The sequence below is a fragment of the Perca flavescens genome, chromosome 14, assembly GCF_004354835.1.
Source record: "Perca flavescens isolate YP-PL-M2 chromosome 14, PFLA_1.0, whole genome shotgun sequence".
Taxonomy (NCBI): domain Eukaryota; kingdom Metazoa; phylum Chordata; class Actinopteri; order Perciformes; family Percidae; genus Perca; species Perca flavescens.
In genome coordinates, this window is record NC_041344.1 from 5,654,560 (window position 1) to 5,798,738 (window position 144,179).

At 40.8% G+C, this 144,179-nt stretch overlaps 3 protein-coding genes across 5 annotated transcripts; 2 read left to right on the forward strand and 1 right to left on the reverse strand.

Annotated features, from left to right (window-relative positions):
- Window positions 1–5,753: 5,753 nt before the first annotated feature.
- LOC114568534 (venom phosphodiesterase 1) lies at window positions 5,754–56,736 on the forward strand. The gene is made up of 24 exons (XM_028598150.1): window positions 5,754–5,760; window positions 18,703–18,837; window positions 19,946–20,071; window positions 22,825–22,885; window positions 23,774–23,871; window positions 24,746–24,825; window positions 25,469–25,588; window positions 25,920–26,029; window positions 28,186–28,251; window positions 28,409–28,481; window positions 33,204–33,312; window positions 34,451–34,573; window positions 36,086–36,117; window positions 36,391–36,518; window positions 37,050–37,119; window positions 37,739–37,826; window positions 38,824–38,996; window positions 43,540–43,585; window positions 43,947–44,101; window positions 48,768–48,903; window positions 51,941–52,018; window positions 52,105–52,237; window positions 54,008–54,164; window positions 55,799–56,736. The coding sequence occupies exons 1-24, from the start codon at window positions 5,754–5,756 to the stop codon at window positions 55,970–55,972; spliced, it is 2,478 nt and encodes an 825-aa protein (XP_028453951.1). The 3' UTR covers window positions 55,973–56,736.
- Window positions 56,737–67,826: 11,090 nt separating this feature from the next.
- Window positions 67,827–86,434, reverse strand: LOC114567909 (uncharacterized). Its single transcript, XM_028597158.1, has 9 exons — window positions 85,845–86,434; window positions 71,491–72,192; window positions 70,951–71,390; window positions 70,768–70,844; window positions 70,500–70,677; window positions 70,276–70,352; window positions 69,930–70,101; window positions 69,331–69,456; window positions 67,827–69,112 (listed from the first exon to the last, which is right to left on the reverse strand). Exons 2-7 carry the CDS (start codon window positions 71,738–71,740, stop codon window positions 70,095–70,097), a joined length of 1,029 nt encoding a protein of 342 aa, XP_028452959.1. The 5' UTR covers window positions 71,741–72,192; window positions 85,845–86,434; the 3' UTR covers window positions 67,827–69,112; window positions 69,331–69,456; window positions 69,930–70,094.
- On the forward strand, window positions 85,355–92,981 carry LOC114567910 (tumor necrosis factor receptor superfamily member 6B). 3 transcript variants are annotated; one of them, XM_028597161.1, is made up of 4 exons: window positions 85,355–85,558; window positions 86,046–86,445; window positions 89,864–90,040; window positions 91,326–92,981. In XM_028597161.1, exons 1-4 carry the CDS (start codon window positions 85,547–85,549, stop codon window positions 91,658–91,660), a joined length of 924 nt encoding a protein of 307 aa, XP_028452962.1. In that variant the 5' UTR covers window positions 85,355–85,546; the 3' UTR covers window positions 91,661–92,981. The 3 variants fall into 3 exon arrangements, with proteins under 3 accessions (XP_028452962.1, XP_028452963.1, XP_028452961.1); XM_028597162.1 differs by lacking the exon at window positions 85,355–85,558 and adding an exon at window positions 85,573–85,681; XM_028597160.1 differs by lacking the exon at window positions 85,355–85,558 and having other exon boundaries at window positions 85,751–86,445.
- Window positions 92,982–144,179: the final 51,198 nt, after the last annotated feature.

The following is a 144,179-nucleotide window of genomic DNA, read 5'->3' on the forward strand; positions in this document are numbered from 1 at the left end:
GATGAGTCTCAATTTCTGTGCAGATTGTGAAATACTCAGACCAGCCCGTCTGGCACCAACAACCATGCCAAGTTGCTTAGATCACCTTTCTTTCCCATTCTGACATTCAGTTTGGAGTTCAGGAGATTGTCTAGACCTGGACCACACCCCTAAATGCATTAAAGCTGCTGCCATGTGATTGGTTGATTAGATAATTCAATTAATGAGAAATCGTAAAGGTAAATAATCCTGAAAATAATCCTGTGAGTGTATATATATATACACGCTATATATAGAAGTGTGACTCTGGGTGTTAGTTGAATGACCCCTTGGTGGCATTTTTCAACGTGCAAGGTAAAACTACGAAAAGATCGTGGGTGGGGGTCACAAAATGGACGTTTAAGTGGCACGCGGAACCCTTGGCGAAAGTCTTGTGTCACCCCAACCTGTCTCCTTATGCAGATTTTCGGCCTTTTCATACTACCCGCTGTGGTTTTTGCTCTTTGTACTTTAGACACCGAAGGGGTGCTTTGTGCATCGTTATCTGACGCTGAGAGACACCAACCAAGCGTCACTAGTTGACGAGTTGGGAATGAGAAGTTGAATAGACTTTCGGTGCCTTATAGGGCTGCGCAATTAATCGCAACTTTTCGCAGTATTTGTTAATGTTAATGCTAAATATGTATCAAACCATTCGGAATGTATTGTGGTGCTGCAGAGACATCCCGGCCTACAAATCCTATCCTACAGACTTAAAGAAAAAAAAATCTTTGTTTTGGTACAGATCTGTGCAAAAATCACACTATAATCATTTTAATTGTTTTTTTTTATTTTCAATGAAAATACTAGAAAAATTATCATTCCCTCCAATATCCTGAATCGTATCGCACTCGCTATATCAGTCAAAAATAATCACAATTTTCCTCATATCATGCATCACTAGTGCCTTATATAAATTATATATATTCCCTTTTCCAGCCAATATGCAACATCCAGAATGAAGTTCATTTGAATTTTGTCTAGAATTGGACCCAGTCCTCAGGGCTTTGTGGATATAATCCCTCTTTTGAAATGTCTCTGTTTAACAGCATGACATGTTTGGAAGCAACATTTCACTGAGTGATGACAGTCCAAGCCTTCTACGTGTAATTCCCATAATCCGTACAAAGTCAATCAATCAGTAGAAAACCAAACCAGTTTAACCAAACAAAGGTAACACCTAGTAGTATTTCTATGGGAACATACACACAAACACTGCATGCCTGAATGTGTCTGCAAGCCTGAAGGCACCGTTGGCCTTTCATTTAGAATAAAAGAAAATCCCAATGCGATCAAACATGCAATTATATTTATTGAGCATGGTTTTCTTCAGGGGCAGTTTGGGAAATACCCTTTTGCGTTCAAACAAGGCATCTCATTACCTAACCGCAAGCAGACTAATTAATTTTCTAAGTTTCTTATGTAATATGTTTACATGGATCAGGATATCGTAGGATGTGAGGATCAAAGGACATACAGACATACGTTTTTGATTTGTCATACTGAGCTATAAATAAATACATAAAATTCAACTTAATTGCATGTTTACGGATGCTTCATTTGCTCATAACACCACCTGTTGGACAAAGAGTGTAAACCAGTCAGATATTATGTTACATATGATCTAGTGATCTGTGATACACTGTAGCAGAGTTTGGGACAGAATTTTGCACCAGTAAAGACTAAGAAATAATGAAGATTTTTTAGTATAATAATGATAATCTGTATAATAAACCAATTTCCTTGAGAGGAATGTGGCTATCAAACGTGTGTAAACCAATGGGGATATAATATAATAGCAGGAGGGCCAATATTAGTAGCTATTCTTAAACTGGTACAGTATGCGGCAATGGTTTAACTGGGCAGAGGGCAGTGAATGTGAGCGTGTAGCTCATGGCTGTACTGTGTAATAAAACCGTGGGGATTCCAACCACCTTCATAAACCAAACACGTGGTATAGTTGTCTAATTGTCAATTTTTATATAATAATAATCACTGTGTCTTTATTTAACCGCAAGTAATTGCTAACATTAGTTAAGGTCTTAAGGCGTATGACTGGTAATTGCTGATTTTGTTTAGATAGGCCAAATTGTAATTACGTAAGTGATTGTTGGTCGGATTGTATATTTGTATTATTATTATTTCAATTGTTAGTTGTTGGTACTTGACCCTAAACACGTTCATAGCAACAAAAATTATAAGAGGTTGGGGGATACAGTTAGAAAACATGTTTTATGATAATAAAGAGCCGTTGTTTACTTCTTTTTTTTTTAAAGTAATACGTAAATATTTTCAAATTGGACTGAAAGACACAATGAAATTTGTGTTATTTCTGAGACAGTTCATTGTACAGCAAAATTTGGAATTGTTGCAGCTCCAACACACGCGCACATCTGGATGCTGGCAATTTGTCGGCCACCGAGCTCCAGCAGTTGGGCGGGGGGGATGTTTAACGATCAACAGTTGACATCTGAATGGTCAGCCAACAAACACGCACACACATGCGCACACACACTGTTGGGTTTTAAAGGAGGACGTTTCCCAAGTACTTTGACGAAAGCTGCCTTGAAGTTTCCACAGTGTCTTCGTAACCACTGCGCAATACCATGATACCCCTGAGGATTATTTCCGTTGTACGTGATACCTCACATTATGACGCTGCCGTATCGCTAAACGTGTAGGTGATGATCTCACGTTGTAAATTGCGGGCAACAGAGTACTGCACGGCACGAAGATGACGCATGCACTGCAAATTAAACAACCTGAACAGCTTAGGACACAGATTGTTTCCCAGTCATGACTCAATGCCGATGAACACTTCCATGTGAAAGCACTTGCTGATGCGGTTTAAATCATCCAACTGATTGGACCAAAAGTCTTTCATCACATTTGCCAGTTTGGACCTCAGAGGGAATATTATTTCCACAGTAACTCATTTGAGGCAGTAAAGCGGTTTGTAACCAATTTGCCAAGAGTTGACGAAAGAGAGACACTTGGCTTAGAGTCAAATCGGACCGTTTCTGCTGTATTATACTTCAAAGTCCTGGTTTATGCTGTATTTGCTGTCATTTCCAGAATATAATATTTATATATAGTAATGTTAATGTAAGCAAACCACACAGCTTTTAGTGTGAATATGTTGGAAAGGCAGGATAAAGGAGCGAGGAGAAAGTGTCCCGACTCAGGGAATTAGAGGAACCAAAGGCACAGAGAGACGAGGGAATGTTTGATCTTGGGGATTTATTTCACAAATTAAAAAAAAAAATTTAAAAAAGTACACACCAACAAAGAGAGTCCAGACTGCCGAGGGAAAAAAATTCTTCCAGAATGTTTGGCAAATGAGAACAGGGAATCCAAAAAAACACAAGTAGTCCAAAAGCCAGGAACTTGAGACAAAAGGAACTCAAGGGCGCACACAACTTGACTCAGACCCCGTTTGCACGAAGGGAAGACGCAGATATTTTCCAAGGGGAACCCAAAGACTAAATACACCAGGTAACGAGCAAACACGGGACAGGTGACACTAAGGCTGGGGAACAGGTGGAACACATTAGACAATCACACAGGCGGGAAAACTAAAAGACAGAAAGTAAAACTAGACAAGAGAATCTACTATCAAGATAAAACAGGAAACAGAAACATACAATCATCATCCACAATCAAAACAGGAAAACAGAAACCTACACAACCACAACAGAAAGTACTTTTATCCCAAAAGTGCACTCATATGGTGTCCTTGACACATAATTAGCTTTAAGTCCTTTTTTGTTAGGCATCCTGTGAATGTCTGCACACAGCTGGAGAGTCCATTGTGTCCATTCAGAACAGTTATAAACACTTGTTTCCAAATGTGGTTAGACAACATTTCATATTAAAGGAGCAGTAGGTAAGACTTATCAAACTATCTTTCTGTCATACTTGCTGAAACTGACCCTATGTTCCAGTTGAACTACATGAAGTTGGTAATTTATAACAAAATCCGGCTCCTCTGTAGTGCAATTTGCAAAAATCCACCGCTCCCTGTTCAGATGCACCAATCAGGGCCGGGGGGGGGTCTAACTGCTTGTCAATCACTGCTCATGCATTCATTCTCCCTTGTGGGGGGAGGGGCTTAGGAGACCATTTTGGGCTTTAGCGGAAAGGGGGGGAGGGACTGAGAAGTTGTTCCAATTTTTTGGAACATCGACAATTTATCTGGGTCATCAAAATGGTCAGAAAGTGGTTGTTTGGGTAATATGGGAACACACATAAAAAAAAAAAGAATTGCCTTTACAACTATGGTTTCTGCACAGAAAAGCCACTACATATTTAGCTATGTATAAAACCTATCAAGAAAAATACATATGATTGGTCTATTTATTGATGTTAATCCTGCAGGGTTATTTTACACAGGTTCACAGTTAACAGACAGCCTGTTCTACATAACAATATCCGGCAAACACATTTTTAAGGTGTGCGCCTACTCAGACGATGGTAACCCAATTGAATGGAAAGATAATGTCCTTTGTATAAAGTCAAGTTTGGGAGTTCCCCTCTGCTGTAAAGCTGAAAGGTTCACCGTTAAACTGCAATGAATACATTTTAGGAAAATAAGTGAAAATAAGTGAAAATCATCTTTGACGCACAGCATTCGGTATTCAGGACATTAATTACTTTGCCCACAAGAATAAAAATTAATTTAGCGTGATCATTAAATTTAGTTTTACAGACACGTCCTACACCAGGACTGATAAAACATGCAATAAAAAAAATAGGACTGTGCAATACTGTAAATACATTTTATTATTTTAATATTTATTCTCTTTATTATTTTGTGTTAAATCTGCTGCTGCAACAGTGTGAATTTCCCCATTGTGGGATTAATAAAGGATTTTTAATGTTGAATCTTGAATCTAGGCCCTACGTCATAATCCAAAGGGATTTAAGGCACATTCAACTTTTTGATAATTTATGTTTAGTTGCTTATTGATAAGGGATGAAGGTTTCCTCTTCCTACATATGGTTTTTGAGGGTCCTCAGGCTGAAAAAAATCAAAGCTAAGTGTTGACCTATTGTATATATATTAACATCAGTGTCCTTGCTAAATGTAGTTTTTTTATGTACATGTATGTTCAGATTAAGAGAGTTAACTGTTGTCAAGTCCCAACTCTAAAGACGAGACAGCATACTGTCACAGCAGCGTGTCCTTAGAAACAAACCTTTGACTGACACTGTAACGTTACCAAATGAACTACAACAGCCATTGTCTAAGTTATCTCATAGGTAAAATAGCAAAAAATTGCCGGTGCAACACAGATGTCTTCTTACTTGATGGTTTTATTTCTTAAGGTACATAACAGTGACTAACGTTTCGATGTAAGATTACATCTTCATCAGAGTACTCATAGCTACTGTCAATGTTTTTTACAACCTGCACAGGTACTTTCTAGACAGTTTAATCACACAGCTGCTGTGGGTGATTATTCTGTCTGGGCAAGGACAGACAGATAGCGAAAATGAACTCCAATAAACCCTGTTTTAGAAAATGTGTGGCTTTATTGCTGGTCGTTTCTGTAAAACTGAAAGATACAATATAAAGCATATATCACTATACTGCACATATATGCATATGAAAAAATAATGACATCTAAATAGGTCCATGTATGAAATGACAGTTAACGTAATGCAATTAACATTATACTTGAATGCCCATGCATTTTCCAGTACATGTATTTTAACTTCTCTCCTCAGGTAACATGGAAGGTAAGTATTTTTTATCTGATCTAGCATAAGTATACATCATGGTAAGTAACTCAAGTAAGTATTAACATAGGAATGTACAGCTCATTTAGCACAGACCTCAATAGAAGATCTAGCAACTTACAACGTTCCTTTTCACTGATTAATTTCACCATGAAAATACTCGTTCTAACATTTAGCATCTTTACTTAGGCTTAAACGAAAGGAGAGCACTGTTTCACATGTACACAGTAGCTTGCTCTTTGTTCAACTGAAAACAAAATGGAGAATGGAAAGCTAATCTTAAAAATACCTTAGCTAGCTCTATCTAAAATGTCCACTAGATGTCAGTATATGCAAAGCATAAACAGGGATAACAGAACAGTAATAGTAATAGAATAGAAGTGTCAAACTGCAATATGCTTAACAATGGTTCAAAGATAAAAACAACTTAACCCTCGTTTACTAGCCAACATTAGCTAACGTCATTTGCTCAACAGATTTGGGGCATGTAACATAATTGAGTGTCATAAATAAGCTAATCCCATGGGCCCACCACCTGTGGGAGGAACCGTTGGGGTCGGGTGCGATGCCACATGGGTGGCAGTGAAGGTCAGGGGCCTCGACGGACCAGACCCGGGCAGCAGACGCTGGCTCTGGGGACGTGGAACGTCACCTCTCTGTGGGGGAAGGAGCCGGAACTGGTGCGGGAGGTGGAGCGCTACCGGTTAGATCTGGTGGGGCTTACCTCTACGCACAGTCTTGGTTCTGGAACCATACTCCTGGATAGGGGTTGGACTCTTTTCTTCTCCGGAGTTGCCCAGGGTGTGAGGCGCCGGGCGGGTGTGGGGATACTCACAAGCCCCGGCTGGCGCCGCTGTGTTGGAGTTTACCCGGTGGGACGAGAGGGTCGCCTCCCCACGCCTGCGGGTTGTGGGGAAAACTCTGACTGTTGTTTGTGCATATGCACCAAACAGGAGTTCGGAGTATTCGGCCTTCTTGGAGACCTTGACTGGAGTCCTGCATGGGGCTCCAGTGGGGGACTCCATTGTTCTGCTGGGGGACTTCAACGCACACGTGGGCAATGATGGAGACACCTGGAGGCGTGATTGGGAGGAACGGCCTCCTGATCTAAACCAGAGTGGTTGTTTGTTGTTGGACTTCTGTGCTAGTCATGGATTGTCTATAACGAACACCATGTTCGAACATAGGGATGCTCATAAGTGTACCTGGTACCAGAGCACCCTAGGCCAAGGTCAATGATCGATTTCATAATCGTTTCATCTGATCTGAGGCCGTATGTTTTGGACACTCGGGTGAAGAGAGGGGCAGAGCTGTCAACCGATCACCATCTGGTGGTGAGTTGGGTCAGGGGTGGGGAAGACTCTGGACAGACCTGGTAAGCCCAAACGTGTAGTGCGGGTAAATTGGGAACGTCTCTGAGGAGGCCCCTGTCCAACAGACTTTCAACTCACACCTCCGGCGGAGCTTTTCGTGCATCCCTGTGGAGGCTGGGGGCATTGAACCCGAGTGGACAATGTTCAAAGTTTCCATTGCTGAAGCTGCATCGAGGAGCTGTGGTCTTAGGGTCTTAGGTGCCTCAAGGGGCGGTAACCCACGAACACCGTGGTGGACAACGGTGGTCAGGGAAGCCGTCCGACTGAAGAAGGAGTCTTTCGGGATATGTTATCCCGGAGGACTCGGAGGCAGTTGCAGGGCACCCGAAGGGCCGAAGGGCTGCAGCCTCTGCCGTGAAAGAGGCAAAGCAGCGGGTGTGGGAGAAGTTTGGAGAAGACATGGAGAAGGACTTTCGGTCGGCACCAAAGTGCTTCTGGAAAACTGTTCGCCACCTCAGGAGGGGGAAGGGGAACCATCCAAGCTGTGTACAGTAAGGATGGGACACTGTTGACCTCAACTGAGGAGGTAATAGGGCGGTGGAAGGAGCACTTTGAGGAACTCCTGAATCCGACTAATACGCCCTCTATGTTAGAGGCAGAGCTGGAGGATAATGGGGGATTGTCGTCGATTTCCCAGGCGGAAGTCACTGATGTAGTCAAACAACTACACAGTGGTAAAGCCCCGGGGATTGATGAGATCCGTCCAGAAATGCTCAAGGCTCTGGGTGTGGAGGGGCTGTCCTGGTTGACACGCCTTTTCAACATTGCGTGGAAGTCTGGGACGGTGCCAAAGGAGTGGCAGACTGGGGTGGTGGTTCCCCTTTTAAAAAGGGGGACCAGAGGGTGTGTGCCAATTATAGGGGTATCACACTTCTCAGCCTCCCTGGTAAAGTCTACTCCAAGGTGCTGGAAAGGAGGGTTTGGCCAATAGTCGAACCTCGGGTTGAGGAGGAACAATGCGGATTCCGCCCTGGTCGTGGAACAACGGACCAGCTCTTCACTCTCGCAAGGATCCTGGAGGGAGCCTGGGAGTATGCCCAACCGGGTCTACATGTGTTTTGTTGATTTGGAGAAGGCGTATGACCGGGTCCCCGGGAGATACTGTGGGAGGTGCTGCGGGAGTATGGGGTGAGGGGGTCTCTTCTCAGGGCCATCCAATCTCTGTACAACCAAAGCGAGAGCTGTGTCCGGGTTCTCGGTAGTAAGTCGGACTCGTTTCAGGTGAGGGTTGGCCTCCGCCAGGGCTGCGCTTTGTCACCAATCCTGTTTGTAGTATTTATGGACAGGATATCGAGGCGTAGTCGGGGTGGGGGAGGGGTTGCAGTTTGGTGGGCTGGGGATCTCATCGCTGCTCTTTGCAGATGATGTGGTCCTGATGGCATCATCGGCCTGCGACCTTCAGCACTCACTGGATCGGTTCGCAACCGAGTGTGAAGCGGTTGGGATGAGGATCAGCACCTCTAAATCTGAGGCCATGGTTCTCAGCAGGAAACCGATGGAATGCCTTCTCCAGGTAGGGAATGAGTCCTTACCCCAAGTGAAGGAGTTCAAGTACCTTGGGGTTGTGTTCGCGAGTGAGGGGACAATGGAGCGGGAGATTGGTCGGAGAATCGGGCGCAGCGGGTGCGGTATTGCATTCAATCTATCGCACCGCTAGACGAAAAGAGAGCTTAGCCAGAAGGCAAAGCTCTCGATCTACCGGTCAGTTTTCGTTCCTCCCTCACCTATGGTCATGAAGGCTGGGTCATGACCGAAAAGAACGAGATCCAGGGTACAAGCGGCTGAAATGGGTTTCCTCAGGAGGGTGGCTGGCGTCTCCCTTAGAGATAGGGTGAGAAGCTCAGTCATCCGTGAGGAGCTCGGAGTAGAGCCGCTGCTCCTTTGCGTCGAAAGGAGCCAGTTGAGGTGGTTCGGGCATCTGGTAAGGATGCCCCCTGGGCGCCTCCCTAGGGAGGTGTTCCAGGCACGTCCAGCTGGGAGGAGGCCTCGGGGAAGACCCAGGACTAGGTGGAGGGATTATATCTCCAACCTGGCCTGGGAACGCCTCGGGATCCCCCAGTCGGAGCTGGTTAATGTTGCTCGGGAAAGGGAAGTTTGGGGTCCCCTGCTGGAGCTGCTCCCCCCGCGACCCGACACCGGATAAGCGGACGAAGATGGATGGATGGATGGAATTAAGCTAATGTTTCACTTTAAATCACAGATAACATTTGCTAGCTAAATATTAAACTGTGTTCAGATTCTCTTGAACTCGCATTGTACCTTAAGCATTTTAAACTACATGAATTGTAATTCTGGAGAGCTAGTAACATTAGCCTACTGACTTGTTTAGCTAACAAGCAAACGGCTAGACCAGGCTAATCCATCAATCGACTTTATCAATTTGCTTTAAATTTATGTTTTTAAAGTTAATACGTTTTTAATTTTTTGTCATTTACTGTGATTAAAACCAACACAATTAATGACAGTCAGTGACAACTGCAGTTGGATTTTGAAAAAACAAATATCTGACATATTTTGTTGTCATTTTGTTGAGGTTTTGAATGCTAAGGATTTAAAGAAATGTAGGGCCAGACTGATTGTTTGAGTCAGTTGAGAGCATAGAGGAAAGTGTTAAGACTATACTGTATATGCTATGCTATTATATGCTAACTTTTTCATCTTGGTAGATGTAAACAATAGTTGTAGGTTAATATAATGGTATTTATCTTGGTAACATTAGCTGTAATGTTAAGCACACATTTGGATATATCACACATTATAGGCCTGTATGTAGCATTCAGATTTAACATGCTAGCACGTTTAGCATACAGTTAACATGGTAGCATGGTGTTTTACATAGCGTTAGCTAAACAGCAACATACAGCCTCAGATAAGTTGCTGTTAGCAGGCTAAAATAATATTAGATAGAAATACTTAGTATTCTGCCTGTTAAACGGTGTGTTGTCTTTATCAACCTTCAAACATACACTGTGTTCAGAAAGTATTTAGTTTCCTTCCCCTTTTTCAGATATTGTGAGTTGGACCCTTATGCTAAAATAGTTTGAACATGATTTTTATCTCATTAGTCTACACTCAAAACCCCATCATGAAAACTTTGACGTCAAAGCAAAACAGGATTTTAGATTTAATGTTTATTAAAAAGAAAACACCTGATGTATTCAGACTATGGAACTTGAAATTCTGCTCAGGTGCCTCCCGTGTCTCTTAATCAACTTTAAGATGTTCACCTCGATTGGAGTCCACCTGTGGTCAATTCATTTGATTGGACATGGTTTGGTAAGGTACACACCTTTTTATATGAGGCTAGAATTGTTTTTGTTGCTCTATTGTAGGTTCCCAGCAGAGGCCCCCGTTCCAGAAAGCAGGTTTAGTGAAAACTCAGTTTGTTAACCCTGAGATGAGGGAAACTCTGGGTTTTCCGTTCCAGAAAGAGAGGTAACTTAACCTCGGAGTCCGTTACTATGGTAACTGAGTCTGTGAACCCAACCTGGTCGGGAGCAGGTTTTCTTCAAGGAACCTCGAGTTCATGAGTTTCTCTCAGTCTCCTCCCTCTGAGAGGGAAGAGAAACTCATTTCCTCATTCATTCATTCAGTCTGTATCAGGCACATTTTAATGCAGTTTTATCTGCATGAATAAAAAAACGTATTGGTTTATATTAGGCAGATTATAAAAGTTTTTTTCTCAAACATGTCATGTCCTTTTGTCGACGATCCCATTGATGAAAAAGCTGTATTAATTCACAGAGAGTTTACGTCGGTTTCCAACTATAGATGTATTTTCATTTCCACATAACCGATTTGAGAAGTATTTCTTATCACATTCCATTAGATAGGCCTATGTAGATATCTTAACCGTCCTCATATCACTAACATCATCCATCATGGACAGGCTTTAACATCCCAGCAGATTCTTTGTATCGCATTACGTTTTTTGCAAACGGCAGTTTTCTTTACAACAGTGTAGCGGATCGTACTGTAATAGTAAGCCACTGTATGCAGAGCCATCAGAAAAGTGTGACTCGCTCTGAAACGTTTTTTAAACGTTTTTGTAGTGTTCCCTGGACAGTAAAGTCATTAAAAAGAAATACATAATTATACATTATAGTTCTGTTAATGATCATGATGCTCCAGCTTCAGAATGGGATTAGTATAGTTTACTTTTTCGCCCGCAGGATTACCACCTAAATGAAATTTTAGGTGGAATACAACTCCAGTTTTCACCAATAATATTATAAGTTAACTGTGATTAAATATGAAATTAATACACCGTGAATGCGTACGCATTGACTCAAGCAGCAATTTTCTCCCACACCAATTCTCTCTCTTTTGCAGCAGCAGCCTCTGTCTTGCTTTTTTAACGAAATACATGTTCAAACTCGCTGTTTGGGCGCATGAGTATTTCCGCCGACCCGTTTGTTTGTGGTTATTACCATGGTGAATCGTAGAATCATGGCTCCATTCATAGTGCCTTTTGTGCACGCGCGTAACCCTGAGTGAACATACTCCGAATTGATTGAACCAACTCATATCAGCTGTTCTGGAACTGAAAACTTAGAGTTTCCCATCTCGGGGTAAATCAACTCAGACATCAGGGTTAGACTCAGAGTTAGTTAAACCTCCTACCTGGAACGGACCCACATACTTCTTCAATGGAAGACGTTTGGAACCACCAGGACTCTTCCTAGAGCTTATCAGGTGAGCTTCTGGAGTAACAGCTGTCAAAAGCATTGTCATCTGTTGTTTGACGGATTGAAAACACAGAAACGTGAGGTTATGTCTGCGTTTAATCAGTTACTTATCTATTGCTCACGCCTAGTCCAGAGGTTACTTGTGTGCTGTGACATTCAGTGACTGCCACTTCCATTGGAACCATGGGTTTTGTAAAGGAGTTGCAGAAAAAGAAGATAATTGTGAGTATCGGCTTTGGTTCTGAATTGATGGTAATGGGGAAAGCCACGACGCACAGTCAGAGGCCTTTTTGTTCTGTTTTGACAGTGATACAAGTTTAGGAGTTTAATATAATCCAGAATCTGCTTTGGTAGATATAGTTTATTTAACCTTTACTTATCTTTGGAAGTTTTGGTGAGTGCACTGCTCTCTTTTTCATTGGATATTACTATATAATGCAAAATGTGGTGTCATGGGCACATTTGGGAAGAACACCAAACCTTGGCAGAGTCATTGTAACGGACCACTCTTTGGATTCATGTTGGACCCACACTATCATAAAGAGGGATTAAAATGGGTTTCACCAATGTAGAGAATGCTTTTAAATATAATAAGATGGCTTAAGGGAAATATAGCATATTATGAGATATGTATTTGCCACTCTTAGGTTATTGCACACTGAGTCCGAAATTTTCGTATGCATTTTTTCATATGTCTTCCTAAGAATTCGTCACGCACAGAAACCTTGCACACTGAGTCCCATGCGTATTATTTAATCCGTTGCAAAAAAATTAGCAAAACAAAATGGGAAACTGCTGTCGCTCTGCCTCTCTCTCCTTTTCCGCCACTTCCCTTGCTAGGGCTGGGCGATCGGGAGAAAATCAGATATCACGATATTCTTGACCAAATACCTCGATAGCAATATTGATGCGATATTCTAGGGTTGACGATTGGTGCTTTAACAAAATATCTTCACACTTAGATTTTAGATAAATAACCATCAGTAATGTTGACATAATATCTAAGGGGGGGAAATGCAAATCATAGAACAGTTACAACAGTCTGGTAAGTTCAGAAGAGTTCATCACTTTACTGTAATGCAGCCTTTAAAACCAGGAAAAGACAACACTGATGTCATATCACGATATTACAATATCCAAAATCTAAGACGGTATCTAGTCTCATATCACGATATCGATATAATACCGATATATTACCCAGCTCTATCCCTCGCTTCTCTCCGTTGACAGTAACGTTACCTCGCTGGCTACTTGCGTTTGGCACCCCGGCTACCTGAAAGAGTGGTTGCGCTGCCCTTGCTCTCTATCTCATCACTACAGTGTTACTCTCCTTTTTCTGTATGTGTTCTCATATTCCTCTTTTCCTTTCTCCTCCTCCTCCTCCTCCTCCTCCTCATCATCATCATCATCATCATCATCATCATCATCATCATCCTCCTCCTCCTCCTCCTCCTCCTCCTCCTCCTCCTCCTCACTTACCTTCATTTTCAGCATTACTTTTACACTTGTAGCACTTATCTTCACGCTCGTGTACACTCTTCTTCTACACACCTTCTCTCCTTCTTCTACCCTTACCACTCGGTAACTTCCCTTCCTTACACCACTCATAGTGCCACCTACTGGTGGTGAAGCATATACATAAATGCCGGTGTCTGCAAACACAACACCTTGTCGTTGTTGAAACACATCAAAATGCTTGCTATGGATGCGAAAAAGAAAACTGAACCCGTGCAAAGGCAGTGTGGAAACACAATTGCAACAACGTGAAGTCGTATTTATTTTTTTAACGTCCGGAAATTTTGGACTCAATGTGCAAGGACCTGACTGTAGTCTCTCCAGAGCGCTGTGTCAGCACTTGCAGAAATAGATAGCAGAGATAAGGGAAGGGATATCATGTGCCAGATGTCAGGCTTTATCCCAGCACCATACATCCAGTACTCTTACAGTGATATCCAGTAATGGTGAATATTACTTGCAACCATCATGATACCATAATCATGATATCATTATTAATATCACTTTAGGCATTAATATCTAACACAGTTAGTGTATCACAAAGTGACTTAAATAACTTGTTTTGGTTGTTTTAATGTCTTTCACTTGACATTTTGGACATTATAAGCTCTTCACAGTAGGAGTGGGCATTATTAAAAACAAAATCCCCTGTCATGCTATATGATATTGCAATATTGATAAACAGTTACAGTCAATTTAGAAAAAGTCAATTGTGAAACTTTTCATGGACAAAATAACCAAACAGTTTTGGGCTAATCCAAATGAAATATCTTCCAAATCAAAGAACTTCAGCACATTAACGTAAAATCCACGTATAAATTTCATTGGCATGATAAAGCAGTATGGTCTCTGATGCAGGTCTGAAGACAAACATTAAGTGCTTGATGTGCATGCTAGAAAAGTATCAATTTCATCAGCGTCTACAGATGTATTTGATAATTACATACAATAACATGCAATCCTTTGTTGTGAAATGAGTATTGGGCGAGGAACCATCTGTCCACCAGATTTGTTGATTGTTGCCTTTTTAAATTACAGTATATTGATGATAAACCCCTTTGAGAAAAACACAGATGTGAAAAACATCTGCTTCCATTTCTGTTGGTAAAACTGATGAATCAAGATATATTTATTTAGTAATTTCTCCAATCAAAGCAAAATCAACCCCAGTCCTGGAAACTCACATTTTAATTGCTCCCAACTGTGTTTCCACAACGTTCAACAATTCAAGAAAATGGACCATTTAGATTTTTTTAGATATTGAGTCTGACCAAATCTGGATCATAAGTTCAAATCAGTGGTCTCAGTAATTCCTTTTGTGGAAAGCCTTTTAAAGGGTAACAACAATTTCTGACATTGGTCCAGTATTAAGCAAATTTTTTAGCATCGTAAAATACACTTCATTTACATGTGAAAATACAGTGGCTCTATACACGCTAAAAGTATTGCTTTTATAAATGGAGTCTGGTGGGTTTAGCGCTAGCGACTTCAGAGCTGTTTCTGGTTAAACAGAAAGGTCTCAAAGAGGTTTTCGAGGTCTATCTCTGAAAGGATACTTTCCATAATGTTGTCAAAAGTTAGAATATTAATCTGAGTCTGTCAGTGGCAAAACGAGCACTTTTGTGAAGGTAAATACAAGCTGGACAACTGCCCTATTAACTTACATTGTAGCTTGTTTCGCCCCTGCTGACTGCAGCCATCTCGCTCAATACTGGACCAATGTCAAAGATTGTTGTTCCCATCAGTCACTTAAGACACAAAAACATAGGAAAATAGGGTCCAGGTTGGAAAAAAACCCACGGTAGTTACCCTTTAACCGTTCCATTGACTGGATCAGCTAGAGTTGAAACAGTAAACACAGAAACTGTAACCTGCAGTGGTATTATGCTCTAACAACAAAGGAATGTGAAGCGTATGCCACGGGTTTGAACAGCAAGATCACACAACTGTTACCTAACATGTCATCAAATTATATCACTGGCTGCCATTCAGCTATTTCTAGAAAGACAGAGATTGACTTTTGTAGCTTCGGTTTTGGTTGTGCAAAGAGAAAACCGCTCTTAGGGTTATCAAACATGTCTCGTCTTGTAAGATGAGGATTTGTTCGTGTCAACACACAGTCTCAAGGGAATCTATTTGTGTTTGTGTGCCACAGATTGGGGCCTTGGCTGTTTCGGTTGTGACCCTAATACTCGGCCTGGGACTCGGCCTCGGATTGGACTTGCAGAAATGTCGAAACAAAGGTGTTGTCAGACACACACACACACACATCTCTCTCACACTCTGCACACACAAAAGCACTTTTACTGAACTGAAAAATCAGTTTTCCACGTCTTAAAACAAGCTGTCCCCTCCTTGCTCAGACTCCCATATTCCACAGTAATTATTCTTTATCTTCACTACAGCATTTGGCAACCACGTATCACCCCCCCTCTGTTCTCCCCTTTCACACTTAACGCCACTTAACTTTATCATTTTCGTGCCACGTCTTTCAGTAACGGTCATGACTACGCATATCAGAATCAGAAAAAAGAGTTTCATGCCTAAGGAATTCACATTTATTTTCACAGTCTTGTAACATGGCATGATAAATGTTTCGGTCACATTTAACGAGCTTTTTGCAAAAATGACCACATAGTGTGTAAGAGTTGCTGATTGAAGCCAGTTGCTTGCTGTTACCTCAGACTGTAAGAGTTGCTGATTGAAGCCAGTTGCTTGCTGTTACCTCAGACTGTTGAGATTTCTCTGTGTGCTTTCGGGAGAAAAATTCCACACTTCCAGCATCTCTTGCTGTGAGGCCGGGGGGGGAGGTGAATTTGAAAAAGTGGAGGGACTTATCCTTAGAGGTTGTACACGCTGGACAGATCGCCAGTCAAGAGACAGACAGCCCATTCACACTTACGGGCAATTTAGGAGGAAGAAGTGGAAGAAAGTTTTTGAGCTGTGAACAGATAAGGAGCTATTTTTAAACTTCATGAAGAACAGCATCCTTTAGAGATGCCGTCACATTTCAATGGGCACCCGACATTCCAAAAAGCCAGAAAATCCCCACAAACACTTTTTTACCCCTGCATTTGGTTGCATTTTCTTTTTCTTTTCTTTTTTCGTACCGTTATCAAGACCCACATCCTCTTTTGTCATCATGCGGTCTGGTTTGTCGTAATAGCAGAGAGGTGAGTGACGTGCTTAGTCATCAGTCATGCATGTGGTTCGGCAGCTGTTTAGTAAGCACAGTATTGGACAAGGCAGCGCATACCCTGGGGGGTGTTTCCATTAACCTCAAAGCTCAGTAGACCATTTGTATGCGGTGGTCTTTTTTAATTGGCACAGACAGTGCTGACTCACACGAGGAACAGTCATTCTGTTTTCGACAACAGGCCTGAGGTTTTGGCTCTGCGTACGTTTCCGAATGACTAGGCAGGATTTTTCTTTTGTTAATTTCACTCTTTGATATTCTTATCATCATGCTGAGTCAGAAGTTGGTTGACGCTTCCCACTGTGGAAGTTCACCGTAGGACAGTTTTTTAATTTGGTCTGGCCACTTTTAGGAGTGTAGGAAAAAGCAAGGTGAATCAAGGTGCAGCGCACAACAAGCAGCCCGGTGCACCTTGCGCTGCTCACCGAGGCAGTGGTGGACTTGGACGGGCCAATTTGTAGCTAAAGGCGTGTGGTGGGGCTCCGGGAGCCAATGGGAACAGGGTTGTGTCACAGGTCATCATTGTCGGTCTGTTGGCAGCAACAAACAAACAAAGACAAAGAGAAAAAATACATATATGGTATCACAAAAAAAAGGCATCAAGATCTGGCAATTATCCTCGAGGTCGACACATTAGTAATATGGGCTGTAGGGCCGCACCTTATGAGGAAAATATGCGATAACGGTGTCGAATATTGCGATATTACTTGTGAAAAACAAACGGATGTTAAAGTGTACTTAGTTCTGCATGTCGGCTTCCAGTATTCTGCTAAAATACGACAAATTGCCCTTTCGTATTCAAAACACACGAGAGGAACTCATTTTCAAATTCTATTTCCGACAAATTAAACATTGAGTTGAATATAAAAGGCTCCACTTAAAAAAGAATGCCCGATTTATAGAAGTGCAGTTTTCTACTGATGCTTTCTTTTAACTAACACAAAAAAAAAAGAGTGTCTTTCGCGATATGTCGCAGCCTTTCGCGATGTGTTTATTGCGCCAGTTGATATCGCGATGACGATAAAAACAATTACAATTTATTGTGCAGCCCTAATGGGCAGTGGCAGCTACAGTGATATAAAGTTGTTGTACAGGTGTTATAGACAGGTACACTTGATTCTGTAGTAAGAAGACTGTTGTATTGAGGGACAGGGTTTTCCTCCCTTTACTACAAACATTTTGACCTACTTCTTTCTTCCTGTTCAGTCTAAAACCAGTTGATACATGCATGATGACTCCAGGTTGTTTTTTGTTTTTTTTTATTCCACATCAGTTTCATCTCAGTTGTCCTTCAAATCTTGTTAAACCTGAATGTTGAACTCGTAGAGCACAGATCATCTTTTGCAAGTTAGTCAGCCGACATCCACGAGGCTTCTTTTCCGTTTTGGCGGCGGGGCAGAATCGGCGCATGATTCACACCTGGATGTAACATGGCAGTCCCATGTCACCGTCACATGAGCGCTGTGTCACTCAAAATGTGACACAATGACGACTACACACAGAGAATGCTGAGTGAGATTGAAATCCAGGACCATACGTACTGTACACATGAGGCAGATGTTTATTTTTAAACGCCAGTTATTTCATGGATCCAGGATACTATGCATCCTGATAAAGTTCCCTCGGCCTTTGGAATTAAAATAGCCCCCCCCCCACATAATCACATACCCTTCACCTATGGATTGGCATGGGGTACTTTCCATAAAATCATCTCTCAATGCAAATCAAACCAGCTATTAGGCTAACTTTTTTTTTTTTTAAGCATTAATGTTATGTTTATATGTTGTTTATTACCAGTTTCGTAAGTTTCGTAAGTCGTAAGTTAGAAATGACTGAAATTTTTTTTAAACTAAACTTAATGAGAAGTTAGTAATTCAAAATAAAAAATGTTTTCTCTTACAGTATATTAACAGTCATTATTTTTATAAGGCTGTCATCTCAATGAAGTAGTATCATAGAATAGGATGTTTCTAGAAGTAGTCTGAGCTATTTTGAGAGCCTTACATTTATGTTAAATAACGAATACTTTTTGAAAATGTAAATCACATCATTACCGCAGTAGAGTTTGTATCCACGGCTGCCGTTCCCATGTGGATGATCTGTAGGAGAGCTGCCAAAATAACCAGACGAAGCATTAAAAACCAGTTGTTGTCCCGTCTTCCTCTTCCAGTCGTGCCCCACACGTCCTGCAGGCATCGATGCTACGAGCCCTATGACGACCAGATCCCCGGCTGCAGATGTGACCACAGCTGTAACGCCAGCAACAGCTGCTGCTATGACTACCATGATATCTGCACTCTCCCCAGTAAGACTCTGTTTTTTTTTTTTCGGTAACACGTTACATGAAGGTATCTACATAAGGGGGACATGACACTGTCACGACACATGAACCCTAACCCTAGCTCTAACCCTAACCTGTCAAAATGACAAAAAACGCATGACACTTAATGACAGAAGCGTTGTGTCATAAACGTTTATGACTTGTTTATAATGTTTATGACACGTTCATGACAGTGTCATGTCACTCTTATGTAGATACCTTCAAGTAAAGTGTAACCTTATTTTTTTCTTTTGGTAACACTTTGTAACTAGTCATAGCATCGCTAATAAATGGTAAATTGATAGTTAATTAAACAGTTAATAGTTATTTTTACTGTTAACAAACAACATTTTGATTTATTACTCATTTTTGAGTTATTCGCAATGTTATAATTAATGTTATTTTATCATTAGTTCAGTGTCTATACATTAAGGAAGGTAGCTGCTACTTTGTCAGTGGTAAATCATTGTTTTGTAAGCCATTTATAAACATTATTTGGATGGATATTACAGTATAAAGTTGTAACTAATGCTTATAGTAATAAGTTAATGAATAATAAGTGGTTTGAAAAGCATCAAGCAGCATTCATTTGGCCCCCATTAAAATCTTATGTTGGCAATCTATTTGATTATTTGCACACTGATCTAAATAACGTTTACGGATGCTTTACAAAGTCTTTATTTACCATTAACACTGTATTATATTCATGAGATGCAACCTTATAATAGCCATCCAAATTATTTGATGGTAAGTTTATGAAAAATGTCTTAATCATCAACAAATGCTTATATAATATATAACATGTTATGATGTGAGCAACAACAAATAGCATAACTAATAATAACACATGGAAAACCCCTCTAACTTTGTCACCAATAGCCTACATATTCTTTTTATAGATAGGAGCTATTTTTAAACTTCAGGAAGAACAACATTCTTCAGAGATGCCGTCACATTTAAATAGGCACCTGACATTCCAGAAATCAAGAAAATCCCCACAGACACTTTTCACCTCTGCATTTGATTATGAAAAATGATTACACCTTCCGGGTTGCATAGTGCGGTGTACTAACTCCATGTTTGTTCACCGCAGCTGAGCAGTGGGAGTGCACAAAGCTGCGCTGCGGGGAGAAGAGGCTAACCCAGAGCAGATGTCATTGCTCCGATGACTGTCCGTCTGCAGGGGACTGCTGCACAAACTACAAACATGTCTGCCACGGTGAGTATGGGAACAGAGGCGAGGAAAGAGGATGAGCGAGTGAGGTGATGGATAAAGATAAGATAAAATAGCTGTTTAACCAGAAGAGACTAAAAAAACAAAGTTAGTGTTACATAAACCCCTAAATGCAACATGTAGGAAACTGGGTATATTTCGATCAGATAACAAATTACATTACATTACATGTCATTTAGCTGACACTTTTATCCAAAGCGACTTACAATTGCTAAATATGTCTGAAGCTGCACGCCTCTGGAGCAACTATGGGTTAAAGGTCCTATGACATGCTGCTCTTTGGATGCTTTTATATAGGCCTTAGTGGTCCCCTAATACTGTATCTGAAGTCTCTTTTATATAGACCTTAGTGGTCCCCTAATACTGTATCTGAAGTCTCTTTTATATAGACCTTAGTGGTCCCCTAATACTGTATCTGAAGTCTCTTTTATATAGACCTTAATGGTCCCCTAATACTGTATCTGAAGTCTCTTTTATATAGACCTTAGTGGTCCCCTAATACTGTATCTGAAGTCTCTTTTATATAGACCTTAGTGGTCCCCTAATACTGTATCTGAAGTCTCTTTTATATAGACCTTAGTGGTCCCCTAATACTGTATCTGAAGTCTCTTTTATATAGACCTTAGTGGTCCCCTAATACTGTATCTGAAGTCTCTTTTATATAGACCTTAGTGGTCCCCTAATACTGTATCTGAAGTCTCTTTTATATAGACCTTAGTGGTCCCCAGTGGTTAAATTGGCTTTTGTAGGGAGGGGGAGCCCTTATTTACGGAGAATGGTCGTCATTCAAAATCGTGCCGTAAAATGACTTAATGTGTTTTTACACCAAATGAGCTCTTTTTCCAGTATTAATGTGTAAGGTAGGGTTGATTAGTTATTCAAACAAAGAGAAATACTTCACAATTCAATTACTTTATTATTATTATTTATATATATTATTGTTAACAGGCAGGCAATGGATTTCACCCTTGGAAAATGTATGAAATTGAACATGTTTGAAAATATTGGTTGGCAAATATGTAAACATCTTTTTAATCAAGAAAATTATGTTGATTTAAGAGAATCAGAAACCACTATTATAGCCTTTTTAACAGTGATTGGCTAGCCCAGCTTGTCAATAGCCAGTGTATGTTCATTTTAGCTTCCAGTTTGTTAGATGGCACCAACATTTGGTCTAATAATAACTGGCCTGGCAAGTCAAAGGCCAAGGTTTTGCTTCCAGATTTGTTTGGTGACTTATGATGTAGGGGTCTGGGGGTCCTCCCCCAGAATTTCTTTAGCATTAAACACTTCATTTTCTGCATTTTGGTGAATTTGTTATTTGTTATTTCTACCTTTATCTTTATGTAAAGGGAAACATTAGGCTACAATCCAAATATAACAACATAATGGAAAATATTGCAGTAAGGCTGTCAGGAATTCTGTATTGCTTTCATCTATTTATTCTCCTTTAGATTGACTTTTCTAATTATATCTGAGTCAGCACAAATGTAGCTTAGGCATCATTTATTCTTCCCTTTTTTGCATCTTTTGTTGGGGAAGTAACCTCCGTAAATGTGCATATGACAATTATTCACCTCAGTGATACATTATTCATTTAATGTATTAATAAACCTCTTGATTGTAATATTTCAGATGATTGAGCAAGATTTCTGCTCATGTCCAAAACTTTGTGCACATTCAAAATCTAACTCAAGGTGGAGGGTGGGGGTGTGGCCTTGACCAACTGCCACTTTGCTCGTTTGAAAGCCATGATGTCTCTCTATTTCTCATGGGTGGGCCAAATTCTCTGGGCGGGCAAAGCAGAGAAAGGGGAGGTAACCTTGCTCCTTATGACCTCATAAGGAGAAGATTCCTGATTGGCCCATCTGAGCTTTCATTTTCTCAAAGGCAGAGCAGGATAACCAGGGCTCAGTTTACACCTATCACCATTTCTAGCCACTGGGGGACCACAGGCAGGCTGGGGGAACTCATATTAATGTTAAAAAAAACTCATTAAGTGAAATTTTCATGCCATGGGACCTTTAAGTGTCTTGCTCAGGGACACATTGGTTAATGTATTGCAATGGGAATTGAACCCAGATGTCCCACACCAAAGGCATGTGTCATATCCACTGCCCCATCACCACTCACACAAGTGGCCTCCCAAACTTTGAGAGACAGAAAAAGACTTGTGTGGGTCTGTTGTCTTGTTTTCGGCCGTTAAGACTTTGGTCATAGTTCCTTTCAGCATCTAGTTTAAGTGCATCTTGCGATTTCAAGCCAGTTTGTACTTTAACAGGATTATGCTGGACGGGGATTATTTCATTGGCACAGTGTATTTACCGCCTGATTTCATTTCTGATGCTTGTAAGATATTGCTGTCTGGCTGCAGAGCTACTTAAACACAACTTTTATCAGCTGCTGCTATGAACGCCTCATTTGATGTTTTGTATTTTGTTCACACCATTATCAGATAAAGATCAAAACAGCTGACTCTTTCAAGAAGGGCATGAAAATATTTCTCATTAAGAAAGCATTAAACTTTGTATTCATTTGCTCCTTCTTTTACTCAGAACAACTTTGGGATTACTTTTAATAATGAAAAGTCCTTCACAAATAACGTGTAATTATGAAAGCGAATTATTATTATTATTATTATTATTATTATTATTATTATTATTGGGTACAATGGTTATATTCTGACATGTAATGTAACTGTTGTTTACGCACCATGTGTCTTTGCCACCCTGCTGTAGGAGAGAAAGAGTGGGTGGAGGACAAGTGTGAGGACCTTTTAACCCCCACATGCCCAGCAGGGTAAGAATGTCATGTGAGAGATTCATAATCAGAAACGCAACAAGATTGTAGATCGGATGAAATTAGGTTGAAGTTATCAATTCAATTCAATTTTATTCATAGTATCAAATCATAACAAGAGTTATCTCGAGACACTTTACAGATAGAGTAGGTCTAGACCGAACTCTATAATTATCATTAGTTTGAAGTTAAAGATGCCCTGCCACACAAAACCGTTTTTACTTGCATTTTTTGAAATATGTTAGGTCCATATGTGTTTGTGTTATGTGGTGAATGTGAAAATGAAGTGCTACCTCCTCTGTCAGCTCTAGCCACTGAAAAGAAATAAGCAGAGAAATCAGGCCAATTACAAAAGCTGGTCTGTCTGACATCATGTTGCCTGAGCTCATTACTATTCATGAGCTCGCCCATTTCGGCTGGGTAAAGGATTCTGACAGCCAGGCTCTCATTGGCTAGCTGTTAGCCAATCGGATTCAAACAGCTTAGCTCGTTGAATATTAATGAGAACTGGCACAAATCGAGCTGTGTCTTCCTGCAGGCTTTCTATACCACTCTAGAATTGCTTGAAACAAGGTAACCAAGGCATTTTTCCCACTAAAAAATGTTACAGAGTCCATGGTAGAACTTCAGACGTTACCACAAAGTCATGAAATACGTGTGGCAGGGCACCTTTAAGAGTTACGAAACGTTATTTATCTTGCACATTGAGCAGTTTTGTTTTGTTTTTTTTGTTGCTTTTGAGTTATCACATTTCCATTAATCACATAATAAAGTTAAGATAACGAGATGCATTTCCTTGTTTGTAACAGCAACTGGGCGCTGTATCTCATCACTGTGTGTGTTTCTTTCTGATTACATCTCCCCCCTCCCCTCCCCCCTCCGTCACAGCTTTAGGCAGCAGCCTCTGCTCCTCATCTCTTTGGATGGACTGCGGGCTGAGTACCTGCAGACGTGGAGCGCTCTCATCCCTGTTCTGGACAAACTCAGTTAGTCTTAACCACATTACGCCCTGTTCCACTTTTAATTTTCATGTCACGTGGTCAAAACCAGACAAAGTATTTTTGGAAAACTAGGACACTCCTACGCACATAGGCCTCTGACACGTCCGTTCACGGTGAGGAACCTAAGGGCTTTTAATCAAGGACGGACAACTGCAGTACATTCATCCTTACAAATTCAACTTGTAAATTATTCAGGCCAGTTCTGAGCATTCCAGATTTGCTTCCTTTCGGTGCAGTCTTTGGTTACTCAGTAGAATTGCGGTACAAGGTGAAAATCAGTCAAATGAAACTTGTCAAACAGGTAATGTCCATCACATCACATCGACTTCATTCTACCACTCATCGACTATTCTAAGTGTTTCTTCACGGTGCTTTCAAAACTGCTTGGCAATCTCATGATTATGGGCTCTCCAGTGACTGGTAAGATTCTTCATTACCAGGACCTGGAGGTTTTTTTGAAAAACACAGGCCTTGACAATGTGTCATGTCTTTCAGACAAAACGAGTATAGCTAAATCCCCACTTTGTCAGGATTCATCTTCTAAATACCGCGCGGAGCTCATGAATCACCCCGCTCTTAAATTGACTTCCCCTATTTAATGTGTACTCAATGTGGGTGCACATGTCTGGGTAAGTAAGGATTACTACGTTTTAGTGCGTGGTTCAGTCATGTCCTCTATAATGAATGTATCCAGATGCTGTTGGTTTTATTAGACGCACTTCCTTCCATTTAAACTGGTTAACGCCATGTGTAGTAGGGCATATTGGGCGATGACGCACATGCCCTTATAATAAAGATGAAGATGTCTTCAGTGGAAGTGGCAGCTAATGTGGTTTGTCTTCCGTTCTTCCCGTCACAGAGGAGTGTGGAACCTCGGCACCGTACATGCAGGCAGCCTTTCCCAGCAAGACATTCCCCAACCACTACACCATTGTTACGGTAAAGACACTCATATATCATAGATACAGTATGTAAACAGATGTAGATGAGCTTGTGCAGTATGCAGTATTTTTTTGGTGGTTTTCATGTTTTCAAGTTATAGGACTGTGGCTTAAAAAACCCCGTATTTACCCTCTGACCCTACATGCATCATTTGTAGCTGAATTGCAAGTTATAACATTACCGTTATTACCCAGCCGCTTTAATTTCCCTTTGTAAGTCTTCCCAGTGTGGCTTAAGGCAGTGGTTCTCAATGTACTAGTTTTGAATTTATTTTTCCCTTCAGATGTAGCATCTCATGTTTGGGGTGAACTGTCTCCAACAACAACACGCTCCTCTAGAGGTTGATTCATGTTAAACCTTACGAGTGTTTTTCATAGATAGACATGAAGCATATGCACAAGTCAAGAAGGTCACACACACAGATGCTGCTGGGTGTCAAACTAAAGCTGTTGTCAGACAGACAGTCTCTGTTTTCCAGGAAAGACATGTTTACTTTTATTGACTAACAGCTTGTTTACAGCTTTTTCTTTTCAGTTTTTTTTTTTTCATTGTCACAAATCAACTTCTACAGATGTATTCCATTGAGAAACCGGTTCATATCCAAATAACGGTCACACCCTCTCCTCTCCTCTCCTCTCAGGGTCTCTATCCAGAGTCCAACGGTTTGATTGACAACACTATGTACGACCCCGTGTTTGACGCCACCTTCAGTCTGTCCGGTCCCGAGAAAGACAACCCGGACTGGTACCTCGGGCAGCCTGTGAGTCTGGTTAGCTTTGAGTCAGAACCCCACCCGCCATCTTTATCCTAATCCTACCTGTCTCGCTCTTGCGCCGCGTGTCAGTTAAAGGTACGTCTCCGACCTAGAGCGTCAAAAAGTGACGCCAAGAGTCCCGACCAAGCGCGTCTAATCTTGACGCCAAAGGGCTAGACGCTAAAGGAGACTCTTTGCGTCAGTAACAAATGGGAATTTGGAGTTGTTATTATGCAATGATTTCAATGGTCCGGGCCCATTTGAGATCAAACTAAAATGACTTTGACTGTATAATGAGACCCTGGCCTGTGTTGAGCTGTCCTGTTTGTCTTTGTAGATTTGGCACACAGCGCAGCAACAGGGACTGAAGTCCGGGACTTTCTTTTGGCCAGGATCAGACGTCAAAATCAACGGAAGCTTTCCCAACATCTACCGACCTTACGACGGGTAAGACCGGCGCGCGTGTGTTTTCAAAAGCATTCTGGGAAGCCAGAATAGGAGGTCCTGCCGGACGATTACCTGGTCTCCAAAGTTACTGGCTGTGCACCATTACCAAAGAACAGGCAGTGCAATGTCCCATACAGTATAATGTGGGAATTTTAGATATAATTATTACAATTTCTTTTTTTTTTTTTGAAGTCTGAGAAATTCTCGTGTGCAATTTATATAATAAAAGATAGATACTGGGTTTCCATGTATCGATGTACCACATTGAGATGGAAAATGTTGCCATTCTATGCTCTATGCTAAAGGCCAACATAGAGATGTAACAGTATACCCTCAGGTAATTTTAGCACACACTTCCCGCAGTACTGTTGTGTTGCAGATAAGCTGCAGCTTACTGTAAAGATGACTGGTCAGGCAGCTGTGTTTCCTCCTGGCTGTCACTGCCATGGGCAGATAGTAGACATTTGGCCCCTGGGCACAGACATGCAAAAGGCCCCACTACCTCTCCTATATAGGAGAAAGACATACACTTTGTGATCTTTTTTCCTTTTTTTTTTTTTGTCATTTTGGCTTTGTAGTCATTTTATGTTTCTTTGTGGTCGGATGTTTAGTAATCCATCCACGGTCTCTGTAGCTCCACAGTGAACTGTTGTTCAATGAAATCTCTTGCTTTTCAAACAGAACATTTTTATGACTGGCTTGTTGTTGGCAAATGCGTGAGAAAAAGGCACGCAAAATGTAATATTTCCTTAGAAAAATATTACCCAATCCACTGTCTTTGTGAGAACTGGCATCTTGCGACACCGATGCTTTCCATGTTAATTCTTCCCCCTGATAACCCTCGCCCTCTAAGCCCTCTTCAGCCGTACAGCCGTTACAGATACTGTCAGCGGGGCGGATGGTTAAGTCTATATTAGAGGAGTTGTTTCAGATACTTCCCTATATTTAATACTGTAGGTATTAAAACATTATAGGTTCAAATATTATAAATATTGTATTATAACTATGAATAGGTTCAAGCTCAGTGTTTACCATTTTAAACATTGGTTTCAACTTTGATCCAAGTGAGATATTGATGCAATATCAATAAAAGAGTGATTCACTGATACAGGCCTGGGGATATTACATGCTATCAAAGCGATTCTAAGTAATACAGTCAAACCTGAATCTCTGGTGGTAAAGTACTACACTATGCTGATTTTGCAACACAGTCAGAGACATGTTTTTTTTATCAGTGTGGGATGAGGGACGTTGGTTTCATTGGAAGTACAAATGTATCAGCCCATGCCCTAAGGTCAGCACATTGGCACTCCTTGCTGTAGTATCACTCGATTAAGGCACGTTTTGACCATCTTTGTTTCCAGTAAACAGCCATTTATATTGCATTCACATTCTGGAAGTTCTGAGCAGTGTATTTACTCCTTCAGTTCATGTATCCACCTGAGAGCAATCACTTGCTGACACACAGGAATGTCTCTTGGTCTTCCTCCAAAAGAGCCCTGTAATCATTTGTTGGGAATGAGAACTCTTAAGGTCTTCTATACTGGTATCAAACCAGAGGAAAGGAGTCCATCATTGCCGGAGAAAGGTCCCAACTTGAATCAGATCAAATATCTGTACATTCATGGCTCCCGAAACAAAACCGAGCATGTTTTGATAACATGATTTTAGGGTGGCTTGACACTATTTGTATCTACAAAAGGGGAGCCAGCAGAGAAAAAAAGAAATTGGGGAAACCACTGCACTAGTGTGTACGTGTTCGAGACAATGATTCCCGCTCATTCATTGGTTGTCCATCTTCCTATGTTTCTGAGCGACCGAACCACCAAAGCAGACAGTGTAAACAGTACGATAAGAGCGAGTGCGTGGGCAGTATGTATGGAAAATGTCGGTGATTCAAAAGATACTTGATACGTTCATACGACAGGCTGCCCCTGGTACATACCGGACACTAAAAAGAGTCATTCAAAAAGATTTGTCTGTTCATTTTTACCCATCGATACTGTTCGGTGTGAACTTAAGCAAACCCCAAAAATGCCGCAAAGTCACTTTTTCCATTTTGTTCGGGCAAAACGATGATGCCACTCTGCTACAGTGCCTTTTAAAGATACGTTCACCACTGCTGCATCTCTCTCCCTCTGTCTTGTTATTTTTAGTAAAGTGCCATTTGAAGAACGAGTATTCACGGTGCTGAAGTGGCTACAGCTGCCAGATGACGAAAGGTTTGTGTATTCAATAAAGTGCTCAGCAATTCAGCAAATGCCATAAAGTTTTGTTTTTCTGGTGGCATTGGTGCTAAAGTTAAATATATATATATATATATATATATATATATATATATATATATATATATATATATATATGTGTGTTTTCCTCCAGACCAGATTTCTACACATTGTATCTGGAAGAACCTGATAAATCTGGACACAGCTACGGACCTGTGAGTGGAGGGGTAAGTTCACCTGATCACTGATCAGATCATGACTCGAAAGCTAAGAAAAGCAATGAATCGGTCAGTTAAACGATAGATAGTTACTGGTTTTATTGTTTTTTAATTGCTTTTAATATGTGTTGGTTTTATTGCTTATGTGATTTTAATGTGCTATACGTGCCAGTTTTACTGTAAAGTGTCTTTGAGTACCATGTAAAGCGCTATATAAATAAAATGTATTATTATTATTATTATTATTATTATTATTATTATTATTATATACATTACTTCTCAGATTTTTTCATTTTTCTCTGTTGTCTTTTGTAGCATCCATGAAGACAAACCCAAGCTCACATTTGTTTTTCATTTCAATTTTTATCCATTCTGTAAATCTTTAATCACATCTTAGTGTCCACCTCACCTGACTTCCACCTTTGTCAATAATGCGATTAAACGGCGCTGAAACAACAAAATCAAAATCATATTAGACACATTAGCCTTTTTTATGATGTCCATTACCGACGGTTATCACAGATACGTCTTGTTATAGCTCAATTAAAAAGGTCTGAAGTCCGTTCATGTACCACAGATAAAAGTTTCCATAAACATGTAATGATAACGCTAATAAAACATTCAGACTCGTGTCAGCAGTCAGACTCTTTATGAGCCTTAATGAATAACCTGTCAGTGATACGGTATAGTAAACTTGGCACCAGTTTTAGCCCTGATTTCTCACTCGCCGACAGTTTTCGGAGATCGCCGACAATAGCCCCAGATCGGAGGCAAATTGGCGCTGGCTCCCGTGAGCGGAGATCGCTATGTGTGAATTTCCAAAGACGCAATTTGAGAGAGGAGCCGATGCGCATGCGCATCCCCAATCATTCTCTCATGCATATTATTTTCGTTTTTTGCTGTAAATTTGCAAAATTGCAAAAAAACTACTTGGATAGCTATCTTCTTGCAGACATCCGTTTTTGGAGGAAGTAACTCCTGTCTCATGCCTGTTATTGCATATTTCGTGTGTTTTGTCGAGAGCAGGCAGACTTGTCAGGGATTCCACGCTTCTGTCGCGTCGCGCTCCACTCTATTCCTATGGGTGACGTCAAGCAACTTCAACGTTCACGCAAAGCATGAATGTTCATGCATTGTTCCAAATGTTCCAAATGTAGCGCGTCAAAAAGCTGGCCGATGCCCAGCTTTATGCAAATGAATCCGTTGAACGCGACGCGACTATCCAATAGTAGTAGAGCACAGAGGAGACGGGGAGAACGTGGGATCCTTTTTCTGCTAGACGTTGCAAAAATGGAGGAAAAACTGATTGTACAAATGAGGGGAGGTGTCGCGACAGATCCAAAAGTGGATCTGTACCGTAAACGTCTTGTAATGTGTGACCCGTCCTGGCGCCGCCACTCGTGCAACGTGCAAACCAGTGTCGTAGCACTCAAGGATCGAGTCACTTTTTGAAAATCTTGGTCTCGTCTCCAGCACGCAGTGCCGGACTCGCTCTAGTCTGGTCTTGGTCTTGATTCGGTCTCAACCCCTCAAAGTCTCGGTCTTTTCTCCGTCTCGATACTCTCTGGTCTTGGTTATGACTTGGTCTCGGTTTTGGTGGTCTCGAGTACAACACTAGTGCAAACTACAACTTCAAATTACCCTAAAAACATACAGTATGTCTTTAAAGTACATGGAGTTTAGAGACCCCTGGTTATCCCTAATGTAGCACAGTTAGAAAACAGGCCTAATCACGTCTAGAATTTGAGGTGGGTCATGTTTTGTCAAGTGGAACTCCATTGAGCCAATCAAACCTAAGGACTAAAGATAATCTCTTTCCACCACCAACTAATTGTGCATATGTGGAAAGGAAGATGACCTCTTCATGTAATCACAACGTGGGTTAATGGCCGATTCACACATGACATCAAATAACATTTACAGTTGTAACTAAACATGACAAACGTTGTTGACTGTACTGTGAGTGTCTCTATTCCTCTGTTTCTTTCAGCTGGTCACTATTACTGTCGTTAATGGATACAATTACCCAAACAGACTATTTCCAGTAACAATGACATCATGTGTTGTCCACGTCTACCCGCTGCTGAGCGGCTAACAATCGTTACCATTTTTGGAGTCATGCACATCCAAATTTTAAAACTGTCAAAGAACACTAAAAAACGTCACAGGAATTAAGGACAACTTTCCAAACAAAAAAACTGTCAAAATATCAACTGGCACACGTATAGTTGGTGTGTCATACTCATTATATATTATTATATATATCTATTAGCAGCATTTCCTCATACCTAAACGACAGAATAGGTTGATTGCCAGTGACTTCCAAAACGGCATATGTGACCGTTGTATACATTTCCGGACAGCGGGGTTCTAGCCCTTTGGTTGCCTTAGGCGAGATTGAGTTTTGCGCCCCCACCACCCCAGTCTCTCATTGCCAGATGTCCACAGTGCTGTGTCAGCGATAGAGTAGCAATGTATGTTCATTTTAGTTTCTAGCTTCCATGTATGTTAGATGGCACCAACATTTGGTCTAATCATAACTGGTAGCTATAGCATAACTATAGCAATCGCCGGCCCTGCCGGACAGTGACCGTAACACGAAGCCGTAAACCGATCTATTTAACATAACAGTCGCAAATTTTAAACCCATAGTTAACGTTGTTGAATGGAACTAGTTTACTTTAGGCAACAAAAGTGCTTAGGGTTAGGAGAAGATCAGGGATTGGCTTAAAATTAGTTAAGTGAAAATGAAGAAGTAACTGCGTCTTGGACTAAGGTCTCTCGTCGTAGCTTCCGAAGAAAGTACAGGTGCTGTAAAAACAACATGGATAGCTATCTTCTTGCAGACATCCGTTTTTTGGAGGAAATAACTCCCGTCTCATGCCTGGTATTGCACATTTTGTGCGTTTTGTCGAGACCAGGCAGACTTCCCTCGGTAAATGTCTTGTAATGTGTGACCCGTCCTGGCGCCGCCACTCGTGTAATGTTGACATTTCTTGAAGATGCGGTCGGTGTTACTTTAAAAAAGTCAGCTTGTGTTCGATAATTAGACCAAGGTATTTCTACTCTTCCAGTCCCTCTATTGTCTGGCCATCTACCTAAAGAGCAGTGGGGGTTGGTGGAGTTGGTGGAGGAGCGCCTGAAATCTATGACCATCTCCTTTGGTTTTAGAGATGTTCAGGGTTAGGTGGTTACCCCTGCACCAGAGAGAGAAGTTGTCCACCACAGACTGCAGTCGCTGCGCTGAGCCGGTGGTGTCCACGATGACTGTGTCATCGGAGTACTTCGGGTATACCACGTCGGGATTCTCACTTCTGCGGTCGTTGGTGTATAGGCTGAGCAAAACTGGGGAGATCACAGAACCTTGAGGACAACCTGTGGAGATGGTTCTGACTGAGCTGCAGTGGCCGTTGAATCTCACCAGCTGCCGTCTGTGTGTGAGGAAGGAGAGGACCCACATAGTCAGGTGTGGGCTGACACCCAGTTTCTGGAGCTTTTGGCCCAAGAGGTGAGGCTGCACCGTATTAAATGCACTTGAGAAGTCAATAAACCACCCAGCCTGGCGAAGTTCCCTGGTCTCTCCAGGTGCATGTGGACGTTGTACAGCAGCGTCATAACTGCGTCAATGCCTCTGTCCTTCCTGTAGGCAAATTGAGAAGTGAGAATGAGCCTTTAAAGCTTGGGTTGCTGTTCTTGGCTACGGGACAGATGATGGAAGACTTCCACAGGGGCAGGGACGGAGTGCTGTGCTAATGAGCGGTTAAAGAGCTCACAGAAAATTGCTGAGAGTTGCCTATATCAGGTTTTCAGTAGGCAACCTGATATGTTGTCAGGGCCCGGTGCTTTGCTGGAGTTAACTCTCTTGAAAGCTTTCTCTACATCCTCCGTCTGATATTACAACCGCTGCTGCGGATAATGACTTAACTGAGAGCTCGTCCATAAGTGCTTTCCTCTCCGTGGAATGGCCGCTCTGTTGAAATCTGCGGTAGAAGTAGTTGAGTTCTTCAGCAAAGTCAGTTTGACAGTATCCATGCTTCCCTGGCATTACCATTCGGGAAGAACTTTTCCACCTTTTCCTTATCCTGACACAGCATAGAGCTTTCCGTGAGAAATGATCTCATTGTTGGCGTGTGGCAGGGAGATCCCCTTTTTTCAAATGCCTTTCTCACATTGCCTTAGTTTCCAATGGAAACAATGTGCCTGAAGGAGCCAGCCTTAACTCAGCCAAGCTGCCCTCAGAGTCCCAAATGAAATGAAATAAAATGTGTTTCAGGGGGGAAAGAGAGATTAAGCAGGATAACTAAGTCTCATTCCTTCCACTATGAGTCTGCTCAACACATAATGCTCATCCTAAATGATGGCTATCACAGAGGCTATATGACTTTTTTTTTATATTGATTTGCTGTATTATTGCCTTTATTTATTGTCTCTTATGTATTGCTTTAATTTTTGTTATTGTAACCTGACCCCGTCCCATGGCATGAAAAGTGGCTAGAAATGGTGATAGGTGTAAACCGAGCCCTGGGTATCCTGCTCTGCCTTTGAGAAAATGAAAGCTCAGATGGACCAATTTGGAATCTTGCACCTTATGAGGTTATAAGGGGAAAGGTTACCTCCCCTTTCTCTGCTTTGCCCATGGCAAGTTGGTCAATGGGAGCTTTTTGTGGAAAGACAGTTGAGCTTTTTAGCCAGCTACTGATTGTGTGCATTTGTTTCATTTGTTTCACACAGCTGATTGAAGCAATCCAAGGGGTGGATAAGATCATTGGTCAACTTATGAACGGCCTCAAGCAGATTGGCCTCCACCGCTGCATCAACATCATCATCGTGGCAGATCATGGTAACACACAATGTTTGGCTTTTTTTTTGAAACAAATGAATCACAATGTAGTCATGGATCAAATACAGGTAGTGGTGTAATGTGTGAGTTAGATAAGGGATGCTGTGATACAATCCACCCGATCAATGCAATGATGTGACCGATCCAGTTTCACTTCCAAGGTTTTTTTTTTTTTATTTATAGGTTCCACTTATTCAGTCACTGCCGGCTGCTGAGGCAGATTTTGGTGCCACACAAATCCCTGGCCTCACGTTACATAAAAATGATGAAATGGCAGAACCTAAAGAACATTTAAATAAGAAGGGTATGACTTCTGACTGCTCTGAAAATAGTAGACTTGAAACGTTCATTACATTGGGAGTCCGCACAGTGACCTATAGTGGTTCCTAAACTTTTTCACGTCAAGGACCCCTAAACTGACATTAATAAGACCACGGACCTATGTAATTTGAAGATTTCATCCCAGGGTCCACCATTTGATTGCTTTAGCTGTTTTATTACAGAAAGTGTATGAAACCAATGACCCATATAATCATGCGTTCTGTCACTTTGTTACTTATGGACGGAATTATAGTAACAATAAATAAATACATGCACTCATTTATGCCCTTTTGCGCTGGGAACCCCCCTGGAACCCCCTCAAGGAGCCCTGAGGATTCCCAGACCCCACTTTGAGAACCATTGCAGTGACCAACTGGTATTTTGAAAAAGTCTTCCTCATTCAGGAAGCTTCGACAGCACAGGCTTGAGGGATTTTCAGCTGAAAAAGCATCATCTCATTTTCAAAATTCTAACTTGTTTAGCAATGTCTTATGAACAAGATGAACCATTAGCGAACCTGGATCCGGTTAAAAAGAAATGTAGTAGTTTCATAAAGTTTACAGGTTGATACTGTATTTAGCAGCTGACTCTCCAACCTTGTTTGTCTGATATCCCACGCACACATGTTTTACTAGTGCACAACCAATAAAACCGATTTCTGGATGGAAATCAACAAAACAACTGCAGTGTAATGGTGTAAAAGCACACGCAAGTTCATGAGATGACCTGTAAAACCACTGGTATATTCTTTTTAGTCAACAGTGTGATGGAGCATCATAGAAGAGAGATGAATAAAACAGCTGGTTTGCTGTTGCAGGTATGGAGGACACAAGCTGCGACAGGAAGGAAGTGCTGCAGGAGCTGGTCGGCGACATCCAGAACTACTGGGTCACAGAGGGACCATTCGGACGCATCAGAGCCAAAACCAAAGACACCGTGCGTGAGTAAACATGCTGAGGCTGCCTATGCAAATGCTGCTGACTGAGCAAGAATCCAGCCGATTGCGATTCGAGTCCCAGTTAGAAGTAAAAGTCAAAAGTAAACTAACCCAAACCTAACCCTAACCCTACGTCATGTTCAGCGTCATGTGCGTAACCTTCAGGAATTGAACGAGCATCTGATTTGAACCCAAACCACATTAGGGTTAGGGTAAACCTAACCCTAAGTCATTTTTGTGCCTACCAAAAAACATAATCAAACTGCAACCACTTCACAATAATAAAGACGTGTTTAAAATCGCGAGCTTTACGTTCCAAACCGCGTTTGTTCTCTGGTTTAGATAGGAGGTCATATTTCTGCCACTGCTAGGGTGCTATTTCATAAAAGGATCTTGAGCGTCGTATTAGAGGGTAGGGAACAAACAACCCATATTGTCACGTGGTTCAGAGGCCTTGTTGCTTTGACCCAAGAACACTGATGGTATAAAAGGGCTTCTGGAGAATCATTTGGTTACTGAGAACAAGCTAAAACATGAAAAACCTTATCGTAACACCTGTTGATAAATGACATGCGCCGGCTCCTGTTTACATTTTTTTTTCATTCATTCAATAGTACATTTTCCCACAAGACCACATATGGTATACCCAGTGCAGACAAATGAAGCCAGTCGTGCATGAAGATCTGACATAACATACAATACTTGCAATCAATCAGGGAATCCTTGCTTTGTCTGGCACAAAATAAGATGTCTTACAGTGATATGGACTGAGCAGTCACAGTGACTGGGCGCTGGATAAATAGGGTAATCATGATGACGCTGACGCCGTCTCTTGGTGCCAAATTGCTATATGCCTCCTCACAGCCTCCCCTGAATTACAGTGCTTTACTTTTCATAGCGATATGTCGTGATAATAGCCGGCACGGTTAAATCCCGAGTAATTATCCATTGCATGGTAATCATGTTGAGCTCTTCTACACATAACAACAACAACAACCTGAGAAGTCTGCATAAGAAATCCGCTTGCAAGTTAAAAAGATGTTCTTTCACACTGGACTTTGTGATCTGTTGTGTGCGACTTTCGGACTTGATATTGACCAAAAAAAAAGCAGCACTTTGCTAATTAATAACACGTGTATAAAAATGTCTTGTTGGATATTCACAATAGCATTAGCATTTCATGGTATCACCACCACCCGATAGCTTTATTTTTTTAAAGAATATCTTTAAAAAACATCTAATAAAAAAGGTGTGTGTTTGTGTGTGTGTGTGTGTGTGTGTGTGTGTGTGTGTCCCCATCCCTACCGCATGAATCATTTTCTTCTGCTGAAATAAAAAGTTCTGTGAGAGATTTCGTCAACAAAAACATTTCTTCAACTGCAGAGTTGATTCTATACCCTGCATGTGTATCAACATGGTTAAGGATAGGTGTTATGTAACATTAAATTGGATCATTATTATTTTTGGCAAAGGTTTTGGCTTTAACAGAAATGTCCTTTTATTATTGCTTTCCAGTGGACTCAGCCGGACTCGTTGCTAACATGACTGTAAGTGTTCCACGTTCTCACATGTGTAACTTTAAACTGTATAGGGTGAAATGGGAGAGCCAAGACAAATGAGATCATTTCTTATGAAATTTTTTATGAAAACCACACACACTTACATGGAAGTAAAAGCTACATTGAAAAGGACTTTATTGGTTGTTGGTTTTTCTTGAAATGCTGTCAAATTTCTTTGCCAAACATAAGAAATGAAGTTTTATAAAAACAAAAGTGTTTATTTAAAATAAAGATATTTGTCTGTGTTTCTGGGGATTTCAGTGTAAGAAGCCAGATCAAAAGATCAAGCCGTACCTGAAGGCCAACCTGCCAAAGCGCCTCCACTTTGCCAACAGCCGCCGCATCGAAGATGTCAACGTCCTGGTGGACCCTAAATGGCTGTTTGAGAGGTAACCGTGTCCGCCCTCCATCGGTTGTTTAGTTGGTTCTTATTTGCAGTTGTAGTCTGGAGTTTAAAAAAAAAAAAAATTGAGTGCGGGCACCAATAGTTCCAAACAAAATACACCGTCATGGAAAGTACCAACGACGCACAAAAAAAAGAAAAGGCCAGGTTAAAACTCACAATAACTGAAAGTAATAACAGGCATTGCTTTGACATGACAGAAAAAAGGACTGTAGACTGTGAGAAGAATACACCTTAATTTTCATAATGGTGATACATGGAAAACACGGGTACGGGCATCAAAGCTCTAGTAGGCACTTTATTTTTGGCGTACTTGGGCATTAATTCCATGATAATCTTTCCGAATATTGTAATTCACTTTGGTCATTCACAGGTCATTTCAGAGAGAGAGAGAGGGTGTTCCTTCACCTTCCTTCCTCCAGCTCGGCACACTCGGCATTTCAGTATTTATCAGAGACCGATATGTTTATTTTTTTTAATGTGAAAACTAAAAAGTTCTTGCGTGTGTCCCACACAGATATCCCGGTTCTGTCACATTCTGCTCTGGCGGGGCTCACGGCTATGACAACGACGCTGAGAGCATGCACGTGAGCACCGAGGATTCCCATATTATTCCAATAGTCAGCAGTCAGCAGTAATGTCTCTCAAATAACATTAGCCTCCCTCTAAAATATTAAGAAAACATGTCTCTATCATTGCAATCAAAGGTGCTCTAAGCGATGTCACGTATTGTCAGATACAGCAAACATCTCCTCACTGTCCGCTAGCTGCCTGTCCCCTGAACACACTGTAAAAAAACGCTGTCTCTGTAGACATCCCAGGCTCCACAAACGCCAACAAAAACACACTGCGCCGACCTGCACCCACCAAACGTAACAAACCAGCCAGCCAATAACCGACAGAAAGGATTTGGGGGTGGGGGTTGGGGGCGGTTGGGGGCGGTTAGTGCGCGGAAGCACAGAAGGGAGGGAGAGGGGACGGGCTAAGGAGGAGGGAGGGGCGAGCTAGCCAACAGGAAGTGGCGTCACCCAACATTGCTTAGAGCACCTTTTAATGGCAATAAACTTCCCGTATGTAGTTATATTGCAGTTATTCCTTAAGTTGTAATAGTTTTTTTAACTATCTTGACCCTTTTGTGCCTAAACATGGCCACCGTTGCCATTGTAGCACTGAAATCAATGTGTCTTCCTCCCTCTTTTCTTGCAGGCCATGTTTGTCAGTTATGGACCCAAGTTTCACTACAAAACGGAAATCGAACCCTTTTCCAACATCGAGCTCTACAATCTCATGTGTGGTGAGTGGACGGGCGTTTCTTGGCGAGTTCCCACTTGCAGTAAGCGTCTCGCTAAACTGCAGGCTCAGAGTCATTTGTCGGGGGTTTTTTTTGCGATTCGTCCAATCGGCGCCGTCGTCTATGGTATAAATGGCGCTACGCTAAACGCTAAAGAGGGTAACTTACGGACCCGTACCCGCGTTCCCATACAATACCACGGGAGTGTGTCTATGTTCCCCGGGTCCTATGTTCCCCGGGTCCTATGTTCCCCAGGTCCTATGTTCCTTGGGTCCTATGTTCCCCGGGTCCTATGTTCCCTGGGTCCTATGTTCCCCGGGTCCTATGTTCCTTGGGTCCTTTGTTCCCCGGGTCCTATGTTCCCCGGGTCCTATGTTCCTTGGGTCCTATGTTCCCTGGATCCTTTGTTCCCTGGGTCCTATGTTACCTGGGTCCTATGTATTCCCCGGGTCCTATGTTCCTTGGGTCCTTTGTTCCCTGGGTCCTATGTTCCCTGGGTCATATATTACCCTCTTTGTATGAGACTGGGGAACAAAGGACCCTTTTTCAAAAATAGGGTCCTATGGTACTGTTACTTTTTCCAGCATTATTGCCAAATTCCATGGCAAATAGGCCTAGACGAGGAAAGATTAGGTCAGGGGTGGAAAACCTGCAGGTCTCGAGTTGCATGCGGCTCTTTGGCTGCTCTGTTAATTATGTCACTTTATCTAACCCTATGTCACTTTATCTAACCTTATGTCACTCTATCTAACCCTTGGGAAAAACAGGGAATTATGTTCTATTATGTTAGAACATAGGGATGACCCCCCAATACCACCCTAGCTAGCTACAGTAAAGCACGCTAAATGCAAACAGCGATTGATTACTTTTACTGTTGTCATGCAAGATTTCAGTCTGAAAAAAAGTGAGCTTTGGGAAATGTTTTAACTACACACATCTGCAGTAAACAAACACACACGGGTGTGGACCGCTAAACTAAACTACTCATCGCTCCGTGCAGACGTGATGCAGATCTCTCCCACTAACAACAACGGGAGCCACGGCAGTATGAACCACGTCCTGAGGCGGCCCCACCACACGCCAGCGGCCCCCGCAGAGCAGAGTGTTCCAGTTCAGTGTCCGATGACCAGCCTCGACCCTGCAGACGGCCTGGGATGCTCCTGTCCTGCCCTGGTGGGTACCTTCCATGACATCCTCACTTACTAAACGAGAGAATGAGTTGATTGCCAATGACTCCCCCCCGACGACGATACGTTGTGGTGGAAGTTTTAATCATGTGAGCGTTCTATTTAATTTAACAGTTGCAAGTCTTCAACACGTTGTTAACGTTGTGAAATTGAACTAGATAAGTGTAGGCAACACAAATACTCAGGGAAAAAAAATCAGGGATTGGCCCAAAATGAGTCACTTAAAACTACAAAAATGAGACACACACTAGAGTGCGGATCGGGCCGCATTTTTCTGTCCGAGCCCGGCCCGATTCCAACAGAGCAGTAACCAAACCCGACCTGAGTCCGACAGGCATTAAGATATTAATGTCCGAGCCTGACACAGTTAAAATCTCGTTTTTTTTCCTCATACTAATGACACATGTACGTCTGTTTTGTGTGGAAAGCCCGCTTTTATTAAGCGACTGGAGGAAGGCATTCGGAAATGTCAACAGATGAGCGCATCAGCACACACGGGGAAACAAGCGCACGTTAACACACACATAACAAGCTGTTTTAAATTTCAAACGTTCAATGCCTTATCGCGCTGATGTGACCGAGCCCGACCCGAACCCGAACATCATTTCTAAATATCTGTCCGAACCCGGCCCGGCCCGTCGGGTCCCGTCGGGCTCGGGTCGGGTATCCATCCTCTAACAGGTGGTGGTGGTGATGGTGCAGTGGATATGACACGTGCCTTTGGTGTGGGAGATCCACGTTCAATTCCCACTGCGATACATCAACCAATGGGTCCCTGAGCAAGACACTTAACCCCTAGTTGCTCCAGAGGTGTGCGACCTCTGACATATATAGCAATTGTAAGTCGCTTTGGATAAAAGCGTCAGCTAAATGACACATCATGTAATGTAATGTAACACACAGACATAACTGCATCACAGAAATCATTCATTCATTCATTTTAAAAAGGCGGCTGTTGGCTTTTAGGGTCAGGGGTTTTCACTCAAAGTGAAAGTAATCACAGAATGATGAATACCTTAACCAGCAATTACAATCCTGTTAACATCAGTGATGAGTGAGTCTGACCTCATCGTGAACACAGACATAACCTCAACCTCCTCCTACCTTAAACAGAATTTGAAGAATAACAGACCTGGTTTCACATTCACACAACTGACCCGAGAGCAGCATTTTCATGGTAAAAAAAAAAAAGTCAGTGGCACCGACTAGTTTTTCTTTTGAATATCTCGAAGCATCATTTACCACATTTGTTAACCTTTTCTTAAAGCTACTGTCAACTGTGGGTTTTAAAGGGGGGACTCCAGTGATTTAGTATGCACCTTATGAGTCTTTTTATCATGCAAAATAAAAAAGGTTAGGACATCCTGACTTTTAGTCCGCAGTACGTATGGGTCAAGCTACAAAAATGCTGTATCTGCTTCTTTAATCAAGTCCTCCCTACCTAATTATTTCCACATCTCTCACACAGCTCTTCGAGTGAAGCCAAGATATCCCCGCATGACGTTACCAGGGTAATTTTCTGAGTCAGAGGAGATACAACTGGTTTCACTAGATGTTGTTGCTACTGTAGTTTTTTTTTTGTCCATATTCCATATTCCAGAAACAAAAACCAGCCAACTAAAAGCCAACTAGTTAATGCAAGCCAAAGTCTTGTGATTGTGAAATCAGCCTCTGGAATCTGCGGCATATTTGGAATCGTGCCTTTTTCAGCACTAAGACCGAGAATACATTACAGAGGTCCGGTTTCCTGTTTCATCTGCTCAAAAATAACAACTCCTTAATAAGAGCATCCCACATTACAGACTTCTTCTTGACACCCAGTGCGTCACAGAACACAATTGTGGCTCTAACTGTCCAACACAGTCTCACTCCCTACTCGTCAAATGTATGACGCATGGTCAAGAACCCTGGCGTCAAGTTTCAACAAAAGAGGTGTACCCTTGACGTTGTTTTTCGACGAGGGGGTCCATCAGATAGACATTCATGTTATTCCCTCACCGTCAAATACCGACGAAAGAAAAAAGAGGTTGAGAACACTGCTCTGACCCATGTCATGACCCTTTTCTCAGCTAAGGTAGAAGTGTGCCAAAAATGCCAAAACACACGTTGTATATGTACACATACCCAAACAAAGCTATATACATCTTACTCTGTGAATAAAAACCTCGGCAACAATCTGCTTATCCTTTTAATTTCCTGAAAATGCTTCCTAAAACTAGTCCCTTCTTAATTTTGAAAAGGTAGTCTCAGTAAAGGCTATGGCTACAAGCTGTAACCACGGTGATTGATGTGAGGATCATCTTCTGAATATAATAATTAATATGTTAGGCCTACCATAAATTGATAATTCAAAAAAAGTCATTTATTTAAAACAACTAATAATGCAGTGTGATTTTAAATCAAACTAAGTTCCACACATAAATATACTCATGTTTTTCCCCTTTAGTCTTTGCTATTAATATTCATCAACTGCAAAATTTGAAAATTGCGTTTTTAAATAACTATGAAAATAAAATAAGAAATGCTTCTCTTTGTACATAGTTTATTGTTTTTCACAACAGTACAAGTCAAAACAAATGCAAATTAGTCAAACAAGCCATTAGGCTGTATTTCAAAACACTCAACTGTTTTTTGATATAGTATATATAAGGCAAATCAAAGTGCTAAATATAAAACACAATCTTTTCATTATTAGTATTTTATTGTGTAAATTCTCACGTACAACGTGAAACATTCTTTCACAGATGAGGTGTGGAATTACTATGTCACTTCTGCGGATTTGTTTCAACTTTATTGGGGACAATAAAGTATCTTCATATCTGCTGAGCGGGACGTACTACGTCACTTCCGCGGATTCGTTTAAACGTGGGCGGCCGGCCGAGCACACATTACATGAGACAAATCCATGAAACTGTATTTTATTATTATTGCTTTCTTTATTGGTTAACTCCTCAAATGCAACGTTAGAAAAAAACATCAATATTACGAATATTATATATTTGTATCATCTTATCCGCTGAGCGGGACGTACTACGTCACTTCCGGAGTTTCCCGCGGATTTGTTTAAACGTTATTATGGTTCATAACTTACTGGAACAAAACTGAGCAACGTGTTGTTGCTGGTGACACAACCACTGACTGTATATATGTATATTGAAGCGATCGTGGCGTTAAAGACCAGCTGATCGCTGCCCGATTCTTTGAAATGAATGGCCGCATTGCATTGGGGGACATCGGCTTTGAATGCGTCCAGCTCGGGTCATATCGTAATGTTCTGTATTACAGCATGTACTGTAATTTTTCACCGGTAATACAACCAAAGTAATATTATTAAAATAAAAAATGCATACCATGATAACAGCTAAATAAATGTTGATAGATGTAGCGTTATAGTTTAAAAAATATAAATAAACAAAAAAGCAACCCAGCTTCCCTGAGCAAAATAGACCGAAATAATAACATTAAAATAAATACATATAAACTATGATAATATCTCATGAATAATGAGATATATATATATATATATATATATATATATATATATATATATATATATATATATATATATATATATATATATATAGATATATAATGAATAATAATTAAAACAGTGGTTATTGGGCTAAAAATACCAATAATAACTGTCACAGATTTCGTTTTTTCTTTCGTCGGTATTTGACGGTGAGGGAATAACATGAGACGGACCCCCTGTCGAAAAATAACGTCAAGGGTACACCTCTTTCGTTGAAACTTGACGCCAGGGTTCTTGACCATGCGTCATACATTTGACGAGTAGGGAGTGAGACTGTGTTGGACTGTCGGTCTACAAATGACTAAATGCCACGTTGCTGACATATTACAAACTGAAGCTGCTACTTTTGACCTCTTAGATCTTAGATCATCTGAAAATGGATTAAAAGGCAGATATTCTGCTCTTTAGTAGCTGTTTTTTCATGCACTCGAAGTGACATTTTCCCCAACCCCATCGCCATAAAAGTACGTCCATTAAGTAGAGATTCTGCAAAACCCCAGATTAGGGAAATAATTTGGCTGCTGGGATCATCTCCCCCTAGAGCAGGGGTGTTCAAAAAATTTTCGGCCAAGGACCCCGTAACTGAGACGGACCGACATTTTTAGGATTAAATTGGGCCAGTAAGCCTATCATCAATGTGTGTTTGTTTTTTTCACAAAAAGGCAGATTTCTATTTGCTAATAATATGGTGCCCCCCCCTGCTGTAACTCTTAGGATCCCCTGGAGGGGGTTGAACCCCGCTATTGAAGATCTCTGTGTGGATCCAATCAATTTAACCTGGAAAATGTAGCGAACAACAACCGATGGAAATAAAGTGAGACCGACACCACATCTGGCGAACAATTCAGAAATCTCAATGAATCCATTACTCAGATGTGGAAACAAATGCTGACGATAAAGACAGAGGCAGGACGAAGAACACCTCTGACAGATGGAAGATAGACTTCCACTTATTTTCGTTAACAAAATATCTTTTGCTTTCGCTCTCTCTCTCTAGACTGGAAACGCTATCAACGCGCGTCTGAATCTGACAGCAGAAGAAGGTGAGGAAGTTCGCAGGCCCTTTGTGCTTTCAAGAAACGTCTTCTGTCCCTAAAATGCCTCCAGGATCTGTCATTTGTCATTTTTATTTTCTAGATTTTTGGATTCCATATCAGCTCCTCAAAATCTTTGCCACTAATCTTTTCAATTATTACCCGCGATATCCCAACTGAATGCACTTTGAGGAAACCGCTTGCACTGATCATTCTCATGTGTGTTTTCTTTCATACATTTCTCCACAATATTTGAAATGAATTTTTTGCAATTTGCATTGTCCCCCTCCCCCCTGCTGATTTCCAGCTTTATCAAAATGCCACTGATTGGACAAAGTAAAAGGGAAGTGCACTTTTTGGTTGCTTTCAGAGTCCACGGCAGAGAAGAAGCACCTGCTGTTTGGTCGCCCCCAGATGCTGCAGCGTGACCAGACCTACTGCGTCCTCCACCAGGAGGGATTCATCCTCGCCTACGGCCACAAAGCACTGATGCCTCTGTGGAGCTCCTTCACCATGGACAAGCCAGTAAGGTTTTTTTTTTATTTTTTTTATTAAATCTAAACCACCCGAGGTAGACTGACCCCGAGCTCCGAATGTTGTGAAACGAAAGTTTCTGCTCCCGTAGAAGCCAGAAGTCCGTATGCAATCAACCATGTTGTAAAAAAAACGTGTTTAAATCACGATCCCACGGAGAAATTCTACACTACCCACAATCCATAAGGCCATTGACACGAGGGCTCAGGAACAGGTGAAACACATCAGGGCGGGGCAGACAATCACAAAAGCGGGAAAACACAAGGCAGGAAGTAAAACAAGACATGACACGGGAGAAAAACAGACTACCAAAATAAAACAGGAAACTGAAACATACACAACCATGACGACATTTTATACAAGCATTTTATGAAACGTTATTGGAGACAATAATAAAAAAATTTAAAATAACTTTGGGAACCAGAGCTGTTGAAAAAGTCGGCGATCACTATGGCATAGAAGAAATACTTTGATTTTAGTAATTCAATTAAATTTAAAGTTTTAAATTGGAATCCTATGAAACTACACATGGTGATATACATGTCCATTGTTAAAGGAATAACATGATGTCAGGGCTTTGTGCAAAGGATGACCCGTGCACAATCTCAAGTTAACCCAAATCCTAGTGGACTGCTCATCAGATTTCTTGTAACTCATGATGATTGGATGGTTCTGTATGGGTCACATTTGGATAGAACAGGTGTCTCTGTCCTTAAGATTTAGTAGTAATGAGTGTTCATGCATCAACAGTTTGGTAGTTCCTGTTTGAATCATGGGATTTGGGAATCACAGTAGAGTATGTCGTGAGTCAACAGCTACGGCATTTTTCCCACGAGGATATTGTCGGCCAATGACACACATCTTTCAAATAGAGGAAAGAGAATAACCAGAGGAATAGAAATGCAGTAGAAATCTGTTATATGTCGTCAGGTTTGCTGTGGATTTAATTAAACATACATTTATTTTTTTTCAAATTCACAAATTACACAAATTCACATTATACGATATTGGGGTGCCTGTGGCTCAGGTGCAGGGTTCAAATTTTACCAGCCACTCAAAAGTTTACCATAGGGGTTTTTTGGGCTGTTAAGTGAACAGCCACTTGCATATTTTACCAGCATTTCAATCAGGAGAGACTTCGTTGCAGATATGCAAAGATTTATTGTACATTGTCATAATATAAAATGTAGTCTTTGGGGATTAGACTCCATCATTAAAAATATTTTAAAGGGGTAGAGAAGCCAGATACAGTATATTTCAGATTTCCAGAAACGCGTAACAAACATAAACAGATTTCCCTAACATTAGTTATCTGTAGTTATTTATGAGTCCTCACTAAAATAATATGATTATGCAATTTAAAGATAAACGTGTTTGTTTTATTGTCACAACAGAACAGAGGAACATCAAAATATATTAAAGTTCTGATGAATAAAATGTATAAAAATACAAACTTAAGATATGAAACTTAAAGGTGCAATATGTAATATTGTGTGTAATACTGGCAGCTAGCGGTTAAAATAGTTACTGCACTACCAATTCAAAATACTGGAGAGTCGTTTCCCCCGCCCCCTCCTGCCCAGACTCGAAGTTCACGGGGTTTGCCAGGCTGAGACCGCAGCATTCACAACAATGTTGCTAGACGCTTTTCTCACATAGCCAGACATTACTCCACAGCACAGCAGAGTAGCTAACGGTAGATGCTAGTCTCACATAGCCAGACATTACTCCACAGCACAGCGGAGTAGCTAACGTTAGATGCTAGTCTCACATAGCCAGACATTACTCCACAGCACAGCGGAGTAGCTAACGGTAGATGCTAGTCTCACATAGCCAGACATTACTCCACAGCACAGCAGAGTAGCTAACGGTAGATGCTGGCTATATTGACAGTCATAAAAGCCCGTGCTCACGCAGAGCTCTGTAACCAACTGACAGACACACTTTTTCGGCTTAAAATGACAGTATGAACCGCTAAAAACACAACAACCTCACTGTCCTCTCCACAAGCCAGTCAGGCACACTTCCTCGGCTTAGAATTACAATACGAAACGCTAAAAATACCACTACCTTGCCGACGGAACACACTTCATTGGCTTAGAATTACAGCAACAATCGCTAAACACACTGCAAACTCACAGTCCTCTCTTTCCGATTTACAGCCCTCCCTCTCGTGGCTTAAAATAACTCACCGTTGTCGGCTCCAGCCGCTGAAGAGGCTACACGCTGTAAACAGCCATGGGCTGCTTCCTCCGGTAACGTTAGCAGGGTTAGCATGGCGGCGTTAGCCAGGACCAGTCGGGATCACTTTACTGGCTATGTCTCAATTGTTTTTGCAAGTAACCAACTCGGGTACTCTAGCTATATAATTCAATGTGAGTACACAAATGTTGAAATGACAAAAAAATGCCCATCCCTAGTAGCTGTGATAAATTAGCCTGAAGCTAATGCTTACCTGTTCAGGAGGAAATAAGCCAACTCTGCGTCCTTTTGGGATCTAAGCTGTCTCCATCTTTCAAATACATCTCCAATATTTACCAGGGTGTTGTTACGTCTCTGGTCACGCAACTAGATTAAACTACTAAATTAGAAACATGCTGTTTTCTTTTTTTCTTGTCATGTAGAATCTATCTCCGTTGATCCTGTTCGTTTGTTTGCTGCTTTCATGGCTGTACTACCGTTACAGCTGTAGCGCGCTGGGTTTACGTTTTTACAGGTATATCTGGCAACCCGGCCTGCCTGTCAAACTGGGCCGTTGATAACAACACACAGATCAAAACATAAACATAAATTCCGTCACGGAATGTAAATTTCAAAAAGAAAAAATACTGACATTAGCATTGTTGTCAGAAAAGATAGTATTTCAGTTTAACATGTTTCCTAAATATCTGATAAGGCATTGGTGTCATTTTTGGATTTATTACAGTACAAATATTACATATTGGACCTTTTAAAGGGTTAAACACGAGTGTTGCCACCAGGGTAGGAATATAAAAAAAAAAAATAATAATAATGTATCTGCCATTATAAATGCCGATACTGATAGTTTAGAAAATGCCTAATATCGGCCGATAATATCGGCCCGCCGATATATCGGTCGGGCTATAGTGTGAATGAGAGGCAAATTGTAAAGCGCTTTGTCTAGTAAGGTAGAAATATATAAATGCAGGCCATTATTTTAGATTAAAAAACAATGTATCAATGCATTCATTGAGTAAAAGACGACCATAAGTGACTACGTTTACAAGCTGTCAATTTTCGGGTTATGGTCGGGTTAAGGTCACTATTCGTGTTTCTGAAACATTCGGAATAACCTGTTTACATGCGTGAGCAGAGAGAGTTACTCCTGTATACATGGAATTTATAATCAATTGGCAATATCCCGATGTAAACGGCGATGCACGGTTAGCGTCTGGACGTACGGACAACCTTAAGACGCAATAACTTTTCGGTCATGTTCTTATAAATCTCACTATCTCGTTACTTTCTGCCGTCAACAAAAGACATTATATTCATGGTTTTCACCACACTAATAAAGAAATTGGTTTCCTCCTCGCTCCAAAAGTGTGGTGCTGTGCTGCGTCTCGCCATGTTTACCTCTACTTCTTGTTTACTTCTGGTATACTGCACGCAGGTTTTCTGCATTGACATATATATATATATATATATTATTATAGTATATCATTATTATTATAACTATGTTTTCTGGCGCATGCAAGAAGTTCCTCTACTCAAAAGACCAAGATTCCTTGCGAATAGAACATGCGCAGAACATAAATCAATGTTCCTTTTGATGGGGATATGCCGATATGCGCTTACATGACCAAAATTTCGGGTTAGAAAAGGGGTAACCCAGGTAGCATATTCGGGTTTTTAAAAACCGGAATATGAGCATATTCAGGTTTTTGCCGGTGTTTACATGGCCGTGCGCGACCGGGTTATTGCTAATATTCCGGTTTTGAACGGGTTATTGGCTGCTTGTAAACGTAGTCAGTGATGCACTTAAAAACTGGACCAATACAACAGCCAATAGATATGGGACAGACATGGAATAACGAGAAAAAAAACAAAAAACTTAAAGCTCAAGAATCTGCAGTATATAAATAAAATATCAGTATCACTTTACTGTAAAAATAAATAAATGAGTGGCTATAGTATCTTAGTAATGATTGTTCCCAATTTCTACAGACGATAGTCAAGGTCCAATCACTAGCTTTCTGGTGCTTAAAAGGCGTTTCACACAGTCTTCATCAGCAGATGAAGTTTTCCCACTTGTCATGGAGATGGATCTGTTGACATGCAAGCCCAGTAAATGTTGTTATGATTTTATCCAAATCGGTTCCAGGACTCATTGGTCCTTGTTGTCTTAAACGTTCAATATCATGGAACTGATTGAATCCTTTGAAACATAAATTGTGCCAACCAAGCCTGACGGTTTTGCACAAACAAATATGGTTTCATGGATGTTTTCAGGGAAAATAGGAAAATAGATCACAATCCAGAGACCACAGCTTCTTCATAGTTGTGGTCTCTCAAAACGTCGGCATATAAAACCAAACCGTAAATAAAGATAGGACATGAAATTGTTGGTGTGAAATCGCGTCTGGAGCTTATCACTGTAATTATGACTAAAGCGTAGGTTTTCCCATTCTCGTAGATGAACCTGGACCCGTTGCCACTAGTGACGCCAAACTGTTTGAGGGCTGATGTCAGACTCCCAGAGTCCCAGAGTCCCAGATGTGACCAGTACAACACTGCTGAGAACCTGACGCACGCCTTCCTGTACTCTCTCAGTACGCCTCATCAGGTTCCACCTCACACAAAACTAACATCCAGGTCCCCGTGGTCCCCCTGGTCCCCTCTGCTTTATGTGCTCACACATGTCACACACGTTTATTGACACAAGAATGTTTTTTTTTTTTTTCCTACTGCTCAAAAAAGATCAGAGCATCACAAAACTGCTACACTCATTTCCTCTATCTCTCTTTCACACGCTTATCTAAATCCTCTTCCGTAGAATTTTAGCTTATCCCCATCCCAGAGGACAGAAATGATAACACATTCATCTGAGATGTGTAAATTCAAAACTATTTCTTACACAGCTGTGGTTGTAGTGGTCCATCAGTGTTTCCCGCACGCCAACACTGTGTTTTTACCCATGATACACCTCCTTATTGTCCAACAGCACAATTTCATCATACGTGTTACTTTCCCAGACTTTTCACAGGTTTTTCTGTAATTTTAATTTCTTTTTTAGTTTTTTGGTATTTTTTGCTGTTCATTTTTCACATTATGTTGTAGAATGTGTAACCTTATTTTTATATATATATATATATATATATATATATATATATATATATATTTTTTTTTTTTTTTTTTTTTAAATATATTTAATTGTAAATCCCTTTCCTAAATAACACAAACAGGAAAAACGCTGTCCTTACCTGTTGTGATGTTCAAGGACTCTATATTGAGATGCAGCCATGGTCTGATGTCATGATGGTGCCCTGGCTTTATCGTAGCACTGTACATCCTAGTAGCAAGACTATCACTACCTTAACCTATCTGCTGCATGCAAAGTAGGACATTGGAAAAATGCATTGGTATGGTCAATTGGATTTTGGCCAGAGTTTCTCAGGAAATCCAATTTTTGATCACAAAACAGGAAATTAAAAGGCCGCTGCTATCTGCCTGTCTTCATCTCCTGCTGGGAAAATACACTTCCACTTTGTTACATGGACCTTATCTGCTTTTTAGCAAAATTCCACACGATTCTCTACACCAGACATTTGCACTATGACGACAAGAAATGGTTGCTAGGGAATTTAGGAAGTCACTCTGCACAGTATCTGCAAATTGTAATGAACCGATTTTCACCACACTCGGGGGTGCAGGTTCACATTAATTGCATCCCATTCTTATAGCTATTTCGATGCAAATGAGCAGACTCTACACTCACTTTTAATGTATTTTAAGTTTTTGGGCTGTAGTTCAAGTTCTTCTGAAGCGTCCAATACAAAATACAAAGTCTATAGAGTGTAGTTTAAAGTGATGTTTTGTGCGATGGTAACGTTTATTGCTCACTGAATAGAGAGACAATCCTTTTATGTAAAGGCTCTGATGATAAACGGGTTAAAGAGCCCCTATTATACTCCTTTTCAGCATCATATCTGTACTCTTGGGGCCCACTGCAATTGGTTAAATGCTTTGAGGTTTCTCATACTGGCCATTGCTGCAGCGCCTCTGTCTGAAACGCTCTGTCTGAGCTCTTGGCCCAGAAAGCCCAGTCGGCTCTGATTAGTCAGCTGGCCCACTCTACTCTATTGTAGCCTAATTGATTCAAACAATGGCTGGAAGGCTAATGCATTAAGACAATACAAAAGCTGACACAGAGTGGATGGCAGTAGGCCAGTATGATATTTTATACACTGCAGGGCTGATGATGGGAAAAGAGAATTAATGAGTTGGCTGCAGTTGTGGTGCTTTCTCTTCTCTCGAAATGACCTGGATTCCTCTGCTCCATATCTCACAGTTTGACATCAAGTAGCACAGGAAGAGATTGTCGGGGTGTAGTCGACCTTGTAGCCTGACTAAACTAAACTAACCACTTTCATTGGGCTCCCTTATCATCACTAATCACCAGCTGTCGGTTGTTGGAAGGGAACTGTTGGTTTTTACAGAACTGATGCTCTTGTTCTCTCTCTCTCTCATTAATGTCAAAGTGACACAGTGCAGCTGGTCACAATGATGGAAACAGACCTCAATAAGTCCTTTTTATAACCATGATTAGTGTATTTTCAGTAAAAGGGATAACACATACTCCAACAGAGAAGAGGGAATGTCTACTTCCTGTGCTGGACACACTGATAGAGGGACCCAGACGCAGGGCTTGCAGTAGGTGAATTGGTCGCGCTATTAACGTCATCGCTACACAATTTCTCAGTAAAACCAAAATCAATCATTCTTTTCTTTTTGCCATGGCTATATGATGCTAATTGCAGAATGGATTTCAAGGACTTTGCGCGCGGATTAATGGCCTCCAACGTTTATAGACGAAGAACAGCATGTATAGTTATCTTCATTGAAGTGATTTAGATTTCAATCCCCGTCATGCATGAATTAATGATATTTTTGCAATTTTACACATAATAATCCACGATGATCACATTACACAAAACTGAAATTGCATATCAAGGTGACACATTGTAAATATTTTTAGAGACCCCCAAAATTAAAAAAATCATGTCTTATTAAGGGGAGCCCATGTCTTAAGGGCAGCCAAGCTCCCCCGTAGCACCCTGGTGGAGACGAGAGCAATCAAACAGGCGGAAGAACACAAGACGGGAAGTAAAGCCCGACAAGACTAGGGAGAAAAGACAGACTTCAAAATAAGACAGGACACAGAACATATACAGAACACTCACAAACGTGACAGAAGTTTGTGCAAGTTAGAATCTACGGCCCAGACCACAGCTCCGAAAATATTCAGTACTCGCTGACTGTGTATTTAGAAATCCATGGCGCTGTCCATGGAGCTGAAGTAAAAGATGGATTTGTAATCCTGTCTTTTTTTCGCCCTCCTATCAGTTTCGTCTTGGATTTATAATATTCTCTAAACTATATACAGTAGCTAGGGCGGGTGGTATTAAAAAATACAGAACCGAAAGAGTTGTTCATGGGGTGAACGAAACGAACAAATCCATCCCCCCCCTGTTAAAAATGAACACATCACCTGCTGGTTATACCTTCTGTCTTTACACATTCAGTTAGCACATGTTACCACATCTAAAAACAACAACAAAAAATCACTGTTTGTCGTTGTTCTTGCAGATCCGAATGCGACAGCGGACCAGCAGTACGATACTCTCGTAATGAGTAACGTGGTGCCAATGTACCCCGAGTTCAAGAGTAAGTTTCTGGTTAATATCACGGCAAAAACTATACTGCACCACTTCCCCTTTTTCCCGTGAATTTAATCTTCTCTCCTCTGTTAGAGATCTGGGACTATTTTTACAGCACGCTGTTAAAGAAATATGCCTCTATCTACAACGGCATTAATGTGGTGACGGGCCCGGCCTTCGATTACAACCATGACGGCCAATACGACACTCCAGAGCAGATCCAGCAGTAAGTTTCATTTTCTTGTTCAACTGATAACGTTACCATTACCCCTTAGTCCGGATTTCCACTGAATGCAGAACGTCTGCGGACCGGCTCCGCTGCGTGTCTGCCGCGTGCTCCGCCGTCCGTTGATACCCACCAGGTCCGGATTTGTTGCTGCACGGCTGTGGCCATGACTCAAAACTGTAGTCACGAGGACCCACAAGTTCTCGCGAATTCATGTAGAACAGAACCACAAAAGCAACAGCAGTTTGTTTCCATCCAGAGGAGTAGAGGGGAAACAGCTCTGTGCTGTGTTTTCAAAGTGTAGTGCAGGGAAATATGATCCGCCGTGAGCACGGTGTATTTTATTTTGAAAATTAACCGGATGTTTTATTTTGTTTCTGTGCTCGACTTCCTGTCCCGCACTATCTGCCGTGTGCTAAATTGCTGCGGAGCTCTCTGTGCCGGAGTCGGAACGCAGCCGTTATGCAGCCAGTAGAAATACATACATTGACTTTAATGGAAACCTAATGACTCCGCCGCCGTTCCGCAGCCCATGGAAATTGGGGGTTATACTGTTTCTTCGTTTTCAATACAAACAGCCTTGATTTGTGCTCCACTGTGACATTTTTACTAAATCCACGGGGTTTAAAAAGGTACAAGGAATGTTTTCTATTCATCCCTGGAGCCCACTCAGTACATTTTCTCATGAATTCCATCATTTATTTGCTTTGACTTTCTACACAGTTCTATGATTAGGTTTAAATGCAACAAGTAGTCATCAAAGTCAGGTTTTGGCTCTTGTTTAGTCTGAATCCGACTCCTCGTCTCAGTCAGGGTCTGACGGATGCCCAACCACTTATGGCTGAATCTCTCCGATGTTTCTAGCCATCGTGATGGGCACTGCTATTTCCACCGGCCAACCAAGCGCGAGCTGCGGTTCTCATAAGGGACAATTTCTTGAATAACTCTACAGCATACAGGGCTATTTTAGACTATGCTAGGCTATAACTTTGTGTCAACAGTCTGTGTTTGGCCCTTTCCTGTTTCAACATGACAACGTGCCCCATGCACAAAATGTGTTTCCCTGTTTGGTGTGGAAGAACACGACACGCCTGTTGAGATGAACTAGACTGTGAGCAGCGGTGGAAGAAGTATTCAGATCCTTTACCTAAGTAAAAGTACCAAAACCACACTGTAAAAATACTCCACTGAAAATGTTACTTAAGTAAAAGTATGTAAGTATCATCAGGAAAATGTACAAAGTATTAAAAGTTAAAGTACTCGATGCAGAAAAATCCTCACATTTTAGAAAGAGTAAAGGATCCAAACAGTTGTGTGTTTAATGGTCTAATCACGTCAGCTGGACTTGTAGGCCGCTATATTGTTGGGTAGTTTAATTAATATTAAAACATCATATTTTATAAACTACATGTGTTTTGTGTGCAAAAATCTTAACTTGTAAAGTCACTAAAGCTGTCAGACTAATGTAGCGGAGGAAAAGGGACAATATTTCTCTCTGGAACGTAGCAGAGTAGAAGTAGATTGGCATGAAAAGACAAAAGTACAAGTACCTCAAATTTGTACTTAAGTAAATGAACTTAGTTACATTACGCCACCGGCTGCGAGCCAGACCTTATCACTTAACATCTGTGTTGGACCTCACTAATGCTCCTAATGTTGAATCGGAGCCAACCCCTGTTCAACATCTGGAGGAAAACCTGAACTCTGAAGAAATGAGGCTGTTTGGAGCAGCATAAGACTTTTTTTTTTTTTTTTTTTGTGCGACTCCAGGTTTGTGTCCGGAACAAACATCCCGATCCCCACACATTACTTTGCTGTGCTAACCAGCTGCGGGGACTCGGCCCAGCCAGTGACCACCTGTGCCGGCGGGCTGCAGACCGTGTCCTTCTTGCTGCCTCACAGACACGACAACTCAGAAAGCTGCAAAGTAAGAAACCACACCGTCACACATTTCCAATTCAAGATGACTCTTCAGTGCCTTCTCATAATGGGTCATTCATTTATTAAGCTGAACCTTTTTGTATGACTGAGCATGAAACTGCCTTTCCTGGTGACTGCTCCTGAACAAAGCAGCACTGTCTCCTGTTTCCTCCTGGGTGACGATCTTCCCATTTGTTGACACTAACGATGTTGTTTCTGTCAGTCCTTTGCCCATTCTTGGTTGAGACTGAATTTCCTGCTAGTGCTACACTGGACTTTCCACGTTCATTTTACCACGAGACTTCTAGATTCTAGACTTCTAGATTTCTAGAGCCTGTGTTGCTACACAATGACAAGTTAGAGTTAATCAAATTCAGGAGGGTTCATCCCTTTTGACAGCATGCATGTGCTTAGTGAATTGTAAATTGGATGGCAATTGTTCACATTAAAAAACTTAAATCTACTTATACTCCCTTATGCATGAATTGAAAATCGACAGAAGCACCGTGCAAAAAGGATAAGAGGCTGACAGCTTCTGGTAAACTCTCATAACTCAAAGCCAAGGCAAGATAAACATTTTCTTTTTTTAAAGAGAACTTTTTTGGGGCTTTTTTTCCCCTTTATTTAGACAGTGATAGTGGATAGACATGAGAGGGGGGATGACACGCAGCAAAGGTTAGCACTTCATCAGATTCAAACACGCGCCGCTGCAGCACTCAGCCTACATGGGGCAAACGCTCTTACTGGGTGAGCTACAGGCCGCCCCAAGATAAACATTTTTTACATTAATTATCGAGGGATAGGAAAGGTAGTAAGAAACAAAGAAAGAAAAAAGAAGCTTTACTACTGGAACATCAAAGAACCTAAGGATGCCTAGACCGTCCGGTATATTTCTAGAGATGAAGTACAAAGTTTGGTTTAATGGCAGTCCTATAAGAAAGGTCAGGAGATTACCAACAACATTGAGATAAATCATCTGGGTATTCTGGGTCTACCTACATGGAATCATCCTCTGGGGACCAAGAATATCTATGTGAAGGTTTCTGGTAATCCGGCCAGCACTTCTTGAACAAAGTCAACGAAATCCAGATCTTGCTGAGAGGTTTAATTGGACAAACCAGGTGGTGAAGAGACATTAGAACTGTTACGCCAAGGTGAGATGCAGCCATAGCAGGCAGGGGCGTAGCCATAATTTCACAAGTGAGGGGGACAGACACATTTTTATTGAAAGAGCCTCCACCATTTGTCCTTCCAAATCGCGGATTCCAAGTAGTCTACATGTTCATGTAGACTGATGAATGTATGATATATTCATGTATGATTGATGGAAACGCTGACGTTTCCATAAACCGTTCCATACTGTATTACTGCCGCATCTCGCCCAATGGGAGACCTGCTAACATTGAACCAGTTTAGGGGTGTCCAGGGGCATGCCTGCCCGGAGAACTTTTTGCCCGTAATAGGCCACATTTGGTGGCCTCTGACACACTATTCTATCATATACAGTGATCTAATGGTGCCTTCAAATCAGCTCAGATGTGTTAGGGTTAGGGTAAATGCGGGGGACATGTCCCCCAGCAAACAATTAGTTGACCTATCCAATTTGAAATGTTTTGGTCACTTTTTATTTTGCATTGACAGAGTTCACAAGCCGAATCCCATTGGGTCGAGGATCTCATGTGGTTCCACCAATCACGAGTCCGAGACGTCGAGTGGATCACAGGGTTGGATTTTTACCAGGGCAGCAGTCGGCCAATCCCGGAGCTGCTGAGGATGAAGACCCGCCCCACAGCCGCCATTCACAGGAAACAATGAAACGGCTCTTTTCCACAAGAAATCGCCACGACGAATATTCAATATCTGTAAAAGGGTTGAGTCCGTAGTCTCAAATTGTATTATCACTTCGCCAACACTGGACTGGAGGTATCGATTTTCCAACATAGTGACATTGTTTATTTGCTTTTCAATTTTTTGTAATATTAATTCTTCTTATTATATTCCTATTGTCATGATTTGTATCCTGTATTTAAGGGGTTGATTCATGCATAACCCAAACGGACAGAATGGGTATTTAAGCAGAAAACTATTTACAAATGTTTGTATATTTGCACCTCCTCTTGGCTCGGTTTTCAGGCTTTAGATCATCAGATCGTGATGGGAAACTTTGGCTGAAATTCAACAATCAGTCATCCAAGATTTTAGACCAACAAATAGTGAAACAATTGAATCAACCAAATGTTTATTTTTAATAAATATTTTAATTAAACAGGACACAGCCTCCCCCGCTTGCATTGTTAGACCATGAGGAGGATGGTAAGGGTTACAGGAACAAATAAGACCTCAGCCAGATTCTTTGTTTTCATAGATTAACTGATATAATGATTAATACCCCCCCGCTATGATATGGCTTGCTACCCACACTAGCTAACGGTAAAGTGCTGTTTTATTTGGCCTCCCCCCAATCACATTTGTTTGGATAAATCAATGTAACTAACCCCCTCCTGGGTTCGGGACAAACCTAAGAAAACAGAGATTCTTTGCATGTATTTGGCTGATTGTACAGAGAGAGAGAGAGAGAGAGAGAGATCTGGTCAAACAGCCAACATAAATGAATATCAGGCTGAGCAGCCAACATGTGCTCTAAATGTCACATCTCGTCCTCTGCAGAGAAACATTTGAACACATTCCGTAGAAATCCTCGTCTTGAATCATCAATCAGCACAATCACTGTGACTGAACAAACTTCCAAGGAAAACTAGACCCAAGCAGGGATTCAGAATTTTGAAGTTTTCAAACGGTCAAAGTGATCTCATTTTGACTGTAGAATAACCTCTCGCAGTAGACGTGTCATTCTACACATTGTTTTTAATTGAATGACCGCTTGGTGACAGTGGAAGAAGACCGATGTATGTTTGTAAGCGTTGGTATCTGACTTGACCAATGGCATCTCACTGAAGTAAATGGATTAGGGTTGGGGTAGTGTGACGGCCCTACCAACCCGCCAGCATTTAAAGTGGGGTAATGGGTTTGGTTTTTACAAATAACCACAAACACATTTTCTTTAGATATGTTTATTCTTTTCACAAATGAAGCTAACATTTCCAATCTGAGTGCATGCATTTTGGTTAATAATAGTATTCATTTGATTAGAATTGTCAGTGATTTGTACCCGTCTTTGGTTTCTCCACATGCTGCTGCTGCTGAGCCATCTGCCAATGGGAGAGCTGTTGTTTGAAACTGCCTTTTATACTCCACCACAGGAAGTGGAAGGAACCAACTCTTGGCAGTGGGCAGGGGGACTACAAAATATTTAACAACACAGCAGCATGTGGATAATTTGTTTGGGTTGGATTCATATTGGGTTTTGGTAGTGTTTCTTTCTATAGTAATTTCTTATGGTTGGTTGTGGGGTTTAATAGGGCTCTTGGTAATTGTAGTAAATTACATTTTCTTCCATTTGTGTTTGGGGTAGGCTAGCCATGGTGTATATATACCCCTCTCTCCAGTCTCCCTGGAGGTCAGGTTCTGTTATTTTAAGTACTTTTGTTTGAAACTTTAATGGATATGGCTGGCGAAAATAAAGCCTAAACTTTTCTGAACAACAACCGTGTGTCCTTGCCTATACTGCTTGGTCCCTGACAAGTAGTCTATATATATCGACGACATTTCATTTCCGGGATTGGCATGTCCCGTCTCCCTCTGCTTTCTTTGTGTTGGCGTTCTAAACTCCGGTGGATTTATGAGGACTATGTTTAACTGCTACTCAGATCTCTGCAGGGAGAGATCAGCAGGGTTCCCTCTGGCAGCTTTTATACTTCCCTCCCAAGCCCCACTATGTGACCCCAGCTTTTAAACTTCAGCCAATTGGCTACATTTTTCAGTGCCCTTTGCAGCCACACTGTTTTGTAACACAACAATCTATTGAAATGTGAGAATCTTTGCAAGCACTTATTAGAATGTCGAACATCTCAAATTGTGAAATTATGAAAAGCTACTTTAAGGGTGTAGAGTGAACATGTTGCATGCAATAAAGCCAATATGTCTAGAATTCATTTTTTTGAATATTCCTGGTGGCATACATTTTAAGTTTGTGCGAAAATGAGGAAAAAACCTCAGTAAACTTTGGTGCTGTCTGTCAATTTTACCTTTAACTTAGCACATTTGCAAACATTAACAGTGTGTTGTATTAAGAACAAGATTGGACTCGTATGACCTCTGAGTCATGCACCAAGCCAAGATAAATCCTAAAACAGGTTAGTAGTCACTCAGCAACTATTCAGATATTTATATCCTGTTTGAAAAAAGTATGTGTTTTGGATTTAGCAGCAAACTCATTCATTCATGATGGATGAGACCAAGATGAAGCTAATGTACAGTGTTAATATCTGGATATTTACTTCTCTACACAGGTTTGTGTCAGTGTCTTGTCGCTGGTTGATTCACTTATTTATACAGTATATGTATATATAGGCCCGTATGTAAACACAACACTGTAGGTGGTCTGATAGTACCAAAAACACACTGTGGTGATGAGACAGTAATAGATCTTTGTCTGTGTCAGTTAGTTGAAAATAAAGAATTCTCTGGAAATTAATCCAAGCTCTGGTATTCAGGAGGGGAAAGGGATATTTTCTGCTGAATAGACAGTCACAGGAGACACTTTAAATTGGATATGTGTGGTTCAGTCAGTCTGGCACGCTGGATGATCCTCCTTATTTAACCCTTGTGTGGTGTTTGGGTCTGTGGAACCCATTTTCAATGTTTGCTAAAAGAAAAATTATGCTATTTATTCTAACTCGAACTCACTGGCCTTGGCTCATTTTCTGTGAAGAACATGAAAAAATTACTTATTTTCAATGACTGCCATGGTACACCCCCAACCCACCCCCCCCTTCACATAACTATGAGGTGTATGAGTGTATTTAAATGTAGGTGCTATGAAACCTTGTCTTTCTGCACCTGCTATTCCCACACAAAGTTACAAAATTGTTAGATTTCAAGCACTTTCACCTGCACCAATAATGATCAAAAATGATCATATGATCATAAATGTGATCTCACAGGGGTAAATGGCAAATATGAACCATAAATGATCTATATGTCATTGGTAATTGAGCTAAAGTAAACATCTATTAAGTATTTTTACATAAATTGTTATGGCTGTATCGATTTAAAAGCCTAATATTGTGGTGTGTCCACCAGACCCCGGGGAACATTGGCTGTGGAACAAAAATATGAACACCACACAAGGGTTAACCTCAAGAAGTGCAATTGTTGTCATCTTTTCAAAGATGTTGGGTGGTGATGGCGCAGTGGATATGACACATTCCACTGTCATACATCAAGCAATGTGTCCCCGAGCAAGATATTTAACCCTTAGTTGATCCAGAGACGTGTGACCTCTGACATATATAGCAATTGTAAATCGCTTTGGATAAAAGCGTCAGCTAGATGACATGTCATGACATGTAATGTAATGTAATGTTACTGCAAGACATCCCATAACAAGGAGACGCCAAGTCAAGTTGGGACAAGTGTTCTAACCAATTAAACCTGGAGTTCATACTGTAGTCCACCCCACATGAGTAGGTTGTGAGAGGTTACAAAACAATACTTTACCTCAACGCTTTCTGATGATCGGCTTTGTACGATTATAGTATGAATTCATTAGGCTGGATGCCAGCCGAACTTAGCCCCGCCCACAACCTTTGAGGTCGGGAAGTTCGGTCTGGACTTGGTCCATTGTGCAGCAGCTACGCTCGAACACGAGCTGTTCGGACCAATCAAATTGTCAGGGCGGGCTTTATACGATGATGGACAGATGATCAACAGTAATGTAATCAACCACGTCACCAAAGAGCGCTCGGGTTGAATTTGTTTACAACAAAGATGGCTGCCGCTGGAGAATTGAGATGTGTAGATTCTGAAATCGCGTCTGTTATAGAAGATATCAACAGATCGTTCATTTTAAAAGAGGAACAGAGAACCGCCATCAAGGCATTTGTCGATCGGGAAGATGTTTTTGCCGTCCTTCCTACGGGATTCGGCAAAAGTTTATTTCATCAGCTGGCCCCGATGGTTGATAAGAACATGGGGCGCATACGTCACATACTCTGTTGCTCTGATTGGTTGTAGGTCTATCCGTTGCTCTGATTGGTTGTAGGTCTATCCGTTGCTCTGATTGGTTGTAGGTCTATCCGTTGCTCTGATTGGTTGTAGGTCTATCCGTTGCTCTGATTGGTTGTAGGTCTATCCAATTGAGTGCAGAGGCATTTTCTTTCCTGGTTTTCGTTTGGAACACGCCTCATAATCACAGCCCAATGGAGCAGCATCAGACTCCTATTCTGACTAGAATCTGGCTATGGCTATTAATCAGGCTATGAATTCATGTGGTATCCTACAAAATTAGGCGATCAGGCCGTCGCTAGTTGAGTTCAGCTGACTAAAGGGTCGCAGTGAGTCGGGTATATGCATATCAGGTCATGTGGTGGCAACAGTTAAGTTTAGGCACTAAAACGACCAGTGAAGGAAAAAGATCATGGTTTGGATTATAATATTAAGTAGAGACTTATCATGTAGTTGAAACACAGCATTTAATCTCTCTCTTTTACCCCCATTCACCCCAAACACTCAGCAGCTAATCCTAATACCTGTGGTCGGAACCTCTTCAAGGGTTGGAAGATTATTTCCAAGATAAATAAACAAGAAAAAACAAAAACGTTCATCTCTTCAAGCCTCTTAAAGTGCTTATATTATGAAAAAAAAAAAATCTCTTTTTCTGGGATTTGGGGGCTTATTTTGTGTCTTTGGTGATTCCACATGCATACAAACTTGGAAAGTTGTTGGCTGAAGTTGTTTAAACAGCTAGCTAGCTGATATGATCCTTACCTAGCTACTGCACATGTGCGACTGCCAACAAAGATGGTACAGCAGTGAGATGTCTCGCTCTGTAGCTGAAACAGAGAGCTCAACACACAGTGTGAAAAGAGGAGCTGCAGCAATGTGCAGTAAAACAAAAAATATGGTGTTTTTTCAAAATTCAACCATGTAAACCTATTCTGGTACAACCTCAAAATACAATTATGAACCTGAAAATGAGCATTATATGGGCACTTTAAACATTTTCAAATAAAACAGCCTTCAAAAGGAAATCAACTATAATATGAATAATCTTTTCCAGGCCTAACATATAAATAAGAGTGCAGATCCTGTATTTTAAGGCCTACCTGCATTGATATGTTTTGATGGAAACATGAACGTTTAGATTTGTAAATGTTTTCAATTTTTAAACGCAGCAATAAAACCGAGCTGTAAAAGCTGACACGCAGCAGGTACTACGAATGTATTGCAGTAAATGGTGATTTCCATAGTAACCCACTGCTTTTACAGGCCCATCCGATCAGCTGCAGGGACCAATCGCTACCAAATGGACATCCGGTGAAGGGCTGCGTGCCGTTTGAAAAACAGGATACACCTATGTGTGAGGAAGACAAACAGAGAAGAGAGGAGAAGGTGGGGGGATCATAATTAGGCAAATGGAAAACACCCTTGTGTTGTCTTCCAGTCGACTCTGTACTTGTCGTCCTGAAAAATTAATGCTTTGTTTGATGTTTTTGTCTCTTTTATCAACACTTTTGTCTCTTTCTTTCAATGTTTTTTGGCTCTTTTTTTGACGTTTTCACGCTTCTTTTCACTACCATGTATGAACACCACTAACCCCAACTTGTTACCAGTTCTACATTTACTACATTTTTGGAATTCATGGTCAATACACCTCATTTATAGGCAATTATACCTAATTCTTGAGTTAAAAAGCAGAAATTATTAATTATTTAGACTCATATTGAAGGAAGGATAATTACAGAAGGGTAAATGTCAATGTTCAGTCTGGTTTTTAAACTTTTTTTTTTCAAATGCAATTTTTCTTTTTCTTTTTTTATAAAACACCCAAAAGTCAATGAAAAGTAGAGCTCCTATCTTTTGTTGTACTTGCGAAGCGCGAGGTGTGGAATCATCCATGTTATTTTTGGGTAATTAAAATTAGGTAGTTAAAAGGAAACCCATATTTCTGATATAGACGGAGTCTCCTGATAGCATTGTCGCTGTTAGGGCGGGACAAATGACAGATTTATCATTCTAATTGGTAGAGATTTGTGACCTAATTTTCTCAATTCCCCATCTAAACTCCCATCCACCTTTTAACATGAGCACAGGTCTAATCAGCCAGAATTATTAAGATAACCTGTATGGGGTGTTCAGAGGCTTTAGCCTTTGTGTTGTCCTTTTGGGTCCCAGTGACAACACAAGGTTTATGTCCTTCTGTTTATTTTGTTGAGAACTGCTCTCTAAATTGCTCTCTAAAGAGCACATTTAAACACAGTTTAAGCCAGGCACGGCATAATGGGTGGGCCTGACGGTCCTAGGCCCACCCACTTTTCAACAGGCCCACCCAAAACATTTCCTCAAAAAACATTAATTAATTAATATATTATAATTTGGTGAAGAATTATTAAAAATCGGCAAATAATGTCATAATTTGTGCTAAAATTGTCTAAATGTTTAGTTTTCAAAAACAATTTAAAAAAACTGGTCATGTCTATTTTTATGTTTCTGCGCAAGTTCAGCAGACAGTGAGGTTCGGATCGGATGTAGCTTGTCGGTATGCTAGGCTAGCTCCCAGTGATCTGAGAGTGTGAAAATCATATCCAGTAAAGGACAAGGTTGCAACAGCCGTTGTTTAGGTACCTTAAACATGCACAAATGTTCTCAGAGTCATTGCTGCAACCAGGAGATGAAGGAGAGCTGAGATCCACAACGCCGAGCACATCTTTGTCTCGGACACCGCAGGATGCTAACGCGGCTAACGCGGCTAGCGCCGGTGCTAGTGCCTTTGCCTTTGCCTCTGCCTCGCGAGTGGATGATATAGCTCCTACAGATATAGCCCTGTGGATCGGTCTTCCGTGGATGAGCCCGCAACTCAACCAGTGCTAAAGTATCCAGTTACTTCTTCTTTAGGGAGTTTAATTGTGTAGGACCGCCAGAGGATAACAGTAAGGTATGTGGCTACTCTGCCTGTATTGTATTATGTCGTTATATGAGATATATGGATTCAAATAATCAATTCATAACCCGCTACAGAAGCTGAAGGCGCAGTTCTATTTCTATAACAGCTTGTTACTGTTGTCAAGTTGTTTTTTCCCTCATGGTTTTCTCTTGTTATGGCCAATAATGCTTTAGGGCTATTTATGCGATTTATTTATTTTTGTTAAACATGTTTTTAACATGAATCATCACACTAAAGTAAGGAAATACGTTGAGTCTTGTTTTACATGACAGATGACGTTGTCAATGAACATGTTCTGTGGCCGAGTATTGATTGAAACTGTCGGGCAGTTTTGTTGATCTGTATATTGTTGAAAACTTAAAACAATTGAAAAGAATTGTGAAATATTCGGCCTCATGTTATACGAGCAGAACTAAACTATGTTTTGGGGAAAATATTAGATTCCTGACCACTTTTACAGTCGATAGGCCTTAGGTTAGGAGAGATGCGCTATAGCACAGCCAGGTATGGTGGTAATGGAGAGTCCAAAGCGCTCTTCTTTTGGGCAGAACCAAGGAGAGCGATCGCGGATAGGTCCGTCCTTTGCACCAAACCTTTTCACAATGCAACAACATATAAATAGCATCAAGCTATTACAATCTTTATTATGTAAGCACATATAATATAAATAACAGTATATTAGCCAGTCATTTTTATTAGGTTAAACAGGGATTTGATAACGTTTTTAATTTAAGGCCCACCCACAATTGGTCTGGCCCATCCAAAACTGGAATCCTGGCACCGTGCCTGGTTTAAGCTGACCAAAATGCTGTACAAACAAGCACTAAGGTGCTTTTGTGTTGTCCTTTGGGTCACCGGGACCCGAAGGACAAGGTTACACAAGGTTTTAAGTGTTCCGGTGAGCCAGCATGCACGACACCAGACACCTGAGGTCAAAGCAGCCAAATGGATATGTATTTGCTTACAAATTTTAAAAGGATGGTAGATGGAAGCCAGATATCTAAAACAAACTCCCAGTGTTTGCTATCTGAAGGTTGCAACTGGCAACCATTCTCTCACAGGAAACTCACTCCTGCACATGCGGGAGGGGGGGGATGAAAGAGCCCACTTCTTCTCCTGTACAAACTGCCAGGTCTGGTTAATAGCATATATTGATGGTGTCCAGAGGAGGAATTGTAATAACTCTAGTGATCCCCCATCGCTCTTCTTCCACCACCACCACCAGGTTAAAATGTCTTTGGTGTATGACCAAATACCTGCAACACTAATGCCATCCCCATCAGCCTCAGCTGTACTTTGTGTTTTGAGCTAACGTGCAAATGTTGCACCCAGGGCTACTAGTGCCTTAACATAACCATGACAATGTTGAATAATTCTGTAGTTGTAGCAGATTTCGTGTCGCAGGATCAGATATTTTGGTAGGGAAAAGACTGAAAAATATTGTCGGTGAACGTTCAAAAGCAAAAATGTTCGAGTTGCCAGATCTGTTAATTAAAAGTTATAAATAAACATTTCAAGGAGACATGGTTGTTTCTACAGGCAGCTGTAGGGGAATAAGATTAATCAGTTGGTGAATAAAAACATGTTCATGTCCTGATGGGAAATGACAATATAGGATACGAAACCACAAAACAGTCTTGATGGCTTGTTTCCTAACACCGGTGCTAAAACGATATCGGTGCCTGATCCCAAACAGAAGAGCACAAAACCACAAATCGGCGACATTAAAGCTATATATATATATATATATATATATAAATTAAAGCTATAGTGCGTAGTTTCTGTCCCCCCCATGAGGAATTCTAAGTAATGTCAACAAAACTGTCGGCACGTCCACATGATACAAGCCTTCCGTGATCGCGCACCACCTCCATCCCTCCTCCACGCAGTTGCTAGTAGCCAAGGAGGACACGGAGGATTACACAAACATGATGGACTCTTCAGAAGACGGAATAATCTTCAGAGTTTCTGCGCGGGAAAGTCGCCGGAAGAAACAATCTTCTGAACATAGTCATACTGAGAAATCCAAAGAGAGTTGTGTGGAGCTGATAGTCTTAATTAGCTTTGTAGCATCTCATTTGGTAATGGCTTGAATGTAACGGACGTTCGTTAATATCAAAACGTTAAGCACTAAAGCTTTAAGGAGCTGTTTCTGCTGACAGAACAGGTAGTTCTGGATGGATACTTGCTTAAATCGCTGGCATGAACCATGGACGGATTTCTGAACGGGGCCTACCGGCTACATGCCCAGGGGCCCAAAGTGTCTGGGGCCCCCTGGCCTTTATCTGGGACGCACATCCTGACCACAAAGAGATGCAAAATGACAGACAGAAACTTAAAACAACTACAAAGAGATGAGAAAAAGCTACAAACAGGGGAAAAACTATTTCAAAAAACACAAAGTGACCACAAAGAAACACAAAACCGAAAAAAGCTGCATACCGACAAAGAGACATTAACAAAAAGAGGAAAAAGCAAGTCTGTGTCTTTCTCCTACGTAGGAGAGGTGGTGGGAACTGTTGCTGTTCATGCTGTCTGTACCAAGGAGCCAATTGTGACATAATCCACCCATGCTCTGAACTTCAATTGACGTTGACTGGGGTTTTCAAGTTTATTTTTTTTTTCTTCATTTCTTTTGAAAAATTATTTTGGGTTAACATGAGAATAGACTCCGTATTTTTATATTCTTGACATACATTTTTTTTTATTTATTTATTTTTATCTCGAACAATCAACATAAAATTAAATTTAAATTAAAACCACAAAATAAAACAATCAGAATTTACCAGAAACCAAAAAAAAGCAAATACCTTATTTGGTCCTGCCCCTACTTCACAATATCATATTATTCCAAAACAAATAGATATGCAAAGGCAGCATACAATCTTTCAGTTCTTACAATAACTTACGCAAGGCAACAATATACAACGATATCTTTTACATTACAGTTCCATTCCTATGTTTTGGTCTATTCTTCTCTGTATTGGTCAAGTAATGATTTCTTGAATGTATTTTTGAACTGAATGATCTCATGGCTCACATACATGTGTTTGCATGGGGGGATTTCAGAGTTTTTAAAAAAGTCTGCCAGACGGTTTATTTAGTCTTGAAGTACCGTATGACTTGACGGCTGCAGCTGAGTGGGTTTCCTTATCAAGTATGATCAACATTGGTGCTCTCATTACACTACCTTTTAGGGCAGGGTGGCTCATGTCGTGCCAATAATAAGGATCCTTTCAGACAAATTTCCTCAGGAAGATTTGTTTTGACTGTACATCTGTGTGTAGGTGTGAGAATGAAACCGCAAGTAAAACCAAAACTGACAGATCGTCCCTGTAGAAAAAGTGATTGACATGAGTGTTGGCATTCCCCCTTTTTGATAAACCGAGAGGGAAAGCAGACAGCTTGTAAAAACAGCCACAGGTGTTTGAAGTTAGCCTGGGTAAACCCTGACGGACTTCCGGCAAATTTGAGATTTGCTCTGCAAGTCAGTCTGGCGAAGAGCCCATTCAAACCCATTTCCAGTGTTCACAAAATTGAGGCACCAATCACAACCGCTGAGGCGGGCTTTACGCGATGACGATAGCGCCGCAGCGACGTTGAAGCAGATTTTCAACATAACAAAGATGGCTGCCGCCTTGGAACCCGAACACCCGGAACATCACTCGTTCGAATCAGCTATTGCGTCTGTTTTAAGCGATTTGAAGATTTCCTTTTTGTTAAAACCCGAGCAAAGAACAGCACTCGAAGCCTTCATATCTAAAAACGATGTTGTCGCGGTCTTGCCGACTGGATTCGGCAAAAGTCTGAGATATCAGCTTGCTCCGTTGGTGGCTAAACGAATGGGCCTTAGACCTAACATACATTATGCAGAATCTCCCCGTGTTTAATAAACAACATGCCCAAGAAATTCTGAGGATAATTCATGAGGTGTGTGGTGACTTTGAGTACTTTGTGTCTGCTGCACCTCAGGATAGTTTTTTGTTGCCAGATATGAATTACACAGGCTACTTTGATGAGGAGGACGGGGAGTGTGATCATGTGCTAACACCACGCAGCAGCGTCGAATCTGGCTTGTCTGTGCTTAGCTCAGACTAGATATGGAAGTAATGTAATAAAATAATAATGTAAATCCAAATTGTAAATAATTGTAAATAAATAACTTGAAAATGTTTTACCACCTGTGAAATGACTGCATTTGAATAAAGTTTGTGAGACTCAATATTTCTCAAAGGCTCATCAATATGCTTTTATTTTGAACAATATATTAAATTACTTAAATAATCTAATAACACTTACACATTACCCATTTCAACCAAAATAACAAATAACTACAAACATGAATAAAGTGCTCATTATGCTTTTTTCCCTTTCCTGTTATTTTTTGTGCATTCTATAGATTTACAAAGTGAAAAAGTCCACCCTAAAGGGACTTACCATCTCCAGCAGAAAACACTGTTCAAAAACTGCTCCAAACACCTAATGTAGTCAAGCCTTTACTTCAGAGACAAACGTTATAATGCTCACCTAGCTGCTAGCATGGCACGCCCTCATACTCTGCTTCTGACTGGCTAGTAGTCCTTACCTAGGTACTGTCAGGGCACGCCCTCATACTCTGCTTATTACTGGCTAATAGTCCTTACCTAGCTATTGCACATGTGCGACTCCCAACAAAGTAACAGAAGTGTGATTCCTCACTCTGTAACTAAAACAGAGAGCTCAACACATAGGGTGGAAAAAAGGAGCTGCAGCAATGTGCAATACAACAAATATATGGCGTTTTCTGAAAATTATACCATGTAAACATATTCTGGTACAACCTCTAAATACAATTATGTACATGAAAAAGAGAATAACATGGACACTTTTAACATTTTCAGAAAATCTTTGCAGACATCAACATTTTTCCAAAGTAAACGTGATGCCCACACCCTTAGTTCTCAGATTGGCACACTTCTCCAGTCTTATTTTTTCCCTCATCCAACGCCACAATTCACCGTAGTCCAGCCTCTCCAAAAGGTTTTTTGTGAAACCTGGGAATGCACTGAATTCCCTCCCTGTTTGTTCCTTAAATAGTTCTGCCTCCCTAAAAATTGCGACTAGCGCTACAACATCACCACTCTGTTCGTGAGCTCGATGGGTGCCAGTCTGCCTTGTGACCTTCAGTTCTAAATCAGTGTTGTCCACCAGCTCCCTTAGCACTCCAATAGATTGACTTATTCTGGCTGCAGACTGCTCATTCAGGTTGGCTCAAAGACCTTTCAGGAATGATTTTAGGAAGTTGTTGAGATGTTCCAGGTGTAGATCGAGTGGGATGTTTGTACCCTTCCCGCCTCGACCATTCCAAAAGCGGTTCCATGTCACACTGTGAGCCGTGCGGGGTGATAGTGTAGCGTTGACCTGCAAGGTGAGAAGGAACGTGCTGTACGCATAGCGTGTGTGTCCATAAGCTTTGTAAAAAAGCAATGCAACTTTGTACAGCCTCATTAATCTACCACCATCACCTTCTTTAATGGCATCCAGTACATTAAGTAGGAGGAAGCCAAAACCTAGTCTTGCCATGGTGTGCTCTTTTATGTGGTCACACTGTGTGGGAGTGCTGGTCTTGGGCATCGACTCTGAAGGCAACACAAGGTTATGTTTATTCTTCTCATGTGTCTCCCTTGCCTTAAGGTATGTGTAAGTTTGCATGCATCCCTCTATGCGGCAAGGAAACTGTTTTTTGGGAATAGGTGTAGCAGATGCTTTACTGACACCTCTAGCAGTTTCCGGAATATCGCTGAGCATCACATATTGGTCAATAACCTTTGCGGTAGCTTCATGCAGCCAGGTCCTCTTCACGTCAGGTGATTAGTCAACGATGTTCTCTGGAATAAAAGACTCTGGGTGTTCTGTTGATACATGAAAGGAAATGCTTTTGTAACGACCAGTTTTAGAGGACATGATCAACTACTTTCCTCACATACAATAACTACGTTTCTGAATACATATTACAGATGCAGTCATGTTCCATATTATCACGTTCCATGTGAAAAGATGAGCAGTGTATGGACACACCTTAATGCAATTGTACAGAATCTCATTTTTGTGAAACTAAGTCCCCATTTACCTGTGAGATCCTGCAACCCAAAGTGCTCCATTGCTGCTGCCAGGAACAGTGCAGTTGTGTCTTTTAATGACAAATTCCTTGTATGCGTTATATGCAGTATGGGGACCTTGCTTAGCATTGCTGCACCTGTGAAACATGAATATATATTAGTTTATGTCCACCTGACATGTCTTGGCTGTGACTCACTTAGGGCTGCACAATTAATTGCAATTGTATCTAAATTGCAATATGGACTAGTGCAATATGAAAAATCGCAGGGGGGCGCAATATTTGCTTCAGATATGTCCCAGCCTGCAAATCCTATAATACAGACTAAAAAAAAAAAAGATCCTCTCAAAAATCACACTATAATCATTTTTTAATTTCTTTCAATGTTATTCATTTTCAATGAAAATGAGAATAATGAGACAAAAACGATCATTCCCTCGAAATCATATCGCAATCGCAATATCAGTCAAAATAATCGCAATTACATATTTTCCTAATATCGTGCAGCCCTAGACTCACTGTTAAACATTCTCCTACAAACTCATATCGCAAGTCACAGCGGATTTTTTGGAAAGAATAAAATAACGTGATGGAAAATTTACTAAACATACCAAATTCCCCACAGCATGCCAAACTGGCATATGTACTGAAACACCTCCAAAGGAAAAGCCCTGCTGAATTCATGATGGCAGGAGTGTGTTTCCCCATCCCCAAACAAAGAACAAGAATTCATGAAGTATCCAGACACATCCATGTTGACTGGATTTGGACAGTCATCAAACACTGTGAAAAACATTAGTTAACAGTTTAAATAACGGTCATCATCACATGTACAACACTGTAATGACAGTGCAGCCAATACTTTCAAAATACAGAACAGAAGTTTTGCTCAATTTCATCGAAAACAATTTTGGCATTGTGATATCATCATGGTATTTATTTTTTTAAGAGCTGTACCTCAACTTGGTCATATTCGCATGGAGTGTTCCATGGTCTTTTGCAGACGCAGCATTGTAGAATATCCGGTAGTGTATCTAAATAAATATATAAACATATGATAACAAGAGAAGTTTCTTTACCACAAAACATCAGAGCAATGTTTTGCAGTTCAATAACAACTGCAATTACCCATTCCAAACAGGTAAAACAATAATTAGATTATTCTGCGTTGGGTTACTCACGTCAAACAATACTTGAATTGCATGCCAGTCCTCGAATTTGAAGACCATGCCTTCCAGTCGGTATTGCTTTGTTTCACCATCAGCAAAAGCCCACTGAATATTTCGGCAGTTCCCCTCTGTGAGCCGGTCACCACCGACAAAAAGACTGGACATGCCATCGGGGCCATTCGGCACATACCTACATAAATGACAAATAATTGGTCTACTACCCTCATAAAAAGGTCTTCTCCAACCAGGAAGTCACAGTGTTGCCTTGTTCAATGCTTACTCATTCTGAAGGTGGCGAAGTACATCCACGAGGTCCGCAGTTTTGTTCTCATCCTTGAAGAGAAGTCCCAAGGGGAACTGTTATAGAAATAAAGGTATATAATTATTACTTAAATAGTATCCGTGTATTCACAATGCTAGTGGAAAAAGCATACATTAATGGATTATTGTTATCAATACTCACATCTATGGAGCGTTGTGCCATTTCATCAGTGTAGTCATGGGGAATGTGATGCACCACAATGTCCGAGAATGGTTTCAACACAGAGAAGTACTTTGTTAACATTCTGCTCCCAATGACAATGAACTCTCGTTGCATGTATGTCTGAGTTTCAAGTCCAGGAAGAGATTTCCCAAGGTCATACTCCAGGAGGTCTTGAATCGGTTTGTTGTTATCGAGGTGGTATGTGGGGATCCTGTCTTGTACGGCAATGTGATGTATCCAGTGTATGCTTTGGTTATTGTGGATGGTGGACTGGTGGTGAGTGCGGATGAAGAAGTCCAGATTATCAAATAGGATTGCATATGTAGGTGGTGGAGTTGACTGTGTGTCTGGCAGAGTCATTGGTATCAAAAATGCTTCTCCAGCAGCCTGGACCTCATTGCTGCTTTCAGTCACCTCCTCTGTTTTGATAAATACAATAAACACAACAAAAATAATCACCCCTTTATGTATTGATGGCATAACCTAGGTGTTAGAGATTGTGTGTGTTTGTTTGCTCACCTGATAACTGAAGGTCTTCCATGCTACGAAAGATCTTGAGTGCCATCTCAGAAAGATCGCCGATGACTTCATCCTCTCCTTCATCCTCTCCTTCATCCTCTCCTTCATCCTCATTGACTGTGTGCGTTTCTGCTCCCATATTCAGAAAGATTTCGTTCTGATGTTTCAACTGACAAAGACCAGGCCGATATTCATTAGCCATCTCCTTCTGCTTTCCGACTGCAGCCCTGTGACTCGTTGTTATTGACATTTTGCTGAGCCTATCAAAGACGGCCTTCTTTGCCCCACCCTATTGAAGGATACTATTCAAAAGGTACGCAAATGCTGACATGCGTGGTTGTCTTCCTCTTAAAGCAATGGCGGCTGCAGCACAGGTGGCATGAAGGGAGTTGTTGGTGATGGTTAAAAAGACGGCGAAATACGGTTGAGATCAGAATGTAGACTGGAAAATGAAAAGGACTTTAGGTCTTTAGCTGATGACCTCCACAGCATGAAGCCTTCATTGGGGTTGCAGAGTGTTTTACACTCATCCCGAATTAGCTCAAGGATTTTGAGCTTCATTTCCTTGACAAGCTCCTTGTGCTTGATCATCAACTTGGCAGCTGTTTTCTATTTTCTCTTGTTGATATTGTTGACTATCAGAGCATCTTCCGGATCACAGACTTTGATTACATTTTTCTGTGATGGGTAGTGGGTGATGACCTGAAAAGATACATTTTAGATTGAGACCATTTTACAGTGGGAATTGTTTCTGTCAAATATTGTAATGCACTAGGTCTATGGGTACATTGACATTGTGTTGACATTAACATAATGTTAGGAAAGGATCTGACTCGTGATGAAAAGCTGTTGCTATGGCGAGCCATAAATAACTAACATGTACAGTGGCTTGCATAAGTTTACACACCCATGCTAAAGTTGAATAAAAAGAGGAATACAAATCTAGCTATTGGAAATTGATCTTAATGCCTTAATTAAAAAAAGAAGGAAAAAGCCACCCTTTAAGGACACCAATTTTCTTTGTGAATAGATGTGTAGATCCAAACCAAGTATAGAAGGCAAAACTTAGTTCAATAACTTGATGTGTGTAAGGATAAAAAAGTATACAATCAACTGATGTTTTGTTGCTCACATTATAGGCTGACACGACTCTCGTTATATAAAAGTCGAGGAAGTTGGAGTTTAGTTTATTTGTTTATTTGAGCAGTTATCATTCTGCTCAAAGGGAGAGGGCAGAAGCAAAAGAGCTTATAAGCGCCCCCCATAAAATAACACAATAAAATTTCTCATTTCACAATACTACAAAAAAAAAAACATATTACAAAACAACACAACGAAACAATATCAAACAAACAATATAACAATCAAAACAAATACAAAACAGAACAAAATGGATTATGTACACTTCCATTGGTAGAAATACTCCTAATGGCTAATCATTTCTTCTTCTTTATACTTGTCAAAAATCTTTAGTTTGTGTCTATATTTAAAAAGGTTGATATTTGGACATTGTTTCATCTCCATCTCCAACTTATTCCACAAATGCACCCCATTAACTGTAAGGCTAAAACTTTTCAAAGTTGTACTATGTTTCTGCGTCCTAAAGTTTAAATCATCACGTAATTCATAACCACCAGTACGTTCTTGGAACCCTCCTTGTATTTTGCTTGGTAACAATTTGTGCCTTGCTTTATATAGCATCTGTATCGATTGGAACTCAACAATGTCATAAAACTTCATGATCTTAGATTTTAAAAATAATGAATTTGTGTGGTCCAAAAACCCAACTTTATGAATTAATCAAATAGCTCTTTTTGCACCATTACTATTGGTTTTAATGGGCTTTTATAAGTACTTCCCCATACCACAGAACAATAATGTAAATAGGGCAAGATTAGAGAACAGTATAATGTATGCAGAGCTTTGATGTTTAAAATATGCTTTACTTTTGCAATTACTGCAATGGTTCTAGATATTTTAGTGATTAAGTATTTAATATGAGAGTGCCAAGTAATTTTATCATCTATAATAACTCCTAGAAATTTGATTTCATGCACCAGCTCTATAACAACACCCTCTATCTCAATTGCTTCCTGAGCTTTGGAATTACCGTTTCCAAATATCATCACTTTGCTTTTACTCAGATTTAGTGATAATTTATTTTGTTTGAACCACTTATTAACACGTTTGAGTTCCAAGCTTACAATTTGACACAGTTGTTGTAAATCGTTTCCAAATGCCAAAATATTTGTATCGTCAGCAAACAAAATAAATCTGAGTATTTGAGATGTTTTACAAATATCGTTTATATACAAGTTAAACAATGTTGGACCCAAAATGGAACCTTGAGGTAAGCCACACACCATTTCTTGATAACTTGACTGATAATCTCCTATTGTCACATATTGTTTTCTGTTTTTTAAATAACTAGTAACCCACTGTAGTGCTACCCCTCTAATCCCATACCGTTCTAGCTTCTTAATTAAAATATCATAATTTATTGTGTCAAATGCCTTACTTAGGTCAATAAATAACCCTATTGCAAATTTCTTGTTGTCTACAGCATTAGATATTTCATCAATTATATCAAAGAGTGCATGTGAAGTTGAACAATTATTCCTAAAACCGTACTGGTTATCTACGAGTAATTTATTTCTTTCAATAAAGCTATCAAGTCTAGAAGAGAAAACCTTCTCTAAGATTTTTGAAAATTGCGGTAAAAGGGAAACAGGTCTATAGTTAGTAAAGAGATGCATATCTCCTGCCTTAAACAGAGGAATCACTTTTGCTACTTTCATACTATCAGGAAATTGGCCAGTTTGCAATGATAAGTTGCAAATGAATGTTAATGGCTTACAGATACTTTCAATAACACATTTTAAGGTCTTCATATCCATATCATAATAATCTGTCGAGGTTTTACTTTTACACCCTCTAACAATATCCAATATCTCGTTTTCCTCCACAGGTTTAAGAAACAACGTATTTGGATTTGTGTCTATTAACTTGCAGTTATAACTTCCAACAGTTGCAATATTTGCGGCAAGGTTCAGGCCAACATCTACAAAGAATTTGTTAAATGTGTTGACTATAGTCTTCCTATTATTTATAATTTTGTCTTCATCTCTTAAGTATTGTGGGTAATTAATCCTTCTAGGTTTATTTCTAATTAAACTATTTAAAATATTCCATAAACCTTTACTATTATTTTTATTGCTATCTAACCATTTGTTGTAATAATCCCGTTTACATTTTCGTATAATACCGATCAATTTATTTTTATATTTCTTATATTTATCCTCCGTTTCTTTTGTTCTATCTTTTATAAATTTTTTGTAAATGTTTTGTAAAGTAAATTTTTTTTCTTGCAAGCATTCAGTAATCCCTTAGACATCCATTTGTTTTCTTTGTACTTTCTTTTTTTATAAATTTTTTTTATCGGGCAGTTGTTATCATAAACTTTTTGAAATACTCGCACAAACTCATCATATGCCTTGTTAGAGTCATTCTGTCTATATATGATACTCCAATCTTGCATTAATAAATCGTTTTTAAATACTTCAATAGTTTTCTCTGTTTTTACCCTTCTAAACCAATACATGAAATCCTCTTCATTTTTTTGATATTCATTTTTATTTAATACAAAAACAAAAACTGGGAGGTGATCAGTGATATCATTTATCATTAATCCGCTAACTGTATTACTTTCTATTTCATTGGAAAAAATATTATCAATTAATGTAGCACTATGGTTTGTAATTCTACTCGGTTTAGTTATTAGAGGAAACAAACCTATACTAAATAAAGTATTAATAAATTCGTCAGTCTTTTTACGTTTATTTGGGTTTAGCAGATCAATGTTAAGATCACCCCCAACAAACATAAGTTTCTGATTTGAGTGTGAAAAGTGCTCCTCCATCCAATTATTAAACACATGTATGTTGGACACTGGTGTTCTATAAATACAACTTACAATTATATTTTTCTTTTTTGTCCTTACAATTTCAATAGTGAGACATTCAAGTATATCATCCACCACCAATCATTTTATAACCATAAAGTAATGTAAATTAAAAAGTAATGTAGACTACACCACGTTACAAGCTTACCTCCGTAATACTCCTCCGAGCAGTATTGGGTCGACAAGGACTTGAAGGGTTTGGGCGAAACTTGTGTTTTTGAGGGAGTAGGCTCCCGTTGTCTTTTGTCAGCATCGGGCGATACCATCGCTTCCTCGTCTTTCTCGTTCTCTACCCATGACCTATACACTGGCAAATTGCGTTCTAATCGCAATATAATTCTCTTTCACCGCTGGCGAATGCGATCAGAGCTTGATGTTTTCTGTTCGACCGTCAATCCATAATGTTTCAGTCGGTCTGAGATGCTATGAGGTTTTCTTGCAAAAATGTTGGCGGAGTGGCGGTGGACACCAGCTATAATCATATTTTGTTTACACAAACGGCAAAAATCGTCAGCCGCCATTGCTACATCTTTCCATATTCCTCGACATCACAACATAGACAGTAAACGATAACAACCACCGTACCGTGAACGTGCCACCATTCCCGTCGCTCTAAATACGTCATCTCCTTCATCGCTCTGATTGGTTGAAGGACTATCCAATTACGCCCAGAGGCATTTGAGCGGCGTCCGTTGGTGACGCCCCCTTGGAAATGAACTGTCAATGAACCTTTCCCAGACCCACTCTCAGTTAAAGTGGGTCTGGTGTCAACCAGGCTAGTTTGAAGTCACTGTCGGACACAAAATGAGTATATGATGATGTCATCGGTTCATCGGGATCTTCTCGTGAGAGTCCAGATCCTTTGCTTGTTTTGGAGAAGTGGAATTAAAAGTAGGTTGATTGTTTTGTTAGCAAAACGTACTTGAAGCAAAAGTCCTCATTATGAACAATCCCTATTCACATGGTTTTAATATGTCATAAATTATATACACTGATGGGTTACTTGAGTGAGGATGAATGAGCATGAAATGTTACTGGTGCAACTGTGTGTTTGGAAGCTAAAATTACTCGGTTATATATATTATTCGTAATTGATTGATATTTAATTAATATTTAATTGATAAATTAAATTAATATTTAACATGTATATATAAATATATGTATATATACATACATGTGTGTGTATGTATGTATGTATGTATGTATGTATGTATGTATATATATATATATATATATATATATATATATATATATATATATATATATATGCCTTGTCATGTATAAATACGTATACTGTTACATTTTTTTCCGTTTGCACACAAATCCTTTCATTTACGACAGGAAGTGTTATTTGCTTTTGACTTTACGATCGCCATTACTGACCTTTTTTTAGCGTGCAGCAACAATAAACTACTAAAATTATGACTTCAAAACCAAATAAAACCTGGCAGACTTCATTCAGTCGGAGCTATTCTTAGAGGAAGTGCAATTACAGTACAGGCCAAAAGTTTGGACACACCTTCTCATTCAATGTGTTTCTTTATTTCCATGACTATTTACATTGTAGATTCTCACTGAAGGCATCAAAACTATGAATGAACACATATGGAATTATGTACTTAACAAAAAAGTGTGAAATAACTGAAAACATGTCTTATATTTTAGATTCTTCAAAGTAGCCACCCTTTGCTTTTTTTGATAACTCTGCAAACCCTTGGTGTTCTCTCAGTGAGCTTCATGAGGTAGTCACCTGAAATGGTTTTCACTTCACAGGTGTGCCTTGTCAGGGTTAATTAGTGGAATTTTTTCCCTTATTAATAAAAAAGGAAACTCATTGAATGAACATGTCAGGTCGGCCAAAATGAACGCCGACAGCCCCCCAGACTGACGACGGCACGGAACACACGGAACAGATTTGCGTGACTGACCTCGCCAGACTGTCTAACGGCCGATAATCGGCTTGGTGTGTCCCGGCTATTAGGCTACCTAATGTTAAAGTTAGCTAGCGGCTCGTCATTATTAAAGCCTCTATTTACCTTTAGATCACAGCAACGATTTAGGTTAACTAACTGCACACAAGCTGCTCACGCAACATCTATGAAAACACATGGGGCCAGTAGTTTTTCCATAATCCTGCTGACAGACAGACAAACACAGAAACAAACAAACTGAAACAATTGGCAAAGGTAATAAAGGTTCTTTTCGTCTCTTTTGGGCTTCCTTAAATAAGGAAGTACAAAATACACAGCAAAAATCGTGTTGAAGTGATGAAGATGAAATATCTAATGGCCAGCATCATCACACAAGCTGCTCAGGCAACATCTATAAAAGGCCCACGCCATCGGTGATTACGTGCTGAGGTTGACCTCAGGCTGTGTAAATAATAAAGTCTGTGAAGGCATGGCTGTTTGTCGGAAAGCCTCAGAGTCAGGGATCTAGCTTACTCATCTACATTTAACAAACTCTGCTTATTTGGAGATGATTCCTCCGACAGTTTAGACACATTAAGGTCACGTATAAATATGTATACTGTTAAAAACAGCAGGTGCTGTTTGCTTTGACTCTACGTTTGCCATTTACGAGATGTTATTTAGCGTGCTGCAACCGTAAACTACAGTAATTACAACTTAAAAACCAAAGAAAACCTGGCAGACCTCATTACCATGAAATCTGGAGCACATTTGTGTTCCAGTCCGGATAAAAAGCCTCAGCTTTAGTGAGCCTCTGACTTTTCCTTGCTATCAGGTCAAAAATGAGTCTGGAGTTCGGTTAGGTTTAGGTACCAAAACACCTTAGTCAAGTATAGACAAATAGTATGGTTTGGGTTAAAATGATGGACATTTGTTACGTTGATTCCGTATAGTAAAAAAAAAACTTGCTATTTACGTTTGATTTTTCAAGCGGTACCATTTTTTGCTTCCCGATACCGATTCCGATACCTGAACTTGCGTATCGGCCGATACCGAGTACCGATCCGATACCAGTGTGTCATATATTTTATTATGTTATAACAACTGTATACTACTATCCCTGTATGGATGTGATATGATTTCTATCTTTGCTGTCTGGCTCAGGTTAAATTCTTTGTAAAACATGAACAAACACAAACAATGAATGTAGTAGAACTTTCTTTTATTCTCCAGTTTGACAGTCAGTTATAACGGAAAAAGAACATAAATAAACTACTTTAATGTAGATTTTCTTTAGGGCTTTATTACGTGGTATCGGATCGGTGCATAAACTCCAGTACTTCCCGATACCGATACCAGCGTTTTAGGCAGTATCGGAGCCGGTATCGGACCATCTCTACTTTCACCCTCCTGGGTTTGTTTAATTCCTAACCACTTTGGTTAGCTTTTACTTCATCATCTTACTTCCTGCTTTGATCCAGTCATAGGAGCACTAGAAATTTACTCTATATCCACGACGTTCCACTTCCACTTAATCTTCACCTGCATCCTCCTCATCTATGGTCAGGATTGGGCAACGGGAACCGATTGCTACTTGGAATCGTTTCAAAGATTACGATTCCAGTAGAATCGTTTCTCTACTGGAATCGTTTGGAATCGTTTCGTGGATTTGGTTACAAATCCGATCATCGATTCCCAATTTAATATGCGCACGTTTTGGTTTTCCCAAGCGGCCAGGCGCTTGTTGTGCTGCAAAAAAACTGCAAACCGCCACTGAATCAAAATACAACGCTCCTCTTATTTGCGAAAACAGGCATGTGAGAGTCAGAATCGATAAGAACCGGAATCGAAAGGAAGAACCGCAATTGGAATCAGAATTGTTAAAATCCAAACGATGCCCAAACACGCCTGTGGTTCTGCTTTTGGTTTCGAGCTGGCATTCACCATTCATCCTTCCGTCCGCCAAACGTTCATCTAGTTGACTTCACACTTGGCTGGTGTATTGCTGAGCACTTGTGAAATGTGCAGCATTGGGAGGGAAGATATTCTGAAGCCCTGTACAAACAGCGGTTAAGTTGTTTATCCACAAAGCACCAAGTGTTCTCTCCAGAATACTGCTGCTGTCACCCACCCAAGGAATGAGCTGGAAGAGTAAGGCCCAGACGAAGGGGTGTCATAAATCCATAGTAAAACAAAATCATTTGTAAACATGATCAATGAAAATAATACTGTTACCATGTCTACAGACACAGGCTTGCCTGAAGAGCGTCTTCTCCAAAAACATGTTGCGGCATATCTCACGGTTTCCTCTTCACAACGCCGGATTATTTGTTTTGCCCTAGCTGTTACCATGGCAACAGCTCCTCTTCCTACGTTCACAGACATAATGGGCACCCGAAGTCAAACTGTGAATTAGTGATTCTCCCTAATGTAAAAATGCTTTCACAACACTATAAAATATAAAATATATCATTGAGCACCGAATAGAGCTTGTGTGGCAGGTTACAATCTGTTAGAGTAGGGCTATTTACTGAAAGCACAGACTGTGAGTTGGTGGACAGCGCACGTGTGACGTCACCCTTTGGTTTGTGGAGATCTGCCGTGAGTCGCGGCGCAGCCATCCTGGTTGCGACTGTGACGATATTAGATGAGAGGGAGGAGTGAGGGAAAAGCCCTTACGCTCTACGTTACGTTACACACTTTCACTGGCAATCACATCATAGCCACGCCCTAAACCCCCCCCCTGCTTTATCACCGATTTTAAAATCAACGAGACCATGATTCAAAAAATAAACATCATTCTGTGTTGCAGAAGACTTGAAACTAGCGATTGAGACCATAAACTCATTATTATAAATGTTTACTGAGGTAATAAATCGAGTGAGAAGTGGGTCACTTTCTCATAGACCTCTACAGAAACCGACCTTCTTTGGCAACCGCACGTGTAGAATGCACAAGTGTAATTATGGCCAGATCGTGTTGTGCCTGACTGATGGGGCAGTGCCTTATAACTTTTTGGACAGCTTTTGTTCCTGGATTTAGCAGCAGTGACGGTATTGGTTTAAGGCACTTCTGCATTTGCACCACTTCGCCGAACTGGATGCGTTGTCCATTAATATTTAACAGTCTATGACTACCCCCAGAGTAAGTCGATACATACTGTGGAAAACTCCCTGCTGGACTGATGAGCCGACGTCACTCCTTGGACTCACGCATTTGCGCACATGCGCAATTTCGCCATTTCCTTTTTGTAGTTCGCTGCAGACACGAGTACAGCTGCTCCTAAAGTTGCACGTTACTTATATAGCATTCTGTTGTGTTGCCGTGTGCGTTATTGACAACGTAAGTGCACAATTTTATGTCCATGCTGGTGTTGCGTGTATCTTAGTTGGCGTAGCTAACATAACAGTATTTTCTTTACTATAGTTCAGGATTGCATGCTTATGTTTACTGTAATGCTAGGAGCTTGCAAATATGTCATTCAGAAACAATAGTTAATACCTTGATTCATGGATGCATGTTAGCACAGTGTTGTACATTCGTTAATTACAATCCTGCTGAGGATTAGTTCAGCTGTTGCACTCGCGATGGTGTTGCTGGTTTAATTGTTGAAGCGCATTTCACCGTGCCATTCGCGCCGCTGGTGTGTCACATGACTATTGCACCTGTATGTAGCGGTTATGTTCATTTGTGGTCTTAGAGCGCCAACTAGTGGCCAATAGATGTAACTGCACAAAGAGGCCTGCAGCGTATTCACATTGGAATTTATTGGTTTCCAGTACTATCCAGTATTATTTGGTTGTTTGCACAGCAACTATTTATTGCATAGCAATTATGTATATTGCATATAATTGTGTATATTGCAGTTGTTGCTTATTGACCTGTAATCTGTATATATGTGTATTCGTTATGTACAGGTTATATTTACATATTCTGTATTTCTCTATTTTACAGAAAACCACACAAACACATACTATCACAAGCAACAAGCAATGTATTCACATGCTGGGATTGGATGTCAATAAATCTGTTGAACTAAAACCAAAGGTTGCAGCGACTCTCTTACCGGAGTACATAGCCAGCTCGGGTAGCGCCAGCACATAACGTACACGGACTTCACACATACCCTTCTCATCTCCGTGCTTGCTGTAAGGCTGTCTGACGGTTCCAGCATTAGCTTAGCCCAGCACGGATCCTGCAGGTAACTGGTTCCAACTAGCCTACTGCTCCCAATTGTGACAAAAGTGACAAAATAACGCCAACATGTTCCTATTTACATGTTGTGATTTGTAGAGTCACAGCGTGTACAAAAAACAACGTAACATGAGACACAGCCGTCTTCTAACAGTAATCACAACATGTAAATAGGAATATGTTGGCGTTATTTTGTCACTTATTGGGAGCAGTAGGATTACTGGAACCATTCACCTGCATGTTCTGTGCTGGCCTGATGCCGCTGGAGCCGTCAGACAGCCTTACAGCACGCACGGAGATAAGAAGGGTATGTATCGACTTGTCTAACTCTGGGGGTTACGGTGAATAAGCTAAATTCCCAATAAGTCGGCGTGTTCCTTTAAATGCTAACATGCACACAATGATATTGCTTTCATGCAGAAATAATAGTTCACCATGTTCACCGTCTTAGTTTGGCATGTTGGTGTGCTAAAACTGGCACTTTAGTTGCTTTTATAAACGCCTTGACTTTGATTCTGGAGATATACAGCGTGGTAGACTATCAGTGTTTCCCAAACTTTTTACAGTCCCGTACTCCAGCTAAGTACCCCTAGGCCCTGCCGTCTTTATATGAATTTGATTTTTTGCCTACCCCCCATCTACTGTATTTCACTTGGTGTAACCCTGGGGGGTACATGTACCCCAGTCTAGGAACCAATGCCAAAGAGACATGGCTTGCTGCATTTGTTTTTTTTCATTGGATTGCCTTTTTGATTGCTCATTTCTTGTTTGATCACTGCGGGTATGTGATCAAGATGTTTAAAACATAATTTGGTTTTATAGATGTAACATTCCCAAAACATGAAATACATAACATCAATACATTAAACCACAATAAAACCAAAGGCATTTTTCTGAGCAATTAGTCGTCACATAAGGCACATAACTGATCGATCACTTGTATCGATCAGCTATAAACTCACCAAATATATATTTTAATCATTCAAAATGGTGGTGGTGGGGGGGGAGCTACATATCTGGCTTGTGGCACCTTTAAAACATTGAATCTATTCACGCAAATACATTTTTTGTTATTTTATAATGAACTAAAGTTACTGTATGTGCACCCATAGAATAAAAGCAGTGATGTCTTTCATCCACAAGATGTCATCAGCCAGTTTTTTTTCAAACAGACATACACACACCTCAGTGTGTCATTGGTGACAACCACGGACACATGGTTGTGTCTGATGGAGGTCATAACAGACGGGACGAGTCAGCATTACTAATGCTGACTGTTTTGGGGACATGTGAAGTCATAGTCCCAACTTTGATAGATTTAGATTGCAGGTGTGAGTTCTAACAGTGAGCAGTTAAGCAGACTCTTTATCAACACAGTCATGGTGAATTCAGGGCTGCTATCTCAACACGTCCATGTCTCCCAAAAAGAAACGAGAATCCCAGAATTCCTTGAGCTGATGTCTAAAGCCCCAAAGTGGAGAGAGGGTACAATACAGCGTCTCTCACATTACTCCAATGACCAGTTTGTTTGCTATAAAATGAGACAAAAGGGACGCATGGGGTCGTTTTAAAACTACCACTAGGAGTCGCCAAACCATGTGGAACCAAAATGGACCCACATTAACATTAACAGTTAAGCAGCCAAACCAATTTGAGCAGCAGCTTGAACACACTATACGTAATGTGAAAGCACGCAGCCTCACAATTCAATCCGTTCGAACCATTTTAAGATCCCAATTTTACATTATAAACAATTCAATTTTTTTCCCCAGCAAATTTGAGACCATTTCAGATCATGCAAAGAGCATACAACATCATAAGAGACCCAAACTGATTCTCATTTTAATAACAATAACTAAACGCGCTAAAATTCAAAGTTTTAAAATAAGACAATATGTCGGGGAAAGTGGGGGGAGTTGTGCCAGTTTTGACTCAAAGTGACTTTAAAGTGAAGCCATGACAGTAATGCCTTCAACTTAAGGATGTACATATATTTCAGGATGTGGTGCATCCCTGAGAACAATAACTTTGGATCTGAAATAAATATGTTTCAGAAATATAGCTTTTGGGGGAAAAAAAGTGGTCTTGTGGCACAACTTGCCCCAGATGCGGGGTAAGTTGTGCCTTTGGGGGAATCCGTTGGGGTAAATTGTGCCAGTGATTTCTGAAGTAAAACAGAACATTTTAATGTTATGAACTGTAATGCTATATGAAAGCAAGACAAATGCAATACAAAATTACTCATTTAAGGTTTATTTAGATATTGTCACCCTATTAAACTGTTGAAATAAGTCATATTTTGTAGTTTGGGAAAACACAAACTTAAATACACAATATGTGATATTTGTGAATCATTTCAGGCAAAAAGGCTTTGGCAATAGATGCCTGTTGACATACATAGAACGCTGTCTGTCAATTATGTAACATTTAAGAATAAAGTGACTGGGCTAATTTCTAAACATCCTATTGTGACTTAAGCCACTTGAAAACTTAATAAAACTTCTCTTTAATAACATAATGCAAACTCAAAACTGAAATCAGTGTTAGCTAAATTAAGCAAATTGCAGGTAGGCCTAATTCAAACACTGACGAGGCATGCCCATCTCCTCACTTCTCCAGATTATCCCCTGTGAGTATGTAGGTCTAGGTGGGGGTGTGGGTAGTTTCTTGAGCACATCACCTCTAGGGATGACTCCTTCATCACTGGCACAACTTAACCCAGGCCCTTTGGCACAATATCACCCCAGACCCACAAGTTTGAGAAACTAACAGCAGATCCAGCAGTTAAGAGCTAACATCATGCTAACTCTATAGACTCATTGTGTAGCCTGCTAAAGCACTAAAACGTGTGTGAAATGTTTTCAAACTTGTCTAGAATTGTTCGGACACTACAATCAAAAAAACTTAATCATAGAAATGTTACTTTGAAAGGAAGAAAAAAACAGTTTTTTGAGCAAAAATGGGCTTATTTCTAATTTGCCATGTGACTCCCTTCTTTGGAGGATGAGTAAAATGGATGGCTTTTCAAAATGATGTGGTCACATGACCAATTTATTCTATGGTTTTCCAAAAACAAGGGGTGGCTCTACTTCCCCCCCCCTACTACAGAGGACAATTATTTGATTTAGAGTACTATAATTCATACAGTACTACCCCTTTTCGTGGACGCAACGTGTTAATAGTGCAATAACTACTTCAGGTATTAAAACTATAGAATAATAAAAACTCTGGTACATTATATATTTTTTAAATGTGAGTTCCATTTGCTGATAACACACTTTAATGGCCACTTGTGTTTGACTCTCGCTCCTTGGATCTTAAATAGACTCACACAGAACACAGAGAACACATTTACATGAGGATACAGAGACACAAATGATATATATTATTAAATAATGTAATAATTATATATTATATTATAAGCTAAATAGTAGATACAGGGAGCTAGACAACAAACTGTAACTATATATACAGAACAGATTGTACATGCTGCCAATCAGTGGTCTTTCCATCCAACTGACAAGGAAATGTTTTTTTTGTTTTTTAATGTTTAATCTTTATTCAAATCTTCTGCCCGACTGACAAAAAAAACTAAAAAACATCTCTTTAGTGAGATGGATGAAGTTTGACTTGTGGACATTTGGTCAACTGGGTCCAAAATTCATCATTTTTAAAATCAATTGTTATTTGACACCGGATAAGCGGACGAAGATGAATGAATGGATGAAGGATATTATTTGAGGTGACGTGTGCCGTTGTCATATCTGGTATATCTGGAAATCCTCGTGCACGTCTGACACGTTGAGGAACTATTACAGCCTCCGGACAAATGCATTAGATTGAAAGTGGCATTTCAATAAATGGGGATGAGTCATAAATACATACAAGAGGGAACTCCCAAATTTGGACGTGCGGCTTTTTTATAAATAGAGCATTGGGTGTGCGGTGAGAGCATACCTTCCTGCTGCAGCCTGCAAACAGCAGACACAACATGTTTACAATGGTAGGTGGAGAGAGGCAGTGCAGACACGCAGACACTTCTCACTGCACACATCTGTCAGGAGCTTTTGTTGATACAAGAATGACCTGATTTCTCAGAGGATTTCAATGCCTAGGCTATTTCATGGTTAGGCTATTTAGTGTTTTGTAATTCTATTATTATTATTATTATTATTATGTGATTCAGGTTAAATTCTGAACAGCAAGGTGATTTTTTTTAACCAGAAACTGCAGAATATGAGACACATTTCTCTCTGAGTGAATTAGATGGACAATTTGGATAGACTAACCTGTTCCAGGTGTGACATCAGTTTGCGCGTGTTGTGTTCGCTTGTTGTTTTGCTGTCTTTCTCCATGTTTCCCCTTTTTGTTCAACTTCGCTGCATCTCGTCATGTCTTCACATTTCGCCTGTGGCTCCTCGTATGACACTGTGAACGTTCAGTGGATTTCCTTTCTCTCATTTCCCGTCTCTCCTCCTGTGACCTTCCAGATGTTGGCATCGCTCCTCTCCACGGCGCTGCTGTCGGCGCACGCCGCTCTGGCCGTCGGCGTCGCCACGCCGCTCCTCACCTTCATGGTCACGGACCCGATCACCGGCGGCTCGCTGGAGTGCGACCGATGTCCGCCCGGCACCTTCATGCGCGCGTCCTGCACGGCGACGCAGAAGACCCAGTGCGCGCAGTGTCCGCCGGGCTCGTTCACGGAGCTGTGGAACTACATCGGGAAGTGTCTGCGCTGCGGCGTGTGCGGCCACAACGAGGTGGAGAAGACAGGCTGCACCGCGTACAGCAACTGCCAGTGTCAGTGTAAACCGGGATACCACAAGGTGAAGTACGACATGTGCGTCCGCCACAGCAAGTGTCCGTCCGGACAACAGCCGCTGACCAAAGGTAGGCTATATATATATATATATATATATATATATATATATATATATATATATATATATATACATATGTATAGGCATATATATATTTATTATCAGAATACAGCATAGAAAATCTGCTTAGAAATATAGGAACTATTGGATAGGATAGAACAACACAATGTGATTCTGCTAAATACAACATCCCATTCATTATTAAGTTCACTTGTTTTCATTTTGAACAAATTGCATATGCGAATAGGAAACAACATTTTCTATAGGCTCAATCTGCCACTTTTTTTTAAAGAAACTATCCCAGTGCTGGTTCCATGGTATCCGAATTTTTGCATAGTCGTCATGGAAACATGAATTGGTTGATGTGACAAGTGCTGGGGGACATGGCAGAACAGGCAGCCAAGTGACAGAACTCTGATCCAAATGGAAATCACAGCTGTGAGATTGACAGCACTCTAGCCCCAAGGGTTGTTGGTTGGGGGGATGGGGGCAATCATATTTCAGGGGGCCCCCCTTCAAGCCCCGCCCCTGGTGACTAGTAGCTTGTTACGGGGTACCCTTGTATGTATAAGTAATAAGCCTAGTAATATATGCTATTTGCAGTGTTGGGAAGGATACTTTCAAAACGTATTTCGTTACAGAATACAGAATACATGCCCACAAATGTAATTTGTAACGTATTCTGAATACTTGGATTACTTCAGGATTACTTCCACATTGAATTGCGTTTTATAAGTGTAGGAATGCGGCTTATCACATCCAGCTTACTAAACAGGCCTATAATGGTGTGTTCTTTTTATTCCAACTACCTGAATGTGTACCTGAACAAGCAGATAGATTATTGTATTGGTAGTCCCGAACTGCATACTACAAAAATCTAACAGCGGTCTAAGCTACCACAAGCTAATTTTAGCTAACGTTAGTTAGCATGTCAAACGGGGCTAGTCAGTCTTTAAACGGCTCTGGAGCTAGTAAATCAGCACCTAGGAGAATGTAAAGTCGCACGTCAATGTTAAAATAGCAAGGTGACCAGTAAAACTACAGCAGACGACAACCTTGGCTAATTAAAAAAATAACTTACTTTAAAAGGTATAGTGGCGGATTTTCTTTTTCCGGGTGGATCATCAAGACTATTGGTCTTCCTAGTTGTCAATCATTCCGGTGATATGTTTACGTAAGGCCGTCGTACGTGCACGTCCCTAGCTTTCAGGTGTATATGTGTGGTGAGCTTGAGCTACGGTTTCAGCCATTCATTGAAGCTTTTGGGAGAATATTTCACACGCTGGCGTGCGCTAAAAGCACAGGTTAGGCTTCCCACTGATGCCTCAGTCGTGAAGTTTCTACTCCACAGGTAAAGTCGGCATGCTATTTGGAGAAATCCATTTAAAATCACTGCTAGTAAAAGTTGATGTGCCGACAGCAACTTGTAAACAGTGCACTCTCGTGCACACGTTTAATAGGCGTTCCCTCTCGGGAGCAGGCAGAGTGTAGCGCATGTGCATTTTTTCAAAAAGTACAGAGGGCGGTTCTTTCCTAAAATTCGGGGAAATCCTCCACAATACCTTTTTTAAGATGCTTCTTCAGGTTGAAAGTGGAGTAATTTGGACGCTGAAGGAGGTTGGTGGCTGGCAAGCAGAGGCTGCACGGCACAGTTAGCTGTATTTCATTCTCCCTGTTCGTTCTTTAATGTGAAATGCTGTTTGAATTTCCAAGATAGAAACGTATTGCTGCCCTGGCTCTGTCGTGCCCGTTCCGACTCCATTGTGACTGATCACGCAAATAGCAATGTTTTTCTATTTCATATCGGGGCTTCTGGAAAATGCATTAAGTTGCCTTAATTTATTCAGAGTGAATAAACTCGTGAAACAGAGAAGTATCGTCATGTAATCCACTGATTTTAACAATGTAACTGTATTCTAAATACCAACTATTTAAATTGTAACTGTAACGGCATACAGTTACTCATAATTTGTATTCTGAATACGTAATGCAGGTACATGTATTCCGTTACTCCCCAACACCGGCTATTTGACACCTTGTGTGTGTGCGTGTGTTTGTGTGTGTGCATATATTTGAATTTATATTTTGATGCTTCAAATTAGATTGCTCCAACTAAATTTCGTTGTAAAAATATATCCATTGATAAAAAAGATCTATCTATCTATCTATCTATCTATCTACCTATCTTATATTCCTGATAACCTGGAAAAACAGACCCTGAACCACATAAATGATGCTCTAACCATCCATTTAGGCTTCAAAGAATTGACCATATGACACCATTAAGACCTGTCAGAGAAACCCATTATTACATCTCCTTACTGTCTGTTAACTGACTGATTTGACTCCATCACCCACAATGCATTGCAGGACTCGAGTCCAGTGTATTCGCTGCCTACTGTGGCAACTCTGATTGCCGCTTGCAGCATTATTTCGAAAAACTACTTTGGCAATAACTTCTTATAATTTAGTTGAAAACTTGCTTTTAGACCTGTTTATTTAATGAGACTTCAGGTCTACAATGTTGTTAAGTTGTCCCAAATCTTTTCCCGCACACACACACACACACACACACACACACACACACTAAAAACAAGCACCAAAACCTGCACGTTTCCTTTCCATTTGAATATTATAACGGATTCATGGATTTTATTCGTACCAGCTCATGAGCTCCACACTGAACTGAACTAAAGCTGCGACCACAGCGACAGCAGCGTTGTGTTAATTTTGTTATTGTAATAACCAACTAGATGAGCCGTGCTATTGATTCATGTTCATTTGAAAAGGTTTTAGGAGAATGAGCTCAACAGCATCATACAGTACACAGCAGGATGATTTTAAGACAGGCGTTTACTGCCCCACAGAGGCAAACAGCTGTAACTAATATTACATTTACAAAAAAAACACACACACAACAACAATGATATATATATATATATATATATATATATATATATATATATATATATATATATATATATATATATATATATATATATATATATCAGACATTAAGTAATAAAGGACATGCAAAGGAAACACTCAAGGGGCTTTGCACTTTGGGTTCCCTACAATTATTTGTAGTTTATACATTTGCTGTGTTTACAAATTCTGTCATTGCATAGAGACAAAAATATGTGGAAAGATGCTCGTTATCAAGCCCACTTATGCACCAGCAACTTTTAATTTATTTATTTTTTATGTGTGACGCATTGCAGGATAGTTTATATGCGCTACGTTGCTGTTGTCCTGTTGGTCAATTAGATTAACGTGTACATTTCTCACATATCTATTTCCAAAGTGCATTTCATTTGTTTACTGACACCCAAAGCATGACTCACCTTGGACAGATTTTCTCATCAGGACAACAGAGGTGGCTCTCGTCTTTTTATCTAAAAACAACAATGCCCGTTTGCCTCCTCCAGGTACACCTGATGAGGACACAGTGTGCCAGAATTGTCCCGAAGGCAGCTACTCCGACACCGCCTCTGCTCTGCAGAACTGCACGCTACACCAGAGCTGCGATGCTCCGGGGCTGGTGCTGAAGGGCTCCATCTGGCACGACAGCGTTTGCACGAGCTGCGAAGAACTCAAATCGAGAGGTAACATAACAACAAGTCTTGGGCTGCTCCCTCTTAGTCGATTAGTCGACCGATCGGTCGTTTTAGTCTTGGTCAACTTAGATTTCTTTAGTCGATTTAGTCATGTTTGATGCTTTTTTTTCATGCCGAATGGCTCATTTCTAAGAAACGTACGAGCACAACTCTGGTAAACACAAGAATTAAAGTGGTGCTTTTGCACGACTCTTTGCGGAGCAACTCAGATTTCCAGATCTGTCGATTCAATCAACTAATCGATTAGTCGATACAGTTGAATGAGTGTTAGTCGACTCAGAATTTCTTCAATCGAGCACATCCCTAAACAAGTCCTCCAAACCATACGACCATATGGGTCGTTTATTCCTAACGGGAGCATTTTTCTGTCATATCTAAACTAGAGATGGTCCGATACTTTTTTTTTTTTTTTTTTTTTTTCCTTCCCGATATCAAGTCCCAATACCAGAACTTGCGTATCGGCCAATAGCGAGTACTGATCCGATACCAGTGTGTCATATCTTTTACTTTTTAACAGCGGTATACCACTATCCCTGTATGGATGTGATATGTTTGTTGTACGGCATGACTCAGGTTCAACTTTTTGTGAAACATGAACACACGCAAACAATGAGCGCTACAGAACTTTCTTTATTATCCAGTTTTATTATCCAGTCATAACGGAAAAAGAACCGTAATAAACTACTAATAAACTACCTAAATTACGCGGTATCTTGTATGGTGCATAAACTCCAGTACTCGCCAGTACCGATATCCGCATTTTAGGCAGTTTTTCGATCCTGGTACATACCGGTATGTCTAATCTGTTTGTTTTTGCTCTAACAATATTTCGTTGTTATGATGTTGCAATGACAAAAACGTTGCGGCTGTGGTTTTAACGTTGTGAGACAGTCGCAGTTTGGTTAAGTTTAGGCACAAAAACGACTTGGTTAATGCCTGTAAAAAGGTTAAATGCAGGTTTTCAATGCAAGTCCAAACTGTTAGCAAACAGCACCATTCTGCAGCACAAGTTTGTCAGTCTGTAAATAAAAATCATTACAACTATAAACATCTTTGGGTCCTGACTTTGGACTTAAACGTTTAAAATTCCCATACAAAGAAAGCAGAAGGTAACGGACATCCGGCTGAAATGAGGGACATCCGGCGGAACAATCCCGAAAATGAAATGTCGTCAGTATAGACTAGATGAAGGACAGCGATTTATTCTGCATCGATATTTTGTCCCACCCCTAATTCCTCACCAGTTTCTGATTCTCTTCTTTATTTCTTGCAGACGGCGGGGACTACCTCAAAGAAATCGTCCCGGCTTTCTTCATCCACCATAAAATGACCCTCAGGCGGCTGCGTCAGGTCGTGCACAAGCTCCCGTCCGAGGATGGCAAAAGGCAACCAGGAGCTTCAGGACTTGACCTCTCAGAGCTCCACGCGCGGATCAACACCTGGGTCGCTTCCGCCTCGGCCAATCAGATCCGGCAGCTTCCGGAGATACTGGCCAAAAGCGGAGCGAACAGCGCCGGCGAGCGGCTAAAGAGCAAGCTGCAGAGAATCGACTCAAATCTAAGGCAGCTGTGTGCTTTGGGTAATGAGGTAGATGTACTGTCATTCTAATGCCGTGAAAGGCTTAAGTAGAAAATATTTAGTTATACTGTAGCAACAAAAGAGGTCCAGTGTTCATTTGAAAAGCAAAGACTATTATTTTTGTCGTGTAGTTCAAGAATTGCTGCCCTATTTCGAGATGCACTGTCAGTACAATACTTGTATTTACTATTAGTTCAAAAGAGAATACCGTTCAATTAGAGGAGTAGTTCATTCACTTCGATCTGCATCAAGCACAGCATTAACATTCCCTCATTTTTCAGGGCATTTCAGTTTTTGTTGTTGTTGTTGTTTTCTTCATAAAATCGACCAAACAACCCAAACCTGTTTGTGTCACCTCGCTTGAAATGACCTGCTCTGAGTACATTCCTCATAGGCGTACCGATTTAAAGACAATTCACGAGATTATGTTTTCAGACTTTAGAAAATCATGGCCCGAGACGGGAGACTTAGAGCTCAGCACTGTGGTTGATGGGGTGAAAATCCCGTTCGTTTTCTCCATGAGGGTTGGTCCAATGTAGACCGACCACGAGTTACGGGATTGTGAAAGGAAGGTTTACGCTCGGGTAGAAGTCGCAAGTCCGTACAAAATCCACTCCTAAGCGTGTAACGACTTTTACCATCGAAATGTAAATGCAAACCTGCCGACAGCTAGCGAGCTTCTACCGTTGAGGTCTATGATAGTTTATGTACAGTCTTGTTCCTTTTTTTTTTTTTTTATTATTTTTATTTTGCGCCAAATGTTTTATAGTCACAATTCATCCCGTAGCTGGTTGGCTTGATTCCAGAGAGAGAGAGAGAGATCCTATTGTCTGTTCTTCACATGCAGACAGAGAGGGTAGAGGCAGAGCTGCAGGATGAGGTCTCACTCTGCTTGAAATTCTGGCGTTTTTTGTATGCTTTGTACTGCAAAGATACTACTGTACGTTCACCTGCGTCCTTACAGCCACGAGCATTGTACTCTAAAACACACAGAAAAATCTCCTATTCTTTTTTTTCTGGGGGTGATAACCGGGAGAGAACTTGCACGAATACAGAAGATAAAGTGTTGGCCTTCAGTACATCTACCTCTTTCTATGTCTGCAGTTGAACACCGACCTGGCGCCAGTTTGTCATTTTGTGTAGTGGCTCAATGTGTGAACTTAATTTATTTTGCTATTTATAGAAAACGAGGTAAGCTGCATCGTGAGAGGAACAGGGATGGAGGAGCTCTTGTGTTTGCCGTTCACGGTTGACATTTAAAGCAAGCGTAGAATTGTATGCAAGTGAATGTGGAGCATGTGTTACTGCTTTGAATGACGCTTTGAATAAAAATGATCCCAAATGTAAAAAATGGTCAACGTTTTCATATATATATATATATATATATATATATATATATATATATATATATATATACATACTGTCCAAACTTTTGACTGGTACTGTCATTTCTTATGATTTCTATCATAAACAGAAACAAATCAGATCAAGTCAGGTTAGACGGACATTATTTATTCATCTGGCAGAAGTCCTTTTATTTTTTTGAAAATGCATAATAGGAGTTTCTTTTCCAGAAGTGATTCCTTTGAAAGGTAGCAAACATTTCAGATAACTAGCCATGTAAGACAACAGTGGATCATTTCAATCAATCAATCAAGCTGTATTTTTTTCAAAGTGCTGTACAGTGATTAAAAAGAGTCTGGACTTAGTCTTTTTTTGTTGCCCCAAAGCAGTGTCTTAATGTAACTAAGGACAAATACTTATCAGATACTTTGAGACTTTTACTTAAGTAGTATTCTAAAAGGTGACTTTGAAGGCCCAGTGTGTAGGAATTTCTCCCATCTAGCATTGAGATCATATATCGCAATCCACTCTCTCGCACCACGCAGTTCAAAAGGACGTATTACAGCTACAGTTGCCTTCACACTTCAAAAAGCCGGTCTCCTGCTCTTTTGAATATACTTTTTCTTTTTCTGGGCGAAGAACATTTTGAATACGTGTGGTTCTCCATGTTTGCTTCTTCAAACTTGCCGGGGCCGGGGAGCTACAATACCCATTAGCAGCATTAGCAGCACCTGTGAGTTTATCATGTGACAGCGAAAACGCAAAAGGCGGAGCAGTATGTCCTCTATGTCCCTTACCGGCTAACGTATTTCAAGATGGCGCATCATTATGGAGCGTCTAACCCAGTTCATGAAAATGCAAACGTAAAATTTCAAGCCAAAAGGAATACTTGGAATTGATGGTGGAGGTAAATATACATGAGAAAGGACAAGTTTGTGGCAACACAGATTTTGATAATGAACAACTAAAAACTGGGACTTTAACTTCTGCCAAAGACATTTTCTAGGAAGATACTTGTACTTTGAGTCAATTATTGCAAGTACTTTTACAAGACTGCCTCTAAGTCCTTGTTTTTTTAATTTGAAAAGGCATAATAGGAGTTCCTATTCCAGAAGTGATTTCTTTCGAATGGTAGAAAACATTTTAGATAATGTTAGGTTTTAACGCTGATGTTTTGAAAAAACAATGTACCTTTAGTTCAGATGCATTCAGTACACATTGCAGCCGCGTTTGGAAAATATGATTGCATGCAATAACTGGTAAGGTCTAACCAAATATCTTGCTAATTACAGTTGTGTTCAAAATAATAGCAGTCCAACATCACTAACCTCATAAATCACATTTTTTGGTAGAAGTGATATTTCTACATGGCAAATAATTTACTAGTAAGTGTGGTAGAGTCATAGAAAACCATCAGACTCAACAGTCATGACATGCATGCTGCTCATTCTGTGTAATTGAATCTGTAATTGAAAGGGGGCATGTTCAAAATAATAGTGTTGTGTTCACTTAGTGACGTGATTGATTCTGTGAAGACACAGGTGTCAATTATGGCCCATATTTAAGGAAGGAAGGAAGCAAATGTTGTGCATGCTGGTTATAGTGCTGAGGAACAGCGGACTTTGATTAAAAAGTTGATTGGAGAGGGGAAAACGTATAAAGAAGTGCAAAAAAACTATAGGCTGCTCAGCCAAAATGATTTTATATGCCCTCTAAATGGCATCCAAAGCCTGAACGACGTGGGAAAAAAACGGTCAACTACCATTCGAATGGAACGAAGAATAGCCAAAATGGCAAAGGCTCAACCAATGATCAGCTCCAGGAAAATCAAAGAAGACTTAAAGTTACCTGTGAGTACTGTTACGATCAGAAGAAGGCTATGTGAAGCAAAGCTATCAGCTAGAAGCCCCCACAAAGTCCCATTGCTGAAAAAAAGATATGTACTAAATAGGTAGAAATTTGCCAAAGGACACACTGACTGGCCAAAGGAGAATTCTGTGGACTGATGAGAGCAAAATTGTTCTTTTGGGGTCTAGGGGCCGCAGACAGTTTGTCCGATGACCCCCGTGCACTGAATTCAAACCACAGTACTGTGAAGACAGTAAAGCTTGGTGGTGCAAAAATCATGTTATGGGGATGTTTCTCATACTGTGGTGTTTGGCCTATTTATGGCATACTAGGGATCATGGATCAGTTTCAATACATCAAAATACTTGAAGAGGTCATGTTGCCTTATGCTGAAGAGGAAATGCCTTTGAAATGGGTTTTTCAACAAGACAATGACCCAAAACACACCAGTAGGCGAGCAAAGTCTTGGTTCCAGATGAACAAGATTGGTGTTATGGAGTGGCCAGCCCAATCCCCAGACCTCAATCCCATAGGTGACATCAAAAATGCTGTTTCTGAGGCAAAACCCAGTAATGCAGAGGAATTGTGGAATGCAGTTCAATCAGGGGCGTAGCACAAAATTCTGGGCCCTTTAGAAAGGCATTTTCTATGGGCCCCCCCGACAGCTATTCATTCGAGCATCTTTTTGGGCCCTCCTCACATGAGAGCCCTGGGTACTCAGTACCCTTTTTCCCCCCAGAATTTTTGCTCTTGAGGAAATTACTGTAATTGTTGGGGCTTTGGAAATTATAGAGTGCGGTCTAGACCTACTCTATCTGTAAAGTGTCTCGAGATAACTCTGCTATGATTTGATACTATGAATAAAATTGAATTGAAATTGAATTGAATTTGAGTTTGTAAAGAAAAATCTCAAATACTGCTATTTTTTTGAACAGCCTATTATTCCTTTTTCTTCACGTTCTGTAAAGGTTTAACACAAACTTGATCAATTTTGGTCATATTTTGATTTGGAATTGAATGTGCAGTGTTCCCAGTGCATTGATATTATGGAATTAAAAAGCTATTCTAAGGATTTTGAGCATTATTCACTTTTTTTAAACACACTGCTATTATGAGAAACCCCCAGAGTGCATGTTAGAGGTATGACCATCTCACCTAAGGAAATTAAGAAAGCCAATGAGATGTGCCCAACCCATCACCATGCCAACGATGGGCCAGTGGGAATAGAATCGCCCCAGAGTGCAGGGAAATATAATTCTGAAACCTACAATGATTCCAGAGTGATTGATGTAATTCCAGAAGGGGAAGCATGTCATTCAGTCCGCTGCTGGCAGTGTTTAATAAGTGTTCTTGTGTTTTATTGTTTTGTCATGACATTTTTGTCATGTTGTTTATTAAACCTTTTGTTAATTTTCAATTGCTGCTTCCTCATTAATCACAGAAACACATCTTAGAATTTCTTGACAATAACCATCCATCTGAGACGTGGAAGTGTATAAGTGAATCATTTGCCTTTTGTTCTGCCAATATTTAATTTTTTACTCAGTCACTGATTCAAAATTCGGGAACCTTTGAAAGTTTGTAATCATTTCAACCATAACAAGTACAGCTGGGATGAAACATTTCTGAAAGACTTTTTGTTTTTGAGACGAGGGCTTAACGAACAGAACAGAACATCCCGATAAGAAACATAATACATCACGAGTGCACCGGTGCATCAAAAACCAGGATCAGAAGGACTGATGCTGTGTTTATAGGTTTTAGATTATCAAAGATCTTTGCTCGGTGAAGTGTAAAACAAACAGAAGAAGAGGAAATAAAGTCAGACTCACTGTACCATATTGAATTCCTCTATTTTCTCTTGTCTTTTCATTTTGCTGTGTTTGGGTAGTTTGTTCTCATTTGTGTTTCAATGTTTTGGCTGTATTGCCTGATTAATGTTTTAAATGCATTATGTAAAGCACTTTGAGGGGCATGTAATATACCTTCACACCAATTTTATTGATTATCTTTTTGAGAGTTTCAAAAATTAGGACATATTACTTCTTTTTTTCCTTAAAGATGCCCTGCCACACAAAACCGTTTTTACTTTGTGAAATATGTTAGGTCCATATGTGTTTGTGTTATGTTGTGAATGTGAAAATGAACTGCTACTTCCTTTTTCTGGGCGAAGAAGAAGAAGACTCCTGTTCCTGAAATTTTTGAATACGTGTGGTCCTCCATGTTTGCTTCTTCAAACTTGCCGGGGCCAGGAAGCTACGATACCCATTAGCAGCATTAGCGGCACCTGCGAGTTTATCATGTGACAGTGTGTCCTGTATGTCCCTTACCGTTTTTCAAGATGGCGCATGAATATATAGTGTCTATACCCCAGCTCACGCAAATGCAAATATAAAATTTCAAGCCAAAAGGAATACTTGGAATTGATGGTGCAGGTAAATATATTTATGAAAAAGGACAAGTTTGTGGACGGGCAACACAGGTTTTGATAATGAACAACTACACACGTTACACACTGGGACTTTAAAGTATAATGCAAACATGTTGTAGATGAAGCCATTTGAGAAATCAGTTAAAGTAGTAGGAAAAAATAAAAAAAAACAGAAAGATTGAGTATGGATGGTTTTGGCGGAAATGCCTCAGTCATGGGAGTGTTTGTAACACTGTAGATAAGTAATGGGTGGAAAAGCCCTTATTGCAGTATTGTGTTACGTATGTTTGTCTTTCTGAGGTTAACAGTCCAACCGACCTCCCGGTGACTTCCAAATACAAAAAAGATTGTATTGTGTAATACTAAATAACCAGTAAACATCACATGTCTTTTATGGAATGAGGTGGTTTGAGGCCATGTGTAAAGTGGAAGATTATGTCCTTTTCTAGAAATTAGAATCTTCAAACACCCAAAACTAGTTGGTTTTCTACACCATAGTCAAAAAAAAAATCACTACAGAAATATCTTGAAGTAAGTTTATCAGTGTAAGAAACGTATTGTAATGTCACCCCGGTTTAACTGCTTGTTTTATTGAAGCTTAAGTGCGTAACTTTTTGATATTAATGAACGTCCGTTACATTCGAGCCACTGCCATATGAGTTGCTACAAAGCTAATTAAGACTATCAGCTCCACACAACTCTCTCTGGATTTCTCAGTATGACTATGTTCAGAAGATTGTGTCGTCTGGTGACTTTCCCGCGCAGAAACTCGAGTGAAGATAATGACCTCTTCTAAAGAGTCCATCATGGTTTTTTAATCCTCCGTGTCCTCCTTGGCTACTAGCAACTGCATGGAGGAGGGGTGGGGGCGCACGCCTGATCACGGAAGGCTTGTATCATGTGGACGCGCCGATAGCGTTGTTGTCATTACTTAGAAATCTGCATGGGTTGGACAGAAACTACGCACTGTAGCTTTTAAAGTAGAGATTACTTCTCCCCACTGCAAAAGGGAGCTATCATCCCTGATTTTAAGATGATTAAATTAGATTTTTGTATCATCAGGCTGGCATTTTAAGGTACCACTGGCCCGACAAAAACATCTACAAGAAATCCTTCATCCCCTCTGCAATAGCCATACTGAACAGCACAAAATGAACGCCACAGTCAGCTGATACCTTAACACCCCCGTGTCTTGTTTTTATACGTCCTTGTGAATGTTTCTTTGTGACTGGAGCCTTGTCAAAGACAACATTTTCTGTAACCCATGTGTAACAGACAATAAAGTATTATCTATCTATCTATTAATCAAAGATGAATAATCTTGTCAAGCAACATTTACTTTTATTTTCAAATGGGACACAAACCCCATGGTCTCCTGGGTGAAAGTCCTGTGTTTTCTTCGACCCAACGACCACTACACGGAATTTGAAAGCGATTTGCTCTCTGCGCACCGCTAGGTAGCGCACAGATTAAAGTGCGGAGGGCAAAGCGCAGTGCGGGTATACGTTATTGAGAAAGGAAGCTATTTCCCGTTGCGAGGTAACGACGAGTTTGTTAATATACGTTATGTCTATTCACAAACCTGGTAATCCCATCTGACTGCTGACATTACACCACGCGTAAGTTAGGCCTTGTACAGTTTAGGGAACTCTGAGGCACAGAAGATGAGCTTTTCGTCCATTGTTTAGCCGTTTTCCGATATCGCATACGTGTCGCTTCTGGCTACGTCACGTACAGCCGTTATCTCATTGGCAGCGCTTTCGAAAGGTCAGCGGCAACTAGGTAAAATATGAATGAAATTAAATAATTTGAACTTCGAGCGCAGCGCCATGCGGCAAATCCGCGTTGTGCTCTCCCCATAGGAAATCGATGAAACGGCCGGCGCAAAGCAGTTTTGCCGCTTATCATGTGTTGGCGACCTTATACTTCATCACCTTACTTCCTGCTTTGCTCCCACAAACAACTTAAAGCAACACTATGTAACTTTTAGCCCTACTGGTTGTCTCATTGGAACTACATCTCGCGCTACCCAATGCGAGTTGTAGTTAATGAGACAACCTGTAGGGCCGTCCCCTTACAGGTTGTCTCATTGGAACTACAGCTGCAGCTAAAAGTTACATAGTGTTGCTTTAACTGTGAGTGTTTTTCATGGAGGACAGTGATGACTGATCTTAAAACTAAGAAAGATAAGACATTTGTTGGCAGATCACTGCACTAATATAAAGAATAATGCCTTATAATTGAAACAAGCTCCTTGTATGTAATGGAATCCCGCAGTAGAGGCCTCAGACGTAAGACTTGATTTATAGCTTATAGTGTTGGAGTTCCCCTGTTGGTATCACCACAGTGACACTAGATGGATGTGTCATGCATTATCAAGCCGTATTGGGCTTTGATTATACGCAATGGGAAGGTTTCACTGCCGTATGAGGGATAATTGCTGCTCAATCATAAATAAGGAAGTATGCATGTGTACATTTCTTTGATTTACTGTGACAATATTGACAGTATCGGGCTATTGTGTCGGTAAATACAAGGTTTGCAGCCGAGGTGGCTTTGCTAGATGTATGGAACTACAAGACTACAAGGACAAGATGACTGAGCCTCCTTTCCTATTTCTTGATGTTGTCTTCATGATCAACAATCTCCCTGGGATCAGAAACACAAGAAGCCCAAGCTGACCAATCACAGATCTTGTGGTCTCCATTTCCAGACCACGATTACCCGAAAACAGCCATATAGGTTGATTGTGCAAGTACCTTATAACGGGAGGTTGGGGTGGTGGATGGGTCAGACAAACACAGGACTTTTACCCAGGGGTGTTCATGTCCCGTATGAAACCAAAAGTCTGACTTTTTTTAAACCTTAACCCATAAAACGTTTCAACCTAACCCTAACCCTAACCCTGACTTTTACGAATCTTAGTCCGTGATGCAGTTACATCCTCATTTTAGTAGTTTAACCTAACTCACTTTATGCCCATCCCGGATCTTTTCCTAACCCTAAGTATTTTTGTTGCCTGAACTTAACTAGTTCCATTTCACAACGTTAAATATTACGGTCACGTGTCACGGTCACATGATTATAGCTGCCACTGTGCGGCTGTTTAATAAAACCATCTCCTAAGTCTTTTTCTGGTGTGATTGGCAATGGAGACAAAAATCACTTGCGGATAAATGTCAGGTTCGCACACATTAAATAAGAAAATAATACAGAAACAAAATCATGGCCTTAAGAGCAGGAGGTAGACATGTATGTGTATATATATATATATATATATATTGAAACATGGGACAAAAACGAGCATAAACAAGTGAGTCTTCAGCTGCTTTTTAAAAGCACGGTGACAGTAGACAACTGGCCGTTGGTTTGAATTGCGGCGATATGTGAAATCGGCAAACTTTGTTTATTTCTGTTGTCATTATCAGCCCTAACTGTAACATTTTGAAGATATACAGTTAAACACGGAGGTCCGACCTATCTGTCGTCTCTGCTGGGCTTATTTTCTGTTATGAACAGCAACATCTCACCGCCGGTCGGACTGACTGCTAGTTTGGTTGGTGTCATTTTGTCTATTCTGTCGCCCTGTGACACCCACCCTGCATTTCTTTATTTTGGTTTGCATCTTCAACACCGCCAGAGCACACATCCCGGTCATCCATGCACTGCCTTCATTGTGGATCTATACACTCCATTGTTCATGAATGACTGATTTGTTTAATACCAGGAAAAGTCTCTAGACCTAAAATAATCAGATTAAAGGGAATGTCTTTGTGCCATAGACAAAATAATGTGTCACATTAAGATTGAAGGGGGGCACTCCAGAGATTATTCATGTTATCCAAGTCAACCATAAATTGAAAAAGTAAACAAGTTGGTCATTGTGCTACCTATAAATAATTGTGTCCAATGAATGTGAAACTGCAAAGTACACACTGTAACCTTTTAATAGAAAAACAAATACATTATAAACCCATGTCTTTAAACTAAAGGCCGGAAGTCAAAGGTTGTGGGCGAGATGTTATTGCTGTGAAGTTTGTTTATATGTGTTTCCCACATGAAAAAAAGGAAGAATACTATCTTGGTTTCTCTGTCATTTCTGATCATGTGAACGTCTTGGGAGTATTTGATCTCTGTGCTATAAAGGTGCTGTGACCTTTGATCCTAAGTTCCTCATATTTTTTGCCGCGGAAGGCCATTTTACTTTCGCTTTTAAAAAAAAACCCCACCACAGTTCATTTTTGAATCTCACTCTCGAAAATTTTCGAGAGCCGAAACAGACAACATGTCAGTCTATGAGAGTTTATTCAGTTTGTCTGAGGCAGTAGCGGGGTGGCAATCGGGAGAGTCTGGACTTTGCCCCGGTGGGCCGGTAGTGTTTCGAGGCCGCGAGGGCCGGTCTGATAATAGTTATACATTGCAGGTTCTTAGCAACACCATCCGGTGGCCTGGTGTGCCGCCGCTGGTCAAACTGTGCAGCCTCTGCTCAACCCAAAGCACTAACGAAGTGCAGGTCACAACCATGTCAAGGATTTTCAGAAATATAGGGGGATCAGTGAGCGGCCCCTCCCCAAATGGCATAGCCCTGGTCGGCCTATGACATAAAGCCATCGAACACCTCCCTATGAAAAGTCACACGGCAGAGTGATGCTAAGTCAGTAGTTTCCACTTACACTTTCTCACGCTTCTAACCCTTTCCTACCCTTTCCTAGGCAGAACACAAGTGCAGTGACCGCGTAGGAAGGAAAGTTGCTTATCTCTAGAAAACTATCGAAACAAAATTACTTCAATTGAAGGCAAATTGAAAATATTGTCACTGCACAGGCAGGGGTTTTTACTTAAAAAGAAAAAAGGAAATTTAATATTAGTATTTATTTTATTCATTGGTGACCCCTCTGCAACCCGTTTTAAAGTGCTCATATTATGCTCATTTTCAGGTTCATAATTGTATTTAGAGGTTATATCAGAATAGGTTTACATGGTTTTATTTTCAAAAAACATAATGTCTTTGTTGTACTGCACATTGCTGCAGCTCCTCTTTTCACCCTGTGTGTTGAGCTCTCTGTTTTAGCTACAGAGTGAGACATCACACTTCTGTCCCATCTTTGTTGGGAGTCGCACATGCTCAGTACCTAGGTAAGGACTACTAGCCAGTCAGAAGCAGAGTATGAGGGGGTGCCCTGACAGTACCTCAGTAAGGACTACTAGCCAGTCAGAAGCAGAGTATGAGGGCGTGCCCTGACAGTACCTCGGTAAGGACTACTAGCCAGTCAGAAGCAGAGTATGAGGGCGTGCCCTGACACTACCTAGGTAAGGACTACTAGCCAGTCAGAAGCAGACTGCGTGCCAGTGACCACGTTTGTCTCTGAAGTAAAGGCTGGACTACAATAGAGCTGTTTGGAGCAGTTGGTGAACAGTGTTTTCTGTTGGAGATGTTAAGTCCTTTTGGGGTGGACTTTGGGCTTTTTCGGCCAACGTTTTTTTTGGGCTAAAGGAAAGAGCCAAACAGCATAATATGAGCACTTTAAAGTTTCCCACGTCACAAACTGTGAAAACCACTGTTTTACAGTGAGTCAATATCAACCACAGAGACTGGAGTGTCAACCCAGGGCTTCGTGGGAGGAACCAGGCCTTTAAACCTCCAACGTTCCAGGTCAAGGTTGCAGGTCAGAAACTGCTGACAAGAAGAAAAAACAACAACACTTACAGATAGGAAAATGTGGACATAATAACAAAATGACAGAATGTTTGAGGTAAGAGCCCCAAGGCTCTGGAACACATTGCCCAAAACTCGAGTCAGGCGAGTTTGATTGCGAAGCTCTCTTCTTACCAGTCGTGGTAATGGCATGACCAACTCCCCAGATGGGAAAGTTAGATTCATCAGGAAGTAGCTGGTGATTTTATTCTCTGTGAACTCCATGATTGATACAGTAACAGCAAACACAACAGCTCCCTGTTTGTACCAGGAAATCTGATTATCTGAGAAGGAATCCACCAACCAAAAACATCCCAGCTTATGTGAGATCACAACACACCCCACACATGAGTCAGGAACTGCTCATTAACCTTTCTATTTCTTCACGCCTCTGATAATAACATTGCTACTGAATTGTAAAACCGGTCGGTTTCAAAGTGACAAAGCAGCTGGTGAGTTACACATCTCTCTCATCAAGACTCAAGACCGACAATAAAGAGGAAACAGGAGCCGGAATGGGTCAAATGATCCCACTACACCGGCCTTTTTCTTACTTGAAGAAAAGTAGTCTTGCATTGCCAGACCTATCTCCACAGCGCTGCGGAATAAGGTCTGGCTACATCACAGATAGACTCTGGGATAGGAGAAAAATAAAAACACTCCGAGTTGCGTTGCATTTTTGTAAAACCAATCCCGATCGTCTTGGGTGGCACTAAGCTAGCAAAAAAGTGTGCAAAACACCACATGCAATGTTAAATGAAGTTAACCTTTCACACAATACAGTAACGTGAGCTATTTAAATGATGCTGGATACATGATTAAACATCATTTGCTCTCACCAGTGTATCGCGCTGTGCACTTGGTCCACAGCAATCCCACCAATCGGTCCCAAAACGTCCCAGTTAGAGAGGAAATGCCGTCAACATATTCTTTGTACATTTTTACGATCATTCTCCAAAAGAACCAAGCAGGCCTGCCTCGTTGCACGATTTACGTTTTCTTCATAACCTGTCATTTTCAGCGTGTAGCTTGCTAGATCGAACTTTGCTGTTGTTTTCCGAAGCGAACAGAGTTTTGCAAGGCGAGGCACGTCCGGTGGAAGTTCCGGCGGCGACGGATGTTCCGTCGATTATCTATTAAATGAATTGTCGTCAATCCAGACTGGAAGAAAAAGTCATAAAGCCTTGAAGGGACAAAATGTGAGCAAGAATGTAAGTGCACAATTGTAAAAAGAATACTACACTGTGCGACAAGCTATTCAGGACATCAGCTGTCAACATGGATTCCAACAGTTCCTCAGTTTCAAGGCAAAAATGTGTCAAAATGTCCATTAAAAACTACAGTTCCTGCTACAAAAGTACTATTCCACGGTCTAAGCCTGGTTGCAAACGTCAGAATCTGTGAAATTATTAAAGATAACATGGAGGATCTAGCTGAAGAGAAATCTACAAACTGACTAAAAACTATAGTTTTTGATTACTAAAATAGGTTTTGGTGGAACCAAAGGAGACGGTCAGCACCCGAACATTAGTGTAGTCTTCTGTTGCAATGAAAGTTTTTCGGGGTGTTTGCAGCTACTGTCATAATTTTTCAATTCAATTCGATTTTATTTCTAGTATCATTCATAATAACAGTTATCTCAAGACACTTTACAGATAGAGTAGGTCTAGACCAGTGGTTCCCAACCTGGGGTCCAGGCACCCCTTAGGGGGCGGCAAAGATCACAGGGGGTGCAAGTCTTTATCTGGTTTGAGTTTGACGTAAAAAAAAAGTTAAACAAATTATGATAATACACTAGAATATATAATGTATACAAAAGTCTGTATAAAAACTATATATTTTTGTTCTCGCTTAAAATTGTAGGCAGGCTACATAGTAGGCCAAACCTCCGGGACCTCTTAACCTGGGACCCTTGCTGTCATCAGGTCAGCTGCTAGTTGTTAGCTGCTAGCTGCTATCATCCTCGTCTTTCCTGCCGCCACGGCATCACTATTTAATGAATGAAACATGACGGAGAAACGTAAAAGTCCTGATAACTGCCCTGTATCAAAAAAGAAAGTAAGGCTCTATCTCGAGAGTTACCTCAACTTTGGTTTCAGGGTGGGGGGCTCAGCTTTTCTTAGACATAAGTAGGGAGGGCACCAGGGAAAAAAGGTTGGGAACCACAGGTCTAGACCTATAATTATATATATATATATATAGATCTATAATTTAGATAATAATTAGAGGGTGGTGATGGCGCAGTAGATGGGACAGGAAAAAACTCCCTTTTAGGCAGAAACCTTGGACAGAGCCAGGCTCTTGGTCTTGTCTAATGGTACAGAATGGGGCTGTTTAGAGTCCTCATGATTACTTAAATTGGACTTGTCATGTGAGACTGTGTCATGAGACCACAGACGGTGAAACACGCTCCTAAAAACCTTGTGTTCCCCCTCATTCAGCCATTTATAACATCCTGCAGTGCGACACTTTTAAACCATATCCTCACACGAAAAGAGGCACTGATTTAAAACAAGTCAGGGCCAAATACTTAAAAAACCTACACACTGGAACCTGTCCAAGCTCTATCTCTCTCACAAAGCAAAACCAAATGGAATAATAATAATAATAATAATTAAAAAAAAAAAATACATAAAGGAATACAACTAGGGAAACTATTAAAAATATTAAACCGGTTTATCAAAGCTAGAATTAAAAATAGGACTAAACCAGTTTAGCATTTTGAATTACGAATGTCAGAACTTAGTGTAGTGCTATTTATTCACTTAAAGCTATGTTAAACTGGTGTGTGACTTTAAAACAAGTCCATTGTGACTTTGAGTGGTAATTTCGTGGTGTTTCTGATTGTTTAAAAAAAGGCAGATTGCATTGGATGTCCCTTATTCGTTCATTAGTAGGATCGCGAGGTTTTTATTTTGGCTCCTAGCGATCACAAAATCAGTGTAAGGAAGAAAAACAACTATTTAGCACATTACGTTTGGCAAGACAACTCTTATTTTGTCAAAAAAATAAGAGTTTGGGAGAAGTATTAGGGATATTTCACAGTTCGAGGAGTTTTCATTGTTGATTTGTTGAACAGTTTTACTGTTAATTGGGCTGGGATCTTTTTCATAATCCAGCCTCCCTAGTAGGACTTGACTCAACTTTACCCATAGTGGGAAGGTTGACAACCCTGTTTCAATTGAAACAGATCCACCCAGTAAAACTGCTGGCTACCAATGGAAACTCACCTCTAGCAACGTTGATAACAACTTGCTTTCCCACGATGACATCATTACCCCTGCCCGAATTCTTCCAAACCAGAAGCAGCTGTTGTTTAAAATGGCTCAACCCTTAATCACAGTGAGGTGTCTATTACTGACAGGTAAACTGAATGAGCGAGCTGCTGAACCTGCTGTACATGCATACATACATTCCCACATGTGCAGTCATGTGCACACAACATTCTCCACGAAATCAGCTGATCACATGATAGTGACCTCTGGCCTAGTCCGTGTCCTTTGAGGTTCCACTTCAGGGATTGCTCCGTTGCCGCCGGAAAATCCGCTGGATTTCATTCATTTAGGCCGGATATCCGTTGCCTTGGGCTTCCTTTGTGTTGGCGTTCTGACCTCCAATAGATTTCTGAGGACTATGGTTAACTGCTCCTCAGATCTCTGCAGGGTAAATCCACACTAAGGCATGGATACCCGAACCGAGGCCGACGGGTCCCTACGGTACCCGACGGGCCGGGCCGGGTTCGGACAGATATTTAGAAATTATGGTCAGGGTCGGGTCGGGCTCGGTCATATCAGCGCGATAAGGCATTTGTTGTAAAATGGTGCTGTGGCTCCTTTTAAGAGAGCTCAGTGTGTGTGTGTGTGTGTGTGTGTGTGTGTGTGTGTGTGTGTGTGTGTGTGTGTGTGTGTGTGTGTGTGGTAAGTGGGCAGAAGAGAGATAGAGAAAGAGGAAGCAGACGTGTTGTAGATGCACCCGGAGCAGAGTTAGTGGTTATTTATGTTATGACGTCGGCCCTGGAGGTAACGAGTCTCCGCTGGTTTTCTGATCACAGTCGGAAACGAAGGATCAGGAGAGGTTAACACGTTGAACATTTTAACGGCTTATTAACGTGCACTTATTGTTGCCCCGCGTGCGCTGAGGTGCTCATCTGTTGACATTTCCGAAGGTCTTCCTACAGTTGCTTAACAAAAGCGGGCTTTCCACACAAACAAACGTAGCCTATGTGTCATAAGTATGAGGGAAAAAAATGAGATTTTAACTCTAATCCGGACTGCTAGCTAGACTATCTGTTCAATCTGAGTTTTCTGTTTCACGACTAAAACAACTTTTAAACGCAGATGGGGGTAGGTCCCACCCCCCTCCCTCCCCCCGACCCCTGTGCGATTCACGCCGATGCCCTGTGGCAGGAATGATGTGTTTTCCGCCCTCATACCTCACGTGTTGTGAAACGGTCGCAGTTGGGTTAGGTTTAGGCAACAACAAAATTAGTTAAGTTTAGAAAAAGATCATGGTTTGAGTTTGAATCCTTAATTGCCAATTGTACAAAGAACTTATGAAGTCGGCTTTTTTCGGGGGAGGACAGTCAGGGTTGTCGGTGGAGGTTGTTGGGAGTCTAACAACCTCTGCATATTTTTCTGATGGAATAGAATTTTTTTTTTTTATTTGGCAGCTTATTGCCGCCACCACGACAAAAGTTGCTCGCATTAGCAGCTATAACAAGCCATATAAGATTAGTTATTATGGCATACACATTTTTTTTTACACTATTTTTTACAAGAAACCTTTGTTGCTACATCACTTTATCTCCTTTTATCACTAAACTTTTATCACTTTATTTTAATTTTGATTTTATCATTTCCACTTTTATATTGTTTTCATGATTTTATTCTGCATTTTGTGGCTAGTTAAATGTATTGGTGTCACTAAAGGTAACTGTTCAATTCATTTTATCGAGGATTGGAGATATCATTGTATAGGACTCCGGGCACTTTGGAGATATTGACTGTACCGTAGATAAACCAGCAGCAGTGATGCTAATGATTTCACCACCTAATGCCAGGATGTTCTGTTGATGATTTCCTGTCTGCACTGTGTGCCAATACTGAGCCAAAGTCTGTTTCACTCACACACACACACACACACAATTCTGTGAAGTGTTTGACTAGAGAAAGAGGAACAACTTTGAATGCGGAGAAGCTTACACATAACATGAAAATAAACTTGTAGACTTCCTGCTGAGAAAACTCTGGCTCTTCCTCAAACGCTTGTAGTTTAAACAGGTAGCTAAAAGTAATGACTTCACTGCGGAAATAGTCAGCTTAAAGATAAGTAGTAGTTAATGATAAATGATAAATAGTTCATGATAAACTGTAGAAACATTCAGCTTCACTCCGAGTAGTAATAGTACTATTGCTGACCAAACTAACCTAAATATTGACAATATGATCAAATTAACAACATCCACTTTTACACAATGAATAGTGTTAAACATTTGGAACAGGCTACATTGGGTATTGATGACAAGGCTGTGGGGGTACCTCAGAACAAAAAGGCTGGGAACCACTGGATTAAAGGTTAATAATAATAATAATTATTATTATTATTATTGTTATTATTATTATAAAAATAAAAATATAATAATAATAATAATGATGATAATAATAATAATAGTAATAAAACTAATAATAATAAAATAATAATAACTGTGTTTGTGTAGCACAAAGTGCACTTACAAAGTGCTTTGACAGAGAAAACAAAAGCACATACAAATCAACAGACATATGTACACATCACATTTTAAGATGCTATCTATGAACTGTGACATAGCCAGTGTTTGGCTACATCTTATAGTTCTTTTAAAAATTACAGTCTGTTTGATGAAAAAAAAATCTCTTTACTTCACCATGGAGGGAAACTCACCAAACTCAGGGATTCAAATAACCTGAGTTTTCTCTGAGAAGTCTCTTCAGAGTGACTTGCCTTGTCATTTGGCAAACAAATGACCAATTGTTGCTGTCTGATGACTCGGCTGATTCATTCATCATGTGTCCAGTAAAGTACCTTAGCCATTTCTTACTGTAATGTTTCCTCTCAGTTGACTGTCAACTGACTTCCACAGACAGTGGCTGACGCTCTCAATTGACGTCGTATTTGAAAGCGAATGGCCTTTCTTTCCATTTCGTTCCTATGGTCTGGACCCACGGAATCCAGGACAAAAAGAGAAAATAATTAGTTTGTTGTAGTGCCACCATCTGCCCAAATTGCACCAAATTCGACACTGCACTCCCTTGGATCCTGAGCAATACCACGGCCAAGGGTGAATATATATCAGATGATCGGTTCTTAAGATATGTGAAGGACATCCACACTCACACACTTACAGAGATTCCTCGCTTTACAGGTGGATAAAATGACTGATGTAATATTATTTTTAATAAGTTATTTTCTTGATTGTGGAAAAGATGGGCGATGAACCTGTGCAAACAGTTGCTCTCAAACAGAGAATTTCCTCGGTAGCTTTTGTTTTCATTGTCTCTGTACCTTGTGCGTGTCTAAGGACATTTATCAACAGGCAACATGACAGGCACTGACAAATATAAGCAAATAAAGGTAAAAATAGATATATAATATTTGTTTTGTAAATACAGTATTATACTGGGCTCAAATAGTACGCACAGCAGCCCAGGAGGCTGAATGGAGCCCACTGTGTAACATTCACAATTCACAAGGATCATATTATAAACTGCATGCAAATTAATTTCCTAAAGCAGGATACAACGCAAGCTGATATGTAAATCGAAAACGAGTGCGATTTCCTGGAAAACCATGGCACGATGGTGAAAACACAACTCTTTCCTCGTTCTAACTTTGAATTATGATGAAATGTCAAAAATGCCTCAGTAGCTCACCTCGACGCAGCGAGCCACACCTGCTGCCCTGTCTAAAGCTGTCATGTCAGTACTAAAAAGGTCTAGAAAGTCTTTATTTGCCCCAACGAACCAAACTCAAACCCAAACTAGGATATCTATTATGGGATAGGGGGGAAAAATGCTCTGGCTCGTTTCTCCGTATTGTAGTATAAACCAATCACAACCGTCCTGGGTGGCGCTAACCCCCAACAACTGAGAAAGCGAGAGCGGGGGGGGCGAGCTGGATGTACATCTGTTGCGCCATCTGCAAAATGTCCCTAAAAGACAACAAAAAACACAAGACTAAACGCACACAATGACTACAGCGTGGGTGGCTTGTACCTACATATTTCAAGTTCAAACATACTAGCCTATAGGATTCTAGGCAGACCGGGCTGCTGACATTCCAACTTCATAAAATGTCATGACCATAAATGAAAATGGAAGTCGTTGGCGTTTGGCATTTATCTTTTCATCATAGCTTCTCCGGGTAAACAAAAAAAGCTGTGAAGTGGTTTCATTTTGAATCTCCCTCCCTGGTTTCACATGCATACTGTAAAATAAATAGCTGTGCAGGAAATGCACGAGGCTCCCACGTCAGTCAGGAGCCAATCGGCTGTTAACGATAAAGCCTTTTGGACAAGTTGTACAACATTTCAAAAACCTGCCTTCGAACCGGCCCGTTTGGTTCACTCAATTTCACGTTCTTATTGCTCTGTGCAAATCGGGGGATCGAGAAACTCACAAAAGTCTTTTAAAACTGACCGCTCGTCGGTCTAAAGTGAAGATAGATTCAGCAACTGCCTAGCCTATTGCTCGCAGGGACCCATTTCGGTGAACTATTCACAGAAAATAAGGGAAAGTTTTCCAAAACGAGACGCCGACTCCAATCAGGTCCAGCCATCCAGACGTATGGGGGTGTCATCTGTTTTACTTTGCTTGTCAGTGGTCAGTGAAGATGGTTTGATAACTGCTAGTGGCGAGCTACAAGTGACGTCAAGGCTATTATTTCCTCGTGAGGACTGTGTGCTCTCACAGCTGAATGACAAATATGCATGAAAATAACCAAACGCAGGAAATGCATTTCGATACACATTGTATTGCTTTCTGTTGCAGAGCCTTCGTGCGTGCAGACTGCATCCTCTTTCCAGCACCTGGGAGGGCCTTATCTCCACGATAAGCAACCCAAATATATTTTTAGTGGACAGTCAAATGGAAAGTGTACTTTTCACTGAAGCTAATGGCCCATTTCCTTTAACAGATACCAGGTTTGTTTATACATAAATTTCTAGCTAGTTTCACTACCCTGTCTCATTTCAGTGTGTTGTTTTATGATTTATATCTACGCCTATCCTGGCATTTATAGCCTGAGCTAATTTGCGTGACCCCGGCTTGTTAAAGGCTATTTGTTTAGAGCCAGCAAAGTGCACGCTAACGTGCTAAATATGGATGCATTTATTATTTATTATTTAGAGTTAGAGTGATGTGTTCCTCCTCTTTTATTGATTTTTCCAGGTCGAGCAAAAATCCTTTGGAAGGAAGAACAAATTTGAAACATCCATCACACCTCACAGCCATAGCTGGGCCCACCTACAGGTTCTCTGTGCAATAACAGTAGCGTTTATTAGCGATGTTACCAGTCCAACCAAACGGTCAGCTTGTTCTCAACATGTTTGATTGTCTGGCCACTCGGTGTTCCTTGCCCAGTCGGACATATTATCAGCATTGTCGTCGCTTTCCAAAAAATCTCTTTTCAAAATCCAACATGGGATTTCCCCTCTACTTCTAAATGTTCGACTTTCTTACTTACAAAAATGTGGCCGTAATCCAACGTTACCGAGCAGATTAGAAACGAAGAAATGTCTTTTCAGCATGCAGAAGGCCCTCAGCTGCAGAGACAGAAAGGTAGACCATATACTAAATTGAGATTGTGTGCTTGTGCAAAATCAAACATGCTTTCAGGTTATTTGGCACCAAATGTATCAACTGCCTAGAGCTGCACCAATGAATCATAGTGCCACCCATTTACCTCGGAACGCGGAGCCAGGGAATGACGTCACGCCGCAGTTCTATGCGTCCCATTTGCAAGTCAAATTTTTCACTGTGTATTTAGCTCTATGTAGGTTAGCCATTGTTAGCAATACCAGTCGATAACAACGCAGCGTAGCAAAATGTCCCCAGATGGAAGTTGGACAGTACTTGTGTGTAGGACTGATTTAGTGAGACACGAATAAGACAGAAGTGCTAATAACTGTACGATTCTACAGCTTTCACAATTGTTGATGTCTGACCTCAGAAAATCCATACAAACCTGAGGGTGAACCTGATTCGACAGCTGCATTGGTACAAACAGCAGCTCTGTTTAATCAGGGTCTGCACACATGCACATTTTCCCACCATCTACTCTGTGGCACCTAATGAACATCTGGGCTTTTTCCCACTGCTCAGATTGGCCTTTCTTCTTGAACATGTTTGTGTTTCATATAAAAGATAGGTTTTATTTTTATGACTCAAATCTGTGGTTTTTGCTCCGCTTGATTCACAGAAATTACGCTTTTGGTGCAACTGCTGTTTCACATTGCTTCACTCACCGTGACAGACAAAGCTTGATTTTAGTCAGATCCTGTCCTGAAAGAGTGACGCACTTTGTGATCAGTCCCATTGGCACGGCAACATCTGTCCATCTGCCTCACTCCCAAAGGCCCATAGCTGAAGTCTGTTTGTTTTTGTTAATAAAGGCCAATAATTCAAACCCTAATCTTGTTAAAAGCACCACTTCTGTTAACTGGCACGCGACACGTAAAAATCAGGCAATTTACTTTATGCACCCGTGACAAAATGTTTTTGGTTTTCCGGTGCATCAAAAAGTGTGCTCGTTAAGATACCAGCCGACAAGCTAATCCAGCACAAATTAGATGCATAAAAAGTAGGTCCGGGACTCGATAAAAAAAATGTATCTGATTAATTAGAGGCTTTGTAATTAATGAATCGAAATGAATCGCATTTTAATTGCATAAATGTTTGACCTGAGAACAGTGATCGTATGTTGTGTCGGACGACGCAATCTGTAGTACATTTTGCAGGCCCTTGTTTTCTACCACTCCGAGTGGTCTACAGTCGAGTGCAATCCAGTGAGCCAGGCCATTGGTTCTTTTTTCAGACGTGGACTTAGTTACCCTGGTCCTTAAACCGGTCATCTGGTGGAGTGTAGGTTGGGTGTGGGTCCTTGTACCACGCTAGCAGCTAAATGTTTTGCGTCGAGGTGATACTTGAGGCTCGATGTGCTGCGGTGATATGCGAATTCCTTGTTGCATAGCATGCACGCAACCATGCTCTAATCGACACTTCCATCCGTTCGTTTTTTATAACAAAATGTCCCATCCACAGAGCCAACCAAAGCAGTCTCGTCAGCTTCTTCGTTCATGTTCACTGTGGTTTGTTGTTGTCTGAAGCATTGACATATATAAAAGGTCTGAAGTCATGAACGCTAGTTGGTGCTCCAGTATAATCGGTCCGCCGAAACTCATCCAGTGAGAAACGTAAGCAGCCCAAAGCTGCCCAAGTCCATCTCTGGTTTGAACCAAAAATTAAACCCCTTCAACTGGATTTCTAGTTGAAGGGATTCTACCTTATATTATTATTATTATTATTATTATTATTATTATTATTGGTTTGGCATGTGTCTCCTCGAAGCTGTAACCACACGTCAGTGCTGGGATTGCTCATCCAGCTGCATGTGTTTTCTTTTACAAGTTCATGCTTTACAGAAAAGGGTATTTTGAATGGCGAGTTCAGTTTGAAAGCCTGAAGTTGGCAGTTACCCTGGAGAATATTCTGCACAATTTTTGTCATTGTTTTGGATTGTTGCAGTACTAATAAACATCTGCATAAAGCATGCATATTTGCTTGCTCCCATGTTGATAAAACCATTAAAAACTTGAAAGATATCTCTTTTAAAGTACATTCAGAACAGATAAAAAACCTGTGTGGTTAATCGCAAGTTAGCTATGGACAATCATGCGATTCATCGCAGTTGAATATTTTAATTGATTGACAGCCCTGATATATATATATATATATATATATATATATATATATATATATATACACACACTTTCAGCCTCTATAAACATGATTCTAATATCTGAAACATCTGCATCACTTTGTGTCTCATTCACGACATCAGCAGTAAACCATCTGACTGTGTCATTTTCGGAAGAAACTAGCTGACCGGGGGCTGAGATGGGAAGTAACCAAGTACAAATACTTTGTTACTGTACTCAAGTAGATTTTTCAGACATTTTTACTTTACTTTACTATTAATTTTTGTGCCAACTTTTTACTTTTACACATTTTTAACACGACTATCGGTACTTTCTACTCCTTACATTTTACAAAATTGGCTCGTTACTTTCAAATAATTTCAGTGGAGTTACCATTATTATTTTTCGCGTCATCAATACCGAATTCGATCTAATTGGATGGGAACATTTGACGCACCACTACAAGATAACTCAACAGATTCTGCGGCATTCATTCGCGGCAAATCATAGCGGCTTGATGGCGGTAATGTTAGCGCATAGTAGTATGGACGGCGACATGATTGAAGATGAAGAAAGATCCCAGAGATTCGGCAGACAAGCAGCAAGACATTCCCAATCATCCTTGGCCTTATCTGAGAGAGATGTTTGAGATAGTAGGCATCAAGAATGACTGTTAATTGTAACTCTAAAAGTATGGGGAACTTCTCAATTAATGTCTGTTTCGTAATTCATATTTTATCCTTTATTTTCTTTCCAGAAACAATATTTGAGCACACGCACATACATGTAGATTCCTTTAAATGTTAAGGGGAAGATTAAAAAAGAGAAACCGGATCTGTGACTTCTCACAGAATCACAACTGAATTCACATCTTGCTACTCAGTCGGAATCTTATTAACCTGGAGTCCGAGTCTCTGTCACAATAATCATAAATGTCATGTTTTAGGCCTATTGGTAGACATCCATTTAAAATGTAGGCAATGGCATATAAAGAGCCTTTTTTTCCATGGCCTTTGGAGTTTCTCAGCTTGCACTCTAGTAACATTTGTGTGGTCCAGCTTTGCATAAAAACATGGTTGTCATTCGCAAGGTTACTTTTACTTTTTTGCAAGAGCCTGGGTCTGTCCGAGGTTTCTTCCTAATAGGGAGTTTTTCCTCACCACTGTTGCACTGCTTGCTCTTGGGGGAATTATTAGAATTGTTGGGTTGGGTTGCATTTTACTTTTATACTTTAAGTAAATTTCCAAGCCTGTACTTTGTGACTTTTACTTGAGTAAAGCAGTTAAATCAGTACTTCTACTTTTACCAGAGTATTTTTTTTTTTTAACACAAGGATCTGTACTTCTACTTGAGTACGGGAAGTGAGTACTTTTCCCATCTCCTGAGCGGGGGGGTTGTGGTCACTTACCTCGGTACTGGCGGCTTCTCTCGGTCACTTTCCAGGGAAAGTGATATTCATCTGGAATGACCTCGGAGGAAGTTGAGTTACACTTGCTGCATTGTGCCAAATGCCTTAATGATGATGGGAAACACAGATTCAATCACAGACTGAGCTGGAATATACATTGCTTGTCTGGGAATCACTTGTGTGATATATAGCATATTAAATTAATTACATTCAACTTTATTGTCATTGTGTGGAGAACAAGTACAAAGACAACAAAATGCAGTTTGCGTCCAACTAGAAGTGCAACAAAAGCAGAAAAGTGCAATGTGATATACAGATATCCATTCATTTTTATCCATCTGGCCCAGTTTAACATGGAACTTAGTTTTATACAATATATTTAGAGTAGTAGGGGGCCCTATACTCTGTCTCTCTTTCAGTTAAGGGGGCCTTGGCCTAAAAAATGTTAACAATCCCTGATTTGGGCAATTACAAAGTTGGCCTAATTTGTACCACATGGGCAGATGTAAACTAAAGGAGTTTTACACAGTGTCTATTGGACCTTGATTTAATTTTGGATATTTCCTAATAAGTCTATGCTTCATTTTCCTCTAATGTTACACCAGAAGCTCAGAAGCAGCCCAAAGCTGCCAAAGTCAGTCTCTGGTTTGAACCAAGAATGAAACCCCTTCAACTGGATTGCTGGAAGTTGAATGATATCTTGTACTGTAGTAACCTTGCCGGAAGCTTGGCTTGGCATGTCTCTCCTCGAAGCTGTGACCACACTTCAGGGCTTGGATTGCTCATCCGGCTGCATGTGTTTTCTTTTACTATCTCATACCGTTTGAGTGACAACAACAACAAGGAAGTTCAGTAATGTGCTGTTTCTCAGTGACCCACATTTTGATTGCAAATCCTTCTGCTGTCCCCTAACACTATATTACAACAACAACAAAAACTGGTTCATTACTTTGTAACACGGGTAATTCTTTATTTTAACCTCATGATTGTCAAGCGGGAGGATGAAATGAATCACCATGGTAACTTTCCAGAGTAGTACAATTCTGCCTCAAGGTATGTCATGTTTTAGTTTCTCATGTGCCTTTATTAGTGCAAAGCGGTTTCATTCTGACGTGCCTCTAATTAACTGTAATTCTTGGCCTCTCCTCTTAGGGTGTGTACACAACGCAGGAAATTAGAAATTCAACTTAGCTCGAAACCGGCTTATGTTGTGTGCTCATTCTCATTCCCCTCACTTGCCCTCTTCTCAGAACGAGAAATCAGAAATCAGAAAAGGGTTTATTGCCGACGGAAGTTATACTGGTGAGGAATTAGCCTTGGTGGTTGGTGCATACATACGTGAACAAACAAATAAACAAACATATTGAACATGAATATGAAAAACACAGATAAAATACAACATAATAAATGAAAAATACAATCCCGCTTCCGCTCATCCGCTGATTAAGGGTGTTTCCTCTTTTAGTTTAAACAGTCAGATTTAACAACAACCTCTTTCAGCCAACCACATCTTTTCTGTCAATGTTTCTCAACCCCCCGCTCCCTCCACACACACACACACACACACACACACACACACACACACACCCTTTAAATAGGACATCACAATGGGAATTTGATGACTTCACAATGTGGTGTAATTACCAAAGACTTTTCTCATTTTTATTGCACACATACAGTCTCAGTAAATAACTGCTCACTAAAAAAAACTCCGTTCATGCCATCTGGGAATATCAGGGACCGCCCCCCCGTGATAACGTTGTTTTTCCGTCTGCCAGTGTTCATGTGCTTTACTGTCTGTGGTTGGGAATGCGGGTTCTTCTTCTTCTGTTATATTGCCGTTTGGCATACCAACTTGTTGCATGACTGCAACCAACTGTTGGGCGTAGCCTATAGCATCGGGTGTGTGAAAACATGGAGGCCATGAATTTTCTATATTTAGGAATAGTTTCTCACCCTTCGACACATTTGAACGATCGTCGGCCACGTTTCTGTACGCCAGTTGTCAACAACGCGTCACCAAGTGGGAAACTCGCTTAGCAAAATCTAGCCCCGGTTTCCAACCCCTGATTCCCACAGGAAGTGACGTGAATGACGACGTTTTCACTGGGAAAAATTGGTTGCATGGAAAATATGATATTCATATTATCTCAGGAGACTATGTCACAGTCTTTCCAAGATTATGTCAGCCTAACTCCTGACTGTTTGCACAGCACTCTTCCCCCATTACAGTTTTTACTTGTAAACTGCAAAGAAATCCAAAAGACTATAAGGATATCCATTGAGTGACGTCATTAGATCCCTTTGAGGTGTAATGGCCTGGGGATAAGAGAGGGGAGACATTACCTCATGTAAAAGAAGAAACAGCTGCAGATATCGGCTGCAGGTGTTTCAGCACCTTGGACAGATCATCTCCCACGAACAGGATTTCAACAGTTCTGAAAACAATCTTCCTAAATGTTGGAATCCAGTATCTTTGTAATGAAGCGTTGAAACTCTCCAGTTTTCTGCAAGATGAGAGAAGATGAGAGTTTAAGGTCACATACAGTAAATACATTTCAAAATGTGTCATACAGGATGACACACCCAGGTCTTAGTATCAATGAAACAGTTTCTCTAAAATTATACATCACAATCTATTGGCTGAAGTTAAGCATTGCAACATTTCAAGACGAATGAGTGTAGAAGTCACACAGACTGACTAATCAAAACAGTCACAAATATTTAATTTATTTTATTTTATTTAATTAATAAATATTTGAAAATATTGGTACAGTATGTAAACATTAAAAGCCCTTCACAAGAATCAGTTTCAACCTCAGTTTGTTTTCAAGTTCATTCCAGTAGTAAGACACTTTTTAATCTCATAGCATTACATTTTCGTGCAGGTTTGCTGATGCCTTCTCGTTCACAGTGGTCAGTGTGATAGCTGCTGTCTTGAGTAAGAAATAAATAGCACCCAGTGGTTCAAGAGAAGTGGCAGCAACATGAGTGAAGACATGTTATCTCCATAATCCAGTGTAGACCGTAGTAAAAAATATGGATATTGTTTTTTCTGTTCTTTGTTACGGTTGTTAAGTTACAATGATCTAATTGGACTTTTAGCTTTTGAGTACAATGTTTAACATGAGTTTTGTAGGACAGACTGCTATCTTTATCTAACCAAACTCAGAAGTATTAATGATGCTGTACTGCATCTATAAGATGTCCATTATAAGAACTGACCAGAGTAGGAACATCAAAGATCTGTGCTCTTGTAAAATTCATATATTTTGTCATATTGGAGTTTGGTACAATGTTTAAATGAATAGGAGAGGGTTCATCAAAAGCAGTTAACACGGAGCAGGCAGAGGCGAGGGAGAGCAGCGTATGACAAGGCAGACTGTGCTTGATAGGTGGCATTAAGCATCAGTGTAGCATCTTAGGTGGTAAAATGGGAGATTTGTATAGAGTGAAAAGAGGTCTAAAAGAAGGAAGGATCGCATACCCACACTATGCAATACCCTGTGGACGGCACATCATTGGGGGACGGGAAATGGAGGAAACTTGACATACGAACCCTGCACTCATCGCATGATAGGATTGTTTGACTGTTTTCCAGATAGTCATCAAAATCCTGGAAAATCGTACAAGAAGAAACAGCTGCAGACATCAGCTGCAGATGTTTCAGCACCTTGGACAGATCATCTCCCACGAACAGGATTTCAACTGTTCTGAAAACAATCTTCCTAAATGTTGTAATCCAGTATCTTTGTAATGAAGCGTTGAAACTCTCCAGTTTTCTTCAAGATGAAATAAGATGAGAGTTTAAGGTCACATACAGTAAATACATTTCAAAATGTGTCATACAGGATGACCCCCCTCCTCCCCCCCAGGTCTTAGTATCAATCAAACTGCATTTTGCAGTTTCTCTAAAACTATACATTGCCATCTATTGGCTGAAGTTAAGTATTGCAACATTTCAAGACAGTCAAATGAGTGTAGGAGTCATCACACGGACTGACTAATGAAAACGGTCACAAATATTTCATTTATTTTATTTTTGTTTATTTGATTAATAAATATTTGAAAATATCAGTACAGTATGTAAAAATTAAAAGCCCTTCACAAGACACTTTTTAATCTCATAGCATTACATTTTACTACAGGGCTCCATCTAGTGATTGAACCAGATTCAGGGCTCATCAAAAGCAATAAACAACAGGGGACCTAATGCTGATCCTTGTGGGACACCTTTATCTTCAACCATTTGGGGACATGATTTGAAACCATTGGCAATAGTCTGAACTACCAAAAGATCTGATTTGAACCAGATTTAAGTTTAAAAAAACTGCAGCTGGTATTGTGCTATGACGACAGTCTGTCTGACTGTTGGGGCTGATAGACATTATTTTCCTCCAGAAAGGCATGTCCATGTTTCATGTGGTAACTCACCATGTTACTCAGGTGTTTCCAGTTAGCCTACACAGAAGAGGAAATTGTTTGTCTGGGATGCACACCCTGAAGAAAGCTGTCTGTGCCGCTACGCGTGGGTTGCATCTCCCTATGTCTTTTAAACTTTCTATTATGAAATAGCCAGTAAAATAAAGGCTTTCTATGTCATTTTGAAGAAGAGTGCCTTGGACTTTCCTTTTTTTCTACACTTAATTGAGTACCCGACCCCAAAGAGCACCTTCAAACATTTGACTGAACTTCCTGAGCCTCATGGACTTTTTTTGTCTTTCCAGGCATGTACAGTAGTTGTGAGTTGACCAGTGAAAACATACCCCAGTGTGCATATAATACAGAGTGTGTTACTGGGTCCAGTAAGACAATATGTGTGGTTCAGGACGAAATCCAGGTCCAACAAACCAACAAACAGCTGGTCTACTTACCAGTTAGTGTTCACAGTGACACTGATGGCAAAATGGCTCCATCTAGTGATTGAACCAGATTCACACACTGAACCTGATTCAACCAGATCAGTGATGAACTCTCCTTGAACAACAGCACAACACATAAGCTGACACAGTGAACACAAACCGTCACCACATTAAAGCCCTTATTTGTAGGATTTGAACAAACATTGTCTTTGGTGTAAACTGTAATCCACATCTATACAACCCCAGATCAACACTGTCTCTTAGAAATTAGTTGTGCATGAATGTAGTGCTTCATTCAATTGAAAAAATAAATCCATAATCCAATGTAAACAGTAGTAAACGTATGGATATGTTTTTTATTCTGTTTGCACAGCACTCTTCCTCCATTACAGTTTTTACTGGTACACTTGAAAGAAATCCAAAAGACTGTAAGAAGAAATAACCATTGAGTGAGGTTTAATGGCCTGGGGATAAGAGAGGTGAGACATTACCTCATGTAAAAGAAGAAACAGCTGCAGATATCGGCTGCAGATGTTTCAGCACCTTGGACAGATGATCTCCCACGAACAGGATTTCAAAAGTTCTGAACACAATTTTCCTAAATGTTGGAATCCAGTAACATTGTCTTTAGTGTAAACTGCAATCCACATCTATACAACCCCAGATCAACACTGTCTCTTAGAAATTAGTAGTGCATGAATGTAGTGCTTCATTCAATTGAAAAAATAAATCCATAATCCAATGTAAACAGTAGTACATATATGGATATTGTTTTTATTCTGTTGAAGTTAAATAAAAAATCCTTTGTTAGGGTTGTTAAGGTACAATGATCTAATTCAACTTTTAGCTTTTGAGTACGGTGTTTAAATGTGAGTTTTGTTGGATAGACTGCTATCTTTATCTAACCAAAATCAGAAGTATTAATGATGCTGTACTGCATTTATAAGATGTCCATTATAAGAACAGACCAGAGTAGGAACATCAAGGATAGTGTAAAATTCATATATTTTGTCATATTGGAGTTTGGTACAATGTTTAAATGAATAGGAGAGGGTTCATCAAAAGCAGTTAACACGGAGCAGGCAGAGGCGAGGGAGAGCAGCGTATGACAAGGCAGACTGTGCTTGATAGGTGGCATTAAGCATCAGTGTAGCATCTTAGGTGGTAAAATGGGAGATTTGTATAGAGTGAAAATAGGTCTAAAAGAAGGAAGGATCGCATACCCACACTATGCAATACCCTGTGGACGGCACATCATTGGGGGACGGGAAATGGAGGAAACTTGACATACGAACCCTGCACTCATCGCATGATAGGATTGTTTGACTGTTTTCCAGATAGTCATCAAAATCCTGGAAAATCGTACAAGAAGAAACAGCTGCAAACATCAGCTGCAGATGTTTCAGCACCTTGGACAGATCATCTCCCACGAACAGGATTTCAACTGTTCTGAAAACAATCTTCCTAAATGTTGTAATCCAGTATCTTTGTAATGAAGCGTTGAAACTCTCCAGTTTTCTGCAAGATGAGATAAGATGAGAGTTTAAGGTCACATACAGTAAATACATTTCAAAATGTGTCATACAGGATGACCCCCCAGGTCTTAGTATCAATCAAACTGCATTTTGCAGTTTCTCTAAAACTATACATCGCCATCTATTGGCTGAAGTTAAGTATTGCAACATTTCAAGACAGTCAAATGAGTGTAGGAGTCATCACACGGACTGACTAATGAAAACGGTCACAAATATTTCATCTATTTTATTTTTGTTTATTTAATTAATAAATATTTGAAAATATCAGTACAGTATGTAAACATTAAAAGCCCTTCACAAGATTTGTTACATGTTGAAATATGGTTTGTTTTCAAGTTCATTCCAGTAGTAAGACACTTTTTAATCTCATAGCATTACATTTTACTACAGGGCTCCATCTAGTGATTGAACCAGATTAGTGATCAGCTCTCCTCACTTAAATAACAGCACAACACATAAGCTGACGCAGGGAACACAAACCGTCACCACATTAAAGCCCTTATTTTTAGGATTTGAACAAAAATTGTCTTTGGTGTAAACAGCAATCCACATCTATACAACCCCAGATCAACACTGCTGACTCTTAGAAATTAGTAGTGCATGAATGTAGTGCTTCATTCAATCAAAAAAAACATTTGATCATTGCACATTTGATCCATGTGAAATATAACTATAAAATTTGTAGAAAATGAATTCCTGAGAAAGAGCACACAATGCACCGCTAACAAATCAACGTGGTGCAATACAGATGTTGAGACTCCTCAGCAGACTGTATTTCTGACAACAGTCCAGTCAGTAAATGAGAATGCGTCGGGTCCCCAACGTTTCCTCTTGCAACACTGCTTCCGTGTGGACATTTTCTGGTAAATGACGACAGTTGGAAGGGTTTCTTCATCTGCAATAAATTAAAAATTATACTGAGTCACAATACAGTCTGCATGGAGTGCTGCTTGGGTGTGTAAATAAATAGTGTCCCTATATAGTTCTCAATTGACAACTTTGTAATGGATTATCATTTTTATTTTAAAAAGGTTTAAAGGAAATTGAGGCACTTAGGGGGTAAAGTTTTAAAACTCAACCATTAAGGCCTTCATCAGGGCAAGTACAAAACGGTGGTCTTTGGGCTGTGTACTTCATTGGCAAGTGATCAATATGCATAAGAAGTCACATGATCAGTATAAACAGGGCCACGTTCAGCCCTGACAAAACGTAGCAAACCGTTTATTTAAATTGAAACAGGGGGTTGTTGAACACCCTGCTGTGTGCGCAAGCTGCACTGCCTTTTTATTCGGTCCCTCCAGAAAAACGCGATTATGCGATCACATAATTCAATGCAAAATATGCGGGGCTTGCATGATTTCATAATCCCCGCATTTTCGTTGCAAAAAACTCGCATATATCTTATCAGAAAGTTGAAAAGTTTTGCGTTTACTTCACACAAGAGCAGCCATTTTCCTTTTTCCCCTGTTGCCATGGGAACGTTATGAAGTGACGTAATTACGCGACGTGAACGTATAAAAAAAAAATAAAAAATAAATAAAAAAAGCCTATAATGGGAAAAGCAGGTGTTGGAGGTTGAATTTGACATGTACTTTGAGTCTCTTAAGTTGGTATCCAATAAGAAAGCTATCTTAATATCTGATGTCTACTCAAATTTCTTTGTTTAAGTGCTCCTGCTGTCTATATTATTAGCGATTTTCGAAAGTCTGTCTCTTTTGTATCTTTTATTTCCCTCTGTTTAGACTATTACTTTTATTTTTACTTTATTATATTATTTGTATATATTTTTGTATCTTATTTGTTTACGTATGACTGAATATATATAAACTATTTTAAATAGAAATTTAAGGAGCACCACAAGGCTGTGTGTTGTCACCTCTGTTGTTCTCTATTTATATAAATGAAATGACTGTGCACAGCACCAATGTTAGTTTACTTAAATATGCTGATGACATGGCCTTGGTAGGACATCTCACAGAAAATAATGCAGCACATGAGGAAGCTTACTTTAGCCAAGTCACTTTACTGCAGGACTGGTGTCAGACTGTTAAATTGGAAATGAACGTGACTAAAACAAAAGAACTTATAATACAAACGAAACCGAGAGGGGCCAGTAACTTAAACCCTGTTGTACTTAACAGCCGGCCTGTGGAGGTAGTTAAAAATGTCAAGTATTTGGGTACAATCATTGATCGCACTTTAAGTTTTAATGTTAACTCAGAGAGTATTTTTAAGAGAGCTAACATACGGTTGTTTTTAATTAGAAAATTGAGGAGTTTCGGGGTCAGTCAATACATTCTTGAGATGGTATATAGGGGCCTAGTAGAAAGTATTTTACAGTTTCATATAACTGCCTGGTATGGTAACCTGAATGTGAAAGATAAAAACAAGCTTTCCAAAATTGTTAATATTGCAGGGAAGGTGATTGGCAAGTCACAAAGGCAGTTTGGGGATGTATTTGATAATGCGGTACTCAGGAAGGCCAGACAGATATCAGCAGATACCCTACACCCACTAAACTTGGAGTTTGAGTTGCTTCCATCTGGCCGTAGATTCAGGGTTCCAAGGGCGAGTCGGAACATTTATAAGAGATCTTTTATTCCCCATGCCATACATGAACTTAACTTAAAATGTTAAATGTGTTAATTGTAGATCGAAACCTACCTTATCTTAACTGTTTGCACTGTTTTCCATTCCTGTTGTTGCATGTTGATGGTATTAGAGTTGTAGGCCTACTGTTAACTGTGTGTATTTTAATGTAATTTTATATTGGTGTCATTGATGTCGGAGAAGTCGAAGACAAATTTCCACTAAGGTGGACAATAAAGTCTAATCAATCAATCAATCAAAGTTCCCGCATTTTTTGCAAGTTCCCGCAATTTCATCGCATAAAATTGCAAATATCCCGCATAGGCCTATTCCATCGCATTTTTTAAGAAAACGTGCCGCATAATCAAGGATTTTTGCCCGCAACAATCCCAAAAATACTCCGCGTTTTTCTGGAAGGATTGTACAATAACTTTTGTTGCTGTTATATCACTTTATATTTTATATTTTCTCAATATGACTTTTAAATTATTTCTATTCGACATGTTTTGGCTAGATAAAGTTGTTTTTATATTTGTAACTGTTCAATTAATTCGAGAGATTTATAAACAATTAAAACAAATTAAAGTTTGGAGCTTTAACCTCATCCACCCATTCTTTAAGCTCACACACACACACACACACACACACACACACACACACACACACACACACACAGCAGCGGCAGCCTACCTTTGGTCAGCGCCTGTTGTGCGTAAACGAGCCCGGCGGTGATCTGGTCCGCGTCCCTGACAGTGAGAAGCGGAGTCTGCACTCCGGTCACCAGCAACAGCAGCATGATGAAGGCAAATATCCTCTGGAGACATAATGAGATAGACTACAATTAAATAAGCACAAAATAAAGAAATATGAAGAGCCATGACAGGTCTCCAAACTCGCTTTGCCAGACCCTCCTCCAAAGCCTATACGCATTTAAATCCTCTGAGAAATCTGGTCCTTCTTGTATAAAAAAACAACTCCTGATGGAGTCAAATATTGTTATCAGTGGTGCACGCCGTCTTCTCCACCTCGTTGTGTGCGCGCACCGGGTCTTCTGCGTCGCCGTGCAGGACGTGCGCATGAAGGTGCCGGGCGGGCATCGGTCGCACTCCAGCGAGCTGCCGGTGATCGTGTCCGTGTCCCTGAAGGTGAGGAGCGGCGCGGCGATGCCGACGGCCAGAGCGGCGAATGATATTGTATAAGTATTTAGCAGAATCACATTGTGTTGTTCTATCCTATCCAATAGTTCCTATATTTCTAAACAGATTTTCTATGCTGTATTCTGATAATAAATATATATAGGCCTATACATATGTATATATACATATATATATATATATATAGCCTACCTTTGGTCAGCGGCTGTTGTCCGGACGGACACTTGCTGTGGCGGACGCACCTGTCGTACTTCACCTTGTGGTATCCCGGTTTACACTGACACTGGCAGTTGCTGTACGCGGTGCAGCCTGTCTTCTCCACCTCGTTGTGGCCGCACACGCCGCAGCGCAGACACTTCCCGATGTAGTTCCACAGCTCCGTGAACGAGCCCGGCGGACACGGCGCGCACTGGGTCTTCTGCGTCGCCGTGCAGGACGTGCGCATGAAGGTGCCGGGCGGACATCGGTCGCACTCCAGCGAGCCGCCGGTGATCGGGTCCGTGACCATGAAGGTGAGGAGCGGCGCGGCGATGCCGACGGCCAGAGCGGCGCATGATAGAAGGAAATCCAATTTGCAGTTTCGGTTTAAAAATTTAAAACACTAAATAGCCTATGAAATAGCATATGCATTGAAATCCTCCGAGAATTCAGGTCATTCATATCAACAACAGCTCCAGACGGATGTCTGCTATTATGACCAACTGGCCCCGTCAGACACCACCTATCAAGAGTCGGTCGCCACAGCCACTTCTAAGGCTTGCTCTTGAGGGAATTAGGCCTACTGTAATTGTTGAGGTTTTGGAATTTATAGTGTGGTCTAGACCTAGGCTACTCTATCTGTAAAGTGTCTCGAGATAACTCTTGTTATGATTTGATATTATAAATAAAATTGAATTGAATTGAAAATTGAATTGCGTGTCTGCAGAGAGAAATGTGTCTCATATTCTGCAGTTTCTGGTTAAAAAAATCACCTTGCTGTTCAGAATTTAACCTAAATCACATAATAATAATAATAATAATAATAATAATAATAATAATAATAATAATAATAATAATAATAATAATAATAATAATAATAATAGAATTACAAAACACTAAATAGCCTAACCATGAAATAGCCTAGGCATTGAAATCCTCTGAGAAATCAGGTCATTCTTGTATCAACAAAAGCTCCTGACAGATGTGTGCAGTGAGAAGTGTCTGCGTGTCTGCACTGCCTCTCTCCACCTACCATTGTAAACATGTTGTGTCTGCTGTTTGCAGGCTGCAGCAGGAAGGTATGCTCTCACCGCACACCCAATGCTCTATTTATAAAAAAGCCGCACGTCCAAATTTGGGAGTTCCCTCTTGTATGTATTTATGACTCATCCCCATTTATTGAAATGCCACTTTCAATCTAATGCATTTGTCCGGAGGCTGTAATAGTTCCTCAACGTGTCAGACGTGCACGAGGATTTCCAGATATACCAGATATGACAACGGCACACGTCACCTCAAATAATATCCTTCATCCATTCATCCATCCACCCGCTTCGAATGTTATCATTGGATTGAATGGGCGTTATCAGTGGTTATCAGCCTCATAGATATGGGTCAGTAGGGGCCTGCTGCGCCTACTGGTAGGCTCAGAGGGCTGTTATCATCCATTCGCATGGTTAATCACGGATAAATACACGAGAAGACTCCAGTTCCAATCCCGGAGCAATCAAGCTGGTCAGCAATAAATCAGTAATAAACAAGTGTCATTGTTAGTTATGTATTTTAATATCATACTATCTTTCTCATACACACTCGCCTAATGCTCCTAGATTATCAATTGTAAGGCTTACCTCTCTGGGCCATCTTCAACCTGAAACACAAACAGAGAGAAACTTGTACATGACAGATTTGTATTAACTTTACACAGACAGACAGACAGACAGACATACAAACATACATAGAGACAGACAGACCTATGCTTTTGGGTATTATTTTTGAAGTTCAATGTTCAGGACAACAATGAATGTTTATGTTAGCCTCCCTCACTGCTCACTTACAAATAAGCAACAGAGACACCACAGTCTATCTATTTCTAATAGACTGACAGTCATCTTATAACAAACATGGCAGGCTTAAATTCATGGATATGCATATACAATGAAACTCTGGACACCTGGAGTCCATTTGATGTATCATCAATGCTACAGGTGCAATCCTTGGTGCAACCATAAAAATACGTTTTGGGTTTGAATATTTCACTCAATAGGCGTATGAATACGTTAATGAGCAGCTACATGCAATAAGCCTTACTATTAACACTGTGAACAGTGTGGAAAACTACTATTAACACTGTGAAGAGTGTGGAAAACTACTATTTACACTGTGAACAGTGTGGAAAACTACTTACTTTAAAGCTAATGGGGACATTTAAAACAAAACATGCTAATTAGTAACGTTTTATGCTAACGTAACGCATTTAGGCTAATAATACAATAACGTTAGCTAACGCAATTGCAACAATTATCTCATGTCAACACTAATATCACGCCATCATAAAACATTTTTTTCTGTATTCTTTTCGCTTATTGACGCTTATTGACTAAATAATCACAGTTTAAAGGCTCTCATTTTAATGGTCTTACCTGTGTATACATATGCCGTTATCCAGCAGACTTCCGGTTAGCGGCGACCTGGATGCGATATTACGAATCCCACTATGGCCACGCCAAGTCCCGCCCTTCACACACTACTATTGGCCAGGCGTCCATGCTTACATGTACAGGTCCTATCCCCTGACCAATCCCCTAACCCTAACCTTAACCACTCGAGGTGAAATGCCTAACCCCAACCAATCGAGCTGTTTCGTAGGGCGGGTCTTGGCGTGGCCATAGTGGGATTCGTAATTTTGCGACCTGGATTGCTCCGGGATTGGATCTGGAGTCTTCTCGTGTATTTATCCGTGATTAACCATGCGAATGGATGATAACAGCCCTCTGAGCCTACCAGTAGGCGCAGCAGGCCACTACTGACCCATATCTATGAGGCTGATAACCACTGATAACGCCCATTCAATCCAATGATAACATTCGAAGCGGGTGATCCATCTTCGTCCGCTTATCCGGTGTCAAATAACAATTGATTTTAAAAATGATGAATTTTGGACCCAGTTGACCAAATGTCCACAAGTCAAACTTCATCCATCTCACTAAAGAGATGTTTTTTTTGTCAGTCGGGCAGAAGATTTGTTAGATTTGAATAAAGATTAAACATTAAGCATTAAAAAAAAAAAACATTTCCTTGTCAGTTGGATGGAAAGACCACTGATTGGCAGCATGTACAATATCTGTTCTGTATATATAGTTACAGTTTGTTGTCTAGCTCCCTGTATCTACTATTTAGCTTATAATATAATATATAATTATTACATTATTTAATAATATATATCATTTGTGTCTCTGTATCCTCATGTAAATGTGTTCTCTGTGTTCTGTGTGAGTCTATTTAAGATCCACGGAGCGAGAGTAAAACACAAGTGGCCATTAAAGTGTGTTATCAGCAAATGGAACTCACATTTAAAAAATATATAATGTACCAGAGTTTTTATTATTCTACAGTTTTAATACCTAAAGTAGTTATTGCACTATTAACACGTTGCGTCCACGAAAAGGGGTAGTACTGTATGAATTACAGTACTCTAAATCAAATAATTGTCCTCTGTAGTAGGGGGGTAGTAGAGCCACACCTTGTTTTTGGAAAACCATAGAATAAATTGGTCATGTGACCACATCATTTTGAAAAGCCATCCATTTTACTCATCCTCCAAAGAAGGGAGTCACATGACAAATTAGAAATAAGCCCATTTTTGCTAAAAAAACTGTTTTTTTTCCTTTCAAAGTAAAATTTCTATGATTAAGTTTTTTTGATTGTAGTGTCCGAACAATTCTAGACAAGTTTGAAAACATTTCACACACGTTTTAGTGCTTTAGCAGGCTACACAATGAGTCTATAGAGTTAGCATGATGTTAGCTCTTAACTGCTGGATCTGCTGTTAGTTTCTCAAACTTGTGGGTCTGGGGTGATATTGTGCCAAAGGGCCTGGGTTAAGTTGTGCCAGTGATGAAGGAGTCATCCCTAGAGGTGATGTGCTCAAGAAACTACCCACACCCCCACCTAGACCTACATACTCACAGGGGATAATCTGGAGAAGTGAGGAGATGGGCATGCCTCGTCAGTGTTTGAATTAGGCCTACCTGCAATTTGCTTAATTTAGCTAACACTGATTTCAGTTTTGAGTTTGCATTATGTTATTAAAGAGAAGTTTTATTAAGTTTTCAAGTGGCTTAAGTCACAATAGGATGTTTAGAAATTAGCCCAGTCACTTTATTCTTAAATGTTACATAATTGACAGACAGCGTTCTATGTATGTCAACAGGCATCTATTGCCAAAGCCTTTTTGCCTGAAATGATTCACAAATATCACATATTGTGTATTTAAGTTTATGTTTTCCCAAACTACAAAATATGACTTATTCCAACAGTTTAATAGGGTGACAATATCTAAATAAACCTTAAATGAGTAATTTTGTATTGCATTTGTCTTGCTTTCATATAGCATTACAGTTCATAACATAAAAAATGGAATTGTTTATAATGTAAAATTGGGATCTTAAAATGGTTCGAACGGATTGAATTGTGAGGCTGCGTGCTTTCACATTACGTATAGTGTGTTCAAGCTGCTGCTCAAATTGGTTTGGCTGCTTAACTGTTAATGTTAATGTGGGTCCATTTGGGTTCCACATGGTTTGGCGACTCAGCATTAGTAATGCTGACTCGTCCCGTCTGTTATGACCTCCATCAGACACAACCATGTGTCCGTGGTTGTCACCAATGACACACTGAGGTGTGTGTATGTCTGTTTGAAAAAAAACTGGCTGATGACATCTTGTGGATGAAAGACATCACTGCTTTTATTCTATGGGTGCACATACAGTAACTTTAGTTCATTATAAAATAACAAAAAATGTATTTGCGTGAATAGATTCAATGTTTTAAAGGTGCCACAAGCCAGATATGTAGCTCCCCCATTATGGAGTTATATTCCTATCTTTATTCAAGAGCGCATTCTTTCAATTTGAGAGCATTTCTCACTGATATTACGTTCAGATTTTGTAATAATTTCCCTCAAAACCTTGCTCTCACACTCAAATGGTCATGCTCGCGCTTGGATTTGCTCTGCTTGTGCTCAAACTTTGTGCTCGGACTCAGATATGTTGTTCTGTGGACAGATTTCCTGCTCTCAGCTTTGAACCTTCTCCTCGCACTCAGCCTGATTCTGCGCGCTTGCAAATAGATTTTTCTGTGTTACAACACTATCAAAATTCCACAACCAATAGAATGCCAGGTGTAGCGTTGACCAATGAAATGATCCCTGCCCCGTTGAGGGTGCGTTTGTTTAACGTGAGAACATTCGTTGCGGCCCGGCTCCTCTGTAACCATGGGTCTGTAACCCAAGTTTATTTAACCCCGCCGTCCATCGCTTTATTATTAGTATATGTCAATAATGTGCACAGAATGGTCGACGGTCTTTCACCTGCACCCATCAGGAAACGGGAGAAAGCTTTGAAGTGGGACATATTAAGTTACGTAGCTACACAACTATGAGGGTGAGTAACATAAATTAAGCACATAGCATATGGCGCTAGCCTAGCTTGATGTCTGTAAACAAATAGCTTTTCTTTAAATCAGTAGTTTAGCTAGTTAGATTGAACGACATACTGTATGACGGACAGTATGTGTGTATTTACAACTTGGTATTTAATGACCCCACTTTGTAAATTTTCCTCGTTTGGTTAACCATGTTCCTGGGGATTTGGCTAATTTCAGACTAAACTGTAACATAACTGAAAAACAAAAGAAACTGGATTGTTTGTATCAGTTTTTACATCCCTGTTGCATGTTTTTCAGATGTTCTAAATTCTTATAACATTATTTTATAACATTATTTTATATATATATATATATATATATATATATATATATATATATATATATATATATATATGTATAGAAAGTTGTAAGTACAATTCCACTCCTATAATAAAACACTATTTAAAATAGCAGTTATTTATTTTTACCCTTATGAAATCAATACAAAGCAAATTGAACAGAAAAAAAACAAGTATTTTGTTTCAGTTTCCCTTCTTCCAGGTGGGCTGGAAGAAGTTGAGCTGCACCGTGTGCATGGACCAGTGTTGTACAACCACACTACTGTGTTGTTCCAGTCAGTACATTACTCCAAACGCAAAATCCCATTGGGTCCCTCTGTACTCACCTGTGTGCAGAGGGCAGGCATTAGTGGCACAAACCAAGTACGTTGGCAAGTCTGATAATAATTTAATTGTAAAATCATGTTACATACACTTATCATTTCTTTTCTTGCTTAAATTCACACGGTGCAGAACAAGGCCCAGGAGAGACAATTACTGTGATGTCCACACATCCAAAGCAGGGAAGAGAAGGTAAGGTAAGATAGTAATGATATTAAAGAAAGCTATGTACACCTTATACCTTATGTGTTGATGTCTATGAATTTGTTTTAAATAGGAGCACACTATACAAAGGCAACAGTGGAGAGTTCCTGGATCGGTCTGTCCTCAAAGTGCAAGAGATCTACAAGGACTTCACCCGTTTCTGCACCATCACCTGCATAATCCAAGTGATAAAAGAGAGAACAAACTATTTTGTTCTCTGCTTACATGAATAGGTGCCTGTAATGTCTGCACACATAAACAATCAATTAATAAATGTTAAGTATCACTGATATTTCTTAAATCATTGTGGTTTTTCAGAGCAATAAGATTATTAAAGCCATGTTCATACTCAACAAATTAAAACCCTTATCAAGGCAAATAGGTTTTTCATTTTCTGTAATCTCAATCTAAAAATAGTATAATTAAATTTACCAGAGTGGACACTCGCAGGTTGTTAAACAGCTTTAATTTACCTTGTCAAAACAATAAGTAATTCATAACCAACTGCACAATATTTGACACAAAACCTAAAAAGCGTATGGTTCATACTCCTGTGAAGCAGTACACTTTGCCTGTAGGATTTACTGTAGCAGGAACATTGATATTGGCAAACTTGCAGATGGTTGTAGTCTGTAGCCAGTCATACAGTAGGTAGATCTGGAGCAGCAGGGTGACTTCTAGCTTTCATGGGCTGGTGATAAGACTCTGCTGCTATGATGCAGCATTGTTTGAGCCCTTCATTCTCAACTGGAAGAAGATGCTTGTTTTTTTCTGTTCAGTTTGCTTTGTATTCATTAAAAAAAGCTGCTATTTAAGGAGCAAATTATTCTAGATCTGTTTTTATTATAGTGATAACACTGTACTTAACATTACAACGTTTTATACGGACTGATTTGTTTACGGACATCAAGCTAGGCTGTATGTTAGCATGTCTGAAATTAGCCAAATCCCCAGGAACATGGTTAACCAAACGAGGAAGAATTACAAAGTGGGGTCATTAAATACCAGTTGTAAATACACACATACTGTCCGTCATACAGTATGTCGTTCAATCTATCTAGCTAGCTAAACTACCGATATAAAGAAAGGCTATTTGTTTACGGACATCAAGCTAGGCTAGCTATGGCTAGCGCCATATGCTATGTGCTTAATTTATGTTACTCACCCTCATAGTTGTGTAGCTACGTAACTTGATATGTCCCACTTCAAAGCTTTCTCCCGTTTCCTGATGGGTGCAGGTGAAAGACCGTCGACCATTCTGTGCACATTATTGACATATACTAATAATAAAGCGATGGACGGCGGGGTTAAATAAACTTGGGTTACAGACCCATGGTTACAGAGGAGCCGGCCGCAACGAATGTTCTCACATAAAACGAACGCACCCTCAACGGGGCAGGCATCATTTCATTGGTCAACACTACACCTGGCATTCTATTGGTTGTGGAATTTTGATAGTGTTGTAACACAGAAAAATCCGAGCGCGCAGGAGAGATCCGAGAGCAGCAGATTTGCAAGCGCGCAGAATCAGGCTGAGTGCGAGGAGAAGGTTCAAAGCTGAGAGCAGGAAATCTGTCCACAGAACAACATATCTGAGTCCGAGCACAAAGTTTGAGCACAAGCAGAGCAAATCCAAGCGCGAGCATGACCATTTGAGTGTGAGAGCAAGGTTTTGAGGGAAATTATTACAAAATCTGAACGTAATATCAGTGAGAAATGCTCTCAAATTGAAAGAATGCGCTCTTGAATAAAGATAGGAATATAACTCCATACCCCCTCCCCCCACCACCATTTTGAATGATTAAAATATGTATATTTGGTGAGTTTATAGCTGATCAATACCAGTGATCGATAGGTTAATGTGCCTCATATGTGAAGACTAATTGCTCAGCAAACTGCCTTTGGTTTTATTGTGGTTTAATGTATTAATGTTGTGTATTTCATGTTTTGGGAATGTTACATCTATAAAACCGAATTATGTTTTAAACATCTTGATCACATTCATCGCAGTGATCAAACAAGAAATGAGCAATCAAAAAGGCAATCCAATAAAAAAACAAATGCAGCAAGCCATGTCTCTTTGGCATTGGTTCTTAGACTGGGGTACATGTACCCCCCAGGGTTACACCAAGTGAAGTACAGTAGATGGGGGGTAGGAAAAAAATCAAATTCATATAAAGACGGCAGGGCCTAGGGGTACTTAGCTGGAGTACGGGACTGTAAAAAGTTTGGGAAACACTGATAGTCTACCACGCTGTATATCTCCAGAATCAAAGTCAAGGCGTTTATAAAGTGCCACACCAACATGCCAAACTAAGATGGTGAACATGGTGAACTATTATGTATGTATGTATGTATATATATATATATATATATATATATATATATATATATATATATATATATATATATATATATAAGCAAAACAAAAGGGTATAAATAAAAAAAAAAAATATATATATATATATATATATATATATATATATATATATATATATATATATAGATATTATTTTTTTTTTTTAACTTTATACCCTTTTGTTTGGCTTTGTTGTACTGTATATCCTTCTGCTTTTGTGTTGTGTCTTGTTTTGTGCTACGTTGTGTGTTGAGCTCTGTTTTGTTGTGTTCTGCTTTTGTGAGGCTTTGTGCTAAGTCTTGTTTGCTTGTGTTGTTTTTTTTTGTATTTATTTTATTTATGTATAAAAAGCCTTTTTAACATCGAAGGCAGGGGACTACAGATGAAAAATAGCCTTTTGGCTAATTCTGGCTTTTTTAACAAATGGGAAATCATGTGTTTTATTAATTTGCGCTGTCCCCTTTTATAAATAAACTAAACTCAAACTTCTAACAGTTGATTTGATTTAAGAATGAGTAGTGCTTGGGTTAATGACGTCTTCCTGAAAGAATTCGCGCTGAGCTTCTTCATCATTGTGTGCATGTTAGCATTTAATACAGCTGCAGATTGCATTCTTAGGTTTTCAGTAAATAGCTATACTTTAGGAGGATATAACCTGTCACACAAGCTCAATAATATATTTTATAGTGTTGTAAAGCGTTGTATATAAGTAAATGTCTTCTCTTTTTCTACATGGACGTCCATTCATTGTCATTCCTACCACACCCAGTCAATTCTACCACATCATACAGAGCTGTTGCCATGGTAACAGCTAGGGCGAAACAAATATACATCCGGCATATGGTTTGTGAGGGTGGTGATGGCGCAGTGGATATGACACATGCCTTTGATGCAGGAGACCTGGGTTCAAATCCCACTGTGATACATCAACCAATGGGTCCCTGAGCAAGACACTTACCCATAGTTGCTCCAGAGGCGTGCAACGTCTGATATACATAGCAATTGTAAGTCGCTTTGGATAAAAGCATCAGCTAAATGAAATGTAATGTAAAGAGGAAACCGTGAGATATGCAAGGGGGTAAGCCTCTCCTCGGAACGCATAGCTCCTATGGCGCCATTCAGCCCAGTCTCATGGCAGTTTGTGATATGGTCACGTTATTGAATTTATTGAGTCGTGGACAGGACACGATAATGTCGTTTTTTTCGTGTGGAATTTTAAAGCAATGTTTTTTAATGGGAAGCGTATTTCGTGATCACAGAACGATGACGGTAGCGAGTAGTATTGACAAGGCGAAAGTCCACGCAGGGAGGTTGGTCCGTGTCCCGCGTGTGACGGTTCCTTTCCCCGTTCTTCTTTTCCTAACAACCGTCCCCCTGCGCCTGGTGATGCGCCCGGGGATCGCGTCCCACATGTGGCGGTCCGTCCCGTTGTTGTGGCCGGCGTGTGGCGCTTCATTTCCTCGTTGTTGCGTCCCCCAGAGCAAGTTCGAAAAGCGTGACCTGTACACGTTCAAAATTCGTGATGTGTACACAAAATAAACGTAAAAATCGTGACCTGTACACGTTCAAAATTCGTGGCGTGTACGCGAAATAAACGTCCAAATCGTGACCTGTAAACGTATCAATAAATCAAAATAACGTGACTATTTCACGACCTGCCGTGAGACCGGGTTGCGCCATTTTGATGCATCACCTTCCGTTAGCATCCCATTGACTCCCATTCATTTTGACGTCACTTTGACAGCAAATAACTTTACATCTGTATCCTCATCTAAATGTGTTCTTTGTGTTCTGTGTGAGTCTATCGCCTTCTCTGCTTACAGAATGAGTAATTCCATTGCAGCCAAAAAATACTGTGGCTGACCTCTAAAACCACACAAACTCTTCAAGCCAGTCCCCTCTGGCAGGAGACTGAGGTCCATCAGGACCAAAACCACACACCACATGAACAGTTTTTTTCCCTTCAAAACAAGTACTCTCAACAATGCCCGGAAACCACCCTGACTCTCTCCATACTCCACCTCTGGCTTTACATGCCACTGTACTTACTCTGCTGTAGCATTACCCTTTTTCCTTTTACTACTGTTATTTTATTATTTATTTTACATTTAGTTTTATCTTTATTAATACATACTGTGCGTATATGTTTATACTTATGTTTATATTATTTTTATGCTTGTTATATTTAGAGAAAGTGTGACATACACCAACAACACCAAGACAAATTCCTTCTATGTGTAAAAAACGTACGTGGCAATAAAGCCCTTTCAGATTCTGATTCTGATTTAAGAGCCACGGAGCGAGAGTCAAACACACGTGGCCATTAAAATGCATTATCAGATTTATCAGAGAAATCAGTTTGGGTCTCTTATAATGTTGTATGCTCTTTGCATGATCTGAAATGGTCTGAAATTTGCTGGGAAAAAATTGAATTGTTTACAAAGTAAAATTGGGATCTTCAAATGGTTCGAACGGATTGAATTGTGAGCTTTCACGTTACGTATAGTGTGTTCAAGCTGCTGCTCAAATTGGTTTGGCTGCTTAACTGTTAATGTTAATGTGGGTCCATTTTGGTTCCACATGGTTTGGCGACTCCTAGTGGTAGTTTTAAAACGACCCCATGCGTCCCCTTTGTCTCATTTTATAGCAAACAAACTGGTCATTGGAGTAATGTGAGAGACGCTATATTGTACCCTTTCTCCACTTTGGGGCTTTAGACATCAGCTCAAGGAATTCTGGGTCTTCAAAATCGTGACCTGTAAACGTATCAATATTTGATGCATCACCTTCCGTTAGCATCCCATTGACTCCCATTCATTTTGACAGTGAATAACTTTACATCTGAAGCGTTTAAAGACTCTATTTGTCCATTGTTCTTTTCTAAAGAAACACGACAATGTATAAAAGGCTCCATTACCTTGTATCTCACATTATGGCTCCGTAGCAGACGGTTTTGTAAAAATAGGCTAACAATTGTGTCATAACCACGCGACTTACTGTCGCATAGTAGAGGAATTACTGTATAGTACAGGAGAAGCTAGCAGGCAGTTTCGACTTACATTAGCTGTTTAAGTTTAATTACTAATGTTAACTAGCATTTTAGTAAGCAATAATTAGCCTGTGCCTATGTTATCTCCTTACATATACTGTACCTACGCTCTCCATCTCTGTAAGATTGGGAATGATTGAGATTTCTCTTGGCACAGCTACCAGAAGACTTCCAACTTTCAGACAGGTTGCTCACGTCACATCCCTAGAGGTGATGTGCTCAAGAAACTACCCACACCGCCAAAAACTTGGTGGTACAGCCAGAAAGGAGCAGCATTGACAAGTGGGCCATTTGCTTAATTTAGCTAACACTGATTTCAGTTTCCTCTCCGTGAACCATCACCTTATCGTGGTGGAGAGGTTTGTGTGTCTCTGTGAACCTGAGGGCTGTGTTGTCTGGAGCTTTGTGCTCCTGGTAGGGTCTCCCAAGGCAAAGTGGTCTCAGGTGAGGGGCCAGACAAAGAATGGTTCAAAAACCCCAATGAATAAGCAAGGTAGAGATGGAGTGACCCTGCCCGGAGGAAGCCCGGGGCCCCCGTCTGGAGCCAGGCCCAGACGGCGGGCTCGTCGGCGAGTGCCTACTGGCCGGGTTTGCCACGGAGCCTGGCCGGGCACAGCCTGAACAAGCTACGTGGCTCCCATCTCTCCAGCCCATGGGCCCACCACCTGTGGGAGGAACCGTTGGGGTCGGGTGCGATGCCACATGGGTGGCAGTGAAGGTCAGGGGCCTCGACAGACCAGACCCGGGCGGCAGGCGCTGGCTCTGGGGACGTGGGCGTCACCTCTCTGTGGGGAAGGAGCCGGAACTGGTGCGGGAGGTGGAGCGCTACCGGTTAGATCTGGTGGGGCTTACCTCTACGCACAGTCTTGGTTCTGGAACCATACTCCTGGATAGGGGTTGGACTCTTTTCTTCTCCGGAGTTGCCCAGGGTGTGAGGCGCCGGGCGGGTGTGGGGATACTCACAAGCCCCCGGCTGAGCGCCACTGTGTTGGAGTTTACCCCGGTGGACGAGAGGGTCGCCTCCCTACGCCTGCGGGTTGTGGGGGGGAAAACTCTGACTGTTGTTTGTGCATATGCACCAAATAGGAGTTCGGAGTATTCGGCCTTCTTGGAGACCTTGACTGGAGTCCTGTATGGGGCTCCAGTGGGGGACTCCATTGTTCTGCTGGGGAACTTCAACGCACACGTGGGCAATGATGGAGACACCTGGAGAGGTGTGATTGGGAGGAACGGCCTCCCTGATCTAAACCAGAGTGGTTGTTTGTTGTTGGACTTCTGTGCTAGTCATGGATTGTCTATAACGAACACCATGTTCGAACATAGGGATGCTCATAAGTGTACGTGGTACCAGAGCACCCTAGGCCGAAGGTCAATGATCGATTTCATAATCGTTTCATCTGATCTGAGGCCGTATGTTTTGGACACTCGGGTGAAGAGAGGGGCAGAGCTGTCAACCGATCACCATCTGGTGGTGAGTTGGGTCAGGGGGTGGGGGAAGACTCTGGACAGACCTGGTAAGCCCAAACGTGTATTGCGGGTAAATTGGGAACGTCTGGAGGAGGCCCCTGTCCGACAGACTTTCAACTCACACCTCCGGCGGAGCTTTTCGTGCATCCCTGTGGAGGCTGGGGGCATTGAACCCGAGTGGACAATGTTCAAAGTTTCCATTGCTGAAGCTGCGGCGAGGAGCTGTGGTCTTAGGGTCTTAGGTGCCTCAAGGGTCGGTAACCCACGAACACCGTGGTGGACACCGGTGGTCAGGGAAGCCGTCCGAGTGAAGAAGGAGTCTTTCTGGGATATTTTATCCCGGTGGACTCCGGAGGCAGTTGCTGGGTACCGAAGGGCCCGAAGGGCTGCAGCCTCTGCCGTGAAAGAGGCAAAGCAGCGGGTGTGGGAGAAGTTTGGAGAAGACATGGAGAAGGACTTTCGGTCGGCACCAAAGTGCTTCTGGAAAACTGTTTGCCACCTCAGGAGGGGGAAGCGGGGAACCATCCAAGCTGTGTACAGTAAGGATGGGACACTGTTGACCTCAACTGAGGAGGTAATAAGGTGGTGGAAGGAGCACTTTGAGAAACTCCTGAATCAGACTAATACGCCCTCTATGTTAGAGGCAGAGCTGGAGGATAACGGGGGATTGTCGTCTATTTCCCAGGCGGAAGTCACTCATGTAGTCAAACAACTCCACAGTGGCAAAGCCCCGGGGATTGATGAGATCCGTCCAGAAATGCTCAAGGCTCTGGGTGTGGAGGGGCTGTCCTGGTTGACACGCCTCTTCAACATTGCGTGGAAGTCTGGGATGGTGCCAAAGGAGTGGCAGACTGGGGTGGTGGTTCCCCTTTTTAAAAAGGGGGACCAGAGGGTGTGTGCCAATTATAGGGGTATCACACTTCTCAGCCTCCCTGGTAAAGTCTACTCCAAGGTGCTGGAAAGGAGGGTTCGGCCGATAGTCGAACCTCGGGTTGAGGAGGAACAATGCGGATTCCGTCCTGGTCGTGGAACAACGGACCAGCTCTTCACTCTCGCAAGGATCCTGGAGGGAGCCTGGGAGTATGCCCAACCGGTCTACATGTGTTTTGTGGATTTGGAGAAGGCGTATGACCGGGTCCCCGGGAGATACTGTGGGAGGTGCTGCGGGAGTATGGGGTGAGGGGGTCTCTACTCAGGGCCATCCAATCTCTGTATGACCAAAGTGAGAGCTGTGTCCGGGTTCTCGGTAGTAAGTCGGACTCGTTTCAGGTGAGGGTTGGCCTCCGCCAGGGCTGCGCTTTGTCACCAATCCTGTTTGTAATATTTATGGACAGGATATCGAGGCGTAGTCGGGTGGGGAGGGGTTGCAGTTTGTTGGGCTGGGGATCTCATTGCTGCTCTTTGCAGATGATGTGGTCCTGATGGCATCATCGGCCTGCGACCTTCAGCACTCACTGGATCGGTTCGCAACCGAGTGTGAAGCGGTTGGGATGAGGATCAGCACCTCTAAATCTGAGGCCATGGTTCTCAGCAGGAAACCGATGGAATGCCTTCTCCAGGTAGGGAATGAGTCCTTACCCCAAGTGAAGGAGTTCAAGTACCTTGGGGTTTTGTTCGCGAGTGAGGGACAATGGAGCGGGAGATTGGTGGGAGAATCGGGCGCAGCGGGTGCGGTATTACATTCAATCTATCGCACCGTTGTGACGAAAAGAGAGCTGAGCCAGAAGGCAAAGCTCTCGATCTACCGGGTCAGTTTTCGTTCCTACCCTCACCTATGGTCATGAAGGCTGGGTCATGACCGAAAGAACGAGATCCAGGGTACAAGCGGCGAAATGAGTTTCCTCAGGAGGGTGGCTGGTGTCTCCCTTAGAGATAGGGTGAGAAGCTCAGTCATCCGTGAGGAGCTTGGAGTAGAGCCGCTGCTCCTTTGCGTCGAAAGGAGCCAGTTGAGGTGGTTCGGGCATCTGGTAAGGATGCCCCCTGGGCGCCTCCCTAGGGAGGTGTTCCAGGCACGTCCAGCTGGGAGGAGGCCTCGGGGAAGACCCAGGACTAGGTGGAGGGATTATATCTCCAACCTGGCCTGGGAACGCCTCGGGATCCCCCAGTCGGAGCTGGTTAATGTTGCTCGGGAAAGGGAAGTTTGGGGTCCCCTGCTGGAGCTGCTCCCCCCGCGACCCGACACCGGATAAGCGGACGAAGATGGATGGATGGATGGAATATTTCAGTTTTGAGTTTGCATTATGTTATTAAAGAGTTAAAGTTTTATTAAGTTTTCAAGTGGCCTAAGTCACAATAGGATGTTTAGAAATTAGCCTAGTCACTTTAGTCTTAAATGTTACATAATTGACAGACAGCGTTCTTTGTATGTCAACAGGCATTTATTGCCAAAGCCTTTTTGCCTGAAATGATTCACAAATATCACATATTATGTTTTTAAGTTTGTGTTTTCCCAAACTGCAAAATATGACTTATTCCAACAGTTTAATAGGGTGACAATATCTAAATAAACCTTAAATGAGTAATTTTGTATTGCATTTGTCTTGCTTTCATATAGCATTACAGTTCATAACATTAAAATGTTCTGTTTTACTTCAGAAATCACTGGCACAATTTACCCCAACGTATTCCACCAAAGGCACAACTTACCCAGCATCTGGGGCAAGTTCCTATGCTTCCTGGCTGATGTTTTGGTCACTTTTGAATGCTGGCGGTGCTTTCACTCTAGTGGTAGCATGAGACGGAGTCTACAACCCACACAAGTGGCTCAGGTAGTGCAGCTCATCCAGGATGGCACATCAATGCGAGCTGTGGCAAGAAGGTTTGCTGTGTCTGTCAGCGTAGTGTCCAGAGCATGGAGGTGCTTCCAGGAGACAGGCCAGTACATCAGGAGACATGGAGGGGGCCTTAGGAGGGCAACAACCCAGCAGCAGGACCGCTACCTGCGCCTTTGTGCAAGGAGGAGCAGGAGTAGCACTGCCAGAGCCCTGCAAAATGACCTCCAGCAGGCCACAAATGTGTTTGTGTCTGCTCAAACGGTCAGAAACAGACTCCATCAGGGTGGTATGAGGGCCTGACGTCCACAGGTGGGGGTTGTGCTTACAGCCCAACACCGTGCAGGACGTTTTGGCATTTGCCAGAGAACACCAAGATTGGCAAATTCCCCACTGGCGCCCTGTGTTCTTCACAGATGAAAGCAGGTTCACACTGAGCACGTGTGACAGACGTGACAGAGTCTGGAGACGCCGTGGAGAACTTTCTGCTGCCTGCAACATCCTCCAGCATGACCGGTTTTGCGGTGGGTCAGTAATGGTGTGGGGTGGCCTTTCTTTGGGGAGCCGCACAGCCCTCCATGTGCTCGCCAGAGGTAGCCTAACTGCCATTAGGTACCGAGATGAGATCCTCAGACCCCTTGTGAGACCATATGCTGGTGCGGTTGGCCATGGGTTCCTCCTAATGCAGGACAATGCTAGACCTCATGTGGCTGGAGTGTGTCAGCAGTTCCTGCAAGAGGAAGGCATTGATGCTATGGACTGGCCCACCCGTTCCCCAGACCTGAATCCAATTGAGCACATCTGGGACATCATGTCTCGCTCTATCCACCAACGCCAAGTTGCACCACAGACTGTCCAGGAGTTGGCGGATGCTTTAGTCCAGGTCTGGGAGGAGATCCCTCAGGAGACCATGCGCCACCTCATCAGGAGCATGCCCAGGTGTTGTAGGGAGGTCATACAGGCACGTGGAGGCCACACACACTACTGAGCCTCATTATGACTTGTTTTAAGGACATTACATCAAAGTTGGATCAGCCTGTAGTGTGGTTTTCCACTTTAATTTTGAGTGTGACTCCAAATCCAGACCTCCATGGGTTGATAAATTTGATTTCCATTGATCATTTTTGTGTGATTTTGTTGTCAGCACATTAAACTATGTAAAGAAAAAAGTATTTAATAAGATTATTTCACCATTCAGATCTAGGATGTGTTATTTTAGTGTTCCTTTTATTTTTTTGAGCAGTGTATATCCTTCTGCTTTTGTGTTGGGTCTTGTTTTGTGCTACGTTGTGTGTTGAGGTCTGTTTTGTTGTGTTCTGCTTTTGTGATGCTTTGTGCTAAGTCTTGTTTGCTTGTGTTGTTTTTTTGTATTTTAAAAAGCCTTTTTAACATCGAAGGCAGGGGACTACAGATGAAAAATAGCCTTTTGGCTAATTCTGGCTTTTTTAACAAATGGGAAATCATGTGTTTTATTAATTTGCGCTGTCCCCTTTTATAAATAAACTAAACTCAAACTTCTAACAGTTGATTTGATTTAAGAATGAGTAGTGCTTGGGTTAATGACGTCTTCCTGAAAGAATTCGCGCTGAGCTTCTTCATCATTGTGTGCATGTTAGCATTTAATAGAGATGCAGATTGCATTCTTAGGTTTTCAGTAAATAGCTATACTTTAGGAGGATATAACCTGTCACACAAGCTCAATAATATATTTTATAGTGTTGTAAAGCGTTGTATATAAGTAAATGTCTTCTCTTTTTCTACATGGACGTCCATTCATTGTCATTCCCACCACACCCAGTCAATTCTACCACGTCATACAGAGCTGTTGCCATGGTAACAGCTAGGGCGAAACAAATATACATCCGGCATATGGTTTTTGAGGGTGGTGATGGCGCAGTGGATATGACACATGCCTTTGATGCAGGAGACCTGGGTTCAAATCCCACTGTGATACATCAACCAATGGGTCCCTGAGCAAGACACTTACCCATAGTTGCTCCAGAGGCGTGCAACGTCTGATATACATAGCAATTGTAAGTCGCTTTGGATAAAAGCATCAGCTAAATGAAATGTAATGTAAAGAGGAAACCGTGAGATATGCAAGGGGGTAAGCCTCTCCTCGGAACGCATAGCTCCTATGGCGCCATTCAGCCCAGTCTCATGGCAGTTTGTGATATGGTCATGTTATTGAGTCGTGGACAGGACACGATAATGTCGTATTTTTTGTGTGGAATTTTAAAGCAATGTTTTTTAATGGGAAGCGTATTTTGTGATCACAGAACGATGACGGTAGCACGTCACATCTACGTCTTCAAGCTCAGTTGGAGGCTGCGGAGTAACGCTCAGCCATCACCGGAAAAGTGACTTCTAATATCCTTCACTGGTCTCCGTCAGAGACACGGGATCTGTTGGTCCATTTTATATATGTCAATGGAGATATGTCGCAACATGTTTTCGAAAAGATGCTCTTCAGGCAAGACTGTGTCTATAGCTATGGTAACAGCATTATTTTCATTGACCATTTTTGGTTTGTAAGATAAACATACATTATTAATAACATGTGTTTATTCTCTGACG

Bases quoted from the DNA above. Each gene is read 5' to 3' on its own strand.
- LOC114568534 (XM_028598150.1), top strand. The intron at 25,589-25,919 runs GTGAGTCTGGTT...TTGTCTTTGTAG, and splicing joins ACTGGTACCTCGGGCAGCCT to ATTTGGCACACAGCGCAGCA. The intron at 52,238-54,007 runs GTAAGTTTCATT...GTGCGACTCCAG, and splicing joins ACTCCAGAGCAGATCCAGCA to GTTTGTGTCCGGAACAAACA.
- LOC114567909 (XM_028597158.1), bottom strand. From the start codon at position 71,740: ATGTCAATAACAACGAGTCACAGGGCTGCAGTCGGAAAGCAGAAGGAG. The intron at 70,678-70,767 runs GTAAGCATTGAA...TCATTTATGTAG, and splicing joins CTTCGCCACCTTCAGAATGA to GTATGTGCCGAATGGCCCCG. The intron at 70,353-70,499 runs GTGAGTAACCCA...ATATTTATTTAG, and splicing joins CAATTCAAGTATTGTTTGAC to ATACACTACCGGATATTCTA.
- LOC114567910 (XM_028597160.1), top strand. From the start codon at position 85,947: ATGTCTTCACATTTCGCCTGTGGCTCCTCGTATGACACTGTGAACGTT. The intron at 86,446-89,863 runs GTAGGCTATATA...TGCCTCCTCCAG, and splicing joins ACAACAGCCGCTGACCAAAG to GTACACCTGATGAGGACACA. The intron at 90,041-91,325 runs GTAACATAACAA...TATTTCTTGCAG, and splicing joins CGAAGAACTCAAATCGAGAG to ACGGCGGGGACTACCTCAAA.